This window comes from Pongo abelii, chromosome 1 (genome assembly GCF_028885655.2).
Source record: "Pongo abelii isolate AG06213 chromosome 1, NHGRI_mPonAbe1-v2.0_pri, whole genome shotgun sequence".
Taxonomy (NCBI): Eukaryota; Metazoa; Chordata; class Mammalia; order Primates; family Hominidae; genus Pongo; species Pongo abelii.
Window position 1 is genome coordinate 100,187,925 of NC_071985.2, and position 122,439 is coordinate 100,310,363.

Consider the following 122,439-nt stretch of genomic DNA (forward strand, 5'->3'; position numbering starts at 1 on the left):
AAAATGCCACAATGTGGCCGGGAACGGTGCCTCATGTCTGTAATCCCAGCATTTTGGGAGGCCAAGGCAGGAGGACTGCTTGAGCCCAGGAGTTTATGACCAACCTGGGCAACAAAGTGTGACCCTGTTTCTATTTAAAAAAAAGCCACAATGGGAGAGAATGTTCAGCCACATTTGCTGAATGAGTAAAGAGGTAAAAGCTTTCTGTCAGGGGCATGGATAAATTGAACTTTGACTTTGAAAACAAACCCTTGGGCTCACCTAAAATCTCTACTAAGATTTCCCTTCCCAGAACATCTCTTGAGGCTGTAGAAGAAAAACAAGCAGACAGTCCCAGCTCTTACACAACTGATGTGTCAGATCAGGGCAAAAAGAGGAGATCCGTCAAACACAGGAGCTAGTCTAGGTAGGGATGTGTCCATTTAGGTTCCACGCTAAAGTAAAAAACAAAGGGAAGGACAAAGTACTCTAAAAGAAGGTCCTAGATAACATCTGTAGAAGGAAATACAGATTGAGTATCCTTATTTGAAATATTTGGGACCAGAAGTGTCTGATTTTGAATCTTTTCAGATTTTGGAATATTTGCATTATACTTACTGCTTGAGCATCCCTAATCTAAAAATCTGAAATCCTCCAATGAGCATTTCCTTTGAGTGTCATTTTCGTGCTCAGATTTTGGACTTTGGATTTGGGATGCTCAACCTGCATACAACTGAGGCCCACTTCTAAATAATCAAGATTTCAAATCATTTCCTAATCACTATTGCCCTTGGCAATGATTGACTATCTTAAGTGTTGTCTCACGTAGGTGCAAAGGACTGTTAGCCAGGGAGGAGGGAGAAACTGAGGAAAGGGATGCTGTCGGTCTCCTTTCTCCACATTCCAACTGAAACACCCCAAGAAAAATGTAGCAAGTTTCAAGTCCTTTTCTCTCCTCTCCCACAAATTATGTGGCAAAGGATATGAGTAATTCTCAAAAATAAGGGGATACAATGGGGATGAGGAAGAAAGATTGCTGGAACATCCAATTTACCATGACCCTGAACATGTCCAGGGTAGACTGGTTTAGCCAACTCTCAAGTCAAACACAAAAACCTGCAACCTGCATTTGTGTTTTCCTTTTGAGACGGAGTCTCACTCTGTCGCCCAGGCTGGAGTGCAATGGCACAATCTTGGCTCACTGCAACCTCTGCTTCCCGGGTTCAAGTGATTCTCCTGCCTCAGCCTCCCAAGTAGCTGGGATTACAGGTGCGTGCCACCACGCCCGGCTAATTTTTCTCCCCCCCAAGACCGAGTCTTGCTGTGTCACCCAGGCTGGAATGCAGTGGTGCAATCTTGGCTCACTGCAACCTCCGCCTCCCAGGTTTAGGCGATTCTCCTGCCTCAGCCTCCTGAGTAGCTGGGATTACAGGCGCGCGCCACCACGCCCAGCTAATTTTTGTATTTTTAGTAGAGATGGGGTTTCATCATATTGGCCAGGCTCGTCTCAAACTCCTGACCTCGTGATCTACCGGCGGTGGCCTCCCAAAGTGCTGGGATTACAGGCGTGAGCCACCACGCCTGGCCCTAATTTTTGTATTTTTAGACAGGGCTTTGTCATATTGTCATATTGTCCAGGTTGGTCTTGAATTCCTGATCTCAAGTGATCTGCCCGCCTTAGCCTCCCTAAGCGGATTACAAGCGTGAGCCACCACGCCCAGCCTGTATTTGTGTTTCCTCAGTTGGCACTGAAGAATTCACTAGCCCCTCCACCCATATCTGAATTCTCAATTTTTGATTCTTCCCTAGGTGTGAACAAAGGATAGAAAAACATAACATTTTAAAAAGGAAATATACAGTTGGCTCTGTCTGGAGGTTCTGCATCTGTGGATTCAACCAACCACAGAATAAAAGTATTCAGGAAAAGGTAATAAAAATAATTAAAAATTAACACAAATTTCAAAACATACTGTATACAACTATGTACATTGCACTTACATTGTATTAGGTATTAGTAATCTAGAGATGATTTAAAATTTACTGGATGATGTGTGTAGGTTATATGCAAATACTATGCCATTGTATGTAAGCGACTTGAGCATCTGTGGATTTTGGTATCCATGGGGGTACTGGAACCTGGTATCCTTCATGGATACTGAGAAGGGTTGACTGTAACTGCAATGATCAACTTTTACATAGATGTTGGCCTTCTTATCCTCTTCCCCTCAAACTTGTAACTAAGCAAAGGCTTTTCCTTTCTTTCCCCAGCAATTAATTAAAAGTAACTGATATTTAGTTTTACACTGCACTTGCTTCTTTGCTTTAGAATGCTTCTATTTCCTTCTACATGGGGAAGATAGAACAGGATGTTTACTTAAGGGCCAATATCTCTCTTACCGATGACCCTCTCGTAGCCTTGCCTATGCAGCCTCAATGAGTTATTACTCAGCAATTGTGAACAGCAGCTGACCGGACTTGTCCATACAGTTACTCATAAACAAGTATGAGAAACGCCCCAATATCCCAAAACCCATTCTGATTGTGTTTGCATTGCTATGTCTACATACATGAAGGAATAACTCATCCCTGCTACACAAGATTGGCTTACATTAAAAAAAAAATTAGGCAGAGGAAATTATGAATAACATGCCCAGAAAACCTAATGAGGAAGTCTCAAAGCTGTTGCTTCTTTAGGGGTAGATACAGAAATCAGGTGGGCAAGTCAAGGTCCCAAGAGACAAGGAAAAAAGGGTGAGCCAGATTCCAGTACAGTGGTACACCCTACCTGCTGGGTGTGTTCCCAGGCCACTGCTATTTAAGTGTCTGGTGACACATGTACGTACCTTCACGTAAGCAAGGCTGCTATTTAGAGCCTTCTACCCTGCCAGTGACCCAGGCCTGGCCCAGATGCAGTGACTATCCCTCTTTACCCCTTACAGCCAGCATTCCAACCCAGCCTCACTGGATTATGAACAAGGGATGGGGTAAGACAGAAGGGTTAAGTGTGGCTTCTGCACAACAGATTGCCAATATGCAGTAAGGACAGATGTGAGCAAATAATTGGCCAGAAGGATCCCTGCTACCACCCCAAACCCCCAATTCTATGCTTGCTTTAAAAATGCTTCTTGGCTCACAGTTGCACAACCTTTTGAAGACATGCACAAAAAATTAATACAGTATATCCCACTTCACCAACCACTCCCTGAACATCTAGAACTCACCTGACCCATTATCCCTTTCCAAAATTCAATTACACAAAGGATCAAACAGAAAACCCACAAAGCCATAAAGATCTTAGAGGCTCAGATTGCCTTCACTGACATTAAGTGCAGGAGTCAAAGGGGACATCTGGAAAAGATCAACATGAGGGGAAAAGTCAACCACACAACAAAGGAAACCATATTTTATTAAACTGGAAAACAAAATATTGGGGACAAAGAGATTAAAAAAAAAAAAGAATGTCTCGAAGAGAGTAAAGTGCAAGTGGTCACGAAGTGAGTGGTCTGTGGTATCTCTGTGTGTGCCTGAGAAATGTGTGGGCACACACACCACTACTCCCACCCCCATACCCTTGGACCAAAAGCCAGTACAACCATATCTTCTGAGATATATCCAGGCTTTTCCTTCTGCATTCTCTAGTTGGTTTCACCTTCGGCCCTGGACAGTCATGTTGGGTCTTTGCTGGAGAAAACTTAGGTTTTCCAACCACAGGCCTGCTCCACAAAGCAGCAGTTTCAGCTCCTGAGAAGTTCTCTCCTATTTGCACTCACTAGCAAGCCAGGGTCCCCTGGTCCAAGCCCGTCTCAAAGAAAAATGTCAAACCTTTCAAACTAGTTATTTTATTAAATGATATTAACACACATTTCAAAAGGATTTCATTGTTGTTGCTTCTAAAGCATGTACTTGTTTTGTTTTCCACACCGAACACGTGAGAATGTCAATCCAACATATCTATTTTAGATCTTAACAGGCGCCCCCACCCATTTAAAAAAAATAGTGGGGGAACTGGGGAAAGCAGTAATTTACAGCGGCTTCAAAACAGTAACAGCTGAAGCTCAATTCTGCAGGATTGAGAGCGAATATCCTGCCATTAGGAAGTTTATCGTATTCACATTATCTCGATAGGTTTGCTGTACCCATATGTATCACAAACATTTTATTCCTGGTATTGGAAAGTACAAAAGTCCTGTTCTCTGCTTATCTTCCCCTCCCTGGAATCAAACCAAATTCTATTTACTCTCAACTTTTGAGAGGGTAGAGGGGAGCAGGGAGAGAGCTCTCATCTAAGCTGACTGAAGAGTAAACTCTTTCAAAATACTTAAGGACCCTATTTCTGATACTGTATCACTGAACTTTAAGTGGTACTAGTGTATTCACAACCCCTACCAATTCTCTGTCTGTGATTTTACAGTGAGTACCAAGGACCTTACAACTTCTCACATCCTGCTTCCATATGAATCATGTCCTTGCTAAGACACACTATGTTATGCTTTCTTTAAAAAATATCTTGTTTATTTGTTTAAACTCAGGTTGAAATACAAAAGTCAGAGCATGGTCACGGAGTTTTAAATCACAGACACAGAAAGAATAAAACCCCTTTCTTTCATGTTATGAATACCAGAACTGTCTTTTTTGTTACACTATATCACATATATACACATTGTCATCTTCATTTACTGATGTAAATGTAAATTTTAAGATTTCCTTAAAATTAATAGCTGACAGTCTCATACAAATCCTCACTTCCATCCTAAAACAAACATATTGAGGATTTTGTGGCTTAAAAAACAAAAAAGTACCCCACAAAAACCCAACTCCTTAAAAGCCCATCTTTGAAACTGTACAACAAAGTTTTCCTTTCGTGTATTAACCATCATACTTTTGAGGACAATTATCCCACCCCAACGTTCAGGAAGCCACTTTCCTGACATCCCCACATTTTCTGATAAAAATTAAATGGTCAGAGAGCCTTTTCAAGTAAACACTACTTTTAGCTTAAACAAGAGCAGCAGAGAGAATTCACATTCTTTTATTCTAGAATGAAAAACATCCCATTTAATTTCTGCCAAAAAAAAAAAAAAAAAACTATTTCAATTTTGAAAGTCAAATATAATTTCCCCACCTCCCACCCCATTTTCTCTTATGCTTTTCCCTAACAAATGTCTTAGGACTCAATATAACTATACTTTCTTTTCTTTGCTACACTACATACCCTATCCCACACATAAGGTCATGGTATCATGCATTTTTGTGGGGAGAGCTACAGGGCAGAGAGGGTTGAGGAAAGAAAGAACAGTTGGCTTAAGACCAGACAGGCATTAAGATGAATGACCTGCAGCATCCTAACCCCAGAACACATGGCGAGCCCAAATAAATAACAGAATAAATTACGCAAAAACTCCCAAATCATGATGTGCACCTGGTTTATGCTGCTCTTTCTCTGAAAAGCTCATTCTGAGAGAATCATTTTCTGTCACTACATTGCCCACCCTCCCCCATCTTTAATATTCCACTGGAGGAAAAAGCAACCCCATACATCCTATAGTTAGTTCTATACTAACTTGGAAGAAAATATGAAACTTGCTAGAATTCTCTGGAAAACTAAACACATACTGTTTTACTCATCTAGCTGGAGATTATCAGTGAGTATGCCTTGGGGTAAGACACTAAATTAAAAAAAAAATTGTAGTAAAGCAACATTTACTTTTCAGTGTTCCTAGATATAAAGATATAAACACTCAAAGTACAGTGATTGTCTACTTCCCAAGTACTAGATGTAGAAATACAAACAAGTCTTTCAGTCCAGGGAGAGGGAAAGCACTTATCTCGCATGTAAAACAACTAAGGGCAGAAATGGTCTTTATTTCCTACTGGGAGTGAGAGGTGGGAGTAAGACTTGAGCGTTGAAATGGGATAGACACGTTTGTATAATATAAAGGAAAATGCTACTGAATCTCCTCCTTTAAAATATCAAGAATAGGGGTGAATAACACGACTGAGGCAAGGGGAAAAGGAAGATAAAGACAAATATTTCTTTCTTTAATAGTTAACCTTTGTTGAAAACCACCAATAAATATCACTTACATTAGGGAGGCACCGTGGTAAAATTAATGTCTACTTCTTATACTTAAAAATGCAGGGATAATATTTCTGTTGCACCTTTGTATCAATAGTCAACTGTAGTGACTGTCTTTCTGGCCACAGCAGAAGAAAAACTGAGGGAGATAAAGTCAAAAAAGAAAAGCAAGAGGCATGAGCTTGGTGCAAGACATGTGAAACTACCTTGAAAACATTTCCTATTCTCTTGTTTACAAAAAACAGGCAGGTCACATCACACCATTAATGCTTCCTTTCCTTATTTTATATACTGTAGTCACTCCTTATTTTAACCTTGAGGCTGATTAAAAAAAGATTTTAGGAGAAGGGTAAAGAACTAAACTTCAACATGCCTTTAAAAACAAAACAAATAAACCTGACAGGTTCAAGGTCTCCCACATTTCCTCCCTTGCAACATCTCTTGGCTGTTAGCAGGACACAGATACACAGGGAAGGGAGCCGAGCTGGCTACAGCAGTTACTAAGCTGCAGAGAGAGGGGACGGGAATCCTTCCATTGACTACTTGATAAGCCAAGCCCAAAATAACATCCCAACATTGCACATGTGGTTATCTGTACTGATGGAAGTTTTATTTCAAATGTAATAATACTCTTCAATAGATGGGGTAAAATAAAGATTGTTTTCCTCCCCACTCCCCAATCCCCCAGCCAAATAAAGTGGCTTTGGTTGTGTTTCTTTTTTTTTTTTTTTTTTTTTTTTAATACAAACAACTTGGGGAAGGTAGATAAGTGCAATGGGAGGGAGGATTGAATTGAATAGTAAAACGTAAGCATATGTGATTTCTTACTTTGGAAGAGAGGCCCTTTGTTATAATAAAAAAAAAAAATCGAGAAAGAGAAAACAAATAAAAACAACAATAAACCAAACTCCTACTTCCATGTTCTCTAGACTGTTCAAAATGCCTTTCCCTTGGTTTCCATCAGTACCTGGGAGGGAAGAATGGGCGTTTTGGTGCAAAGAACGGAGGGCCCCTAGCAAAAGGTGGCCTGGGTCTCTTTAAACTGTGAAACGGGTCTCTGCTGAGAAAAGGTTCCCTAGGCCGAAAGTCTGGCCGGGGACTCCGTAAGATCATACCACTCCGGCTGATGGTGTCTCTGTGTGAGGGACCCAAGGGGGGGCCACTGCTGCTGTTGCTGCCTCCCCCACCTCCTCCTCCATGGGGTGGGCCCAGGTGTTCCAGAGAATGGGAGGGTAGGGTCAGGCTCTCTCGTACACGGCTAAGGCCAGGGCCGTTGAGGTCCCGTTGGGTGGGGCCCCCGTGGTCCCTGGGTCCTGGGAGTACCCCAAAATGCTCAGCCAGGGTCCCTTGAAGGAGGGAACTATGGTCCTTGGGAAATACTGCCACAGCCCCTGCCACTCCGTGCTCAGCCAGTGGTGGGGTTGGGAAGGGTACAACTCCAGAGTGGTCAACAGGGGGTGGAGGAGGGGGTGGAGTAGAAAAGGGGACACCACTCCCACCACTGCTGCTATGTTCCCCAGGAGGGGGAGGAGGAGGTGGGGTAGGGAAAGGAATTCCACTGTGCTCTCCGGGAGGAGGGGGTGGGGCAGCATGGGCCAGGGCTGCCTCCTTTGTGAAGGGGTTCGAAAGATCCACAGAGGATAGATGAGTGGGTGCATCTCGAGAGAAGATACCACCATGATCCTTAGGAGGGACAGGTGGGGCAGATGATGGCCCCACTGGCTCTCTCTGGAAGGGTGTCCCATGTTCCAAGGGGGATGGGGGAAGATGATGCTCAAATGTTGAGTTGAAACTGTTGGAACGAAAGCTGCCAACACTCTCCTGAAATTGAGGTGCCCGTTCCTTGTATGGTGCTGTTTTAAAGCCAGTGAGGCCTCCGCTGCCCCCACCCCCAAGGGATGCCAACTCAGAGGCACTTGAAGGGCCATTGTCAAAAGAGCTACCTGATGTGCTCAGATCAAACCAACCCACCCTTGAAGCCTCACGCCCATGTCCTCTATTTCCCTTCCCAGGAACTCGGATGGACTCTACGGTCTGGATCGGCTCCCCTGACATCCTCCTATTGGATGCATTGTGATAACCCAAGGTTTCTATAGGGGCCCCCTTTTCTTCTGTGCTATCAGGCAAGTCTAAGCAGGAGGAGGAGACGCGGGTTTCTATGCGGTAGTGCTCTTCTTGTTGCTGCTGATCAGTGGCGGTCAAGCTGGGTTGGGTGAGGTTTGAGAGACTGACACCATCACTTGGAGTGCCCTTGCTGGGGGCCTGGCCAAAATGCTTATCATCTGAGGGCTTACGTGAGGCGTTTTTAAGCATATTCTTAAATTCAATCGTCGACGTGGTGGAAATGGTGGAGGCCAGGACTTTCTCCACGCCTGATGTGGGTGGGTGACCCGTGGGAGCGGCAAGGGTGTTCTGCGGAGAGAAAAGGGAACGATGTGGGACTGGGTGAGGAGAGTCTGGGTACTGCTTCTGTGGCAAACTGAGATGGCCAGTGGTAGATTGAGACAAGCTATTGTGGTTGGAGTCAGGGGTGAAAAATGAATCATTCTTACTCGGTGATGGTGACCGGTCAGACCCAGGTTCATTCCCTCTTACGCTGAAGGCACCAAATAGCCCAGGGGAAGATGAGAGATGGTCACAGTTCTCACTAGAGTCCAGGAGGGCCCTTACAGATGGAGGGAAGGCAGACTTTACCCCAAATTCTTGGGCTCTGTGGCTATAACTGGACAGAATTGGCTGGTACTCGGTGGTATCAGACAGCTTGCTTGATTTCAGGATAGATTTGGCTGGTTTCTTCTCTAGGTTCATCATGGCAGAGGGTGGAGGCCCTGAATACTCAAAATCTCGGTAATCCTCATCCTCTTGGAAAGAAGTATCTGGGTAGAACTTTTCCTGTGAAGAGTCCATCAGGGAAGATGGTCTCTCCATTCCATCAGAAGGCTGCTTATAGGGAGATTCACTGCCCAGACCAAAGGGTCGATATGTAGATACAGAATTGGAGAGCTCTCGGGGGTAGCTTTCATCTCTCCCAGGGGGTGGTGATCTTGTACTGCTGGGTGTTGACGAACCAGGGCTAATGATCTTAGAAAGCAGGGACATAGTATCTACACTGCTGGATGTGGGCTTGTCCATCATCTCATCCTGGGTGGGTGTCCCACTCCGTTCATCCCGTACAGGGGTTCCATCAATGTTGTCGATTGAGGTGCTAGTAGGGCCACGCTGGAAGTCTGAGGGATGGCTCTCTGATGGGGCGCTGGACCCCAAACTGCTCAGGATTGGGATGTTTAAGTTTAAGCCACTGAAACCAGGATTACCTTTTAAGAAGTTGTGGATCTTCATTTCCAGGCTTGGGGAGGTGGACTCTGACTCCAGCTTTGGCTTGGAGACCTCTGAAGATTGGCACATGGTAACTTCAGTAGGTGGGGCAGCAGGGCTAGTATTGTGGGTAGCTGTAAACCCCAAAGTGTTGGAAGGTAGTTTAAAAGTAGTGCTTGGGAGCCCTGGGCTTTGCGCAATTGAGGCCTTGCTGGCTGAAGTTGAAGAGACTTCAGAAGTTGATGAGTTAGGAGAATAGCTGAAGCTTTTGGGAATAAAAGGTTGGGCACTGGAGGGCAGATTTCTTCCCTTTATGGTAGAGACTGTGGTGTTGGCAGGGGAGGCTGAAGTGCTCTGTGAGGCAGCTTCACTGGCTGGAACTGGGTTCCCAGTAACACTCTGAAGTAAAGATGACAGGCCTGAAGAAACAAAGATTAGAGGGGTTAAAAAGAACAACTCCCTACCATACAATGCAAACAATGTAGGCTAATCAGATATTCTCATTCATTTTGGTGGGAACCAGACAGACAAAGTGTAAGGCCAAAAGGAATCCAGACCAAACAAGCAATGGCTAAATGTCACAGAAAATACAGGGCCTATTTATCAATAAAGAGCAAATCACTGAAATGTTTCCAGTACAGTCCAGAAATAAGCCCAACATGGCACAATAAAAGGCAACAGGAAGGGTGAGATTTTAATGTCAGAATCATTCATAGTTTAAGTTAGGCTCAAAGCAGGAAAAGAAAGGAGGCAAAATTATTCTTAAAACAACACTTTAAGCCAGGTGGAAATGTTTCTCTAAATGCAAACAGATCTGTTCTACCTTTCCTGTCCAACCTTCAAACCAGAATTATCTCTAATAAGTTAATATACATTGTTATTTTCAAGAGGGAGACAGGCAAATGCAAATTTCAGAAATTTATCTGAACAGCAAACACCTTTTTCAAGAAGCATCTCTTGGTAGACTGTTGTTACTTTTTGAAAAACAATGCTTTCAACCATCCGTTTTGGTTGTAAAATGTAGCTATAATAAACATACACCACAAAGACTTACAAAGACAGACCACCAGGGACACTGGTCCTTTCACAAGAAAACACACAATCCCCATTTTATAGTGTGGAAAATCCAAGGATTATTTAGTCCAGATTGACAATGATGAAATTTAACTGTGTTCACTGACAGTCAAAACTTTCTCAGAAGCACTGAGAAAGAATTCTTGGGGCAAAGGCTGAAATTCAACAAAGCAAACTGCTCCTGTAGAAAATTTTTTAGAAAAATATTTGACAAAAAGATAACAGAAGGTTCTATAAATTCAATCATATTTTTAAAAATTTACCCAATTCCTGGTCACAAATGAACACTTTTGGCTGGGCACGGTGGCTCATGCCTGTAATCCTAGCATTTTGGGCAGCAGAGGCAGGAGGACGGCTTGAGGCCAGGAGTTTGAGATCAGCCTGGGCAACATAGAATCTGTCTCTAAAAAAAATTTAAAATCACCTGGGCATGATGGTGCATGCCTGTAGTCCTAGCTACTCAGGAGGCTGAGGCTGGAGGATCACTTGTGCCCAGTTCAAGGTTACAGTAAACTAACTATGACTCTGCCACTGCACTCCAGCCTGGGTGGCAAAGTGAGTCTCTGTATTTAAAAATAAATTAATTAAAAAAATTTTTAATATACATTTCACCCAAATTTATAGCTTTTAGTCACTGAATACACTAAAATTGTTCCTTAGTAATTATATGATTAAAGAAAATACTTCATGTGATACTTCAATTAATGTTTCTTCAAAATTTCAATTTTAACCCATATTCTAACAGATTTGGCCTAAAGAATTTCAAGTCCCCTCCATCCTTGTAACATTTTAAAGCCATTTATTTCTAAATAATGTTGGATGGTCTTTATTGTTATCCAATATTCAATAATATCCAAACAACTGAAATAATGTTTACTTTAGTTATGATCCTCCTGAAGAAAAAAAAAAATCCATGTTTCATTCCGAAAAGTTCCCAAGCCACATAATTAATCCCTCCTAATAGTTTCCTTTTTTTTTCTTTTCTCTTTTTTTAAGAGACAGGCTCTTGCTCTGTCACCCAGGCTGGAGTGCAGTGGTGCAATCATAGCTCACTACAGTAACCTCAACCTCTTGGGCTCAAAAGATTTTCCTGCCTTAGCTTCCTGAGTAGCTGGGACCACAGGTGTACGTCACTATGCCCAGCTAACTTTTTTATTTTTAGTAGAGACAAGGTCTCACTATGTCGCACAGGCTGATCTCAAAATCTTGGGCTCAAGTGATTGTCCTATTTCAGCCTCCCAAAGTGCTGAGATTACAGGCATGAGCCACCATGCCCAGCCTGATTTAATTCTTAGTAATCATTGTTCTCACAAAACCCAGAAGTCCTCAAACACTAGAATGTGACATATGATAATGTAATATGATTTTTAGAAGATATTTCAGCATATTTTTCAGATATTTTGGGATAACTTCTTCAAAAGAACATCTTTTTAAGATAGATATACTACTCAGATTTCTGGTAATAGGTAAAATTGTCTCTTACCACTAAATATTATTTATTGTTCTCCAATCTTTTTTTTTTTTTAATTATTTTTAAAAATTCTTAAAAACAATAGAGATGGGGGTTTTGCTATATTGACCAGGCTGGTCTCAAACTCCTGGCCTCAAGTGATCCTCCCATCGTGGCCTCCCAAAGTGTTAGGATTACAGGCATGAGCCACTGTGCCCAGCCAAAAGTTTGCTCTTTAATCATAACAAGTCATACTCTGCTCCTTTGCCCACTGAAGTCTCTCTTTTTTTGAGAAGGAGTTTTGCTCTTGTCGCCCAGGCTGGCTCACTGCAACCTCTGCCTTCCGGGTTCAAGTGATTCTCCTACCTCAGCCTCCCAAGTAGTTGGGGTTACAGGTGTGAGCCACCACGCCCAGCTAATTTTTTTGTATTTTTTTTGGAAAGACAAGTTTACCCTGTTGGCCAGGCTGGTCTTGAACTCCTGACCTCAGGTGATCCACCTGTCCCCAAAGTGCTGGAATTACAGGTGTGACCCACCACACCGGGCCTGAAGTCTCTCTTTTGTGTTATAAATCTGTCAATACCTAGGGCTGTGGATGACACAATCAGAACAAAGTTCTGGGATTTCGTTAACAGTCTTTGAGGAAATACATCTATTTAAGTTGCTAGATACAATCCTTTTAAAAGTCAAAGAGAATTCCACATTCCATAAGGAACCTAGTTCTGTTCAAATTTTGCCTCATCAGAAATTCCACATAGGCCAGGCACGGTGGTTCACACCTGTAATCCCAGCACTTTGGGAGGCCAAGACAGGTAGATCACCTGATGTCAAGAGTTCAAGACCAGCCTGGCCAACATGGTGAAACCCCGTCTCGAATTGCTTGAACCCGGAAGGCGGAGGTTGCAGTGAGCTGAGATTGCACCACTGTACTGTAGCCTGGGTGAGAAAAGCGAGACTCTTTCTCAAAAAAAAAAAAAGAAGGCCAGGCAAGGTGGCTCACACCTGTAATCCCAGCACTTTGGGAGGTCGAGGCAGGTGGATCACATGAGGTCAGGAGTTCGAGACCAGCCTGGCCAACATGGCGAAACCCCATGTCTACTAAAAATACAAAAATCAGCCGGGCATGGTGGTGTGAGCCTGTAATCCCAGCTACTCGAGAGGCTGAGGCAAGAGAATCACTTGAACCCGAGAGGCAGAGGTTGCAGTGAGCCGAGATCACGCCACTGCACTCCAGCCTGGGCAACAGAGCAAGCCCCCGTCTCAAAAACAAACAAACAAACAAGTAAATAAAAATAAAAAGGGAGAAAGCATAAACATGTCAAACTCTCAAACTGTCCCTGATATTAGTAGTACAACATGTGCTGCAGTCATCATCAATTCTTTATTGCTGATGCCAGTAGACAGGGCTGTGGATTATTACTTAATACTATTTAGTTCTGTGTAACAAAATTCTTCTGCACCTCCAGACAAAGCTCACTGTAACATGCTTGAATGATCCACTTACATAACAGTTTAGGAAACTGTTTTATACCACTCCTTTCATAGAGAGCAGGGTTTCTCAACCTCAGCACTATTGACACTTTGGGCTAGATAATTCTTTATTGTTGGGGCTGTCTCACACATTGTAGGATATTTAGGAGCATCCTCCTGGCCTCTACTCACTAGAGGCAGTAGCACCCCTACCATTACCCCAGTTGAGACAACTAAAAAGGTCTCCAGATATTGCCAAGTGTCCTCCCTGGAGGACTTTGGTTGAGACTACTGATATAGAGTAAATCACTACACTGAATATATTGTCCTGGTATTTGTAATTCATTTCATAATTACACTACGGTACTTAAAAAGGATTTCATTGGTATCTGGAGCGTAAGAGAGTAGAGAGTAGGAACGATTTATGAAAAAAGGTTAGAAACAGGCAGTGTCATACACAAAACATAATTAGTAAAGCTGAACAGAAAGGGTCAAATGAGATTATAGGTAGGTGAAAACAAAAATACTACATCTAAGACTAATAAAATAATAAATAAAATAATAAATAATGAAGCCTCTATGAAACATTAGGACACACAAAAAAGATACATTCATGTCTTAGAAAATCTTTTTTTTTTTTTTTTTTTGAGGCAGGGTCTCATTCTGTCACTTAGGTTGGAGTACAGTGGGATGACCACAGCTTACTGCAGCCTTGAACTCCTGGGCTCAAGTGATCCTCCTGCCTTAGCCCCCTGAGTAGCTGGAACTACAGGCATGCACCACTATGCCCAGCTAATTTTTTTTTTTTTTTTTTTTGAGACAGAGTCTTGCTCTTTTGCCCAGGCTGGAGCGCAGTGGTGCGATCTTTGCTCACTGCAACCTCCCCCTCCTGGGTTCACACCATTCTCCTGCCTCAGCCTCCCGAGTAGCTGAGACTACAAGTGCCCGCCACCACGCCCGGCTAATTTTTTGTATTTTTAGTAGAGTCGGGGTTTCACTGTGTTAGCCAGGATGGTATCGATCTCCTGAACTCATGATCTGCCCGCCTCAGCCTCCCAAAGTGCTGGGATTACAGGCATGAGCGACTGTGCCTGGTCACATTTTTTGATAATAAATGGACCCTTCCTACTGTCTTTAGCTTTGGTTAACATTAAAATTAATAAAACTCAACATATATAAACCTGTATTAAAAGCTGGGACTAATATAGCCCCTAGGGTGTCACGGTGTAAGTGAAAGAATACTGAACTCCATTCAAGAAATCTGGCTTTCAGTCTTGGCTCATACTGAATAGATAGGTAGGTATGTGACCATAAGCAGGTCTTTCCACCTCACTGAGCCTTAGTTTCCTTAACTGAAAAGTAAGGGATTAGACTAGATAATACTTAGTCTCTTTCAGCTTTGACATTTTATGATTCTTCAGATGTCAGCTCATACATGATAAATATAAAAAGAAAAGGAGTGGTGCAGTGGCTTACGCCTGTAATCCTAGCACTTTGGGAGGCTGAGGTGGGTGGACTGCCTGAGGTCAGGAGTTCGAGACCAGCCTGGCCAACATAGCAAAACCCCGTCTCTACTAAAAATACAAAAATTAGCTGGACATGGTGGCAGGCACCTGTAATCCTAGCTACTTGGGAGGCTGAGGTTGCAGTGCCACTGCACTCCAGCCTGGGCGACAAGAGTGAAATTCTGTCTCAAAAAAAAAAAAAAGGATAATGACCACCAGGCGTGGTGGCTCACGCCTATAATCCCAGCACTTTGGGAGGCCAGGGTGGGTAGATCACCTGAGGTCAGGAGTTTGAGACCAGCCTGGCCAACATGGAGAAACGCCATCTCTACTAAAAATACAAAAATTAGCCACGCATGGCGGTGCGGGCCTGTAATCCCAGCTGCTAGGGAGGCTGAGGCAGAAGAATCACTTGAACCAGGAGGCAGAGGTTGCAGTGAGCCGAGATCACTCCACTGCACACCCGCTAGGCAACAAAGTGAGACTCCATCTCAATAAATAAATAAATAAATAAATAAATAAATAAATAAAAAGAATAATGAATTAACTGTGTTATACATTTTATGGCTCTGGATTCATCAGAAATGGAATCCAGGATTAATTTAAGCCAGAGACAAACATTCACAATTCGAGTCCCTCTGGCACATGTCAGTTACCTTGCAGTGCAGGGGCTGACTGTGTCTGGGTTTTGGAAAGTGCAGACAGAATGCTCTCTGGGGTGATCTCCACCTTGGAGAGGATATTTGCCAGAGGGTTGTGAGATGTTGTCGTGGCAGGTGCAGGTGTTTTCAGGCCACTGGTGAGGTTGCTGGGGCTGGTGGGAGTTCCTGGAGAAGGTCTTGATGCAGGACTGACCCCTGGTGGCAGAAAGATGAACTCAAGAAAATGCAATTCAAAATGACTTCAATTCCCGATACTTTCCCCTCACTTCAATGAGTTTGATATATTTAACAGGAATTCTTCTGTGGTTGATCCACAAATGGTCCATCATAACATGACATGTACAAAAAAAAAAAAAAAAAAAAACCCTGAAAAGATTATCTCCTTTTACTTGGAACACCATTAAGACAAACAAGTATTGGCCAGGCGAGGTGGCTCACACCTGTAATCCCAGCACTTTGGGAGGCCGAGGCAGGCGGATCACCTGAGGTCAGGAGTTTGAGACCAGCCTGACCAACATGCGGAAACCCCGTCTCTATTAAAAATAAAAAATTAGCCGTGTATGGTGGCAGGCGCCTGTAATCCCAGCTACTCGGGAGGCTGAGGCAGGAGAATCATTTGAACCCAGGAGGAGGTTGCAGTGAGACAAGAGTTGAGACACAGTGAGACTCCGTCTCAAAAAAAACTGTTTATTAAGTGATTTTCATAGTTTTGAGAGCCCCAATATTTCTTATTTATTTTTAAAAAATAGAGACAGGGTCTTGGCTACATTGCCCAGGGTGGTCTTCAACTCTTGACCTCAAGTGATCCTCCCACCTTGGCTTTCCAAAGTGTTGGGAATTACAGGCATGTGCCACCACACCTGGACAATCTTTTTTCTCCACCAAATGGCACCTACAGTTCAGAGCCCTGTAGGTGCTCAATAAATACTGCTGGCTGACTGGATGCTGAGAGCCACTGCAGTTGTATAACTCAGCCACTGCATAATTTTATGTGACTGGTAAGTTATGTGCTTTCGAAATAGCTTTTAAAATGAGATTATTTAAGAAATTTCCTTTATATTTTTACATTTAAAAACACTGGGTTGATCTTTTAACACAGGAAATAAAATATATAAAGAGAAAAACATTTGATATTTTAAAAAAGATAAATATCAACAGATATTTCACAAAGAAACTTAAGTGATAAGCAAAGGAAAAGATTTTTAACATCTTTCATAGAAGAAATGGAAATTAAACAACTTTTTAAGGTTGGATTTGTAGACTGCACAAGGCAAGTAACTGGAGAAGGTAAGGAACAACAGAAGCTTTCATATATTAGTCATATAAAATAGCACTTTTTTGGATATCAATTTAGTTATATTAAAAGACTTTATTTTTATTTAGTTTTTGAGATATGGTCTCACTGGGTTGCTCAGGCTGGAGTGCAGTGGACATTCACAGGCGTGATCACAGTGAACTACACATCCTGGAATTCCTGGCTTCAAGTGATCCTCCTGCCTTTGCCTCCCGAGTAGCTGTGACTACAAAGTATCCCACCTTGCCTGGCAAAATTTATTTAAAAAATTTTGGGCTGGGTGCAGTGGCTCATGATTGTAATCCCAACATTTTAGGAGGCCAAGATGGGAGGAACGCTTGAGCCCAGGAGTTCAAGATCAGCCTGGGCAACATAGTAAGACGCTGTCTCTACCAAAAAACCCACAAAACTTAGCCAGATGTGGTGGTGCACACGTGTGGTCTCAGCCACTCAAAGGCTCAGGTGGGAGGATCACTTGAACCTAGAAGTTTCAGGTTACGGTGAGCCATGACTGCACCCCTGCACTCCAGCCTGGGTGATGGAGTGAGACCTTGTCTCAAAATAAATAAATAAATGGCCGGGTGCGGTGGCTCACGCCTGTAATCCCAGCACTTTGGGAGGCCGAGGCGGGCAGATCATGAGGTCAGGAGATCGAGACCATCCTGGCTAACATGGTGAAAGCCCGTCTCTACTAAAAATACAAAAAATTAGCTGGGCGTGGTGGCAGGCGCCTGTAGTCCCAGCTACTCAGGAGGCTGAGGCAGAAGAATGGCGTGAACCCGGGAGGTGGAGGTTGCAGTGAGCTGAGATCGTGCCACTGCACTCCAGCAGCATGGGGGACAGAGTGAGACTGTCCCAAAATAAATAAATAAACAGAAATAAAAAATAAAATTCCATTAAAAAGGTTTTATATACTTAACCCTTGCAAAGGGTTATTCATAAAACTTTTATCATTTACAGTTTTTTTTTTTTTGAGACAAAGTCTCGCTCTGTCACCCAGGCTGGAGTGCGGTGGCTCGATCCTGGATCACTGCAACCTCTGCCTTCTGGGTTCAAATGATACTTATGCCTCAGCCTTCTGAGTAGCTGGGATTACAGGTATATGCCACCACAGCTGGCTAATTTTTTCTTTTTTTTGAGACGGAGTCTTGCTCTGTTGCCCAGGCTGAAGTGCACTGGCATGATCTTGGCTCACTGCAACCCCTGCCTCCCAGGTTCAAGCGATAGTCCTGCCTCAGCCTCCCAAGTAGCTGGGACTACAGATGCATGCCACCATGCCCAGCTAATTTTTGTATTTTTAGTAGACAGGGTTTCACCAAGTTGGCCAGGCTGGTCTTGAACTCCTGACTTCAGGTGATCCGCCTGCCTTGGCCTCCCAAAGTGCTGGAAATACAGGCGTGAGTCACCAAACCTGGCCTAAATTTTTTTTTGTTTTTTTTTTTTTGAGACGGAGTATTGCTCTGTCACCCAGGCTGTGCAGTGGCACGATCCTGGCTCACTGCAAGCTCCACCTCCCGGGTTCACGCCATTCTCCTGCCTCAGCCTCCCAAGCAGCTGGGACTACAGGCGCCCACCACCATGCCCGGCTATTTTTTTGTATTTTTAGTAGAGACGGAGTTTCACCATGTTGGCCAGGATGATCTCGATCTCTTGACCTCGTGATCCACCCGCCTCGGCCTCCCAAAGTGCTGGGATTACAGGCGTGAGCCACCACGCTCGGCCATAATTTTTGTTTTTTTAAGTAGAGATGGGGTTTCGCCATGTTGTCCAGGTTAGTCTCCAACTCCTGGCCTCAAGTGATACACCTGCCACCTGCCTCCACCTCCCAAAGTGGTGGGATTGCAGGCGTGAGCCACCACACCTGGCCCTATAGTATTCTTCATAACAGTAAAAAACTGGAAACATACTAAGTGCCTAATAATAAAGGATTAGATAAGTTACCAAATGCTATGGAGCTATTAAAAATGATGTAGAGAAATATTTAATGATTCATAAAAACATTCAAGATACGTAATTAACTTTTAAATAGCTAGTTTTGAAACAGTATATGTAATACACTTAAATTACTTTTTAAAAAATTGTTACAAATATTTAATTCTCCAAAACATTCATATACACATATATTTTTAAGGGTAAACACAAGTGGTTTCCTTTGGGGTAACAGGATTATAGATATTTATTAAAAATTTTTTTTTCATTTTTAATTTTTTATTTAGAGATAGGGTCTCACTATATTGCCAAGGCTGGTCTCGAACTCTTGGCCTCAGGCAATCTACCATCTCGGCCTCCTAAAATGCTGAGATTACAGGGATGAGCCACCATGCCTGGCCTAGATATTTATTTCATTCTCTTTGCTTATTTTCCAATTTTTCTATAATGACCCATTATTGGATTGTTTTATTTTTTAATTTAACAATTAATTTAGCTGGGTGCAGTGGCTCACGCCTGTAATCCCTGCACTTTGGGAGGCCAAGGTGGGTGGATCACCTGAGGTCAGGAGTTCAAGACCAGCCTGACCAACATGGTGAAATCCCATCTCTACCAAAAATACAAAATTAGCCGGGCATGGTGGCACATGCCTGTAGTCCCAGCTATTTGGGAGGCTAATGCAGAATTGCTTGAACCTGGCAGATGGAGGCTGCAGTGAGCCAAGTTTGCACCCATTGCACTCCAGCCTGGGTAACATGACTGAAACTCCATCTCAGGAAAAAAAAAAAATAAAAATAATAATAATAAATTTAAAAAAATCAACAACAGACTGGGCACGGTGACTCACGCCTGTAATCCCAGCACTTTGGGAGGCCGAGGTGGGTGGATCACCTGAGGTCAGGAGTTCGAGACCAGCCTGGCCAACATGGTGAAACCCCATCTCTACTAAAAATACAAAAATTAGCCGGGTGTGGTAGCAGGTGCCTGTAATCCCAGCTACTTGGGAGGCTGAAGCAGCAGAATCACTTCAACCCGGGAGACAGAGGTTGCAGTGAGCCAAGATTGCGCCACTGCATTCCTGCCTGGGAGACAGAGCGAGACTCTGTCTAAACAACAACAACAACAACAAACCCCCCCAAAACAGATTAATGATTCAATTTAAAAAGATGGAAATTAACTTTTTATCCTCCTTACTGGGCTTACTTACCAGTATTTTTCATGACTGACGTTAAACTGCTAAGGATGGAACTGATCTTTGCCAGATCCACATTAGCCAGGTTTGGCAAAGCCAACGCTGGGGAAGGGGAAAGAGAAGTATTCACAGGCTTTGGAAGAGGTGGAGTTGCTGTCATGGTCACAGGCACTGGGGTACATGAAGAGGCCTTTGAGATATTTTCTGTTGGCTTTGTAGGTACGGAAGTGGATACAGCTGACTTCTCTGCAGGTTTTTCCTTCCTGTCCTCGACTGTTTCAACAAAGAAAAGAGATATTACATCCTACTACTTTCCAGACTTTGCTTCCTATATGAAATAACATGTTCTAATATTTCCGGACTTGGGGGAAAAGGCACTACTTTAGAGAAAACGACTCACTTCATGCTTTTTTGAAAAAGTCATACTCTTCATAATTTATGATAATTCCCACCTTTAATATCTGCTTAAAAGCAATTTCCAGCTGGGGACAATGGCTCATGTGAGGTCAGGATTTCGAGACCAGCCTGGTCAACATGGTGAAACCCTGCCTCCACAAAAAATACAAAAAATTAGCTGGGTGTGGTGGCAGGTGTCTATAATCCCAGCTACTACAGAGGCTGAGACACGAGAATCGCTTGAACCGAGGAGGCAGAGGTTGCAGTGAGCCGAGACTGTGCCACTGCATTCCAGCCTGGGCAACAAAGTGAGACTCCTGTCTCAAAAAAAAAAAAAAAAAAAAAGCAAGCGATTTCCAGAATTTATCTTGTATCTTACTTTTCAATGATTCCTTTGCATTTTCTTAGTATTTGTGTATTAAATTTGTACAATTCAAGAAGCATGTTATTATTTGGTACACATTTGTGTTCTGTCTTTTGGAAATGATATTTGTCATAAATTGTCCTGTGTTTTTCTTTTCCATTAACCTGAGAACCTTCTAAGAACTTCTGTTCTTAGAAACAGAACCTCTATACTGTTCATTGTATTTTCCTCTGGCTTCCTGAAACTGCCCAATTGGGGGGTGCAATCAGGCACTAACTAATTTGAAACTACAATGTTTTAACTCTTGATCCCCTTCAATAATTACTTTTAATGTTTTAAAGGCTGTATCAATAGTGCATTGAATTCAACAGGAGTCAAACTATCTAATAAGATTTATAAAGGCTGGGGATATAAGAGAAACAATTCACCAATTCAGGTTATTTCTGAAAGTGTGATTAACAAACTGACTTTGGAATTCTTGATGGTCAAAAGTGACAGAGAATAAGGAATTCCAGTACAAGTGACCCCCATCCCAAAACAGTGCTATTTAACATGAATACAATTTAAGCCACATATGCCACATATGTAAGTTTAAATTTTCTAGCAGCCAAATTAAAAAAAAAAAGAATCAGGGCCGGGCATGGTGGCTCAAGCCCACCTCCCAGCACTTTGAGAGGCTGAGGCAGGCGGATCACTTGAGGTCAGGAGTTCGAGACCAGCCTGCCCAACATGGTGAAACTCCGTCTTTAATAAACATACAAAAAATAGCCAGGTGTGGTGGTATGCATCTATAATCAATCCTAGCTACTCGGGAGGCTGAGGCAGGAGAATTATTTGAACCCAGGAGATGGAGGTTGCAGTGAGCCAAGATTGCACAACTGCACTCCAGCTTGGGCGACAGAGGGAAACTCTCTTTTTCTCTCAAAAACAAACAAATAAAAAGAAACAGACATATGTAATTTAAAAAATCTATTTTATTAATCCTAATATATCCCAAATATTTTCATTTCTGTGTTATAAATATAAAAATTATTAATGAGATATTTTAACTCTTTGGGAGAGTTTCTGCCACCGTGCTCGGCCTAGTTTCTGGACTCCAATGTGTCTGGTATTTTTTTTTTTTTTTTTTGGAGAGAGGGTCTCCCTCTGTCATCTAGGCTGGAGTGCAGTGACATGATCTTGGCTCACTGCAACCTCCGCCTCCCAGGCTCAAGTGATTCTCCTGCCTCAGCCTTTCCAGCAGCTGGGACTACAGACGCATGCCACCACGCTGGCTAATTTTTATATTTTTTGTAGAGACGGGGTTTCACTATGTTGCCCAGGCTGGTCTTAAAGTCCTGGACTCAAGCAATCTGCCCGCCTCAGCCTCACAAAGTGCTGAGATTACAGGCATGAGCCACCGCACCCGGCCTTAATGTGTATTTTATACTTACAGCACATCTCAAGTTGGACAAGCTTCATTTCAAATGCTTAGCCGCAGGTAGCTAGTAGCTACTTTCCCCCCACCGTCCCCACAAGACGGAGTCTCACTCTGTTACCCAGACTGGAGTGCAGTGGCATGATCTCAGCTCACTGCAACCTCTGTCTCTCAGGTTCAAGCGATTCTCTTGCCTCAGCCTCCCGTGTAGCTGGAATTACAGGTACCTGCCACCATACTTGGATAAGTTTTGTATTTTTAGTAGAGACAGGGTTACACCATGTTGGCTAGGGTGGTCTCGAACTCCTGACCTCAGGTGATCCGCCTGCCTTGGCCTCCCAAAGTGCTGGGATTACAGGCATGAGCCACCGTCCATGGCCTAGTAGCTACCATTTTAACAGTGCAGATACTGAGCAATGATTCTTAACACATTTGGCACATCAAATCCTCAACAACTGCTCTAGAGATTATAATGCTACCTTGTTGTTCTATCTTTTAAGAAATGAACTATCTTTCAATACCTGCCTGTGATGTATTCATTGCTGAGAAGGCAAAACAGATAAGGAATAAGTTGTCTATTAATCACATAAGGACATACCAATGATTTTTGACCCATCATCTTCCACATCTGAGAGTTCCATGTCTTCCACATCACGATTATCTGTCACAGGTTCAGGTGTGGCAGATTTCTCACTCTCCATGGTTGGTGACTGGGATTCCTCACCTCCCATTCCCTGAAAAGGAGACTCAGAACCAGTCGGGGAGGGAGCGTCCATGCTTGGGGAAGGAACTGGTGATTCTTCAGGATCTGGAAGGGTTGACTTCAATTGATCCAACTTCTTCTTTAAATTGTTTACTCGGTTAGCAAAGGTTTTATATGCCTAAAAGAGAAAAAAGGAGTTTACTCCTTGGAAAAAGACCAGAAAGTTAACATTTTTTCTTTTTGAGGCAGAGTCTCACTTTGTCACCCAGGCTAGAGTGTAGTGGCACGATCTCGGTTCATTGCAACCTCTGCCTCCGGGGTTGAAGTGATCCTTCTACCTCACCATGCCTGGCTAATTTTTGTATTTTTAGTAGAGATGGGGTTTCACCACGTTGGCCAGACTGGTCTCGAACTCCTGGCCTCAAGTGATCCATACGCCTCAGCCTCCCAAAGTGCTGGGATTATAGGCATGAGCCACCAAACCCAGCCTCTTCTTTTTTTTTTGAGATGGAATTTCGCTTTTGTTGCCCAGGCTGCAGTGCAGTGGCATGATCATAGCTAACCGCAACCTCTGCCTCCCGGGTTCAAGTGATTCTCCTGCCTCAGCCTCCCGAGTAGCTGGAATTACAGGCATGCACCACCACGCCAGGCTAATTTTTGTATTTTTAATAGAGACGGGGTTTCACCATGTTGGCCAGGCTGGTCTTGAACTCCTGATGTCAGGTAATCCATGCGCCTTGGCCTCTCAAAGTGCTGGGATTACAGGCTTGAGCCACCGTGCTTGTAATCCCAGCTTTTTTTTTTTTAAATAAAATTTTATTTTCTTAAATGAGAGATGAGGTCCTGCTATGTTATCCAAGCTAGTCTTGAACTCCTCGGCTCAAGTGATCCTCCCACCTCAGCCTCCCAAAATGCTAGGATTGCAGGCATACACCACCATCCCTGGCCACCCATTTTGACTCTGATTAGATTTTTTGACTATTATTAACCACGTACATTGCTGGCACAAACAAGATAATACATAATCTGTCAAGCATGCAGGAGTTTCTAGTTTCTGCTTTTTATACTCCCTAAGTGAATATTACCATCCACACAGTTGCCTGAGTTAGAAACCCAGCAGTTATCTGTAATTTATATTCCCTTGCTCCTGCTTATCTATCCAACCAACCAATATTTATTGAGAGCCTAAATGTATCTTCTAGGTACTGGAGATACAGCAAGAAATGAGACAGACAAAAAAAATCAAATCCAAAAATAAAGCAAAGCCTGGGAGGTCAGATGCTATTGTTTTAAAAAACAGGGGCTGGGCCTGGTGGTTCACGTCTGTAATCTCAGCACTTTGGGAGGCTGAGGCAAGGAGGATCACTTGAAGCCAGGAGTTCAAGATCAGCCTGGGTAACACAGTGAGATACTGTCTCTACAAAAAAATCAAAAAAATTAGCTGGGCATAGTAGCATGCGCCTGTAGTCCCAGTTGCCTTAGTGCCAGCTACTTAGGGGGCTGAGGTGGGAGGACTGCTTGAGCCCAGGTCAGGGCTGCAGTGAGCAGTGATCACACCACTGCACTCCAGCTTGGGTGACAAAGCGAGACCTTATCTCAAAACGAAAATACAGTTTGTTGTAAAAGAAGTTTTAGGTGTTAGAAAATTATTGCAAAGATAGTTCCCATATACCCTATATCCAATTTTCCCTATTATTAACATCTTATATTAGTATGATACACTTGTCACATTAATGAACCAATATTCATAATTATTAACAAAAGTCCACACTTTAGATTTCCTCAGGATTTTTTTTTTTTTACCTAATGTCCTTTTCTAACCTAGGATCCCATCCAAGATACCACAGAATATTTAGTAGTCATGTCTTCTTTCTCCTTAGACTCCTCTTGTTTGTGACATTTTGTTGGACTTTCTTTTTTTTTGAGATGGAGTCTCGCTCTGTCGCCCAGGCTGGAGTGCAGTGGCGTGGTCTTGGCTCACTGCAACCTCTGCCTCCTGGGTTCAAGTGATTCTCCTGCCTCAGCCTCCCGAGTAGCTCCGGGGATTACAGGTGTGCGCCCCCACATCTGGCTAATTTTTGTATTTTTAGTAGAGACGGGGTTTCACCATGTTGTCCAGGCTGGTCTTGAACTGCTGACCTCATGATCAGCCTGTCTCGGCTTCCCAAAGTGCTGGGATTACAGGCGTGAGCCATCGCACCCGGCCTGGACTTTCACTGGTTTTGATGATCTTGACAGCTTTCAAAAGTACTGGTCAGGTATTTTGTAGATTGTCAATTGAGATTTGACTGATATTTTTCTCATGGCTAGACTGGGGTAATGAGTTTTTGGGTGGAAGGCCACAGAGGTAAATTGCTACTGTGATCACACTGTATCAAGGGCACATACAATCAATACGACTTACCACTGTTGATGTTAATATTGACCACTTGGCTTAAATCCTACTGATGTCCTGATGGTCTTAATTGCTAATGTCTTAAAGATATCTTTTGAATTTTTCATTTTTTGAGAGTCGATGACCAGTAGATTGTGTTATTATTTTGTTTTGTAAATTCAAGAACCTTTATTTTATTTCAGACAGGGTCTCGTTCTATCACCCAGGCTTGAGTGTAGTGGCACGATCATAGCTCACTGCAGCCTCCGCCTCCCAGGTTCAAGCGATCCTCCCACCTCAGCCCTCCAAGTAGCTGGGACTACAGGCACATACCACCACTCCTGGCTAATTTTTGTATTTTTTGTTGAGACAAAATTTCGCCATGTTGGCTAGGTTGATCTCAAACTCCTGATCTCAGGTGATCCGCCTGCCCCAGCCTCCCAAAGTGCTGGGATTACACGTGTGGGCCACTGTGCCCAGCCAAGAAGCATTATTTTTAAAAAGATATGAATACATTAGAATCTAGCTTTTTGCTTTTGATGTAACTGAGTAGCTTATAGTAGACTATTGCTCCCATCAAGAACAAGTAGAAAAGCCAGATACACAGACACACTTGTTTAAATGTACTGGAGAGTGCTAACGCCACCAAAAACTAAGTGGCAAACACTATCAGAGGGAAAGCATGGAGAGCTAAGCTGACATTATTTTCTTGTAGGATTCTGCTGATTCTGGGGAGCTAGGCAAGAAGCTGAGAATTAAGGCAAAAAGGACAAGAGAGGGCCACTATTAAATAAAGAGAAAAAAGCAGAGCTTTTAACAGTCTTGCTGGTCTTAACAGGCAAAAATTAGAGGCCTGAAAGGCCAAGATTCTGATGAAAGAGGAAAGAGAGAACTGGCTCAACAATTTTTCCTTCAAGATATTTGCTGAATTCTGAAGCTGCTTGAGAGGGAAGAAGCCAAGCAGAAAACCTTCGAAAAAGCAGTGGTCTCATAGTGATGAGGAAACAAGGACTAGACAGTTCAAATCATGCCATGGAGAAGGGGGCTTAGTGATCATTCCAGGCTCTCTGTGGGAAAAATCTACATTCCAGAAGCTGGAGTGAACCAGAGGTAGAACAAGTCTTGCTTAAACTGCAATTCAGCGTCAAGTCAGTTAGGTTTCAGATTTAATTAATATGACCAGCCTCAATATCTGCCTAGCAAAACAAGGGTGAACTGTCTCTGAAGGAAGAAAAATCATCCAGAGACTCCATAATCTTTTAATGTTCAGCATTCAATAAAAAATTAGCAGGCATGCTAAGAGATAGGTCCAAATGGCTAAAAAGAAAATGCAGACACTACATTAGCAGCTACCTCTGGGCACTAAACAAAACAAAACAAAAACACCAAACACCACTAACATACCCGTAACAGATGAAGCCAATATTGGAACTATATGACAAAACCCAAACAGCTATGATTAATATGTTTATGAAAATAGTGAAAAATTTCTTTCCCTTCCTCTGTGAACAATTCAGTCCAAAACCCATTAGCTGGAGCTGAGGGAAAAAACTCAGTGGCTTAGAGAGAATGGACCCAAAAATGAGTGAGAAAAATGTCTGCATGGGAGGGAGGCATTGCAAAGGATGTTGGAGCCTAAGCAGGATAAAAAGAAAACCCATAAAGGTGGAGAGAGATGGAAGTGCTGGGAGACTGGCCACAACTGATTAAGTAAAAATACTAAGGCCAGGCGCGGTGGCTCATGCCTGTAATCTCAGCACTTTGGGAGGCCAAGGAGGGCAGATCATGAGGTCAGGAGTTCAAGACCAGCTTGATCAATATGGTGAAACCTCGTCTCTACTAAAAATACAAAAATTAGCTGGGCATGGTGGTGTGTGCCTGTAGTCCCAGCTACTCAGGAGGCTGAGGCAGGAGAATCGCTTGAACCCGGGAGACAGAGGTTGCAGTGAGCCAAGATTGTGCCACTGCGCTCCAGCCTGGGGGACAGCGCAAGGCTCCATCTCAAAAAAAAAAAAAAAGTAAATATATTGAAGACAAGGGAGCAAGGTTTTACACTGTTAGAAAAGCAACTAGTAGTGTAAAAAAGCGGGGGCAGTGGCTCACGCCTGTAATCTCAGCCCTTTGGGAGGCAGAGGCAGGTGGATCACCTGAGGTCAGGAGTTTGAGACCAGCCTGGCCAACATGGTGAAACCCCATCACTGTTAAAAATACAAAACTAGCCAGGCGTGGTGGCGAATGCCTGTAATCCCAGCTACTTGGGAGGCCGAGGTAGAAGAATTGCTTAAAGCTGGGAGGCGGAGGTTGCAGTGAGCTGAGATCGTGCCACTGCACTCCAGCCTGAGCAACAAGAGTGGAAAGTTCGTCTCAAAAAAAAAAAAAAAAAAAAAGAAAGGGATATGTCAAAAGAACACAGAAAGGAGCTCACATTGACCAAATCTTTGTCAAACTGAGCATCAAAGTAAATATTAGTAGTAATGAATTAAAACAGTGAGTAAATAGGATTCAAGTCCATTCATATAAATAAATGAATACATCGAAAGTCTGGTAAGGAACAAGATATTTACATAGTTTCAAAGTACTTCCTCACAAAACACTCATTAATTGGTAATTAGTTTTTTAGGGCAGTGGTTAATTAAGTACCACACAATGAGTGGCTTAAAACAACAGAAATTTATTGTCTCTGAAGGCTAGTGGTCCAAAATTAAGATGTCAGCAGGCTGTGCTCTCTCTGACGCTGGGCAGAATTCTTCCTTGCCATTTCCTGGTTTCTGGTGGTGCCCATCAATCCTTGATGTTTTTGGCTTGTAGCTGCATCGCTCCAATATCTGCCTATGTTGTCACATGATGTTCTCCCTGTGCTTCTGTCCAGTTTCTCAGTTTCTCTTTTTTTTTTTTTTTTTTTTTTGAGACAGAGTCTTGCTCTCTTGCCCAGGCTGGAGTGCAATGGTGTGATCTCGGCTCACTGCAACCTCTGCCTCCTGGGTTCAGGCGATTCTCCTGCCTCAGCCTCCCAAGTAGCTGGGATTACCGGTACCCGCCACCATGCCTGGCTAATTTTTCCTATTTTTAGTATAGACGGGGTTTCACCATATTGGCCAGGCTGGTCTTGAACTCCTGACCTCAAGTGATCCGCCTGCCTCAGCCTCCCAAAGTGCTGGGATTACAGGTGTGAGCCATTGCGCCCAGCCAGTTTCCCTCTTCTTATATGGACATCAGTTATATCGGATGATTAAGGCCCACCCCAGTGAACTCATTTTAACTTGATTATATCAGCAAAGACCCTATTTCCAAATAAGGTCACATTCACATGTACTGAAGGTTAGGGCTTTAACACATCTTTTTGGGGTACATGTTTTTTTTTTTTTTTTTTTTTTTTGAGACGGAGTCTTGCTCTGTCACCCAGGCTGGAGTGCAGTGGCGCGATCTTGGCTCCCTGCAAGCTCTGCCTCCCAGGTTCACGCCATTCTCCTGCCTCAGCCTTCCAAGTAGCTGGGACTACAGGCGCCCGCCACTGTGCCTGGCTAATTTTTTGTATTTTTTAGTAGAGACGGGGTTTCACAATGTTAGCCAGGATGGTCTCGATCTCCTGACCTTGTGATCCGCCTACCTCGGCCTCCCAGAGTGCTGGGATTACAGGCTTGAGCCACTGCGTCCGGCCTGGGGTGCATAATTTAACCCAAAACAATTACCAAGGGAAAACTTTATAATGGACAAGCCTGGAAGATGCCACATTAATCAGAATATCAAGGAGAACATTACAGGTAGTGAGATAAACCAAACCTGTGTGCCATCTCCCAAGATGAAACACGAAGAACACAGAATCACTTCTGTGATATTCCTTCTGAAGATGCATAAACTCAGTCTGATCACAAAGAAATATCAAATAAACTCAAACTGGGAAACATTATACAAAATATTTGACTTGTAATCTTCAAACATATTTAGGTCATGAAAATCAAGGAGAAAGCTAAGAAACTGTTCCAGATCAAAGGAGAATAAAGAGAGATGACACCGAATGCAACTTGTGATTCTGGATAGGATCTTTTCCTATAAAAACTGGCCAACTTGAATTGGTTCTGAGGATTAGATTATAAGTGTGTCAAAGTATCAATTAATTTCCTGATTACATAACTACACCTGGAGGGGCACGGTGGCTCACGCCTGTAATCCCAGCACCTTAAGAGGCCGAGGCAGGTGGATCACCTGAGGTCAGGAGTTTGAGACCAGTCTGGTCAATATGGAGAAACCCTATCTCTACTAAAAATACAAAAAGTGGTGGTGGGCGCCTGTAGTTCCACCTACTCGGGAGGCTGAGGCAGAAGAATCGCTTGAACCCAGGAGGCGGGGATTGCAGTGAGCCAAGATCGCGCCACTGCACTCTAGCCTGGGTGACACAGTGAGACTCGTCTCTAAATTTCTTTTTTTTTTTTTTTTGAGATGGAGTCTCGCTCTGTCGCCCAGGCTGGAGTGCAGTGGCACGATCTCGGCTCACTGCAAGCTCCGCCTCCCAGGTTCACGCCATTCTCCTGCCTCAGCCTCCCGAGTAGCTCGGACTACAGGCGCCTGCCACCACACCCAGCTAATTTTTTGTATTTTTAGTAGAGATGGGGTTTCACCATGTTAGCCAGGATGGTCTCGATCTCCTGACCTCGTGATCCACCCGCCTGGGCCTCCCAAAGTGCTGGGATTACAGGTGTGAGCCACTGCGCCCGGCTAAATAAATACATACATACATACAAACAACTGATGGTTATGTAGGAGAGTATGTCCAGTAGGAAATACACACTAAAACATTTTGGATAATGGGGTACAAGCAACTTATTTTCAAATAATTCAGGAAAAAAAGGTCTTCATACTGTACTTGAGATCTTCATAATGGTGAGATTTAAAAAGATGAATAAATTTTACCAGAAAATTGAACTCTTTCTTTAAAAAAATTCAGTGGCAATTCTAGATCTGAAAAGTAAACCAACTAAGAATAGATGGGTTTGGTTTAATCATAGATAAGATTCAACAGAATAAAATATTAATGAATTAAAAGACTAGTTAGTAGAATATCTAGAAGGAAGCAGAGAGAGAAATAAAAGATGGAAAATTCAGAAAGGACTATAAAAAAAGGCATTTGGAACACAACAATGAGATCCAATATACATACTAATGTGAGTTCCAAGAGGAGAGGAGGGAGATGAAACAGAAACAATAATTGAGATCAACAGCTGAGAATTTTTGAAAATTTATAAAAAACATGAAGCCATTTATTATGGGTGAATTATCTATCTCTGCACCCACTGACTCATATGTTGAAGTCCTCACTCCTAGTACCCCAGAATTATTTGAAGACAGGATTTCTACAGAGGTAATCAAGTGAAGTGAGGTCAGGATGGGCCCTAATCTAATATGACTGGTATCCTTATAAAAAGGTGAAATCTGGGAGATGGAAGGAGGGAGAAAGAAGGAAGGAGGGAGAGGAAAGGAGAGAGGAAGAGAGGAAGAGAGACTACATGCAAGCAAAAATAGGAGATAAAACAGAATCTAAAAATTATTTGATTAATTAAAAAAAGCAGAAAAGGAGTAACCAAGAAAAGGACACACAGGACAAATAGAAAGATGGTAGACTTAAACCCAAGCATATCAATAAGTAGACTAAACACTGCAAAGTCAAAGATTTTCAGACTAGATCAAAACATAACAATAAAACTAAAACAAGATCCAACTATATGCTGTTTGCAAAAGATATACTTAAATATAAAAACTCATGGGATGCAACTTAGAAGGAAATTTACTGTATTAAATGTATACATTTCCTAAAAGCTGAAAATCAACCTGCTTATCCATTAGCCAATTCGGGGTTGGGCGGTGGGAGAAAATCAATGATATAAGACATTTTAATGTATTTTTCCTTTTCTTTCTTCTTTTAATGTACAGAAGGGTCTCACAATGTTGTCCAGGCTAATCTCGAACTCCTGGCCTCAAGTGATCCTCCTACCTCAGCCTCCCAAAGTGTTGGAATTACAGGCAGCAGCCACTGTGCCCAGCCTAAGACGTTTCTAAATATAAGGTCAGACAAAATTTCTCTCTCACAAACACTTTTTTTTTTGGGAAATTACTTGAGAATGCTCCAGTACAATGACAGAAACCAAGAAAAAAAGACATGGAATCTGGAAAATAGAGGACTCAACTCAGGACAACAGTTAAGAGCTATTTTAGCCTGAGACTTACGGAATAACCTAAACTGGGGAAGGAAAATGAAAATTCAGGTAGGGAGGACCCGGGGGAAAAGGGAATTCAGAATAGCTGGTGTGATGGAGAATTTAAAAAGGCTATGCAAGGGCAAACAATAAAAGAGAAAACAATACTCTAGGAAAAAAACAAAACTTCTAGTACAACTATAGTTACCACAAAACCTTGCAATGAACAATGTTTACAGAGTTATAATGTAAGCTTTTTGAAAAATTGTTTTTCAACCTTTAGAGTAGCAAAGAGTAATTAAGTATGTTTATAGAATAGAATGTAAATATTACCAACTTTGACAATACAGAAGTAAATATAGTTGGCTGGGTGTGGTGGCTGATGCCTATGGTCCCGTCACTTTGAGAGGCCGAGGCGGGTGGATCACTTGAGGCCAGGAGTTCAAGACAAGCCTGTCCAACATGGTGATACCCTGCCTCTACTAAAAAAACAACAATTAGCCAGGCATGATGGCATGCGCCTGTAGTCCCAGCTACTGGGGAGGCTGAGGCAGGAGAATCACTTGAACCCAGGAGGTGGAGGTTGCAGTGAGGCCAAGAGTGCGCTACTGCACTCCAGCCTGGGTGACAGAGTGAGACTCCATCTCAAACAACAACAACAACAACAAAAAGTAAATATAGTTGATTGAAGCTGGAAAATTGAAGGGATAGATGAAAAATAATGGGAGCAAATAGGGATGCTACTAACCAAATTTTACGAAGTAGGGAGTCTAGTGTTAATGGTCAAAAAATAGTAAATACAGTCCTTTAATTTATAGATAACAGATTTAAAACAGTTATACAACAAAACTGGGAGAAGGAGAAAGGCGGGTGAGTATAAGCTAAATCCACATCTGTCATATCAGGAAGTTAACAGCTATTTCTAAAATAGGATAAATCAAGAAGGAACAATATGGGCACATCATTTACAAATATGGAAGCAAATGCCAGAAAAAAAATTGCAAAATGCGTTAAAAGGGATTGCTTCTACGAAGTAGGACTGGTGGGACCTACGGTACCATATGTTTTTACGACCATACACAGTGATTAAAACTTAAAAAAAAATTCATTATGGAACAGTTAGTTTCTTTCAGAGGTCATTAGACACATGCCCATTTATCACCTCTCTCCCTTTCTTGGGGGAATAAAAAAAAGTTCCCTGGCTGGGTGTGGTGGCTCACGCCTGTAATCCCAGCACTTTGGGAGGCCAAGGTGGGCAGATCACCTGAGGTAGGGAGTTTGAGACCAGCCTGACCAACATGGAGAAACCCCGTCTCTACTAAAAATATGAAATTAGCTAGGTGTGGTGGCACATGCCTGTAATCCCAGCTACTCGGGAGGCTGAGGCAGGAGAATCACTTGAACCTAGGAGGCGGAGGTTGAAGTGAGCCGACATCACGCCATTGCACTCCAGCCTAGGCAATAAGAGCGAAACTCCGTCTCAAAAAAAAAAAAAAAAAGTTCCTTAATTCAGTCAATTTACATGAAATTTGGTAACAGGATGTTTCCATCCAGTTTTCTGGTTAAGAAAAAAAGTAAGGCCAGGGACGGTGGCTCACACCTGTAATCCCAGCACTTTAGGAGGCCAAGGTGGGCAGGAGTTCAAGACCAGCCTGACCAATATGGAGAAACCTCATCTCTACTAAGAATACAAAAATTGGGCCGGGCGCGGTGGCTTATGCCTGTAATCCCAGCACTTTGGGGGACCGAGGCAGGCGGATCACCTGAGGTCGGGAGTTTGAGACCAGCCTGACCAACGTGGAGAAACCTCGTCTCTACTAAAAATACAAAATTAGCCAGGCATGGTGGTGCATGCCTGTAATCCCAGCTACTCAGCGGGGCTAAGGCAAGAGAATCGCTTGAACCCGGGAGGCGGAGGTTGCTGTGGGCTGAGATCGCACCACTGCACTCTAGCCTGAGCAACAAGAATGACAAACTCCGTTTCAAAAAAAAAAAAAAGAAAAAAAAAGACCCAGGTCTTATTCTACCACCACCACTTACTAGCTGTATTACCTTGTACAAGGTTCCTAATCCTCATAATTTCTTCTATTTTTTTTGAGACGGGTCTCACTCTTGTTGGCCAGGCTGGGGTGCAGTGGCGTGATCACAGCTCAATGAAGCCTGAGATCACACTCAGATAATTTCTGTACTTTTTTGCCAGATACAGGGTTTCACCATGGTGCCCAGGCTGGTCTCAAAGTCCTGGGCTCAAGCAATCCTCCTGCCTCAGTCTCCCAAAGTGCTGGGATTACAGGTGTGCACCACAGCACCTATCCCAAAACTAATTTCATCTGCGATAAGGAGATAAAAATGCGTATCCTAACAGAGTTAGATAATGCATGTTAACAATCTCTGAAATATAGTAACAAGCATTCAGTATGAGACAGCTTTAATTATTACTTACATTGGCCACCACTTTTACTTCTTTGTATTGTGCTTCATAGAAAATTCCAGCATTTTCCAGTGCTTCTGTTAATGAGGGTCCATTTTTCACCTGCTTATCTAATCCATTCACAAATTCTTCCAGCTTGGAGCTTGCCTCTTCAAATTCTTTGGAGAACTTCTTCCCACCTGTTTTATCTAAAATGACATAGTAAGTATTCATTTCAGGATAAAATAAAAAATAAAAAAATTTAGTCTTTTGACTTTTGAAGAAAACCTCTCTTTGTGAACATACTCTTGCTGCCTTATTGTGCAATACTCTACTACTCTTAGTTTCACAGTTTTTTTTTTTTTGAGATGGAGTCTCACTCTGTAGCCCAGGCTAGAACGCAGTGGCGCGATCTCGGCTGACTGCAAGCTCCGCTTCCCAGGTTCATGCCATTCTCCTGCCTCAGCCTCCCGAGTGGCTGGGACTACAGGCACCCGCCACCATGCCCGGCTAATTTTTTGTATTTTTAGCGGAGATGGGGCTTCACTGTGTTAGCCAGGATGGTCTCGATCTCCTGACCTCATGATCCACCCGCCTCGGCCTCCCAAAGTGCTGGGATTACAGGCGTGAGCCACTGTACCCGGCCTCACAATTTTATCTTAAAGAAGCTTCTCCAAATCACAAAATCACAAAACAGATTATTAAAATTCTTTACAAAACAGACTCATGTGAACCTGCCAGAGTGAAGGCACTTGTAATTAAGGTAAAGAAAAGAAAGTTCAACCAAAAGAGTTTGTTGATTATTTTCTTCACAAATTGGATTCCACACTGCTACTTACTTAGGAATAACAGAATAAAGCTCAACTGTATTTGCTTATACCATAACTTCTGCATTACAGAAGGTAGTAAGACGTTATCTCTTAAACGAGAAAAGTAACGTTCAGAAAAGTAAAAATAAAGTGACCTCTGTATGCATCACAATAAATGTTCTTCTTTCCTATCTGAAAAAGATTTGTGATAATTCAGTATATCTACTTCTTTCCCACTGACTGGCAGAATATGGCTTTGGATATGAGTATAAATTTTGGCTTTGCCTCTTATCAGCTGTGTAACTTGGGTAAGCTACTAATCTCCTTACAAGACCTCAGATCTCTCATGTGATAAAATAGAGATTTTTAGTATGTTTTCTGTTATGAGGATTGAATTAGGTAATATATGTTAAATTAATTATTTGTTTTAAAAAAATTTTTCTTTAGAGACGGTCTCTTCTGTCACCCAGGCTGGAGTGCAGTGGCACGATCAGAGTTCACTACAGCCTCCTGGGGTCAAACAATCTGCTTGCCTCAGCCTCCCAAGCAGCTAGGACTACAGGTGTGTGCCACCAAGCTCATTAATGTTTTAATTTTTTGGTAGAGACAGGGTCTTACTACGTTGCCCAGGTTAGTCTCAAACTCTTGGTCTCAAGCAGTCCTCCTGCCCTGGCTTCCCAAAGTGCTGAGATTATAGGCACTGTCTGGTCTGTTAAATTTAAAGTACGGTACAGGAATAAAATTGGTGCCAAAATTAATAGCTAGTAGTCATTTATTTATTATTTCAAAAATATTCATCAAATATCTATTATGTGCCAAGCATTGCTTTAGGTGCCAGGGTATAGCAATGAACAAATCAATATAATTTCTGCCTTCATGAGACTTACATTATCATAAATTATTAGTATGATTTACAATTTACAATGCAAGGAAACTAGATGGTCTAACTAGATTTTATGAGGCATTACAGTGACTTCATTAAAGAGCATACCCATACCAATTAACCATACATGTGAAATACAACTGTCTATATATAACCCAATACACCAAGAAAGTACTAGAAATGAGAACGATAGAATTTACTTATGAAATTTATATACATGAAATAACTATCTGGGAAACCAGAGGTGCCACAACTGCTTTCTACCCAAGGATCTCCTTATGAGGTAAACCAGTATGATTACCAGAAAAATAACAAATATGGAAAGAAAATCTGACTTACTCTAAAAGGATGTAAGCATTACCTTTTAAGCATTTGAGAGTTTCTGTGCTGCACACATCCACCCTCATAGTTGACAACTGCTTTTCCTTCAGTTCTATCTGATCTTCTGAGCGCTTGTATAGCAACAGCTCTTCAATTAGGGCCTGAGACTAAACACAGACCAGAGTCATATTTCATTTACAAGATCATTCAATTATTCTCAATCTATCTCTCCTCATTTTGTAAAACAAAACAAAACAAACAAAGAAACAAAAACCCTAAAGCTTAACAAAACCCTGGGAGGAAAAAAACTTTTCACTTTTTCTCATGGTCACAGATATTAATGATCAATTCTCATGTCAAAACCATGTTTAGTTATAGACTTCATTTATTTATTTATTTATTTTTTGAGATGGAGTCTCGCTCTGTCACCCAGGTTGGAGTGGAGTGGCGCGATCTCGGCTCACTGCAAGCTCCGCCTCCCGGGTTCACGCCATTCTCCTGCCTCAGCCTCCTGAGTAGCTGGGACTACAGGCGCCCGCCACCACGCCCAGCTAATTTTTTTTTTTTTTTAGTAGAGACGGGGTTTCACCGTGTTAGCCAGGATGGTCTCGATCTCCTGACCTCGGCCTCCCAAAGTGCTGGGATTACAGGCGTGAGCCACCGTGCCCAGCCTAGTTACAGACTTTAAAAGATCCTTTTCCTTAATTACACAAGCTAATTTATGGATACAGAGTTAAGACTAAAACAGACAAAGGTCCACTTATATAGCCTCTTTAAATTTTAATTACATAAACATAGCCTTCTGCTATTCTAAGCAAATTCTAATTTAGAAAGAGTTTCACAGGAAAATAAACTCTCTTGCTGGCATAAATTGAATACGGAACTCAGCTGATAATAGATATACTGGAAGAAGGTTATTTCTACCATTGGGGAACAGATAAAATGCCAAGCAATCTAATCCCAATCTGGGTTCCTTTAGAACAGTTCATGCATGTTTAAAACATCACATGTGTAATTGAATACAGATAAATCTTATTGGACTATACAGGAAAGTATAATACAAAAGGGGTGAATAATACTTTGCTATATTAAACAAATTCTGTAACTTACTCGAAATTCAGCAACTATCTTAGACTTGAGAGCAGCTTTTGGATTTGTAGATGCTGTTGGAATTAAACAAAAGGTCATTAAGAATACAGACATAAAAAGTTGACTAACAGGAAAAACTTTAGGTCTATAGTTAAAGATATACTCTGAACATATGGCAAACATGCACATTTAAGTCATGATTCCTAAAATAAATAATGGACTAGGAAATTTGAACATTCCTAAATGTGGTCAATGTAAAAATATGCTATTTAGACAGACCTAACCTACTTACCTCCAACAGACCCCTGAGGTCATAAAGTCCTAGAATTATTGATTTGGAGACACCGAGATACATCAAGTACCTTTTTTTCCTAGTCTGGGTGTAAGAGGATCTAACTACCTCAAATTAAGAGTGTTCAGGAACAGGACATCCAATTAATCCTGAGCACTGGCTGAAGAAAATTAGTGACAAATAACTCTATTCCTATATATTTACCCTTTGAATTTCTTTTTCTGCTGACTCAATTCATAGCAAAAATAGGCAAGGAAACTTCTAGGTATATTAATACTGTGGTTGAACTTTGGCTGAAATGACGACTCCTGTTGTTCCTAAGCATGCAACTTATGACCAAAAAGATGTCTGAGGACTCCCTTAATCATGATGGATATCATATGCTCGCTGGAGCAAAACCATCCCAAGTGTCTCGTTTCACCTCCCAATTCTCACTGTCTTTTACTTTGTTCCCTCCACACCTTCAAGTCTCTCTCAATATTCCTCAGTTTGCCCACAGCAGCCTATCACATGCAGTATTCCATTCCCTTGATCTCATGCTGGGTAAATATGATAAATATAACAGGAGCTCCCATTACAGAATGAGCTTCTGGCCAGGATCTGAGGCCCATGTCTAATTTGGTAGAGTATATCCCCCAAATCTGGAGATTTCATGGTTCCCACAGAAATGCTTCTTAATGCCTAGTCTCCTCTTCAGATCTGTTGTTTAATGCCAGCTGCCTCTAACATCATATATCCTTGAACCTGAAAATTATCCTGGACACTATCAAGTATTTTTTTCTTCTTTCAATCCCCCAACTACTCTTGAATCTTCACTCAATTAAACCCTTTTCTGCATTTCCTTTGTTTTAAAGTGTAGTTTTTGTTTGCTTTTTTTTTTTTAGAAGTATCTCCATGATGGCTTGTTTAGCATAGGTCACTGGGAGCCTCCCAGGCCTGGAAAACAGGCTTGCCCATGGTTTATGCCAGGTACGATGTAAAATGGTCTACATTTTCTTCTGCTCCAAAAAGAGGAGGTAATTTTATATTAGTTGAGATTTTGTTCCTTACTTTGTGATTTCTTCCACTGCTTATTCGGTTGTTTGTTCAGATTTTCTTTCAGCTGCTTCTGAGTTTTGAAAGTGGTACCTGGAAAACATTTCAGTTTTTGCAATCTGGCATTATGGGAAGCTGTTCTGTCTGTCCACTTCAGTGCCAAAGTTGCAGCATGAAAAAAGGCAATCCGAGACTGTGTGTTGTTTCTTTCTTTCCTTTTCTTTCATTTTTATGAAAAAATAGAAATTCCTACCCGATCTAAGAAGCTGTCAAATAAACACGATTTTTATTATCAGCGAAATTACTAATTCTGAAAAGAATAGGGGAGGAGGCTTAAAAATACCAATTAACAAATTAAAATGAAGAATTTAACAGCTTCTTAGAAGATGCCATTTTTAAAGCAAATTTCTAGTAAAGTGACGGTCATGGTAGCAGATTATCACCAACTTCTATTCAATAACTTAATTACACGCATATATAATACATAATTCCTTTTAACAAAACAGTACACAACTTACTGTAAATCTAAATCAAAAGACAGTCTAAAGACTGCTGATATATGCTTACTACCAAACAGCTTAGTAAGAACTGACACCCTGTGCAAAAATTCTCCAACAGTAAGGGCACAGGGCAGTGTTTATTAACACAAACAATGAACCATTTGAAACACTCAACGCAAATGCAGGAAAATAACCAGACAGCTTTTACCACTTAATATGCTTGACTTTTGTAGTCACTAAAAAACAAAATCCGACCCCATCCCTAAAACCAATTCTACTTACATTTTAATTCAAACAGATCTATATTTTTCGTAAATATTTAAACAAATAGGGCTAGATTCAAAACTTAATTTTTCACTATTATACAACATGACCAGATCTATAAAATTATATAATTGTAAAGACTGACTCAAAATTTTCTTTCAGGAGAGAAAAAGACTTACTCAAAGCTTCTCTCAATGCCACAATCATTTCTTCTGGGTATACATTTCTATCTTCCCAGATTTTAAAGATTCGTTCTACAGACTTAGAGACAGATGGATCCCTGAAAACAAAGAAAAAGTAATACAGACTATAAAAACCTTGACTTCTACTCCAAACTAGAAATCTGAAAATAAAGTTATCAATAAAATTATTTTCCAAATTTCTTCTGATGTTTATTTCAAACTTTTTTTCTATAATATCCAGGATTAAAGAAATCTTAAACTTTAAGGATTTTAAGAATCTTAAAATAATTACCAATTCAACACTTTTACAAATGACATAGATGAAGCTACAGATGACATACTGAGAGCTTTGATGGATATGAACTTGAGAGGGCTGGGAATGTGTAGACACAACTGGCATTCTAAAACACAATTACACTAGTACTGAATAAGAAGACAAGGTTTAGCAATGCTATATTTTTTCATTTTTTAAAGGTTTAGAAAAAAAATCATGAACCAATCACATACTGTAACATGTTTTCTAAAAAACTATTACATAATACTATGAGAATACATAGTAAGAATGAGGGAAGTAAAGGGTATTGGTTTATTCTGTTTGGTTCACAGATGAACTTCTGGTTCAAGTTGGCTACCTAACTTTAAAAAATGTTGACTGGGCACAGTGGCTCACGCCTGTAATCCCAGCACTTTGGGAGGCCGAGGTGGATGGATTGCCTGAGGTCAAGAGTTCGAGACCAGTCTGGCCAATTTTGGGAGGCCGAGGTGGGAAAATCACTTGAGCTTGGAAGTTTAAGACCAGCCTGGGAAACAGAGAGAGACCTCATCTCTACTAAAAATGAAAAAATTAGCCACATGTGGTGGCACACATTTGTAGTACCCCCTATATGGGAGCCTAAGGCAAGAGGATCTGTACTGTACTCACTGGTGATCACAACACTGCAACCCAGCCTGGGCCACAAAGCAAGACCTTGTCTCAAAAAAAAAAAAAAAAAAAAAAGTGTTAAAGTAGAAGTGAATGAGAAATAATTACCAATAAAGTTAATAATTTAAGTAAAGATTTTAATTATGTCTTATGTGAAATGTAGAAGAAATAAAAAACAATGCAGGAAGGGCATAACCATTGTCAGGAAGAGGAATCAAACTGGTGTGATCTCAGGAAGCAAAACAAGGACAAAAGTATGAAGCCGTAGAGAAAAGAAATTTTATTCTAGCATATCTGCCAAAGAACAGAAACCATTCTAATAATTTAACAGATCTATCAAAAGACAAAACAGGAATTTAACCTCTCCTTAAGTGAATCCACCAAACCATACGGAGATTGAAGACTTAAAAAAAAAAAAAAAGCTATGTCAAACTTAAGGCCTCTTTCAAGGATGAGAGTCTATGAATCCATAACATCACGTGTTCACAAAGAATTTTTTTCTTGCCTAAGAATGGCTTATGTAAGAAACAGAGAAAATTGTATTAAACCTTACAATTTTGTTTTTTTTGAGACAGGGTCTCACTCAGTTGTCCAGGCTGAACTATGGTGGCGTGATCTTGGCTCACTGCAGCCTCAGCCTCCTGGGCCCAAGTGATCCACCTGCATGTGACATGCTTTATTGCAATATTTGCTTTATTGTGGTGGTTTGGAACTGAAACCTCAATATCTCCAAGGTATGCCTGACTATGTGTGTGACTGGTTTCAAATACAATACTAAGATTTATAGGAGAAAAAGACTATAAGATAGTAATGCTGAAATTGTTATCTTGTAAATCTCCATTTGGTGAAAGTGAGTGGATTTTTCTTTATACTTTTCACAATTTTCTGTGTTCTATAATGTTTAGATATGGCCGGGCGCGGTGGCTCATGCCTGTAATCCCAGCACTTTGGGAGGCCGAGGGAGGTCGATCACAAGGTCAAGAGATCGAGACCATTCTGGCCAACATGGTGAAACCCTGTCTCTACTAAAAATATAAAAATTAGCTGGGTGTGGTGGCACATGCCTGTAATCCCAGCTACTCAGGACACTGAGGCAGGAGAATTGCTTGAACCAAGGAGTCGAAGGTTGCAGTGAGCTGAGATTGTGCCACTGCACTCCAGCCTGGAGACAGAGTGAGACTCCGTTTAAAAAAAAAAAAAGTTTAGATATGTACTTACCATTGTTACAGCTGCCTATAGTATTCAATACAGTGACATGCAGTGCAGGTTTACAGCTGGAGCAATAGGCTACACAACATAGCTTCGGTTTTTAGTAGGCTATGCCATCTATGTTTATGTAAGTACACTCTAGGATGTTCAAAGGATAAAATTCCCTAATGACGCATTTTTCAGAACATATTCTTTTTTTCTTTGGAGACAGAGTCTTGCTCTGTCACCCAGGCTGGAGTGCAATGGTGTGATCTCGGCTCACTGCAACTTCCGCCTCCTGGGTTCAAGCGATTCTCCTGCCTCCGCCTCCAGGGTAGCTGGGATTATAGGTGCCTGCCAGCACGCCCAACTAATTTTGTATTTTTTTTTTTTTTAGTAGGGAGGGGGTTTCACCATGTTGGTTAGGCTGGTCTTGAACTCCCGACCTCAAGTGATCTGCCCGCCTTGGCCTCCCAAAGTGCTGGGATTACAGGCGTGAGCCACCGCACCTGGCCTCAGAACATACTCTTGATGTTAAGCAATGCATGACTTTTTTTTTTCTTTTCTTGAGATGAGTCTTGCTCTGTCGCCCAGGCCGGAGTGCAGTGGCATGATCTTCGCTCACTGCAACCTCCGCCTCCTGAGTTCAAGCGATTCTTCTGCCTCAGCTTCCCAAGTGGCTGGGACTACAGGCCAGTGACACCATGCCCGGCTAATTTTTCTATTTTTTTTTTTTTTTTCAGCTGAGATGGGGTTTCACCGTATTGGCCAGGCTGGTCTCAAACTCCTGACCTCAGGATCTGCCTGCCTCGGCCTCCCAAAGTTCTGGGGTTACAGGCGTGAGCCACGGTTCCCAGCTCAACTTTTTTTTTTTTTTTTAATAATGAGAGAAAGAATCTCAGCATAAAAAAATATAAGAAGTGACAGTAGAGTCTGTTCTTTCTGGTTAATAAACCTCTAGAAAATTGTAAGGTTTAGGCTGGGCACGGTGGCTCACGCCTGCAGTTCTAGCACTTTGGAAGGCTGAAGCTGGCGGATCACTTGAGCCCAGGAGTTTGAGACCAGCCTGGGCAACGTGGCGAAACCCCATCTCTGCAAAAAATATAAAAACTAGCCAGACGTGGTGAGGCACGCCTGTAGTCCTAGCCACTTGGAGGGCTGAGGTGGGAGAATCGCTTGAGACCAGGGGTTCGAGTCTGCAAGTGAGCCCTGACAACACCACTGCACTCCAGCTTAGGTGCCAGAGTAAGACTCTGTCTCTAAAAACAAACCAATAAATTTTTAAAAAGTTACATTTACACTATACTATAGTCAATTAAGTGTGCAATAACATTATGTATTAAAAACAATATACATGTTAGTTAAAAAAATACTTTATAGCTAAAAAACTCTTTAACAATCATCTGAGTCTCTGGCAAATCACATTCTTTTTGCTGGTGGAGGGTCTTGCCTTGATGTTGATGACTGATCATGGTAGCTGGAACTACAGGCATGCACCACCACACCCAGCTAATATTTGTATTTTTAGTAGAGACAAGGTTTCACCATGTTGGCCAGGATGGTCTCAATCTCTTGACCTCGTGATCTGCTTGCCTTGGCCTCCAAAGTCTTGGGATTACAGGCGTTAAACCACCATGCCTGGCCTCAATGTTGATATTCTGACCTCTCCCCATGAATCACAAATGTTCTTCATGCCATCTAGAATGGTGAATCCTTTCCAGAAGGTTTTCAATTTCCTTTGCCCAGATCCATAAAAGGAATCATTATTAGTGGCAACTACAGCCTTACAAAATTTCTTTCTTTCTTTCTTTTTTTAATAATAGAGACTAGGTCTCACAATTTTGCCCAGACTGATCTCGAACTCCTGAGCTCTAGAGATCTTCCCATCTCGGACTTCCAAAGTGCTGGGATAACAGGCGTGTGCCACCGTGCCCAGCCTGTATTTTTTCTTTTTATTTGAGATGGAGTTTTGCTCTTGTTGCCCAGGCTGGAGTGCAATGGCGCGATCTCAGCTCACTGCAACCTCTGCCTCCTGGGTTCAAGCAATTGTCCTGCCTCAGCTTCCTGAGTGGCTAGGATTACAGGCGTGTGCCACCATGCCTGGCTAATTTTTATTTTTAGTAGAGATGGTGTTTCACCATGTTGGCCAGGCTGGTCTTGAACTCCTGACCTCAAGTGATCCATCCACTAGCCTTGGCCTCCCAAAGTGCTGGGATTACAGGTGTGAGCCACCATGCCCAGCCCTGTATTTCTTTCTTTTAGTTTTTTTTTTTTTTAATTGAGACGGAGTCTTGCTCTGTTGCCCAGGCTGGAGTGCAGTGGCGATCTCGGCTCACTGCAAGCTCTGCCTCCAGGGTTCACACCATTCTCCTGCCTCAGCCTCCTGAGTAGCTGGGACTACAGGCGCCTGTCACCACACCTGGCTAATTTTTTGTATTTTTAGTAGAGACGGGGTTTCACGGTGTTAGCCAGGATGGTCTCGATCTCCCGACCTCGTGATCTGCCCGCCTCGGCCTCCCAAAGTACTGGGATTACAGGCATGAGCCACCATGCCCAGCCGGTTTGTATTTCTTAAACAACAAGAATTGAAAGGTCAAATTACTCCTTTATCCATGGGCAGAATAAATGCTGTGTTAGCAAGCAAGAAAATAACATTAATCTCCTTATACATCAGAGCTCTTGGGTGACCGGGTGCATTGTCAATGAACAGTAATATTTGGTAAAGAATCTGTGTTTTGTTTTTTTTTTCCTGAACAAGAGCAGGTCTCAACATTGGGCTTAAAATATTCAGCAAACCACATTGTAAACAGATGTGCTGTCACCTGGGCTTTGTTGTTCCATCTACAGAGCACAGACAGAATAGATTTAGCATAATTTTTAACAGCCCTAGGATTTTCAGAATTGTATATGAACACTGGCTTCAACTTAAAGTTGCCAGCCAGCTGCATTAGCTCCTAACAAGAGAGTCAGCCTGTGCTTTGAAGCAAGGACTGACTTCTTTCTAGCTATGAAAGTCCTACATGGCATCTTCCAACAGAAGGCTGTTTCATCTACCTTGAAAATCTGCTGTTTACTGGAGCCACCTTCATGAGTGATCCTAGCTGAAGCTCCAGACAACTTGCTGCTGCTTCTACATCAGCACTTGCTGCTTCATCTTACACTTTTGTGTTATACAGATGACTTCTTTCCTTAAATCTCATGAACCTATTTCCACAGCTTCCTCACCTCTCTCAATCTTCATAGAATTGAGGAGAGTTAGGGCCTTGCTCTGGATTAGGCTTTGGCTTTATGTTGTATCTGGCTTGATCTTCTATCCAGGACACTAACTTTCTCCATATTAGCAATAAAGCTATTTTGCTTTCTTATCATTCATGTGTTCACTACAGTAGCATTTTTAATTTCCTACAAGAACTTTGCATTCACAACCTGGCTAACTGGTGCAAGAGGCCTAGCTTTCAGCCTATCTTGGCTTTCAACATGTCTTACTCACTAAGCTTAATCTTTTCTAGTTTTTTATTTAAAGCGAAAGACGTGTGACTCTTCCTTTCACTTGAACACTGAGAGGCCACTGTAGGGCTATTAATTGTTCTAATTTCAATATTGTGGTGTCTCAGGGAATAAGGAGGTCCCAGGAGATAGAAAGAGATGGGGAATGGTGGGTTAGTGCAATCAGAAAACACACAACATTTATCAATTAAGTTCACTGTCTTACATGGACGAAGTTAGGAATACGTAAAAACAATTATAATAGTAACATCGCTGATCACAGTTCACCATAACAGATCCAATAAAAATTTGAAATGTTGCAAATATTACCAAAATGTGACACAGAGACATGAATGAGCATATGTACGAAAAATAGCACCAATAGGCACAGGGTTGCTACAAACCTTCAATTTCTAAAAACAACCACATTACCTGCAATGCACAATAAAACAAAGTATGCCCTAACTCTCTTCACATAAAAAAAATTCTATTCTATTATTTTCACTTAACAAACATTTCCCCATGTTCCAATCAACTCTTTATAACTGTTCCTTTCTTTATTTTTAATTTTTATTTTTGGAGATAGGGTCTCACTCTGTCACCCAGACTGGAGTACAGTGGCGTGATCTCAGCTCACTGCAACCTCCACCTCCCAGGCTCAAGTGATTCTTCTGCCTCAGCCTCCTGTGTAGCTAGGATTATAGATGCACACCGCTACCACCTGGCTAATTTTTGTATTTTTGGTAGAGACAGGGTTTCACCACGTTGGCCAGGCTGGTCTTGAACTCCTGACCTCAAATGATCCACCCGCCTCGGCCTCCCAAAGTGTTGGGATTACAGGCGTAAGCCACGGTGCCCAGCCCTAAACATTACTTTTAATGACTACACAATACTCCATTAGTATTTATAAATTTATATTTAATGTTCTTAAACTTTATTCATAAGGGTTTCTCATATTTTCTGTTAAAGCTATTCTTAAATATCTAAGAACAGCTTTAACTGTTCTTAAAATTCTTAAAAACTGTTTTTATATATGTATGTATGTCTCGCTCTGCCGCCCAGGCTGGAGGGCAGTTGCACGATCTCAACTCACTGCAACCTCTGCCTCCCAGGCTCAAGCAATTTTCTTGCCTCAGCCTCTCCAGCAGCTGGGATTACAAGGCATGCGCCACCATGCCCAGCTAATTTTTGTATTTTTTGGTAGAGACAGGTTTTGCCATGGTGGCCAGGCTGGTCTTGAACTCCTGGCCTCAAGTGATCTGCTCGCCTCAGCCTCCCAAAGCACTGGGATTACAGGCATGAGCTATCACTCCTGGCCAGGTATTTCATGTATTTTACTGCTAGCATGACTCACCATCCTTATTGCTAACTTCTCAGAGTAAAACTCACTTATTAAGTCTGTTGATGGTTCAGTGCTTTTTGTTGGTTAAAAAAAAAATTATATACCTGTGTGTGTTTGTGTATACACACTATATATATACATATATATGCATATATACACATAATATATAACTATATATAACATTATGTATATATAACATATATAACATTATGTATATTACATATATTATACACATAATATTATATATCTTCCTAACTTCCCAGTGTAAAACTTATTTATTAGTTTGGTGATGGTTCAGTGCTTCTTCTTGGTTGAAAAAAAAATTATGGTAATCCCAGCACTTTGGGAGGCCGAGGCGGGCGGATCGCGAGATCAGGAGATCGAGACCATCCTGGCTAACACTGTGAAACCCCATCTCTACCAAAAATACAAAAAATTAGCTGAGTGTTGTGGCGGGCGCCTGTAGTCCCAGCTATTCGGGAGACTGAGGCAGGAGAATGGCATGAACCCGGGAGGAGGAGCTTGCAGTGAGCCGAGATCACGCCACTGCACTCCAGCCTGGCTGACAGAGCAAGACTCTGTCTCAAAAAAAAAAAAAAAAATTATGTCTCTGTGTGTGTGTATATATAGTGTATATATTATATTATTATATATCATATATATACACAGAGAGAGAGAGAGAGGGTCTGTTTGTCTGTTTGTTGATGGTAAATTATCTGTTTCTGTTTCTGTCTTTATGTTTTCCTGGTTCTTGAAAGTAGTTTTGCTTTGTATGCAAATCTACACTGAAAGCTACTTTCTATCAATGCTATAAAAATATTTTTCACAACTGCCTCTGGCTTCCATTGCCGCCGCTGAGAAGTCTGTCATCAGTTTAACTGTAGTCCTTTTTAAAAAATTAAAAAAATTTTTATGGGTACATAGTAGGTACGTATCTTTTGGGGGTCCATGAGATATGTTGAGATAGTGTGTAATAATGACATCAGAGTATATAATAGGGTATCCATCACCTCAAACATTTATCATTTCTTTGTGTTACAATCATTCCAATTATACTTCTTCCCCAACTCCCTCACCTTGAGATAGGGTCTCACTCTGGTCCCCCAGGCTGGGGTACAGTGGTGCAATCTCGGCTCACTGCAGCCTTAATCTCCCAGGCTTAGGTGATCCTCCCACCTCAGGCTCCTGAGTAGCTGGGACTATAAGCACATGCCACCACACCGGGCTAAATTTCGTGTTTTTTTTAGAGACGGAATCTCACCATGTTGCCCAGGCTGGTCGCAGACTCCTTGGCTCAGGCAATCCTCCCACCTCGGCCTCCCAACATGTCAGGATTACACGTGTGAGCCACCGTGCCCAGCCCCAATTATTACTCTTTAATTGTAGGCCTTTTATACTGATCTTTTATTTTTTTGGCTGCTTTTTTTTTTTATTTATCATTTTCTTATTGTGATTAAATATATGTAACATAAAGTGTGCCATTTCAGCCATTAAATGTACAATTCAGTGGCAGTAACTACATTCACCATGTTGTGCAATTCTCACTACTATTTCCAAAATTTTTCACTACCTCCCTTAGACCTCATCACCTCCCAAAGGCTCCACCTCTTAATACTACCACATTAAGGACTAGGTTTCAACATATGAATTTTGGGGGGACATAAATATTCAGACCACAGTACTCTGTACCAATAACTCCCCCTTACCTCTTTTTCCCAGCTCCTGATAACCTTTAATCTCTCTTTATGGACCTAACAATTCTAGGTATTTTGATAAATGTAATCATACAATATTTGTCCTTTTGTATCTGGCTTATTTCAGCATGTTTTCACGGTTCAACCATTTCGTAGCATTTATCAGACTTTCTTTTTTTTTTTTTTTCTTTTTAAAGATTTAGGGTCTTGTTCCATCACCCAGAAGAAAGTGTAATGTCATTCCTTTTTTAAAGAAAATTGTGGTAAAATACACGTAAAATTTACCATCTTAACCATTTTTTTAGTGTACAGTTCAAAAGTTAAGTATATTCACACTGTTGTGCAACAAAACTCCAAAACTTTATTTTCCCAAATTGGTATACTATATCCACTAAACAATAACTCCCAATTCTCCCCTTTCCCCAGCAACCATGATTCTACTTCCTGTCTCTGAATTTGACTACTGAAGGTGACTGATGTAAGTGGCATCATATAATACTTGTCCTTTTGTGACAGGCGTGTTTCACTTAGCATAATGTCATCAAAGTTCACCCATGTTGCAGCATGTATTAGAATTTCCTTCCTTTTTGGCCGGGCGCAGTGGCTCACGCCTGTAATCCCAGCACTTTGGGAGGCTGACGTGGGTGGGTCACCTAAGGTCAGGAGTTCAAGACCAGCCTGACCAACATGGTGAAACCCTGTCTCTACTAGAAATACAAAAATTAGCTGGGTATGGTGGTGCGTGCCTGTAATCCCAGCTACTCAGAAGGCCGAGGCAGGAGAATTGCTTGAACCCAGGAAGCGGAAGTTGCAGTGAGCTGAGATCATGCCGTTGAACTCCAGCCAGGGCAACAAGGACAAAAAAAAAAAATTCCTTCCTTTTTAAGACTGAATAATATTCCATGTTTGTATATATCACACTGTTTATCCATTCATCTACTGACGAACATGTGGATTGTTCTTCCTTTTGGCTACTGTGAATAATGCTGCTATGAACATGCCTATACAAATATCTGTTTAAGTCTCTGTTTCCATTTCTTTTGGGGTATATATCTAGAGGTAGAACTGCTGGATCATGTGGTAATTCTATGTTTAATTTTTGAGGAACCACCAAACTGTTTTCCACAGCAACTGCACCATTTTACATTACTGCAAGAAATGTAAATGGGTTCCAATTTCTCCACATCCTCTCTAAGCCTTGTCATTTTCTAGTTGTTTGTTTGTTTTGAATCATAGTTACCCTAGTAGATGTAAACTCTGGATGCTTTTAAAACTGCTTGTTTTATAATTTCATTACAGTAACTAGGTATAAAATTTTTATTTATGCTATTTAGTATATGTTGTTGCTTCCTATATCTTAGATTCATATTTTTCATCACTTTTAGGGTGTTCTCAGCCAGTGTTATCTTTTTTTTTTGAGACGGAGTTTCGCTCTCGTTGCCCAGGCTGGAGTACAAGGGCGCGATCTCGGCTCACCGCAACCTCCACCTCTCGGTTCAAGCGATTCTCCCGCCTCAGCCTCCCATGTAGCTGGATTACAGGCATGCGCCACCAGGTCCGGCTAATTTTGTATTTTTAGTACAGACGGGGTTTCTCCATGTTGGTCTGGCTGGTCTCGAACTCCCAACCTCAGGTAATCCGCCTGCCCCAGCCTCCCAAAGTGCTGGGATGACAGGCGTGAGCGACCACGCCCAGCCAGACAGTGTTATCTTCTAAAGAACTCAAAAGTTCTCTCCTTTTGTACAGAATCTCCCAGGCTCAAGTGATCCTCCCACCTCAGCCTCCTAAGTAGCTGGGACTAAAAGTACACACCACCACACCTGCCTAATTTGTATTTTTTTATAGAAATGAGGTCCCGCTATGTTGCCCAGGCTGGTCTTGAACTCCTGGGCTCAAGTGATTCTCCCACCTTGGCCTCATGTGCTGGGATTATAGGTGTGAGCCACCACGCCTGGCCTTCATTTTTCATTTTCCCCACTCCTTATTTCTCCTGTTGCATTCTGATTTCTTCAGAACTACATTCTTGTGTATTCTCTTTCAAGAGTTCCTATAATTTTTTTCCATCTGTCCAAATATCTTACCTGTTGTTCATTTTGTTATTCCATTTAATCTTTCTCTAACATTTCATATACACTGCTTTACACATTCTGTCTGATAATTCCAATCTCTGAAACTCATTTTGGGAGGAACTAAATTGATGGATTCTCAATTGTGGTGGTCTGTTTTTCTGTGTGTTCAGAGATCTTTCACTGTGAGCACTTTTGTTTTTAACCTATGGGATTCCTTGTGGCCTAAATAGAAAATGTGTTCATATAGAGAAAATATATCTCAGAAGCCAGGGGGAGCTAATTACCCAAGAGCACATTTGCCCTTCTCCAGAGCCTAGTTTAAATGCCAAGATCACATTGTATTAATGTTATCAGCATGCTGGTTCATGTTAGCTTTGCCATTCTAATACATCCACTGTTTTTGGTTCTGCTTAAGTTTTGTCAAGGATGTAGTTATTTTATAACAAAATGACTCCTTGGAATAAGATGGTTGACTATTCTGCCAGAAGTCAAGTCATAATTATATATAAACATCTGTTTCTTCAACTAGACCACAGAACTTCTTCAAAACAGTGATTATAACTTAGTCGTTGTTGTTTCTTTGCTGTTACTAAATAGTAGCTGAATGAATGACAACAGGACATTATCATTTTCTATTTTTTTTTTTTTTTGAGAAAGGTCTCGTACTTTGGGAGGTCGAGGTGGGAGGATCGCTTGAGGCTAGGAGTTCGAGACCAGCCTGGGCAACAGGGTGAAACCTTGCCTTTACAAAAAATACAGAAATTAGCCAGGTATGGTTGCGCACGCCTGTAATCTCAGCTATCTGGGGAGCTGAGGTAGGAGGACTGCTTGAAACCCAGAGGTCAAGGCTGCAGTGAGCCGTGATCGTGCCACTGTACTCCAGCCTGACAGGTTAAAAAGCCACTACTGGCTGGGTGTGGTGGCTCACACCTGTAATCCTAACACTTTGGGAGGCTGAGGCGGGTGGATCAACTGAGGTTGGGAGTTCGAGACCAGCCTGACCAACATGGAGAAACCCCGTCTCTACTAAAAATACAAAATTAGCCAGGAGTGGTGGTGCATGCCTGTAATCCCAGCTACTTGGGAGACTGAGGCAGGAGAATCGCTTGAACCTGGGAAGCAAAGGTTGTGGTGAGCTGAGATCGCACCACTGCACTCCAACCTGGGCAACAAGAGCAAAACTCCATTTAAAAAAAAAAAAAAAGCCACTACTGTCCACAATGTCAATTTTCACAGAATTTACAATCACCACAAACCATGTAACATGCTTAGTTACAAAACCTTTTGTTCTTTGATTTTTAAGTTAAAAAAAAAATTGGCTGACCTTGTAGAATTGCTAGGATGTTCAACAGCGACCTTATAGAATTGCTAGGATGTTCAACAGATGCTTTCTTTGCTAGTGACACCCCCCTTACTCTTATAACAGGAAGGTACTAGCAAATTACTTCAAAGGGTAAAGTTGATAAAGTACAAGAGGAGGTGTCCAGATGTCACAGTTACATAAAACTAAACACCACAATCTTGTACCTCACTCAGAGGGGTCTCTTTTCTTTATCAATACCTCATTACTGGGAAGTCATCAGAATAATGTGCTGTCTTACAGGTCCTTAGTAACATTTGCTAATTGTCTGAATAAAAGACTAAGTAATGGGTTGACTCAGGCCAGGTAGCACACACCTATAGTGCCAGCTACTTGGGAGGCTGACGCATAAGAATAGCTCGAGACAGGGAAAGTGAGGGAGGAAGGATCACCTCGAGAGACAGTCAATACTTAGTCAAAAAACCTTGAAGCTGAAAAACAGTGTATGAGGACAGATTTTTTTTTTTTTTTTTTTTTTTGAGACAGAGTCTCACTCTGTTACCCAGGCTGGAGTGCAGTGGCGTGCCATCTTGGCTCACTGCAACCTCTGCCTCCCAGGTTCAAGCGATTCTCCTGCCTCAGCCTCCCGAGTAGCTGGGATTACAGGCGCCTGTCACCATGCCCAGCTAATTTTTTGTATTTTTAGTAGAGATGGGGTTTCGCCATGTTGGTCAGGCTGGTCTCGAACTCCTGACTTCAGGTGATCCACCCACCTTGGCCTCCCAAAGGGCTGGGATTACAGGCGTGAGCCACCACGCCTGGCGAGGATAGATTTTCATTCTAAAAATTCAAAAATTTGCCACTCTGTATCTCCTAATATAATTCCCATTCATATAACTTACTTTGTCTACGACAAATATCTTCCCTAATGTATCACTTTAATTTTGTTATCTTTTGTAATGCAGAAGTTTAATTTTTATGTAATCAAACTCAAATATTTTTATTATAGTTTTTTGTATCTTAAGAGCCTTTATTCCCTATAACCATAAAAATATTTATATTTTCTTCAAATATTTTAAAGTTTTATTTTACACACCAAAGTAATTCACTTGGAATATATTTCTGTGTACAGTGTAGGAAATCATTTAACTTTATTTTTTCTATACAGAAAGTGTTATACCCCAGAATCCTGTATTAAAGAGTTCATATTTGAGACAGAGTCTCACTACGTCACCCAGGCTGGAGTGCAATAGCATGATTATGGCTCACTGCAGCCTTGACCTCCTGGGCTCAAGAGATCCTCCTGCCTCAGCCTCCTGAGTAGCTGGAAACACAGGCACACGCCACCATATCCAGCTAATTTTTGTATTTATTGTAGGGATGGGGTCTTGCCATGTTGCTTAGGTTGGTCTCAAACTCCTGGGTTCAAGCAATCCACCCACTTTGGCCTCCCAATGTGTTGGGATTACAAGTATGAGCCACCACACCACACCCAGATACCTTAACATTTTCTTTCTTTTCTTTTTTTTTTTTTTGAGATAGAGTCTTGCTCTGTTGCCCAGGCTGGAGTGCAGTGGGGCAATCTCGGCTAACTGCAACCTCTGCCTCCTGGGTTCAAGCGATTCTCCTGCCTTAGCCTCCCGAGTAGCCAGGACTACAGGCACGGGCTACCACGCTCAGCTAATTTTTGTATTTTTAGTAGAAATGGGGTTTCACCATGTTGGCCAGGATGGTCTCGATCTCCGGACCCCAAGTGATCCACCCGCCTTGGTCTCCCAAGGTGCTGGGATTACAGGCGTGAGCCACAGTGCCCGGCCTTTGTTTTTCTTTTTAAAAACTTTTTATTTATTTATTTATTTACTGAGACTCAGTCTCACTGTATCACCCAAGCTGGAGTGCAGTGGCGTGATCTCGGGTCACTGCAACCTCCACTTCCCGGGTTCAAGTGATTCTCCTGCCTCAGCCTCCCAAGAAGCTGGAACTACAGGCACATGCCACCATGGCCGGCTAATTTTTATATTTTTAGTAGAGACGGGGTTTCACTACGTTGGCCAGGCTGATCTTGAACTCCTGACCTCATGATCCGCTCGCCTTGGCCTCCCAAAGTTCTGGGATTACAGGCGTGAGCCATAGCACCCGGCCTATCTTAACCATTTTCAAGTGTACAATTAAATGGCATTACGTACATTCGTATTGTGCAACCATCACCACCACCCATATCTCCAGAACTCTTTTCATCTTGCAAAACTGAAACTCTATACCCATTGAACAATAACTCCCCATTCCCTGCCCCCTACCCCAGTCCCTGGCAAACACTATTCTATTCTCTCTTACAATGAATTTGACACTGAAAGTACCTCACTGTGTATTTGTTTTTTATTTCATTAGTTTCTGCTCTTATTTTATTATATCTTTCCTTTCTTGGGCTTATTTTGCTCTTCTTTTAAAACTTCTTGAGATGGATACTTAGCTCACTGATTTTTAGAGCATTTTCATGTTCCTTTATAATGCTTTACATATATTAGCCTATTTAATCCTCACAGCATCCCTAAGAGACAAACTGTACTATTATTCTCATTTTACAGATGGGAAAACTGAAGCACGAGAAAGTTAAATAAACTACTCTACCAAGTAAGAGATCCAGGATTTAAACCCAGGTAACCTTGCAAGTTTGACTCCAAACCTTGCATTTTTAATCTCTAAGCTCTGCTGCTTCCCAAGGAGGAAGAGCTACTCCATGGAGAAAAATTCATAAGCACTTATATTAAGATATAGAGTATGAGCATTTGGCTAGAGCAATGTCTCATTACTGGGATTCAGGAGAGCTGGTGGTAAGGATGGGAAGATTGAGATTTGACTGTAGAAGGCTTTAAGTGGCATCCTTTTTTTGTTTGTTTGTTTGAGACAGGGTCTCACTCTGTTGCTCAAGGCAGAGTGCAGTGACACCACCACAGCTCACTGTAGCCTCCACCACTCAGGCTCAAGCGATCCTCCTGCTTCAGCCTTCCAAGTAGCTTGGACCACAGGCATATGCCACCACACCCAGTTAATTTAGTAGAGATGAGGTCTCCCTATGTTGCCCAGGGTGGTCTCAAACTCCTGGGCTTAGGTGATACTGCTGCCTTGGCCTCCCAAAGTGCTGGGATTATAGGCGTGAGCCACCACACCCAGCCCTCTCTTATTTTTTAATGTTCAGTTTCGTATCTCCAAGTAGTTTTATATGATTTATTTTATCATCAGTATCCTCATCTGTAAAATGAGGATAATAATCTTTGCCCCTAATTATATCATATATTTGATTTGAGAATCAAAAAAGATAATAAAGATGGAAGGAAATTTCTTTTTCTTTTTTTTTTTTTTGAGACGGACTTTTGTTCTTGTTGCCCAGGCTGGAGTGCAATGATGCGATCTCGGCTCATTACAACCTCTGCTTCCCAGGGTTCAAGCAATTCTCCTGCCTCAGCCTCCCGAGTAGCTGGGATTATAGTATGCGCTACCACGCCTGGCTAATTTTGTATTTTTAGTAGAGACGGGGTTTCTCCATGTTGGTCAGGCTGGTCTCAAACTCCTGACCTCAGGTGATCCACCCGCCTCGGCCTCCCAAAGTGCTGGGATTACAGGCGTGAGCCACCTCACCCGGCCAGAAATTTCTTAAATCATAAAGCAATATAAAAATATATTTTAAAGGTTTTCAGAGTATGCCTTGCTAATATTAATTTGTTAATAATAATAATAGCAGTAGTAGGCACAGTCATCTTCCTCATCATAGCAGCAGCTAACATTTATTGTTTATTAAATGTCAGTTACTGTTCTAAGCCCTTCATATATATTATTAACTCTTTAGTTTCCACACTTTATGAAGTAGGTACTATTACTGGATTCATTATACAGATGAGAAACTAATTTTATTTACCTAAAGTTATAGAGTTATGAGGTGGCAGAGCCAGAATTCAAATCTATGCACACTGGTTCCAGAGACTATGGTCTTAAACCATTGTATCTCTGGACATCTGTGTGTATGTAGTCTGAAGTGAATGAAAAAGGTAACAGAAACTGGGAAACTAGTTAGCAGGCTATAATATTAATTTAAATATATCAAACAGAGCAACAATAATAGAAAATTAAAAGGCAGAGAGAAAAGGAGGAAGAAACTTTAACAGAAGAATCAGTCCCTGGTAAGTGACTAAGAAATAAGAAAGAAAAATTAAAGATTACTAAGGGGCTGTTATAAAATGAAAAATTGTAAGTTAGATTTAGGAGGGCTATTTGGCAGAATAGAAATAACAGAGGACTGAGAGTCAGAAAAATCTGGGTTCTAGTCCCAGACTTTTACTAAATTGTCATTTTCCTTTGGGTGGTATCTTAACTGCTCTCGACTTCAGTTTTTCTCATTTTGTAGAAAGAAATAATAAAATCTGGGCCAGGTGCGGTAGCTCATGCCTGTAATCCCAGCACTTCGGGAGGTCAAGGCAGGCGGATCATGAGGTCAGGAGTTCAAGACCAGCCTGACCAACATGGTGAAACCCTGTCTCTACTAAAAATACAAAAATTAGCCGGGCATGGTGGCACTCGCCTGTAATCCCAGCTTCTCAAGGCTGAGGCAGGAGAATCACTTGAACCCAGGAAGCAGAGGTTGCAGTGAGCCAAGATCGTGCTGCTGCACTCCAGCCTGGGCGACAGAGTGAGACTCCATCTCAAATAAAAAGAAAAAAAAAATAGAAATAATAAAATCCAATCTGCTTATCTGCAAAATTAGTTACCATTTATATAGCAATTTTCAATTTATATTGAACATATTTTCATATAAATTGAAACTGTAGGAGTAGGACTTTACACAAAGTAAGGCATGTTAGTGTTTCAGGCATTCTGAACTGAATATGGACATATAACATTTAAGTAGAAATTCTCAACTGGCCGGGTGCTGTGGCTCACACCTGTAATCCCAGCACTCTGGGAGGCCGAGGCGGGTGGATCACCTGGGGTCAGGAGTTTGAGATCAGCCTGACCAACATGGAGAAACCCCGTCTCTACGAAAAATTATAAAATTAGCCAGGCGTGGTGGCGCATGCCTGTAATCCCAGCCTCTCAGGAGGCTGAGGCAGGAGAACTGCTTGAACCCAGGAGGCGGAGGTTGCAGTAAGCTGAGATCCTGCTATTGCACTCCAGCCTGGGCAACAAGAGCGAAACTCTGTCTCAAAAAAAAAAAAAAAAAAAAAAAAAATTTGTTTTCAGATTTTGGAATATTTGCATTATCCTTACTGGCTGAGCATCTCTAATTTGAAATCCAAGATGCTCCAATGAGCATTTTCTGTGTGCATCATGTTGGTGCTCAAAAAGCTCCAGATTTTAGAGCATTTTGGATTCAAATTTTCAGATTATGGGTACCAAGCTCATTATTTCCTCAAAATCTGTCATGACACCTTTTCCCAAAAAAGATCATGCATATAATTCTCTATACACCCTTAAGAGTCAATAAAATCACATTAAGCTCTTATATAACAACTAGCATAAATTCATTTTTCAGCTCAATTAAAGATGAAAATGTATAAGCACAAATAATTGCCTTTTACGAAAACCTGGGATAGGGACAGGATTTTGGAAAGCTCTACCCACATTAAAGATATACCTACTCTTACACCATCCTGACGCAATACAAGCAAACCCTCAGTTCTTAAAGGGATTCTTCTATAATCTATACATAACTTATTGAAGTCATTGCTGGTTGCAGAGTAGTCCACAGTTTCCCAAGTGTAACTCAACTCTGACATTCATAGACACTTTTCCTGTGCTTCAAATTAGTGTTTCAACTATTCTGGTCTCATGGTGATGTATATTCAGATAAACTGGCATTTCTGTCCCTTAGCTAGGACCTCTAGGACACAAATGGCAAATACCAGGTTGGTTTAACTTTCATTTTTACCCCTCCCTCTCACATACACATTTTCTTACAATAATAACTAGTATATCTAAAATACAATCTCCAGGTTTCCAGCCCATGGAATTTCCAACCAGTGATGGAAAAGATAAACTGAAATTTAATAAAAATAACTGAAATAACTGGATAAGTACTAGAGAAAATAGTTTCCCGACTTATCTGAAAGTCCTACTTTCCCTTATTTGGGCATCTCTTTTAACATGTGGCTGTGAGTCCACCCCATACCAATTTTTAATCAAGTGAAATCAATAAACACCTTAAAGTAAAGGCATTCAAGGAATAAAATTAATGTCCCTAAAAAGTTGCCCATGGTTCAATATGATCATCAAATGTGTTTTGTCAGCAATATTATTTTTTAAATCTGACAATGTCACACATATAAAAATGGTGTGACTTCATATAAAAATCCAAATTTCTGTCCTGGTTTAAAAGTGAGAAAAGTTTGGCAGCATATGTTAATGTTGGGCTTATATTTCTTCATGGCCATTAGCCTAGGACTGAGTAACTGCTGTCCCTATTAAGTGGATTTTTTCTCACACTCAACCTACTTCACTCATCTGTATTACCTGCCAGGAACTTCTAGACATTTGCCCCCCTTGAATTAAAGGAATCAACATAGCCTTAAGAGAAAAAAATTCAGAAAAGGAATCAGTGTATAGTAGTATTGTGAATAAGAGTTTTATTTATTTTTTATTTTTATTTATTATTATTATTATTTTGAGACGGAGTCTTGCTCTGTCACCCAGACTGTAGTGGCGTGATCTTGGCTCACTGCAAGCTCTGCTTCCTGGGTTCATGCCATTCTCCTGCCTCAGCCTCCTGACTAGCTGGAACTACAGGTGCCCGCCACCATACCTGGCTAATTTTGTGTGTGCGTGTGTATGTGTGTGTGTGTGTGTGTTTTTAGTAGAGACAGGGTTTCACCGTGTTAGCCAGGGAAGGATGGTCTCAATCTCCTAACCTTGTGATCCACCCTCCTTGGCCTCCCAAAGTGCTGGGATTACAGGTGTGAGTTTTAAAAGGGGAAGTGGTGGTTAAGATGGGGCTGTTTAAGGAATACTTAAGTTCTTTATTTGTTTATTTTAGAGATAGCGTCTTGCTCTGTCACCCAGGCTGGAGTGTGGAGTGCCATGGTATGATTATAATTCATTCAGTCTTGAACTCCTGGACTCAAGAGATCCTCCTGCCTTGGCCTCCTGGTAGCTAGGACTACAGGCACATGCCACCACACCTGGCTAATTTTAAATTTTTTTTGTAGAGACAGGGTCTTGCTATATTGCCCAGGCTGGTCTCAAATTTCTGGCCTCAAGTGATCCTCCCACTTCAGCCTCCTAAAAGTGCAAGGATTACAGGTGTGAGAACCATCACACCTGGCATTAAGCTCTTATTTTAATATCCTCTGATTTACCATATAGTTTATAATTTATTTATTTATAAGCAAGAGTGTATTCTGTTTCACTAATACAATCTTCTATTCCTGCTTCCATTATTGTTTTAAGATGTATTTGATAACTGGTAGGGAATTTTAACCTTACTTTTCTTAAAAAAAATTACCTTGGATATTTATCCTTCCACAGGAAATCCTATTGAGATTTTGATTGGGATTACAGAGTATAAATAACATATTAGGAAAGAAATGTATTTTTAACAATACCAAATCTTTTCCTTCAAAAAACCCTATATATCTTCATTTATCCAGATCTTCTTTAATATCCTTTAAATTTTTAAAATTTTCTTTATAAAAGCCTTACATACTTCTTATATTTATTCTTGGGTGGGGTTTTCTTTTATTTTTTGTCTTGCAAGATAAATCTTTCTTCCTAATTACAGTTTAAAATAAGTTGCTGCTGGCATACATAGGAAAGCTACTGATTTTGTATGTTCAACTTGAATCTGGCTATTTAGCTGAGTTATCTTATTAGTTGATCATCATGACTTTCTATGTAGGCTAAGGGTTGGCAAATTATGAACCTCAGACCAAATCTGGCCTGCTGCGTATTCTTATTGGAACATAGCCATACCCATTTGTTTCTGTACTGTTTGGTGCTTCCATGCTAGAATGGCATTGTTAAGGAGCTGTGACAGAGATACTATGGCTCAAAATACCTAAACTACTTAACTATCCACCCTTTACAGAAAAGGGTTGCCCACCTGATGTAGATAATTATATTACCTGCAAATAATGACAATTCTGTCTCTTCTAAATGCATTTTATTTATTAATTCATTCCTTTTTTCTTTTTCTTGAGACGGGGTCTTGCTCTGTCGCCCAGGCTACAGGGCAGAGGCATGATCTCAACTCACTGCAACCTCCACCTCCCAGGTTCAAGCGATTCTTGTGCCTCAGCCTCCCGAGTAGCTGGGATTACAGTTGTGCACCACCACACCCGGCTACTTTTTGTACTTTTACTACAGATGGGGTTTCACCATGTTGGCCAGGCTGGTCTTGAACTGCTGACCTCAAGTGATCTGCCTGCCTCGGCCTCCCAAAGTGCTGGGATTATAGGCATGAGCCACTGCACCTGACCTATTTATTCATTCATTCATTTCTAAATAAATGGAACCCCCAGCATGATGATCAATAGTAATGATAATGAAGGACTTCTGTCTTGGAATGCTTTGCTTCATCATTACGTATGATGTTTACTACAGGTTTCTGAAGACATGTTTCACTGAGTTAAAACATTCTTGGGGGCTTAAGGTTTTAATTTAAGAACGGTACTTTATTCCGAGATTATGTCCTCCTCACTTTTTTCCATGAAATAATGGTAGTAACACACAGAGTAGTTGTTTTTAAACATATCTTTACATGGTTTAAAAAAAAAAAAAAGGTTGACAACTGTATATTAATCCATGAAATAGGTCATGAAATTCAAGTCTAGGAAACACTAGGCTAAGTTATAGATACTACAGTGATATTTATAGCAGAAACTCTGGTGTATTGTTGTTCTTATTCACAATTATACTGGGTTTTATATATAAAGAGGCAGCATGGATTAGTGGTTAAGTGGCAAACAACATGGGCTTTGGATTTAGACAGCCTGAAGTGGGAATCTGGCTCTCTGCCTCCAGGTAGCTCTGAGAGCTTAGGCAATTTACCTAACCTCTCCAAGCCACAGTTTCTTCTTCCTTAAAATTAGGGTAACAAGGCCAGGTGTGTTGGCTCACTCCTGTAATCCCAGCACTTTGGGAGGCGGAGGCGGAGGCGGGCGGATCACCTGAGGTCAGGAGTTCAAGACCAGCCTGACCAACATGGAGAAACCTGTCTCTACTAAAAATACAGAATTAGCTGGGCGTGGTGGCGCATGCCTGTAATCCCGGCTACTCGGGAGGCTGAGGCAGGAGAATTGCCTAATTGCTTGAACCCAGGAGGCGGAGGTTGTGGTAAGCCGAGATTGTGCCACTGCACTCCAGCCTGGGCAACAAGAGCGAAACTCCATCTCAGAAAAAGAAAAAATTAAGGTAAAAATAGTGCCCACGGTATAAAGTTGTTCTCAAAATTAAATGATAAAGCACTTTGTATAATATTCAGTCAATTATAAATATCCAACAAATGGTAGGTGTTATTATTTTATGCACTTATTTACTTAGTACATTCAAGTAGTACCATATTTTAACCTTTTCTAATAGCAAGGTAGACATTTTAAGTTAACAATCCTAAGGAAGGAAGAGGGATCAGTCAGTTCTTTTGTTTTATCTCTTATTTTCAATATATTCCATAATTTGACAGGATCATTCAGTTCTGACTGGGTTAATACTAACAAATGGGTCAATGATAATAAATATATAATCTGAGGAAGCATTTAGCTATTATGGTTGTTCCATATAACTGTTTATATATTGTTCTATATATTGTTTATCCTGTAACTGTGTGTGTCTCTTGTAGAAAACAATTTACAAATATGGATGCAACACAAAGAACACACTATTAATATAGGGCAAAAATAAGATCAGATAGAAGTTTGTACTGTATATACACCAGAATTCTCCCCGAATGTGGGGATGTTCAATAGGCATTCAAAAAGAAGGGCCCATGGTCAGAGTTTAGGAAATGCTGTGGTTTTGTTTTGTTTTCTTTTGAGACGGAGTCTTACTCTGTCACCCAGGCTGGAGTGCAGTGGCGTGATCTCGGCTCACTGCAAGCTCCGCCTCCTGGGTTCAAGCCATTCTCCTGCCTCAGCCTCCTGAGTAGCTGGGACTACAGGCGCCTGCCACCACGCCCGGCTAATTTTTTTGTATTTTTTAGTAGAGACAGGGTTTCACCATCTCTTGATGGTCTTGATCTCCTGACCTCGTGATCCGCCCGCCTTGGACTCCTGAAGTGCTGGGATTACAGGCGTGAGCCACCGCGCTCAGCCAGGAAATGTTTTGAAATTAGCTTTGTAAAGCTCCAAAAAGAAATAAAATTATTGATATGGTAATGTGAACTTTGAATCTTCAGGAAAGGAAAAGTAGTATTGATCATTTTCTAAACTTATTTGAACACAGAACTCTTCTTCCTCTGATCATTTCATAGGAATACACTGTGGGAAGTGCTGGATCCAACTACCACTAAAAATGAAGTTAAATCAATATGGAGTTGGGAGTATGACGTTGGGAAATAATTTCTGTTTCTCTTTACAGATTTCATGGAGGGAAAAAATTTTAAGTAAGACTCAGAAGGAAGAAATGAAATGTGTTAAAACAAACAAACAAGACAGACACAGTAGTTACAAGGAAGCACATTCAGAGATTATCACCAGGAGACATACATGGTCAAGTAAGGATAAACAGGAGACCAGCTTTTGAAAACAGAAGAAAGAGCTTTTAAAAGAAAAACATGGCCGGGCACGGTGGCTCACGCCTGTAATCCCAGCACTTTGGGAGGCTGAAGCAGGTGGATCATGAGGTCAGGAGATTAAGAACATCCTGGCTAACATGGTGAAACCCCATCTCTACTAAAAATACAAAAAATTAGCCGGACATGGTAGCACGCACCTGTAGTCCCAGCTATTTGGGAGGCTGAGGCAAGAGAATTGCTTGAACCCGGGAGGCAGAGGCTGCAGTGAGCCGAGATTGAGCCACTGCACTCCAGCCTGGGCAACAGAGCGAGACTCTGTCTCAAAGAAAGAAAGAAGAAAGAAAGAAAGAAAAGAAAGGAAGGAAAGGAAAGGAAAGAAAGAGAGAGAGAGAGAGAAAAGAAAAGAAAGAAAGAAAAACGTGTGTTAACAAGAAAGTAATAATCAACCATTTAGGCAAATTATCCTTCAATCTTCAAGCATGTTCAATTATTACAGTTCTTAATGGGTTAAGAAACTAAAATTCTAAGTTGTCTAAGTTTAGATCCCATAGAGCAATAAAGATTTACTTACTTCACTAGAGCAGCTGCTTCAGGAAGTACATCAGCAAATGATTCACGGAATATGATTGCATTTTTCCTTTTACAGTTCTGTATGACATCATTGGCAAGGTAAAAGAGATTCAAACGGTGAGGATATGCAGCTAGAGATGACAAAAGACAATAAATAAAACCAAATGAGTCCATTTACACTTAGTTCAACTTATTCCAAATACAGTGTTCTCAAACTGTAACTGGTATTTTTTTTCTTACATGGATATAAAATGATGAATGTAATTACATGGATGGAAGGGAGGAAGGATGGATGGATAAACCGACAAATGAACTAATGGATGGAAGGGAGGAAGGATGGATGGATAAACTGACAAATGAACTAATGGATCAGTTTACCAAACATACTAAAAACCTTGACTACTTCAGTTTAAGTTTCTGTTCAAGGTACTCCTCAAGGAGATTTTTCCCTTACTTTGTAGATGTTTGGCACTAAAAAAAAAGACCCAGTAACTCTGGAGAAGCTAAAATAAAACAAAATTATAGTCTCAAACATCTGGGAAGACAAAAAAAAAATGAGTTGAACATGTCAACCTGTTGCGGAAATACCAAGGTTAGTAGAAAGAGCATGGGCTTTGTAATCAAATCAGAGGATGTGACCTTAAGCAAATTGCTTAACATTTATTATAGATAGACCCTCTCCCCATCAACCAATCCAGATACTACTCAGATACATCTTAGTCTTCCCATCTACTGGAGGGAGGTTCTGCTGCTGCTTTCATCACTAGACGAATGTCCTGCAAAATAATATGATCCTATGTATGCATCTAGGTTAAGCTTTTCTTCTTTTTTTTTTTTTTGGGAGATGGAGTCTCACTCTGTAGCCCAGGCTAGAGTGAAGTGGCGCAATCTCAGCTCACTGCAACCTCCGCCTCCTGGGCTCAAGCAATTCTCCTGTCTCAGCCTCCCAAGTAGATGGGACTACAGGTGTGCACTACCACGCCCAGCTAATTTTTTTGTATTTTTGGTAGAGATGGGGTTTTACTATGTTGGCCAGGCTGATCTCAAACTCCTGACTTCAGGTGATCTGCCTGCTTTGGCCTCCCCAAAGTGCTGGGATTACAGGTGTGAGCCACTGCGTCCAGTCGGTTAAGTTTTTCAATGGCTCATGACAAGGCCCAATCAATGTACTATCTCGAACCCTAAGCAAAGTCACCTTAAGCTTCATTATTATGCTGGGTAATTTCAATATCTATATGGATGATCTACCATGTGTTCTTGTCTCTCAGTTCCTTGACCTCACATTCGGTGACCTCCAAGAACCACTCCTTTGTACATTTTAAAATCTCCTTCTCTGATCACAACCTCCCACTCCTATTATACTTGTTCTTCAATTTCATCAAGATCTCAGCTTTTTATTTTCTCTAACTCTACATTCTCTTCTCAGTACTCAATTCTTCATAAATTCCAGAGTCTTTGTCCATTATTTAAACCAATATTTTATGAAAACCCTCATACTCTTGTCCTTCTCCCTAAGTCAGCCTTCTATCTCATGTGCTCAACGAAATCTCAAATTGGGATCAATCTAACTAACTGCATTTACTGCACCTTTATTTCTGCTGCTGGGTTCTGCTGAAGAAAAATCATACAAAAAAAATTAAATCATACGAATTAAAAGTCTCCTTCTTCACCTGGGCCCTCAATGCTACATACAGTCCCTTCACATGTGCTTAGTCAGCATACTCTCTCAAAGAAGTATTTCAAATTTTAACCACTTGTCAGGCCCCAATCTTTACCACAACTCTTCTCACTCTCAGGAGAGAAGCTTATATAGTGTTTCACAGAGAAGGCAAAAATCATTACATGGAAATTATCTTGTCAAAAAAAATGTATCCACATTTAAACTCACCTAGATCAATTTACCCAGTAAAAAGCATCACTCCTATTAAAGAGTAATCCTTCCACTACGTACTGTTTGCTAGACTCTATTCACACCTTGAGAACCTTATGCTCCATTAACTATGCTTGCTTCTTTTTTTGTGTTTTTTGTGTATTTGGAGACAGGGTCTCACTCCTGTCACCTAGGCTGGGGTGCAGTGGTGCGATCACAGTTCACTACAGCCTCCTTGGGCTCAGGTGATCCTCCCACCTCAAGCCTCTTGAGTAGCTGGGACTTCAGGCATGCCACCATGCCTGGCTAATTTTTTTTGTATTTTTAGTAGAGACAAGGGTTTGTCATGTTGCCCAGGCTGGTCCTGTACTCCTGGGCTCAAGCAATCTGCCCGCCTCAGCCTCCCAAATTGCTGGGATTACAGGCATGAACTACTGCGCCTGGCTTATCCTTGCTTCTTGTATTTTAATTTGATTCTTATTTGTATTTATTATTATTATTATTATTATTATTATTATTATTGAGACAGTTTCACTCTTGTCGCCCAGGCTAGAGTGCAATGGCACAATCTCGGCTCACTGCAACCTCCGCCTCGTGGGTTCAGGCTATTCTCCTGCCTTAGCCTCCCGAAGTAGTTGGGATTACAGGCACCTGCCACCAAGCCCAGCTAATTTTTTTGTATTTTTAGTAGAGATGGAGTTTCACTATGTTATGTTGGCAGGCTGGTCTTGAAATCCTGACCTCAGGTGATCCACCCGCCTTGGCCTCCCAAAGTGCTGGAATTACAGGCATGAGCCACTGCGCCCGACCTCTTATTTATATTTATTTATTTATATTGTATTCCTTCAGGCTATCTCTCAACATATGTATATGCATGTGTCTCCTAACTTAAAGTTTTCTTGTGACCACCTTAGGTTACCCCTAGCCTTTCCTTCCTTGCCTAATGTTAGTTAAGACCTTTTAGGGTGAAGAGTTTGAAAGAGTTTTGTATACTCACTGTGTATACTTTTAACTCCCATTAACTCCATAATTATAGGAACCACTCTTTTATTGCACCTAAAAAATATGCAATCTACCATGCTAAGAGCTTTTTATAAATTGTTATCTCATTTATGTTGCCAACAGTTCACTCAAACACCAATTTTCAAGGTTACTAATAAATTCCAATTTACTAAACTCAATGGAGATTTTTTTTAATGTTATTTCTTTATGGCTTTGGCACACAGAATAATCTGTCACAGTACTTCCTTTAGCTTCTGTCTTAACCACTCTCCCGGTTTTCATCCTACCTCTCCGGGTCCTCCTCTAGAATCACGTACAGGTAGCCAGTCTGGCCGTGATCATCCTCGTTTAAATGCTGATGTTCTCCAGGATTCTCTCCTGAGCACTCTTCTCTACTCATAGCATAGTGTTTTAAGATTTCAGGCTGTAAGTCAATCTTTTCCATTTCTGGCTCTGTCACTTGTTAGCTTTGGAGTCTTTTACATTACTTAACTCTTCTCTATGTTGCTTTCCTTTGTAAAATGACAACCTCACAGGATTGTTAGAAGAACTAAAACAATGTATGTAAAACAATTAAGATAGGGCTTAATACACAGCAAATGGAATGCTATCAGCATAATCACCTCCTTCTAGTTGCTTTAACTACTTCAACCTATGTATCAATGACTCCCATATCTGTAGATATCAAGCCTGGATTTCCCTTTACCAGTCAATGTACACATCCACTTCAAAGTCTCCGAGGCACCCTGAGCTTGATTTTAATTTTTTTCTTTTCTTCTGTCACCCAGGCTGGAATGCAGTCATAATCTTGGCTCACTGAAACCTCTGCCTCCTGGGTTCAAGTGATCCTCCCACCTCAGCCTCCCAAGTAGCTGGGACTACAGTCACATGCCACCATGTCTGGCTAATTTTTTTTTTCTTTTTGAGACGGAGTTTCACTCTTGTTGCCCAGGCTGGAGTGCAATGGCACGATCTTGGCTCACTGCAACCTCTGCCTCCTGGGTTCAAGTGATTCTCCTGCCTCAGCCTCCTGAGTAGCTGGGATTACAGGCACACGTCACTATGCCTGGCTAATTTTGTAGTTTTAGTAGAGACGAGGTTTCTCTATGTTGGTCAGGCTGGTCTTGAACTCCTGTCCTCAAGGGATCCACCAGCCTCGGCCTCCCAAAGTGCTGAGATTACGAACATGAGCCACTGCATCCGGCTGATTTTAATATTTTATTTTATTGTAATTTATTTATTTATTGAAACAGAGTTTCACTCTTGTTGCCCAGGCTGGAGTGCAATGGCGCAATCTCAGCTCACCGCAAACTCTGCCTCCCAGGTTCAAGCGATTCTCCTGCCTCAGCCTCCCGAGTAGCTGGGATTACAGGCATGGGCCACTGCACCCAGCTAATTTTTTTTGTATTTTTAGTAGAGACGGGGTTTCTTCATGTTGGCCAGCCTGGTGTCAAACTCCTGACCTCAGGTGATCCGCCTGCCTTGGCCTCCCAAAGTGCTAGAATTACAGGCGTGAGCCACAGCACCTGGCCTTATTATTTTATTAATCATCTTCCTCTTTTTCTATCTGTTACTACTCTTTAGTCAGAATTTTAGCAATTCTTTCTGACTCCTTCTCCTCCTTACCCCCCTACACCTATTAATAAATCTCCAAACTCTAGCCAATTTTGTCTCCAATAATATTTGTCAACTTTATCCCCTCTTGTCTTTCCCTTCCTACTATTGCTGTTTTCTGGGTTTCAACACCGTTGACCTGAACCACTCCTGCAACAGGCTCCTAGTCATCTGCCCCTAGACTTGCTCCCCTTAAATTTCCTCCCTATATTGTTGCCAAATTTATTTCTTTTCTTTTCTTTTTTTTATCTTCCTTCCTTCCTTCCTTTTTTTTTTTTAAGAAAAGATCAGATTTATTTGGAGAAAACAAAAAACCCACAGCCCAAAGGATGCGATTTTATATCTCAAGACATCTCCCAGGTATTAAGTCTACAGATTACAAATCATTTTCATAGAAGGTATTTTTGTATAAATTTTACATGCATTCAGGAGTGGGACATAAATCAATCCCCGTTTCTATTTTAACAGGGGAGCAAGGTAGGGAAGTGGGAGCCAAATTCATTTTCAAATATGCAAAATTATCTAATTATTTCTCATATCAAATCTGTCAATGATTTCGCACTGCTCAATGGAAAAAGCTGAAACACTTTACCTTCCTTTACGATCTGCATCCTGCCTTCTCTTCCAGTCTCATTTCTTCCCCCTCAAATTCAAAGTTCCATCTTTAATGAATTACTCACAATTGCCAAAAACCCTGCTACCTTGTGTTTTCTCTTTTAGTCAGAATTTTCCTTTTCTAGGATAACTCATCCTAAACTGTTTTCAGTGGTTTTCTACTCATCCGTAGGAAAACGTCCAAAATTTTAAATTTAACTTATGTCAGTTTCTGACCACCCCCATGTTAAATCTCTACTTCTTCCCGCAAACCACCCCAAACTATTTTATTACTACTTCTCCTCAATGCAAACTCTCCACTCTAGTCAGAGCACTTTGGAAATTCTGGAGGAATAAAAAAAAGTGGTTGAGGTAATCTGGGAAAATGCTTAAAGGCAGTGGTCTTTAAGCACCCTATACTTTTACCTACTATAGCATTTATCACACGGTAGTGTACTTGTCTGTATCCTCACTGGATTATAAGCATCCAGAAGATTGGAATTTCTCTTGTTTACTGCCTTTTTTTTTTTTTTTTGGAGACTGTCTCACTCTATCTAGCCCATGCTAGAGTGCGGTGGTGCGATTTCCGCTCACTGCAACCTCCACCTCACAGGTTCAAGTGATTCTTGTGCCTCAGCCTCCCCAGTAGCTGGGATTACAGGCGCTTGCCACCACACCCAGCTAATTTTTGTATTTTTAGTAGACAGGGTTTACCATGTTGGCCAGGCTGGTCTCAAACTCCTGACCTCAAGCGATCCACCCACCTTAGCCTCCCAAATTGCTGAGATTACAGGCGTTAGCCACCGTGCCTAGTCTACTGCCTTATTCTTTTGTTTTGTTTTTTTTTTTTTTTTTTGAGACGGAGTCTCGCTCTGTCGCCCAGGCTAGAGTGCAGTGGCGCGATCTCAGCTCACAGCAACCTCAGCCTCCCAGGTTCAAGCAATTCTCTTGCTTCAGCCTCCTGAGTAGCTGGGACTACGGGTGCGCATCACCACGTCTGGCTAATTTTTGTATTTTTAGTAGAGACGGGGTTTCATCATGTTGGTCAGGCTGGTCTAAAACTCCTGACCTCAGGTGATCCACCTGCCTTGGGTCTCCCAAAGTGCTGGGATTACAAGCATGAGCCACTGCGCCCGGCCTATAATTTCTTTTTTTTTTTTTGAGACGGAGTCTCGCTCTGTCACCCAGGCTGGAGTGCAGTGGCAAGTGATCTCGGTTCACTGCAAGCTCCGCCTGCCGGGTTCACGCCATTCTCCTGCGTCAGCCACCCGAGTAGCTGGGACTACAGGCGCCCGCCACAACGCCCCGCTAATTTTTTTTTTTTGTATTTTCAGTAGAGACAGGGTTTCACCATGTCAGTCAGGATGGTCTCGATCTCTTGACCTCGTGATCCGCCCGCCTCGGCCTCCCAAAGTGCTGGGATTACAGGCGTGAGCCACCGTGCCCGGCCTATAATTTTTAATTTATTTAATACTTTCTATATGCCAGGGACTGTTTTAAAGAGGATACAGATGTTAACTTACATCCTCACCACAACTCTATGAGGTTGGTACCAGCCTGAGCAACACAGTAAGATGCTCTCTCTCCAAAAAAAAAATTTTTAAGTTAGCCAGGCATAAATGCACAACTGTAGTCCTGTTATTCAGAGGCTGAGGTGGGAGGATCAATTGAGCCTGCGAGGCTGAGGGTGCAATGAGACGCAATCGCCCCAATGTACTCTAGCCTGTGTGACAGACCAAAGCCAGGAAGGAGCCCTGAGCCCTCACCAGAGACCAAACTGGACCTTGATCTTGAACTTTGCAACCTCTAGAACTGTGAGAAAATCAATTTCTTTGTTTAAGCCACCCAGTCTGTGGTATTTTGTTATGGCAGCCAAGCTGACTAATGCAACTGTATAAGGAATATCCTTGTTTTTAAGAAATGAACACCAAAGTACTAAATAGGGCAGCATGTCTGCAACATATGCTCAAACAGTTCAGAAAAAAAAAGTGTGTGTGCCTGTAGAGAGAGCAGTAAGAGAGATAAAGCAAATATGTTAAAATGTTAATAACTGGGGAATCTGAGTGGAAAGTACACAGAAGGTTTTTGTAATACTCTTGCAACTTTTTTAACATTTGAAATTATTCAAAAATAACAAGTTTAAAAAATATATACAGACTCCAACCACTATTTACTACTTCCACCACTGCCTGTGGTCTAAGTCACAATCATCTTCTGCTTGAATTATTGCAGTAGCCTCCTACCTACTCTCCCTGCTTCTACCTTTGCCTGGCTTCAGTCTAATCTCAACTCAGAAGACAGAGTGATCCTTTAAAAATATAAATTGATCATATTATTCTACTTCTTAAATCCCTCCCATAATGGTCCCCTCTTTTAGTAAAGTTCAAAGTCCTTAAAATGGCCTAGAAATCCTAAACAATCTGGCACTGTGTTATCTTCCTGACCTAATTTCTTCATCACCACTGATTCCATTGTAGCCACAGTGGCCACCTTGCTGTCTTTACAAGGCCTCCAACACACCTGGCTGAGTCCTTGCTTCACGGTCTGTTAAGCTCACTGTTCTGGAACTTTCTTCCCCCGTTTTTCTCATGGCTCGTTCAATCACCACCTTTAAATCTTGCTCAAATGTTTCTTTCTCAGTGAATATGTTCCTGACTACCTTACTTAAAACTGTAACATCAGGCCAGGTGCAGTAGCTCACGCCTGTAATCCCAGCACTTTGGAAGGCCAAGACGGGTGGATCACCTGAGGTCAGGAGTTCAAGACCAGCTTGACCAACATGGTGAAACCCCATCTCTACTAAAAATACAAAAATTAGCTGGGTGTGGTGGCATGCATCTGTAATCCCAGCTACTGAGGAGGCTGAGGCTGAATCGCTTGAACCCAGAGGCGAAGGTTACAGTGAGCCAAGATTGCGCCACTGTACTTCAGCCTGGGTGAAAGAGCAAGACTCCGACTCAAAAAAAAAAAAAAAAAATTGCAACATCAAGCCAACAACACTCTTACCACCCTTCTTTGCTTTATTCTCCCAAATAACACATAATTTTCCAATATACTATACAATTTATTTTTTGCCTATCTCCCCCACGAGAATATAGGCTCATAAGGGAAAGGATTTTTGTCAGTTTTATTTACTGCTGAATTCTCAGCACCTAGAACAGTGCTTAACACTTAGTTGGTGTTCAGTAACTACCTCTTTAATAAATAAATTAGAAAAAAAAAAAGAGAAGGAAGAAAAGAAAACGGGAAAAAAAGAGTAGTCCTCTATTCAGTTTGGCTAATCCCATAAGACTTCTCTGTAAATGCACAGCATAGGTAGGGACTAGGTACAATGAGGTATTCTAGGGGCTGTTGCAGAAGTTAATCTAGATATAGTCCGTGTTCTCACAACATCAATTCCTCAACAATCTACAAGCTAAGCATTCAGCTTTCTTTTAATTATTATGCAGAAGGGGAAAGGAATTAACAATAGGAAACTGGAAGGTTGCTGATTTAAGTCTACATACCTACAAAGTAAAACTGTTAACTTGGTAGGAGACGGGTTAGATAATTTTTAACTTGAATTATTTATATTTTATGTCTACCTTGCCTTGTTCCAACAATGGGCTAAGACAGCTGATACATAAAGTGTTTTCAATCCATGTAGTCTTTCAATTATAGAAAACAAGCATTATGGTATACTGGAAAGGGCATCAGCACGAGAGTCCAAAGATCTGAGTTGTAACCCTTGAAAAAGATTCATTGTCATTAGCTTAGGTCTGTCTTCATTTGCAAAACAGGCTGTAGAAAGGAAAAACAAAAAGAAGAAAAAGCCACATGGACAAAAATGTTATTTGTAGTTGTAGAAAAACTAGAAGCAACCTAAAGAACAGTAACAGGGGAATAGTTAGGTAAAGGTGCATCCATATTATGTGGATAATAAGTATATGTCTATAAATAACATGAAGATGCTTGCATGAGAGTTAGTGAAAATACAGGAAAGAAAAATGTACATATACCATTATGTAAATTATGTAATACACTATTTAAATGTATATGTAAAGGTACATCCATATTATACGGATGATAAGTACATGTCTGTAAATAACATGAAGATGCTTGCATGAGAGTTAGTGAAAACACAGGAAAGAAAAATGTATATATACCATTATGTAAATTATGTAAATACACTATTTAAATGTATAGGCGGGCAGGGCGCGGTGGCTCATGCCTATAATCCCAGCACTTTGGGAGGCCGAGGTAGGTAGATCACCTGAGGTCAGGAGTTTGAGCCCAGCATGACCAACATGGTGAAACTAAAAATACAAAAATTAGCTGGCCGTGGTGGCGGGTACCTGTAATCCCAGATATTCGGGAGGCTGAGGCAGGAGAATCGCTTGAACCTGGGAGGCAGGGGTTGCAGTGAACCAAGATTGTGCCATTGCACTCCAGCCTGGGTGACAGAGTGAGACTCTGTCTCAAAAAAAAAAAAAAAAAAAAAATTATATGAATATTTTAAAATAAATGTTATTTTCTAAACTTTCTATGTTACAATTATAATACCTTTATATAAAACATAAAAGCATAGGCCAGGTGTAGTGGCTCACACCCATATAATCCCAACACTTTGGGAGGTCAAGATATAAGGATCGGTTGAGCCCAGGGGGGTCAAGGCTGCAGTGAGCCATAGTTGTGCTACTATACTCCAGGCTGAATGACAGGGCAAGGCCCTGTCTCCACACACACAAAAAAACCCATATAAAATAACTAATTTAGATTAGATCGTCCATAACATACCCTCTGGCTTCGATATCCTATGATTAAATAAATCTTTAACTGTAAGGACACTCAGTACAAATAATGGCAGTGTCACTTGAATATTTAAATAGAAGAAAACAACACCTTTTTTCAAAGAATCTACATCTTCTCTTTAAAAAGATAAATCTTCCAACTTCCTTAAAATCACTTAGTTGCTTTGTTGAGGGTTAACAAGAAAAAATTATCTGAAAAAGTATCAAGGTAGCAGAAAGAACACTGAACTACGTAGAAAATCTAAGTGCCATACTCCTCTACCACTATGTGAGGATGATCACATTATCATTCAAACTGTTACATTTTGAGAGTGAAAGGGCATCACATCAGGACAGGTGGTCACATACGTTAGGCTGAGCTAAGACGCAACCAGCCTAAGTCTATGTAAAAGGAATGTACTCAAAAAGTTTCTAAGGCCCCTTTTGGATCTAAATGTTATAATTTTATTTCTTTTTTAAGGACTGAAAATACTGAACAAATGGTGCTGTATGTATAGAAGTCAGAGATGCTTTACTAAATAATATATTGTTTAAAGGAGTACCTTAATTTCTTGCTTAGGGGTTCAGACTTACAATTAAGTTTATCTGGGGAGATACTAATGAATAAACTTAAAATGTACCTTAAACTCCTCTGATGAGATGTTCTTGTTGGGACTGAGAAACAATGAGAACCCTAGCACTGTATGTGCCACACCCAATAACCAAAGGTATTATGTGAATACCATATGCTCTACAGAATGAAGTACAAAGAATATACTAATACAGAAATTAGAGATATCAAGAGATGTACATTACTAGAGGTCATATCATATTCACACTTACGAGAATTTACCGGCTGGGCATGGTGGCTCACGCCTGTAATCCCAACACTTTGGGAGGCCAAGGCGGGCGGATCACCTGAGGTCAGGAGTTCGAGACCAGACTGACCAACATGGAGAAACCCTGTCTCTTACTAAAAATACAAAATTAGCCGGGCGTGGTGGCGCATGCTTGTAATCCCAGCTACTCGGGAAGCTGAGCCAGGAGAATCACTTGAACCCAGGAGGCAGAGATTGCAATGAGCCGAGATCATGCCATTGCACTCCAGTCTGGGCAACAAAAGCAAAACTCCGTCTCAAAAAAAAAAAAAAAAAAAAGAATTTACTTGTAAGTACTTGGCCAGGCGTGGTGGCGCGTTCCTGTAATACCAGCACTTTTGGAGGCCTAGGCAGGAGGATCATTTGAGGTCAGGAGTTCAAGACTAGCCTCACTAACATGGTGAAACCCCATCTATAGCAAAAATTAGCCAGGTATGGTGGCAAACGCCTGTAATCTCAGCTACTCGAGAGGCTGAGGCAGGAGAATCACCTGAACCTGGGAGGCAGAGGCTGCAGTGAGCTGAGATTGTGCCATTGCACTCCAGCCTGGGCAACAGAGAGAGACTCTTGTCTCAAAAAATTTTTTTTACCTGTAAGTACTAAGCCAGAGTGTGAGAGAGAAAACAATTGACAAGAACCTTAAACAAATGTTCAGGGGTAAAGGCAATTACAGTAGTCCCTCCTTAACTTGGGGGTATATGTTCTAAGACCCCTAGTGGATTCCTGAAACCAGACAGTACAGAACCTGACTGCTATCAACTGAAACACATATCTGTTCATATCTTCCACCAAAAATTTAATGCCCTTTTCATCTTAACCAAGCAGTTAATCAAGCACCGTGGCCATAACTTTTGCAGTATGAGGTGCAACAGCAAAACTAGCACAAATTTTTTTCCTTCTTCATCATTTCACAGATAGGAGATTCATTCTTATCACAGATCTTAGCAACTTCAGCATATGATTCATTGTCTTATTAAGAACTTTAACCTTTTCACTTAAAGAAAGCACTTAACGGCTTTTCTTTGGCATATCCAACTTAAAAGCATCACTATTCTTCCGCTTTGGGACCGTTATAAAGTAAACTAAGGGTTATTTGAACACAAACACTGCAATACCTTGGCGGTCAATATAACAGGGGCACTAATGGGTGGGAAGCGTCAACAGCATGGATACAAAGGACAAAGAGAGGATTCCTGTCCTGGGCAAGATGGCATGAGATTTCATTATACTACTCAGAATGGTGCACAATTTAAAACTTATGAACTGTTTATGTCTACAATTTTCCAATTTTAGGCATGGTTAACCAGGAAAGTGAAACTGTAAGTAACAGAAAGACATTTGAGGCCATAGAGAAATACTCACTGATGAAGAACCAGAAGAAATATTATCTTCATAAAGATGATGAGAGAGAGAGAAAACAGGAAGTTTGACTCTCCCTAAATTGCCTTCATGTTCCAAGCATCAAAACATTCAGCTGCTTTACTCTCTTAATATGATTCACCCTACAGAATTATATGCTACCAAATATAGCACAAATCATGCATATATATATTTCTGTACAAGGCTGTTTACAAAAAAAATCAAAAATTTTGTCATTACTAAAAATTTCCAATATTTTCAAGCCTAATTTCATTTTATGTACTGACTTTAGAACCCAATTCCTGAGTAAAATAACTTCAATATACACTAAAAGAGCCGTATCTAAATTAAAAATCTCAAAGTAGTCTGTTAACATTCATAAGGTATCAATCCACCAGTTACTTAATTTACTACTCATTTTTGTTAAACATTGTTACATATGATTATCTAGAAATCTACTAAGTCAAATAGTATACATTTTCACCCAGGACCTGCGAATCACAAAAATCTATAACAAACCATACCAAATCCTCCAAAGGAAAAACTCCAAGCATCAATTTCTTTTCTCTATCCTGCAAACCACCTCAGCAATACTTGACAAAGTCCGTGAAATATTGGTACAGATTCAACAAATTTTCATGAACTACCCGCTTCATGCAAAGCACATGCTATAATAGGTAAGAATAAGATATGGTAGTCTGAATTCAAGGGACTGACTAATAAGCACTGAAATGACAATATGTAATAATGGAGAGACATGCACTAAAGGTGCAATAAATATTAAAATGAGGTCTAAAACCAGACTGAATTCTGGATAGGATCTCTTGAATGTAAGTTACACAGATTTTTTTTTAAAAATATGTGATGAGGCCAGGCACAGTGGCACACACCTGTAATCCCAGCTACTCAAGAGGCTGGGGAAAGAGTACTGCTTGGGCCTAGAAGTTCAGAGTTCAAAGTTTGAAGTTTGAGACTAGCCTGGGCAACACAGGGAGACCCCACTTCAAAAAAATTTTTTTTATTTGGATGAGATCTGATACAGCCTAGCAAAGACATCCACTTTAGCTATAAGAAACAGACTTCTTAGGCCAAGTGTGGTGGCTCACACCTGTAATCCTAGCACTTTGGGAGGCCAAGGCAGGAGGAATGCCTGAGCTTAGAAGTTCGAGACCAGCCTGGGCAACTTGGTGAAACCCTGTCTACCAAAAATACAAAAAATCAGCTGGATGCGGTGGCAAGCACCTGTGGTCCCAGCTACTCGCAAGGCTGAGGTGGGAGGATCAATTGAGCCTGGGAGGCAGAGGATGCAGTGAGCCAAGACTGTACCACTGCACTCCAACCTGACAGAGTGAGACCCCATCTCAAAAAAACAAAAACAAAAACAAAACAGCCTTGTTCAAAATTTTGAGCCTAAAAAATTATTTCAAACTAATATTTAACCACAAAACACGCGTCAATACACATAATCACACAAGTGTGGCTGCTAAATCAGCGGGGTCTTAGGTCTTTTTCAGGTTTTCTACTTCTCCTGGAGTCAATAGGGTTAATATTTTTATGGACATTTTCTCCATTTCCTCTAGGCTTTCAAATTATTAACGTAAAGTTGAACATTTATTTGTCTATAATTTAAAAAATCTCAAGACCTACAGTAAGCTTTCTTTTAAGAAAACATTGGGTAAAAGAGGCCAGGCGCAGCATTGGCTCATGCCTGTAATCCCAGCACTTTGGGAGGCCGAGGTGGGTAGAATTCCTCAGTTCAGGAGTTTCAGGCCAGTTTGGGCAACAGGGCGAAATCCCATCTCTACTAAAAAAACAAAAATTAGCACACCAGTAGTGCCAGCTACTCGGAAGGCTGAGGCATGAGAATTGCTTGAACCTGGGAAGCAGAGGTTGCAGTGAGCTGGGATCGTGACACTGCACTGCAGCCTGGGCCAGAGCAAGACTCTGTCTCAAAAAATATATATAAATAAATAAAAATAAAAATTGGGTAAAAGAATGTGGTCGCATACAATGGAATATTATCCACCCATAAGAAGGAGAAAATTCTGACATATGCCATAATATGGATGAACCTTGCAAAGTCATTATGTTATAGAAATAACCCAGTCACAAATGAACAGATACTATATGATTCCACTACCATGACGTACCTAGGAGTAGAAAAATTCAGAGACAAAAAGTAGAATGGTGGTTGCCAGGGGCTGGGGAATGGAGAGTTATTGTTTAATGGGTATATGCTTTCAGTCTGGAAAGTGAGACGAAGTTCTGAGGATGGATGGTGGTGATGGCTGCATAACAATGTTAATGTTCTTCATGCCACTGTACCTACACTTAAAATTGGTTAAAATGGTCAATTTTATGTTATGTGTACTTTACCACAGTTTTAAAAAACTGATAATATATATGTATGCAAGTATTAAATCACGCTGTAAGAATATAGAAGACATTATTCAAAATGGAACTGGGTATGTAGAGAAAGAAGGTGAAGGATAGCTTACTTTTCATTTTATAACATATACTTAGGTTGGTACATTTATTTCACTGCAGTAAAAGATTTCACTATGAATATACCAGTTTTATCCATTGAGCTGCTGATGGACATTCAGGTTGTTTCCACATTTTCTTTGCTTTTCTGAAACGGGGATCTTGATTTGTCACATTGTCGCCTAGGCTGGAGTGTAGTGGTGCAATCACACTTCACTGCAGCCTCAACCTCTTGGGCTTAAGTGATCCTTCCATCTCAGTCACCTGAGTAGCTGGGACCACCGGCATGTGCCACCACATGTGGGTGTTTTAATTTTTTTGTAGAGACAAGGTCTCACTATGCTGCCCAGGCTGATCTCGAACTCCTGGGGTAAAGTGATCCTCCCATCTTGACGTCCCAAAATGCTGGGATTACAGGCGTGAGCCACCACACTTGGCTTGTTCTCTACATTTTTATATGATAAATAAAGCTGATATGAATACTTTTATATCTGCATTCTGGGGCACATGTGCAAGAGTAGAACTGCTGAATTGAAGATAGGTATGCAAATGTTTGACTTTACAATTGCCAATGTTTCCATTTAAAACCCCATCAAGGCCGGGCACGGTGGCTCATGCCTGTAATCCCAGCACTTTCAGAGGCCGAGGCCAGTGGATCACAAAGTCAGGAGTTCAAGACTAGCCTGGCCAAGATGGTGAAACCCCATCTCTACTAAAAATGCAAAAAATTAGCTGGGTGTGGTGGTGGGAATCTGTAATCCCAGCCACTCGGGAGGCTGAGGCAGAGAACTGCTTGAACCCGGGAGGCAGAGGTTGCAGTGAGCCGAGATCGCGCCACTGCACTCCAGCCTGGGTGACAGTGAGACTCTGTCTCAAAAAATTAAAAAAAAAAAAAAAAAAAAAAAAAAACCTCACTGGGCACGGTGGCTCACGCCTGTAATCCCAGCACTTTGGGAGGCCAAGGTGGGTGGACCACGAGGTCAAGAGATCAAGACCTTCCTGGCTAACACGGTGAAACCCTGTCTCTACTAAAAATACAAAAAATTAGCCGGGCATGCTGGCGGGCGCCTGTAGTCCCAGCTACTCAGGGGGCTGAGGCAGGGCTGAGGCAGCATGAAACCAGGAGGCGGAGTTTGCAGTGAGCCGAGATCGCGCCACTGCACTCCAGCCTGGGTGACAGAGTGACACTCCGTCTCAATAAACAACAACAACAACAACAACAACAAAACCCATCAAAAGTACTATGAAAGGGGTAATCCTAGCATGTTGGGAGGCCCAGGCGGGTGGATTGAGTCCAGGAGGTCAAGGCTGCAGTGAGCTATGATCATGCCACTAAACTCCAACCTGGGCAACAAAGTAAGACTCTGCCTTTCTTTTTTGAGACGGAATCTCGCTCTGTTGCTCAGTCTGGAGTGCAGTGGCGCGATCTTAGCTCACTGCAACCTCCGTCTCACAGGTTCAAGCAATTCTTCTGCCTTGGCGTCCCGAGTAGCTGGAACTACAGGCTTGCACCACCATGCCCAGCTAATTTTTGTATGTTTAGGAGAGACGGGGTTTCACCATGTTGGCCAGGCTGGTCTCAAACTCCTGACCTCAGGTGATCCACCTACCTGAGCCTCCCAAAGTGCTGGGATTACAGGCATGAGTCACCATGCCCAGCCAAGACGCTGTCTCTCTTTTTTATTTTTATGAGACGACGTCTCGCTCTGTCGCCCAGGTTGGAGTGCAGTGGTGTGATCTTGGCTCACTGCAAGCTCCACCTTCCCGGGTTCATGCCATTCTCCTGCCTCAGCCTCCTGAGTAGCTGGGACTACAGGTGCCCGCCACCACACCTGGCTAATTTTTTGTAGTTTTAGTAGAGACAGGATTTCACCACGTTAGCCGGGATGGTCTCGATCTCCTGACCTCGTGATCCACCCGCCTTGGCCTCCCAAAGTGCTGAGATTACAAGCGTGAGCCACCCTGCCCGGCCCTCTTTTTAAAGAAAAAAAAAAAAAGTACTGTGAAAGGATCAATAAAATTCAACATTCATTTATGATAAAAAGTCTCAGAAAACTAGAAATATAAGGGAACTTCTTCAAACAAAGGACATTTATTAAAAACTTATAGCTAACATCATATATAATAGTGGAAAGCCAAAAGCTATCCCCCCAAGAACAGCAGAAAAGGAAGAATGTTCACCCTCACCCTTCCTCTACACAGGGTTTCCCAACCCCAATGGCCTGTTAGGAACTGGGCCACACGGTAGGAGGTGAGTGGTGGGTGAGCAAGCATTAACCCCTGAGCCCCAAATCCTGTCAGATCAGTGGCATCATTAGATTCTCACAGGAGCACAAACTCTATTGTTAACTGCGCATGCCAGGGATGTAGGCTGTGCACTCCTTATGAGAACAACGCCTGATGATCTGAGGTGGAACAGTTTCATCCCAAAACCAACCCCATCCCAGTCTCTTCCAGTTGGGGACTGCTGCCACCATCATCCTAGAAGTTTCAGCTGATGCAATAAGGCAAGGGAAAGAAAGAAAAGGTATGTAGATTAGAAAGGAAGAAACTAAACCATCTCTATGTATCGACATGATTTATCCATATAGAAAAATCAGAGACCCTACAAAATAGGTACTTGAACTAATAAGTAAGTTTAGTAAGGCTGCAGGATACCAAAGTCAACTATATTCTTACACAGCAACAAATGGGGAAATTAAATTTTTCTTTAAAGAAAGCAGTACCATTTATAAGAGCATGAAAGACTTAGATTATCACCTAGCAAAATATATGCAAGATTGCTATGCTGAAAAACATACAAACACTGATAAAAGAAATCAAAGATGACCTAAATAAAAGGAGAGATATACCATATTTATGGAAGACTAAACATATTTAACAATTCTGCCCAATTCTGCCCCCAAATTAATGTACACATTCAATTTAGTCCTAATCAAAATCCCAGTAGGATTATTTGTAGAAATGAACAAGCTGATCCTAAAATTTATAAGGAAAAACAAAAGACCTACAATAGACAACATAGTTTTGAAAATTTTGTTAGAAGATGCATACTACCTGATTTCCATACAAGCTACAATAATCAAGGCAGCATATATATACGTGGGCAATCGATTTTTTTTTTTTTTTTGAGATGGGGTCTCACCCTGTCACCCAGGCTGGAGTGCAGTGGTGTGATCTCTGCTCACTGCAACCTCCGCCTCCCAGGTTCAAGCAATTCTCCTGCCTCAGCCTCCCAAGTAGCTGGGATTACAGGCATCCACCATCACACCCGGCTAATTTTTGTATTTTTAGTAGAGACGAGGTCTCACCATGTTGGCCAGGCTGGTTTCGAACTCTTGACCTCAGGTGATCCACCCGCCTCGGCCTCCCAAAATGCTGGGATTACAGGCATGAGCCACCACGCCCAGCCAGCAATCGATTTTTTACACAGGTGCAAGGTGCATAGACAATTTAATGATGAAAGGACTGGCTTCTCAATAAATGGTGCTTGAACAACTGGATACCCATTTTAAAAAATTGATCCATACCTCATGCTATTTGCAAAAATTAATTCAAAATGCATTATAGACCTAAGGTAAAACCTAACTACAAAACTTCTATGCCTGTAATTCCAGCACTTTGGGAGGCCAAGGTGGGAGGACTGCTTGAGCCCAGGAGTTTGAGACCAGCCTAGGCAACATAGGAAGACCTTTCTCTATAAAAAAATTAAAAGATAAGCCAGGTGAGGAGGCTTGCGTCTGTGATCCCAGCTACTCCAAAGGATGGGGTGGGAGGATCCCTAGAGCCTAGGTGGTTGAGGCTGCAGTGAGCTATATGGCACCACTGCACTCCAGCCTGGGTAACCAAGTGGGACCCTTTCTCAAAAAATAAACTAATTAAAATAAATAAAACTTCTGTAAGAAAATATAGGAGAAATTCTTTATGACTTTGAATTAAAGAAGGATTTCTTATATATAATGAAAATATAATCTGTTAACATTTTTTAAATAAACTGGACTTCATCAAAATTAACAAATTATTGTTTTTTTAAAAATGCTGTTAAGGCCGGGTGTGGTGTCTCATGCCTGTAACCACAGCACTTGGGGAGGCTGAGGCAGGTCGATTCCTTGAGGTCAGTAGTTTGAGATCAGCCTGGCCAACATGGCAAAACCCTGTCTCTACTAAAAATACAAAAATTAGCTGGGCGTGGTGGCTCACACCTGTAATCCCGGCACTTTGGGAGGCTGAGGAGGGTGGATCCCTTGAGGTCACGAGTTCGAGACCAGCCTGGCCAACACGGTGAAACCCGGTTGCTACAAAAATACAAAAATTAGCTAGGCATGGTGGTGCACACCTGTAATCCCAGCTACTCCGGAGGCTGAGGGATGAGAATGGCTTAAACCCAGGAGGCGGAGATTGCAGTGAGCCGAGATCACACCACTGCACTGCAGCCTGGGTGACAGAGTGAGATCTGTCAGAAAAAAGGGAAAGAGAAAGGAAGGAAGGAAGGAAAGAAGGAAATAAAATAAAATAGGCCAGGCACGGTGGCTCACGCCTGTAATCCCAGCACTTTGGGAGCCCGAGGCGGGCGGATCACAAGGTCAGGAGATCGAGACCATCTGGCTAACACGGTGAAACCCCGCCTCTACTAAAAATACAAAAAATTAGCCGGGCGTGGTGGTGGGCGCCTGTAGTCCCAGCCTACTCGGGAGGTTGAGGCAGGAGAATGGCGTGAACCTGGGAGGCAGAGCTTGCAGTGAGCCGAGATCGCGCCATTGCACTCCAGCCTGGGCAACAAAGCAAGACTCCGTCTCAAAAAAATAATAATAATAAAATAAAATAAAATAAATATAAAAACACAAAAATTAGCCCGGCATAGTGGCAGGTGTCTGTAATTCCAGCTACTGCAGGGCGGGGGTAGGGTGGGGTGCTGAGGCAGGAGAATGGCTTGAACCTGGGAGACAGAGGTTGCCGTGAGCCAAGATCATGCCACTGCACTCCAGCCTGGGCAACAGAGTGAGACCCTGCCTCAAAATAAATAAATAAATAAAATTAAAGATGCTGTTAAGAAATGTTTGTGTGTTGCTCAAGGCCCATCTCTACTAAAAACAGAAACAAATTAGCTGGGCATGGTGGTAGATGCCTGTAATCCCAGCTACTCGGGAGGCTGACTAAGGCAGGAGAATCACTTGTACCCGGGAGGCAGAAGCTGCAGTGAGCGGAGATGGCGCCACTACACTCCAGCCTGGGTGACAGAGCAAGACTCTGTCTCAATAAATAAATAAATAAGAAATGTTTATGGTGGCTTTATTCATAATTACCAAGAACAAAACAACCCAAATGTCCTTCAACAACTGTGAAACATCCTTAAAATGGAATACTATTTAACAACAAAAAGAAACAAAATTTTGCTATGTATATTTTACTACAATTGCATCATGCTAAATGAAAGAAGTCAGATTCAAAAGGTTACATCACTCCATTTACATGACATTCTGGAAGAGTCAAAACTATAAGGTCAAATAGTGGGTCACAGACGAAAGGGGTTCAATAAAAATGGGGAAGAATTTGGGGAGTAACAGAACTTACATAAGTTCTATATCTTAATTGTGGCGGCTATACAATTATAAATTCATCAAAATTTATAGAACTGTACATTTAAAGGGTAAACTTTGGTGTATGTAAATCATAACACAATAAACCTGACTCCCCACCACCCAAGAAAAGCAAAACACCAACAGAATCAATAAGACTTGCTGTTTCAGCCAGGTGCAGTGGCTCACACCTGTAATCCCAGCACTTTGGGAGGCTGAGGCAGGCGGATCACTTGGGGTCAGGAGTTTGAGATCAGCCTAACCAACATGGTGAAACCCCCTCTCTACTATAAATACAAAAATTAACCGAAGGTGGTGGCAGGTGCCTGTGATCCCAGCTACTCAGGAGACTGAGGTAGGAGAATTGCTTGAATCTGGGAGGCAGAGGCTGCAGTGAACTGAGATCATGCCACTGCACTCCAGCCTGGGCGACAGAGCAAGACTCTGTCTCAAAAATAAAAATAAAGAAAGAAAATTTTAATTTTAATAATGCTGAATTTATATATTTATTATGGTAATCATTATTTTTATTATGGCTAGCATAGTGTGTCTCGTTTGAGAATTCTTTCCCTATACTATTCTGTTCCATTGGTCTATGTGCCTATTTTTATGCCAGTACCATGCTGTTTTGGTGACTATGACCTTAGAGTATAGTTTGAAATCAGGTAATGTGATGCCTCCAGATTTGTTATTTTTGCTTAGTCTTGCGTTGGCTATGTGGGGTCTTTTTTGGTTCCATATGAATTTTAGGGTTGTCTTTTCTAATACTGTAAAGGATGATGGTGGTACCAATTGATCTTTGACAAAGCAAACAAAAAGATAAAAGTGGGGAAAGGACACCCTATTCAACAAATGATGCTGCGATAACTGGCAAGCCACATGTAGAAGAATGAAACTGGATCCTCATCTCTCACCTTATACAAAATAAATTAACTCAACATGGATCAAGGACATAAATCTAGGACCTCAAACTATAAAATTCTAGAAAATAACAATGGAAAAACCCTTCTAGACATTGGCTTAGGCAACTATTTCATGACCAAGAACCCAAAGGCAAATGTAATAAAAACAAAGATATAAAGCTGAAACTTAATTAAACTAAAGAGCTTTTGAAGAGCAAAAGGAACAGTCAGCAAGAGTAAACAGACAATCCACAGAGTGGGAGAAAATCTTCACAATCTATACATCTAACAAATGATTAATTTCCAGAATCTATAATAAACTCAAACAAATTAGCAAAAAAAAAAAAACAACAACAACACAGACAATCCCATCAAAAAGTGAGTTAAGGACATGAATACACAATTTTCAAAAGAAGGTATACAAATGTCAAACAAACATATGAAAAAATGCTCACCATCCCTAATGATCAGGGAAATGCAAATCAAAACCACAATGCGATACCACCTGACTCCTGCAAGAATGGCCATAATCAAAAAATCAAAAATTAATAGATGTTGGCATGGATGCAGTGAAAAGGGAACACTTCTACACTGCTGGTGGGAATGTAAACTAGTACAACCACTATGGAAAACAATGTAGAGATTCCTTAAGGAACTAAAAGTAGAACTACCATGTGATCCAGCAATCCCAATACTGGGTATCTACCCAGAGGAAAAGAAGTCATTATATGAAAAAGATACTTGCGGCCAGACGCGGTGGCTCACGTCTGTAATCCCAGCACTTTGGGAGGCCAAGGCAGGCAGATCACGAGGTCAGGAATTTGAGACCGGCCTGGCCAACATGGTGAAACCCTGTCTCTACTAAAAATACAAAAACTAGCCAGGCATGGTGGCATGTGCCTGTAATCCCAGCTACTTGTGAGGTTGAGCAGGAGAATTACTTGAACACAGAGGCAGTGGTTGCAATGAGCCAAGATGGTGCCACTGCACTCCAGCTTAGGTGACAGAGCAAGACTCCATTTCAAAAAAAAAAAAGATACTTGCATACACATGTCTGTAGCAGCACAATTTGCAATTGCAAAAATGTGGAATCAACCCAAATGCCCATCAGTCAACGAGTAAATAAAGAAACTGTGGTACTGTGGTGTGTGTGTGTGCGTGTGCGTGTGCATATACACACAATGGAATACTACTCAGCCATGAAAAGGAATGTAATTGCATTAGCAGCGACCTGGATGCAACTGGAGGCTACTATTCTAAGTGAAGTAATTCAGGAATGGAAAACCAAACATCATACGTTCTCACTCATATGTGGGAGCTAAGGTATGAGGATGCAAAGGCATAAGGAAGACACAGTGGACTTTGGGGACTCAGGGGGAAAGAGTGGGAAGGGGGTGAGGGATAAAAGACCACAAATTGGGTTCAGTGTATACTGCTCAGGGGATGAGTGCACCAAAATCTCACAAATCACCATTAAAGAACTTACTCATATAACCAAACACCACCTGTTCCCCAATAACCTATGGAAATAAAAAAAAATTAAAAAAAAAGAATTATTTCCCTATACTATGGTCATAAAGATGTTCTTTATTTTCTGATAAAACCTTTATCCTATGCAGAAGTAATTTTTGTGGCCAGGCGCAGTGGCTCACGCCTGTAATCCCAACACTTTGGGAGGCCGAGGAGGCAGATCGCTTGAGCTCTGGAGTTTGAGACCAGCCTGGGCAACATGGTGATACCTGGTCTCTACAAAAAATACAAAAATTAGCCAGGCATGGTGGTGTGCACCACGTACTCTGAAGGCTGAGGTAGGAGAATTGCTTGAACCCGGGAGGCTGAGGTTGCAGTGAGCCGAGATCATGCCACTGCACTCCAGCCTGGGCGACAGAGCGAGACTTCATCTCAAAACAAAAACAAAACAAAAAAAACTCCACAAAAAGGTTGAAAGTTCAGTAAACATTCCTATATTTTACCTACATTTAGCAATTGTTAATATCTTGCCCCATCAGCTCTGTCTCTCTATATATACAACACTTAGTTCTCTTTTGCCAAACCATCTTAAAGTAGATTGTAGAGAGCAATATAATTTATCCCTAAATATTTCAGAAGGAACATTCTCTCATACAATCATAGCACCATTATATCTTAAAAAAACTTAATTCAGGCCTGGTGCGGTGGCTCACGCCTGTAAACCCAGCACTTTGGGAGGCTGAGGCGGGCGGATCACCTGAGGTAGGGAGTTCAAGAACAGCCTGACTAACATGAAGAAACCCTGTCTCTACCAAAAATACAAAACTAGCCAGGCATGGTGGTGCATGCCTGTAATGCCAGCTACTAAGGAGGCTGAGTCAGGAGAATCGCTTGAACCCAGGAGGCGGAGGTTGCAGTGAGCCGAGATCGCGCCATTGCACTCCAGCCTGGGCAACTTTTGAGTGAAATTCCACCTCAAAAGAAAAGAAAAGAAAACAACAACAACAAGAACAACAAATCATTAATTCAGCAACACCAGCCGATATAAAGCTCATCATCAAATTTTCCCAACAATCGCCAGACTGTTTATAGTTGGGGTTTTTTTTTATATACTGTTATTTTTACCTTTGTTTTTTTCACTCCAAGAACCAAAGTTCTTATGTTTGATTTTCATTATCTCTTTAATATCTCTCAATGTAGGAGAGTCCCTTCACCTCTCCCTATTCTTCATGACTTTGATGATCCAAGCCAGATGTCCTGCAGAACATCCCACATTTCAGGATTCATTCATTTTCTCAAGAGTAGATTCAGGTTAAACATTTTTGGCAAGAATACAACTTTGTTGGCATTGTATACCACCCACTATTTTCCATCAAGAGACATATAATTTTCATGCCATCCCACTACTATTGATGCCAAATTCTCTCTGCATTATAAATGCATGTTTTTCCCTCTATAATAAAGTAATAATCTATAATTATCAATTTGTAACTCATAATCTATGGGGTGATACATTCACACTGTAGGAATACTATATACTGCTCCTCAACAGTCTTTCACCCAATTTTTTTTATTGGTTTTTCTTTTTTTTTTTTTTTTTTGAGACAGGGTCTCTCTGTCGCCCAGGCTGGAGTGCAGTGGCAGATCACACCTCACTGCAGCCTCAACCTCCTGGGCTCAATCGATCCATCCACCTCAGCCTCCTAAATAGCTGGGACTGCAGGCATGTACCATGCCCAGCTAATGTTTCTGTAGATGAGATTTTGCCATGTTGCCCAGGCTGGTCTTGAACTTCTGGGCTCAAACGATCTGCCCGCCTTACCCTCCTGAAGTGCTGTGATTTACATGTGTGAGCCACCGCACCCAGCCCTCTTTAATAATGTTTTGGTTTGGGTCTTAACGTCTTTATTCATGCAGCTACTATAGTGGTATTTTTTTTATTGTTTTTGGTTAGTAATTGCCTTTTAACTTTTCTATTTTGGATATGTCTCTCTATATAGCTACATTAAAAAAAAAAATCTAAACTGATCATCCCTATCTTTTAACTGCTAAGATTATTCTTTTATGTTTAACTGTGATTGATATATTTGAATTTGTTTCTATCATTTTATGCTGTGCTTTTATTTGCCCTGACTTTTTCTAGGCTTCATACTTCTTTATTCCCTTCATACCCCTTTGCCTTTTGGGGAAGTTTTCTTTTCTTTTTTTTGTTTTTTTTTTTAGACAGGGTCTTGCTCCACTGCCCAGGCTGAAGTGCATGGCGAAATCATAGCTCACAGAAATCTGTAACTCCTGGGATCAAGCATCCTCCCTCCTCAGCCTTTCCAGTAACTGGGACTATGGGTACTTGTTACCAGGCCCAGCTATTTTTTATTTAGTAGAGACGAAGTCTTGCTATGTATGTTGCCCAGGCTAGTCTTGAACTCCTGGCTTCACGCGATACTCCTGCCTCAGCCCTCCAAAGCGCTGAGACTACAAGGGATGAACCATGGCCGAGAAATTTATTTTTTAAATTGTTCTCCCCCTTCTAGTGGCTGAAAGTTATACATTCTATTTTTACCCAATTTTTTTTGGAGTCTCACTCTGTGTCACCTAGGCTGGAGTGCAGTGGCGCGATCTCAGCTCACTGCAGCCTTCGCCTCCTGGGTTCCAGCAATTCTTCTGCCTCAGCCTACCGGATAACTGGGATTACAGGCATGTGCCACCACGCCCAGCTAATTTTTGTATTTTTCGAAGAGATGGGGTTTCACCATGTTGGCCAAACTGGCTGGAACTCCTGACCTCAGGTGATCCACCCGCCTTGGCCTCCCAAGTGCTAGGATTACAGGCGTGAGCCACCGCACCCACCCCTAAATCACTCTCTTCTTCTCTCTTTTTTTTTTTGTTTGAGGTGGAGTCTTGCTCTGTCGCCCAGGCTGGAGTGTAGTGGTGCGATCCTGGCTCACTGCAACCTCTGCCTCCCGGTTCAAGCGATTCTCCTGCCTCAGCCTCCCGAGTAGCTGGGACTACAGGTGCCCGCCACCATGCCTGGCTAATTTTTTTCAATTTTTAGTAGAGATAGGCCTTGAGCAACACACAAACATTTCTTAACAGCACACCACCATGCCCGGCCCACTTTCTTGAACTACAATACTGAACAGAAATAGTTTTGTCCTTTTTTTTATTTTTTGAGATGGAGTCTCATTCTGTTGCCCAGGCTGGAGTGCAGTGGTGCGATCTCGACTTACTGCAACCTCTGCCTCCCAGGTTCAAGCGATTCTCCTGCCTCAGCCTCCCAAGTAGCTGGGATTACAGGTGCCCACCACCAGGCCCGGCTAATTTTTGTATTTTTAGTAGAGACAGTGTTTTGCCATGTTGGCCAGGCTGGTCTCAAACTCCTGACCTTAGGTGATCCGCCCGCCTCAGCCTCCCAGAGTGAGATTACAGGCGTCAGCCACTGAGCCCGGCCTGTCCTGGCTTTTTGAACTATACTAATTAAATATCTCATACAAGAAATGTTCATTCAGATTTACTCTTATGGTTACCAATTTACTTGCTTAGCATTGCATTTTATCTCTTAGATTTTTTTCTGGGATTACTTTCCTTTCCCTGAAGTATATGTCCTTTTAAAGGTCATTAACGGGCCAGGTGTGGTGGCTCACACCTATAATCCCAGCACTTTGTGAGGCCAAAGCAGGAGGATCACTTGAGCCCAGGAGTTTGACATAAGCCTGGGCAACACAATGAGACCCTTATCCCTATAAAAATAAATAAATGAATTAAATAAAATAAAGGTCATTAGGTGAAGATCTGTTGGTTTCTAGCTTTTGTCTTTATGGAAATGTCTTTATTTTGCCCTTGTTCTTAAAAATTAGTTTTTCTAGGTAGACAATTCTAATTTGATGGCTGTTTTCTCTCTGCACTTTGAATATTTTATTCCAATGTCCTCTTGCTTCCATAGTTATCAATCTGTCATTCCTTTGTAAGTAATTAATAATCTATAATTATCAATTTGCATTTCATGATCTGTGCAGTGATAGTTTCATACTGTAAGAATATTGTATACTGAGGATAGAATACCCATCCTCTCCTACTGTTTTTAAGAGCTTCTCTTTGACTTTGATATTCTTCAGTTATCTATAAAGTATGTACAAGTAGATTTCTTTTTAACTCCCTTCCTTCATATGCATTATGGTCCCTATATTTATATATTCACATCTTTCATCAATTATTCCATTTTCTCCATTATTCCCTTAAAATATTGCCTGTTCTTAATTCTCTCCTTATAAGACTTCAATCACACATGTTAGACTCATTATGCTCTTCCTTTTAACTTATTTCTTGACATTACATTCTGGGAAATTACTTCAGATCTTTCAGTTCATGAATTCTCCCTTTGCCAATGGTCTCATCTGTTGTTCAAATCATCCACTAAGTTTTCAATTTCAACAGTTATACTTTTATTTCTAACATTTCTTTTTGGTTCTTTTTCAAATCTGCATAACGTCTGAGAGTTGTTCCTTGATATATTTTAGATTCTTTTATTAATTTAAATATTTTATACATGGTTCTTATTTATTTATTTATTTATTTTTTGAGACGGAGTCTCACTCGTCGCCCAGGCTGGAGTGCAATGGCATGATCTCGGCTCACTGCAACTTCTGCCTCCCAGATTCAAGCGATTCTCCTGCCTCTGCCTCCTGAGTAGCTGGGAGACTACAGGCATGCGCCACCACGCCTGGCTAATTTTTTAATATTTTTAGTAGAGATGGAGCTTCACCATGTTGGCCAGGCTGGTCTTGAACTCCTGACCTCAGGTAATCTGCCCGCTTCCGCCTCCCAAAGTGCTGGGATTACAGGCGTGAGCCACCGTGCCCGGTCAGTTGTTTTATATTTCATATCTTATTATTTCAATAGTTTAAGTCTTTGGGGTTTGTTTCTATTAAATCTCACCCACAGTTGTTTATTTCTTTGTGTTTGGCGATTCTTTTATTGTAAGCTTATATTTTGTTGAATTTTATCTACGGGAATTCTGAAAGCCTAATCAGAGAAAGCTTTTTCTAAAAACGTATTTGCATTTACTCTGGCACAAAGTCAGGGGCAGTACTGACCCAGGTTCAATTCAGCATCTTTCTCAAGGGGCTTTTCAACTTTTCTGGGAGCCCAAGGCTTAGTCTCCCATTAGTGCTGATGTGAGCGTTTGCCTTCAGGAAAACGTTGCCAGTCTTGTTTGCTCACAAGCTGACTCACTGCTCCTATTTCAGCTGACTCTTCTGTGAATGAACAGACCCTTGGAAACCTCCCTTACTTTTTTAGTACACCCAGTAATGCATTAAAATGTGTGCTTGTTAATGTCTACGCAGAATTCCGAAAAATTTACATAGATGCTGCCTCCTCAAGGAGGTAGACAGCATAACTCCCCTAAATTGTGGGCTGTGCAGTGACTTCTTCCCAAAGAGTACAATGTGGTAAGAGGCTTCAAAAAAGAAGAAATCTGAAAAAAAAACTATCTCGGCCAAGAGATCAAGGTTAGTATCATTAGCGGTAAAACATGTTGATAGGATGGACACTCTTGATATCATGTGATGAAAATGGAACTTTACCTCTGTGGTCTTCCTCCAAAGAACCAATAACCCAGGTAATCATTAAAACAAAAAACAACCACAAAAAAACAGACAAACCCACATTGAGGGACATTCTACAAAATATCTGACCAAATCTAGGGAAGCTTAAAAGAAAACTGTGGGCACAGTGGCTCACACCTGTAATCCCAGCACTTTGCGAGGCCAAGGCAGGCAGATCGCTCGAGCTCAGGAGTTCGAGACAAGCCTGGGCAACATGATGAAACCCTGTTGCTACAGAAATTACAAAAATTAGCCAGGTGTAGTGGTGCACACCTGTGGCGCACACGTATAGCCCCAGCTACTCGGGAGTCTGAGGTGGGAGGATTGCTTAAACCCGAGAGGTCGAGGCTGCAGTGAGCTGTGATTGTACCACTGCACACCAGCCTGGGCAACAGAGCAAGACTCTGTCTGCAGGGAAAAACAAAACAAAACAAAACTGTCAAAATCTAGAGGAGCCTAAAGAGATATAATAATTAAATGTGGAGTTATGGAGAAAACAACAGTAGGTAAAAACTAAGGCAATTCATAAAATATGGACTCTTAATAACCACATATTAGGCCGAGTGCAGTGGCTCACGCCTGTATCCTAGCACTTTGAGGGGCCGAGGCAGGCAGATCACGAGGTCAGGGGTTCAAGACCAGCCTGGCCAATATGGTGAAAACCCACCTCTACTAAAAATACAAAAATTAGCTGGGTGTGGTGGTGTGTGCCTGTAGTCCCAGCTACTCGGGAGGCTGAGGCAGAAGAATCGCTTGAACCCAGGAGGCGGAGGTTGCAAGATCGTGCCACTGCACTCCAGCCTGGGCGACAGAGCGAGACTCCGTCTCAAAAAAAAACAACAAAAAAATTACATATCAATATTGATTCATTGGTTTTAATAAATGTACCATACTAATGTAAGATGTTAACAACAAGGGCAACAAGATGCAGGGTGTATATATGTGTGTGTGTGTGTGTGTGTGTGTATATATAGTGTGTGTGTATATATGTGTATATACGTGTATATATATATACATGTATATATGTATATGTGTGCATATATGTACACACACATATATACACATACATATATATACACACATACAAGAACTCTGTACTATCTTCACAACTTTTCTGTAAACCCAAAACTACTGCAAAGCTAAAATTTTATTTAAAAATTATGTCTGGGCCAGGTGCAGTGGCTCATGCCTATAATCCCAGCGCTATATGAGGCCAAGGCGGGTGGTTTGCTTGAGCTCAGGAGTTTAAGACCAGCCTAGGCAACATAGTGAGACCCCATCTCTACAAAAACATACAAAAATTAGCTGGGCGTGCTGGTGCACCCTTGTAGTCCCAGCTACTTAGGAGGCTGAGGTGGTAGGATGGCTGAAGTCTAGGAGGCAGAGGTTACATTGAGCTGAGATCACACCACTGCACTCCAGCCTGGGTGACAGAGTGAGAGACACTGTCTCAAAAAAAAAAAAGAAAAGAAAAAAAGAAAAAAATGGCCAGGCGCAGCGGCTCACGCCTGTAATCCCAGCACTTTGGGAGGCCGAGGCGGGCTAATCACCTGAGGTCAGGAGTTCAAGACCATCCTGGCCAACATGGTGAAACCCTGTCTCTACTAAAAATGCAAAAATTAGCCGGGTGTCACGGCGCCTGCCTGCAATCCCAGCTACTGGGGAGGCTGAGGCAGGAGAACCACTTGAACCCAGGAGGCAGAGGTTGCAGCGAGCCGAGATCACGCCACTGCACTCCAGCCTGGGCGACAAGAGTGAAACTCCGTCTCAAAAAAAAAAAAAAGTCCGTTGCAACTTCTGCAAGATTTAGTTGTATTTCTGGTGGAGGGAACCTGCAAAATATCTAGCCTGTCACATGACTAGAAACAGTACAGTTTCACCTGCAACCCAGTACAATCATGCTCCTTCCCTCTGGCAAACTTTCTCTTCCCTTAGTTTCTGAGAAACCATTTTGTTCTGAACCTCTCTCCTCTCCCTAAGACACCTGCTTTTGCACTAACCTTGAAACTCTGGTGTTCCCAAGGTTCTTTCATTGGCCCTATTCTCTTCTCACTTAACACACTGTGGTCTGAAGTGCTTATCCATTAACTAGTAAACATATGCTTAGACAGATGACCCTTGAACAACACAGGTTTGAACTGCATGGGTCCCACTTATACGTGGATTTTTCAATAAATACATTTTCAAAATTTTAGGAGATTTACAACAATTTGAAAAAACTCACAGATGAACCATGTAGTCTAAAAGTATTTAAAAAATTGGGAAAATTAGGTATGTCATGAACGCATAAAAACTATGTAGACACTAGTCTATTTTCTCATTTACTACCATTAAATATACACAAATCTATTTTAAAAAGTTAACATCTATCAAAACTTATGCACACACTTAAAGACATACGTGCAGCCATCCAGTTGAGTAATGTAAACAATCATAAAAATTCAGTATTAAATCATAACTGCATAAAATTCACTACTGTACATACTGTACTGTAATAATTTTGTAGCCATCTCCTGTTGCTACTTCAGTGAGCTCAAGCATTGTGAGTATCCACTCAAAACACCCTGTGATGCTAATTATCTCTATGTAAGCAGTTCATCTCTCCAGAAAATTGCATATGTCAGTAAAAAGTGATCTCTTGTGGTTCTCATATTTTTCAGGTTTAGTGCAATATTGTAAACCTTAAGTAAACACCAAGGGACCCACACAAAGTGCCACCAGTGATGTTAAAAGTGCTCCAAAGAAGCAAAGAAAAGTCATGACATTATCAAAAAAAGTTGGACTGCTCGATATATACCACAGATTGAGGTGTCCAGCCGCAGGTGCCCACCATTTCAGATGGTTCATTTTGTAAAAAGTGACATAAACTTACGGTATTGATAAATGCAGTACCACCAAGCCCAGCTAATTTTTTTTGTATTTTTGGTAGCGATGGGGCTTTGCCATGTTGCCCAGACTAGTTTCAAACTCCTAGGCTCAAGCAATCCACCTGCCTCGGCCTCCCAAAATGCCGGCATTACAGGCATGAGCTACCAGGCCTGGCCAACTGTGCTATTTCAAATACCAAAATACAGGCCGGGTGCGGTGGCTCATGCCTGTAATCCCAACACGTTGGGAGGCCAAGGTGGGAGGATCACTAGAACCCAGGAGTTCGAGACCAGCCTGGGCAGCATAGTGAGATCCCCCATCATCTCAAAAAAAGTAAAAGAAATAAATACATAAAAATAAATAAGAACCAAAATATAGTATTTTTCTTGGCATAATACAAAATCAGCTTTATTTATCTTTCTTACCTTAATGTCTTCCATCTAATCATACACCACACCCCTCTCACTTTCAATACAAACTCTACCCTCCTTACCTACGATTTATTACTCAACTCAGGAAACTCCCCTAACTCATTTCCATCTACCCTTGTCACCACCTACTTAAAAGATTGAGAATATGCACCCAAGGGGGAAAAAAGCCCTCCATAACAAAGCATTTCTCCTTGGGGAAAGAAGAATTCAGATTTCTATTAGGGCATCTTAGCCAAGTTGCCCAAGAGAAAAATTAAAAGTTCAGCAATTGTGAGCCACTCAATAGAGACAGTTCTGAAAGCACTAACTCAGGGGAGTTAAACATGGCAAGATGATACTGAAGTCCAACCTAACCAGCTACATCACATATGACAACACTAAGGGTACCTCTGGCAAAAAGACCAAAGTCAAAGGACATGGCAAAGCCAGTAGGAGCTAATGATTTGTATTATGATAACCCATACTTAATATTTACATATTTACAGTTTTGTACATTTATATTTTGATTTGATATTCTAGAATGATAATACTTAAAATATTAAATATATTACCTACTTATTTATTTATTTAAAGGCAGGATCTTGCTTTGCTGCCGAGGCTAGAGTGCAGTGGCACAATCATGGCTCACTGCAGCCTTGACCTCCTGAGTTCAAGTAATTCTGTCTCAGCCTCTCGAGTACTTGGGGCTACAGGCACATGCCACCACACCCAACTAATTTTTTTTTTGGTGGGGGTGGTGGGGGGTTAGATATGGACTCTTAATATGTTGCCCCAGCTGATCTCAAACTCCCAGGCTCATGCAATCCTCCCATCTCAGCCTCCCAAAGTGCTGGGATAACAGGCATGAGCCACCGCACATCCAGCCACTTCACTGATTTAATTTCAATTTTATGAATTTCAAAAGCTTTGAATAAAACCCAAATGTTATATTAATACTAGTATTACAAAAAGTAATCTTGGCTCAGTGTTACAATCACCATTTATGGTAGCTTTTATGTGTACATGTAATTACTTTTTTTAAGAGATGGAGTCTTGCTATGTTGCAGGCTGGAGTGCAGTGGCTATTCACAGCCAGAATCATCATGCCTTATAGCCTTTAACTCCTGGGCTGAGTGATCTTTCTGCCTTAGTCTCCCAACTAGCTGGGACTTCACACGCCACCACCACACTCAGCTAGTTACCTTCTTTTAAATATATTCCCCTACCACAACTCTTTATGTCTCAAAACTCATGCCTTTTGGCTGGGTGCAGTGGCTCACGCCTGTAATCCCAGCACTTTGGGAGGCCGAGGCAGGTGGGTCACCTGAGGTCAGGAGTTCAAGACCAGCCTGGCCAACAGGGTGAAACCACGTCTCTACTAAAAATACAAAAAAAAAAAAAAAAAAAAATAGCCAGGCATGGTGGCAGGTGCCTGTAATCCCAATTACTTGGAGGCTGAGGCAGAACTGCTTGAACCCAGGAGGCAGAGGTTGCAATGAGCAGAGATCGTGCCACTGCACTCCAGCCTGGGCAACAAGAGCTCCATCCCAAATAATAATAATAATAATAATAATAATAATAATAATAATAATAATAATAATGCCTTTTATTCCTTCTCTGTCTTTTCCATTCTCACTTAGCTATGCATGTGTGCCTTCTGGTTATGACTCCTCTCTGATTCTTTCACACTTTTGCTTATATGTCGGTTGTCTTCTTTCACCTGTTTCACATAGTTTTTGAAAAACCGTTTCCTCCATGAAGCCTTTCTTACTGTACACAAATATATATTGGTACTCCCTGCTCTGCAACTAGGATTTTCCCAGAAACTCTTACATTACCAAAGTTTTCCCCAAGCATGTTCCAGGAAACAGTAGTCACAGAGATGGCTAAAAAAGAAAGGGATTCCATGGTCAAATAAGTTTGGAAAATGGTGAATATCCTACCCACCCCCTCCAGAAACTCATAGGTCTTTGTATTAAGGGTACTAAAGTCCAGCAGCATGAAAGCAGGTTTAACTTTAATTTGGTAGTTCCTAAACTTTGACAGTGAAACGCTAAACTATCACCACTTTTTGGGAAATTCTGTTGTACAAAGTACAAATTTGTACCATTATTTTTGTTCACTACTATAGTATGGTATATTTTCTCCGTATCTTATCACATTTGTCAGTTGATGCATATGTGCTACATATGGCAATCTGAGAAGCCTAAGAGGACAGAAGTGAATTCTTATCCTAGTTGATACTAAAAATAGTATGCGTGTGTGGGGATGTCCTATGAATGAATTTCAAAAGCTCTTCACTTTTCTATTGTCAGGTTTTTTAAGTCTTCTTAAAGTGAAATTCTTTTATACCCCTTGTTTCTATTATTTATTTTTAAAAATCCAGTGACACCAAGAATACTGATGTCCTTTTAAAATCTCTTCTTTGGCCGAGCACAGTGGCTCACGCCTGTAATCCCAACAAGTTGGGAGGCCGAGGCAGGTAGATCATCTGAGGTCAGGAGTTCAAGACCAGCCTCGCCAACACGGCAAAACCCCATCTGTACTAAACATACAAAAATTAGCTGGCGTGGTGGCGCACGCATCTGTAATCCCAGCTACTCAGGAGGCTGAGGCAGGAGAATCGCTTGAACCTGAGAGGTGGAGGTTGCAGTGAGCCAAGATCATGCCACTGCACTCCAGCCTAGGCAACAGAGCAAGACTCTGTCTCCAAAAAAAAAAAAAAAAAATCTCTTCTTTGAGGCCAGGTCTCGTGGCTCACACCTGTAATCCTAGCACTTTGGGAGGTCAAGGCAAGAGGATAGCTTGAGTCCAGGAGTTCAAGACCAGCCTGGGCAACATAATAGCAAGACATCATCGCTACAAAAAATGTTAATAGTTAGCTGACCATGGTGGCCTGCACCCATAGTCCTAGCAACTCAGGAGGCTGAGATGGGAAAGATCACCTGAGTCCGGGATGTCAAGGCTGCAGTGAGCCGTGATCGCACCACTTCACCCCAGTCTGGGTGACAGAGTGAGACTCTGTTTCTAAAAAATCCCAACCGGGCACAGTGGCTCACTCCTGTAATTCTGGCATTTTTGGGAGGCTGAGGTGGGCAGATTGCTTGAGCCCAGCAGTTCTAGACCAGCCTGGCCAACGTGGTGAAACCTTGTCTCATCTCATATTCATTTATTTTTAAAAACTAGAAAGGTGTCTTGCTATGTTGACCAGGCTGGAGTTCAGTGGCTATTAACAGGCATGATCAGGGTGCACTGCGGCCTCAAACACCTGGCCTTAAGTGATCCTCCCATTTCAGCCTCCCAAGCAGCTGGGACTATAGGCAAGTACCACCGCACCCAACAAGATGCATCTTATATTAGCACAATAGCTATAGGCCAGGTGCAGTGGCTCACGCCTGTAATCCGAGCACTTTAGGTGACTGAGACAGGCAGATCGCCTGAGGCGGGCAGACTGCCTGAGGTCAGGAGTTCAAGACCAACATGGCCAACATGATGAAACCCCGTCTCTACTAAAAATACAAAAATTAGCCAGTCATGGTGATTGGCGCCTGTAATCCCAGCTACTCAACAGGATCACTTGAATCTGGGAGTCAGAGCCGAGATCACCACTGCACTCCAGCCTGGGTGACAGAGCCAGACTCTGTCTCAAAACAAACAAACGAACAAACAAAAAAGCTATAAAAACATAAAAAATTCTTAAGTTCCCAATGAATTTCTAGAACTACAAGATGTTGCTATATGAATAGGTCCTTGAAATAATCAAAATAGGAAAACAGCTTCCAAATTATATGTTCTTTTGCTATTTGCTAATATTAATAAGAAAGGACTCAAAAAAAGCCATGTCCACTCCTTTAGATTATTAACCTTAATTAACATTTCACATAGAGTATGCAGGATTAATCGGAAGAATTTAAAAAGCTTATGCAGACAGGCCTGCATAAAACATGTTATAATAACTGTATATCATAACTGCATTTTAAATGACAAGTTATCATTTGCTGAATTTTCTAAATGTCAGGTAGTTTGCCAAACACTTCATATGAAGCATCTTATTTAATTCCACCAACAATCATATAAGGTGAGCTATACAATTATTATCCCTATTTAAAACCTTTAAGAGGTTAGTAGCAATCATAATGTCTATTTGAGATCAAAGGCCATGTTCTTTACCAACTAACCAACATACAACAGTACAATACAGTATGTCTCCCTACACACGTAAATCTAACAAAAAAATTGTGTCCTGTGGCTGGGCACGGTGGCTCACGTCTGTAATCCCAGCACTTTGGGAGGCTGAGGCGGGCGGATCACAAGGTCAGGAGATCGAGACCATCCTGGCTAACACGGTGAAACCCTGTCTCTAATAAAAATACAAAAAATTAGCCAGGCGCGGTGGCGGACGCCTGTAGTCCCAGCTACTACTCGCGAGGCTGAGGCAGGAGAATGGCATGACCTCAGGAGGCAGAGCTCGCAATGAGCTGAGATCACGCCACTGAACTCCAGCCTGGGCGACACAGCAAGACCCCGTCTCAAAAAAAAAAAAAAATTGTGCCCTATTGCAGCAGTTCTGAACGTGTGGTCTGGGGGTCACACTTAAGAAAGATTGATTGATTAAGCACTTTTATGTCTTTGGAGCCAGGGTCTTGCTGTTGTCCAGGCTGGAGTGCAGTGGCACAATCACAGTTCAGTGTAGCCTCAACCTATGAGGCTCAAGCAATCCTCCTACCTCAGGCTCCTGAGTAGCCAGGACTGCAGGTATGCGCCACCATGTCTACCTTTTTTTTTTTTTTTTTTTTTTTTGTAGAGATGGGGGTCTCACTATGTTGCCCAGGTGAGTCTCCAACTCCTGGACTCAAGCAATCTTTCCACCTTGGCGTACCATAGCGCTGGGATTACAGGCATAAGCCAGCACACTCTGCTAATTGGAGCACTTTCTATGTTCCATGCCTTCTTCTAGGTTCTGAGGATGCAGTGGTGAACAAAACAAATAATCTGTTGTTAGCAGTTTACATTCTTTTTGGGGGTGAGGGGGGCCATGTGTCTCAATAAATAAGCAAATAAATAAACAAGGCAGTATCTTATAATGAGAAAAGCCATAAAGAAAATAAAGGCCAGGCGTGGTGGTTCACGCCTGTAATCCCAGCACTTTGGGAAGCCAAGGCGGGCAGATCACAAGGTCAAGAGATAGAGACCATCCTGTCCAACATGGTGAAACCCCGTCTCTACTAAAAATACAAAAAAATTAGCTGGACGTGGTAGCGAACGCCTGTAATCCCAGCTACTCGGGAGGCTGAGGCAGGAGAATCGCTCGAACCCGGGAGGCTGAGGTTGCAGTGAGCCGAGAGCATGCCATTGCAAACCAGCCTGGCGACAGAGAGAGACTCTGTCCCAAAAAAATAAAAATAAAATAAAATAGGGGCTGGGTGTGGTGGCTCACGCCTTAATCCCAGCACTTTAGGAGGCTGAGGCAGGTGGATCACCTGAGGTCAGAAGTTCAAGACCAGCCTGGCTAATAGCAAAACCTCATCTCTACTAGAAAAATACAAAAATTAGCTGGGCATGGTGGTGTATGCCTATAATCCCAGCTACTTCAGAGGCTGAGACAGGAAAACTGCTTGAACCCATGAGACAGGAGAATGAATCGCTTGAACCCAGAAGGAAAAAAAACAAAAAGAAATAGGGTAATGTGATAAGAGAATGATGGGCGGGGGAAAGAGGTGGGCTCTTAGACAACCACCATAAGGTCAACCTCCAAGGAGACGACACCTGAGCTGAGATCTGAAAGACAAGGACATCAAAGCAAATTTTTCAAATAGCTAAATTTATACAAGGTTTATCCTGTATTCTGAGAAAATGTCCTTCTAACACTTTTGGAATTAAAGTATAACCTCTTTAATAAAGTGATAGTTTATTAAATGGTAGGTAGTGATGCTATAAATGTAGTATATTTTTATGTCCATTTTTGGCAAAATAAAAAGCTAACAAACTTATGATTTCACAAATTAAAAATTAACTGGTTGATAAAATAAAGCCTAGAGACCATCAGGCAATATGCAATGTTAAGATGAGAGACAATGGATATCTACATTGCAGAAAACAGACAAAGGTAATTCTATATTTTGGTTTCAGGAACCCTCTATATTGGTAAAAATTACTGAGGACCTCAAAGAGTTTTGTTTATGTGGGTTATAGCTATGGCTATTTACTATATGAAATTAAACCTGGCCGGGTGCGTTGGCTCACGCCTGTAATCCCAGTACTTAGGGAGGCCAAGGCGGGTGGATCATAAGGTCAAGAGATCGAGGCCATCCTGGCCACACATGGTGAAATCCCATCTCTACTAAAAATACAAAAATTTGCTGGGCGCGGTGGCTCACACCTGTAATCCCAGCGCTTAGGGAGGCCGAGACAGGCAGATCACCTGAGGTTGGGAGTTCGAGACCAGCCTGACCAACAAGGAGAAACCCCGTCTCTACTAAAAATACAAAATTAGCCGGGCATGGTGGCACATGCCTATAATTCCAGCTACTCGGGAGGCTGAGGCAGGTGAATCGCTTGAACCTGGGAGGCGGAGGTTGCAGTGAGCCGAGATGACGCCATTGCACTCCAGCCTGGGTAACAAAAGCAAAACTCTGTCTCAAAAAAACTATGTAAATAAAGATAAAATAAATAGAAATTAAACCTAAGAATTTAAAAACATCCATTAACTCATTAAAAACAATAAATCCATTACAATTAATAAATTATTTCTTTTCTTTCTTTTTGTTTTTTTTGAGATGGAGTCTTGCTCTGTCGCCCAGGCTGGAGTGCAATGGCGTGATCTCAGCTCACTGCAACCTCCGCCCCCCAGGTTCAAGCAATTCTCCTGCCTCAGCCTCCTGAGTAGCTGGGATTACAGGCGCACGCCACCATGATGGTCTAATTTTTGTATTTTTTTAGTAGACACAGGGTTTCACCATGTTGGCCAGGCTGGTCTTGAACTCCTTACTTTGTGATCCGCCTGCTCAGGCGACCCAAAGTACTGGGATTACAGGCACAAGCCAACTCAGTTGGGCCTTTTTTTTTTTTTTTTTTTTTAAACAAAGTCTCGCTCTGTTGCCCAGGCATCAGCCTGCACATCAGTGCAGTGGCACCATCTCGGCTCACTGCAACTTCCATCTCTGGGTCCAAGTGATTATCCTGCCTCAGCCTCCCAAGTAGTTGGGATTACAGGCGCGCGCCACCATGCCTGGCTAAGTTTTGTATTTTTAGTAAAGATGAGGTTTCTTCGTTTTGGCCAGGCTGGTCTCGAACTCCTGACCTCAAGTGATCCACCTGCCTTGGCCTCTCAAGTTGCTGGGATTACAGGCACTCAGTGAGCCACTCTGTCTAGCCAATAAATTATTTCTTAATTAAAAATAACTATATTTTGTAAAATAAAAATTTAGTGGGTGTAAATTGTTTTTCATTTTTGCAAATCTGTTTAATGGTCTGGCTTAAAAGGAGAGAAGTGTGTTCTTCTACTTGCTTCTATATGAGAATGGACAGGTGCAAGGCTGTTTGGGAACTTTTATCCTGTATATAACACACTGTCCACGGAACACTATAAAATACCAATATACTCTGAAAGAAGCAGGAAGCCGTCTACAATAATGGTAAAGTGTAGGCCTTGGAGTCAAGACTGCTTAAGTTTGCAACCTGGCTCTATTGTTCATTAGTTGTGTACCTTGAACAAGTTATTTTAACCTCACTGAGCCCTCAAGTACTTAATTTATTATCATTTATAGGGTTTATTATTTTACCTGTCACCAGTGGAATTTACATATACATCACTAATAGATTTACTCAGTAATAATATATTAACTAATGAATTGTTATATTAAATGAAATCACATAAGAACTCAGTAAATGTTATTTTCTTACTAAACTATTAGTGTTATGTTTGTAAAATTAACTACATTAATGACTGGAAATATAAGAATATTATTAAGTAATAACAACATACTTGTAGGCAACTTGGGCTTTGAATCCACCGTATTTCTTTTCTTTCTCCCACTTACCTTCACCTTCTGCTTATATAAAAGAAAAAGAAAATTAAGCTTATGCTTAGCCACCCTGAAACCAGGCATGGTTTCCTTTTCCTACACTATAAATGTTCTGACAATTTCCCCAAAATAATCAATTTACTTCTCTGAGACTCAATTTATAAATTTTTAATAAATTTATAAATTCATCTGTTACACATTTATATTTTATAAATTCATATTTTTTATAAATTTACCAATTCATATTTTACAGAGGTGACATCAAGATTATAGGTAATGCATGTATGATAGCTAGTAAGGATCCTCAGTAAACAATAAGAATCCGGCAATCCAACCGAAGTGATACCTATTCTAAACTGTTAAGAGCATATAAAATCTTATTATTATACTTCCCAGAACCAATTATATGTGTTCAATTCCTATCTTACTAAATTTTTTTTTTTTTTTTTTTTTTTTGAGACACAGTCTTGCTCTGTCACCCAGGCTAGAGTGCAGTGGTACGATCTTGGCTCACTGCCAGCTCCATCTCCCAGGTTCACACCATCCTCCTGCCTCAGCCTCCCGAGTAGCTGGGGCTACAGGCGCCCGCCACCACGCCCGGCTAATTTTTTGTATTTTTAGTAGAGATGGGGTTTCACCGTTAGCCACAATGGTCTTGATCTCCTGACCGCATGATCCGCCTGCCTCGGCCTCCCAAAGTACTGGGATTACAGGCGTGAGCCACCGCGCCCGGCCATTTACTAAATGTTAAGTTCCTTATAATTCCATCTCTTTCAGCACCCAGTACAGAGGTTTACATAGAAGAAGTACTCAATATTTCCTTTTTTTTTTTTTTTCTGGAGATAGAGTCTCGCTGTGTCACCAGGCTGGAGTGTAGTGGCGCAATCTCGGCTCACTGCAACTGCCGCCTCCCGGGTTCAAGCGATTCTCCTGCCTCAGCCTCCCGAGTAGCCGGGACTACAGGCACATGCCACCACGCTCAGCTAATTTTTGTATTTTTAGTAGAGACAAGGTTTCACCATGTTGGCCAGGCTGGTCTCAAACTCCTGACCTCAGGTGATCTGCCCACCTTGGCCTCCCAAAGTGCTGGGATTACAGGCGTGAGCTACTGCGCCCGGCCAGCACTCAGTATTTCTAAGTTCATTTTCTCATTCTGTATCTTTAGGCATAACATATTATAAAAGAATTTTAATCTTTCAAGTAATACTGCCTCCTAGACACAAAGATCATCATTTTTTTTAAAAGACTGTATCGGCCGGGTGCGGTGGCTCACGCCTGTAATCTCAGCACTTTGGGAGGCTGAGGCGGGCGGATCACGAAGTCAGGAGATCGAGACCATCCTGGCTAACACGGTGAAACCCTGTCTCTCCTAAAAATACAAAAAAATTAGCCGGGCCTGGTGGCAGGCGCCTGTAGTCCCAGCTACTCAGGAGGCTGAGGAGAGAGAATGGCGTGAACCCGGGAGGCGGAGCTTGCAGTGAGCCGAGATCGCGCCACTGCACTCCGGCCTGGGGAACAAACAGAGCAAGACTCTGTCTCAAAAAAAAAAAAAAAAAAAAAAAAAGACTGCATCATGCTACACTCTAAAACTATGATGATAGTAAAAGAACACAAAAACAGCAGCTCAGCATCCATTCTAGGTTTTTTAAAACAAAAAATGTTAAGTTATAATCCCAAACATTAAAAGATCCTTTTTTCCTTTCACAGTGCAACTTTTACTAAAGGGTAATAAAGAATCACTCTCTCTCTCTGCTAATGGATTCCAGAGAACTAGAAAGTGCAAGTAAGTGAAATTAATTATAAGAGAAAGAAGTGAAGAAAGAGAGATGAGGGAGAGATCAAGGCCTCAATCAAACACTAATAAAATTTAAACCCAGCAAACCAAACATTTTCATTTCCTTCATCAAAGAGCCTCTATTTCAGTATTTCTCTAAAAACAAGAGAATAAGAATGAAGCATTTTTAAAAACTATCTTTATCTTAGCCAGAAAAGCTTTAATATTTCAAAGCGCAGATGGAATTGTTGCCTTTTCTCAAAAGGAATAACTAACTAGGTTCTACTACTTTCTCCCTAAGATGTACATTCCTCCAGTGTTCTATAATTAATATCTGTGGGGGCACTGGAATTTGAAATCACTACGGAACACAACTACTGTTTGTTTCCTTGACAAATAAGATGAGAAAGTCAGTCAAGCTGGTTTGTAAATTGTTCTGGTCTTGGGTAATTTTTATTAGGGCCTCTGAGTTCCTTCAACAAATTAAACCTCATATATCCTTAATTCTCAGTTGAAATTTTAAAACAACTGACCAAAATCTCCCCTTTTGACTTTTAAAAGTACTGCTGTAAAACAATAAACACCTGGAAAAAGTGGGAGGAAAAAAGAGAACATAACTGACAAAAGCCTAGGAGGAAGAAAGAATTTTGATGCAACTATTATTTATTAGTTTATGAAAGGCAGGAAGCCAAATCATTAAGAGTAAAACCATTCAACCCAAGGAAGCTGATAACAAAAAAGAATAAAATCAGTAAGCCTCTACTCCCTAAAAAATTATGCACATACATACACTCATCCCTCCTCTACAGACAAAACTAACATTAAAGTAATTCTGGGGTGGCCTGTGTGAGCAAATTTTAATATTAGTGTTTTTCCATTGCCATTGTAATTTTCCTTTCAAGATATCTCCATGCCACAGAACCATGTGAAGTTTGTCAGTAGTGTTTCACACTTTTAGTTATGGGAATGTTTATTTGCTGCAAAATTTACCCTTTAGCTTACTATGGAATTTCGTATAGCAAAATTATGTTTTACATATTGCTTCAAACCCACCTAAGGCCATGGAAGAAATCACCCTTCTGCTGTAAAGAGACAAAGCAGCTAAAAGGAAGAACCATAACAACTGCTTGGAAAGTCTCACAATACAGACAAAAAGGCTTAATATATACCATTACAATAATTATAGTTTATAATTAAGACAGTTCCATGTTTTGAAACATTGCCAGAAACCTGGAAAAATACCACCTATAACTCTATGAACCTAGAGCAATGGAATGAAAAAAAAAAAAAAGGTGACTTAGGCATCTAAAGGGGAGGGAGAGGATGGATAATAACGCAATTATAACAGAGCTCCGGCTCAATTAATACAGAAATGCCATTAAGCGTAAACCAAGAGTAAAAATATGCAAGAGACCAAAATAGATTTATTACTTCTTTGGGGGGCTGAGACAAAGTTTACCTTGAACCTCAAAAAGAACCTAAGCCAATAACACACTAGACTAAGTAGAAAGAGTCATCTAAAATACTAGAATGCCCCAACAGCCTTCTGAGAATAGAGGAATAAACAAACTTAAAAGTGCTTTTCCTATATTCTCATTCAACAATCAACAAAGACTTCTTCGACCAAATGTATAAGAGTTTTCCCCCCACACACCAAGCAAGCAATTCTGCAATGAACACCAGCTAGGTGCCCTCCAATTCAATTCTGACACTGGAAGAGAGCATCAGATCCCACAGACTGAGTGCTCAGTCTCACAAGACTGCCCCCCACTTCCCATGCCAATCGCAAATCTCAGGTTAACATTTGCTCTGACCCTACCACCATAAATCGGGGCTCACACAACCCCCTTCTTGGGTTCCATTAATTTGCATGAGCAGCTCACAGAACTCAGGGAAACACGTTTACTAGTTGATTATAAAGGACATAACAAAGGACACCAATGAACACCAGATGAAGAGATGGAGGGGGCAAGGTAGGGCTAAGAGTGCAGAGCTTCCAGGTTCTCTCTGGGCATGCCAACCTCCAGGAACCTCCATATGTTTGGCTGTCTAGAAGCTTCCCGAAACCAGTCCTTTCGGATTTTTATGTAAGTTTCGTTATGAAGGATAATTAATTAAACTACTGGCCACTGGTGTTCAATTCACCCCTTCAGCTCTTCTCCCTTCCCCAGAGGTTAGATGGTAGGGCAGAAAGTCACAACCTCTAGTCCTGCCTTATTCTTTCCAGTGACCAGCCCCCATCCTTAGGCTACCCAGGGGATGCCAACCATCAGTCAACTCATTAGCATACAAAATGACACTTATCACTTTGAAGACCCAAGGATTTTTGAAGTACTATGCCAGGAAATGGAATAGAGACCAAATAGAGATTTCATAATACCATGGCCTTCTCTCTGGACCTCTTCTCTATCTGTACTTGCTGCTCTATCTTACTAGACTTACTTCCCTATCTACACTCTCTCTCTAGTTGATCTCTTCTAGCTTCCTGGCTCTAAAAACAATCCATATACTAGACACCCTATGGTGATTGCTGAACAACTCTATGAATATACTAAAACAATTGAATTGTACACTTTAAATGAGTATATTTTTTGTGAATTATATCTTTAAAAAGATTTCTTAAAATAGACATTCCAAACCTAACACATCCAAAACTAAATTTCTCATCTTCTTCCCAAAATCTGCTCCACTCACAGCCTTCCCCATATCAATGTCAACTCTTATCTTTCTAGTTGCTCAAGCTAAAAAAAAATTAAAAAAAAAAAAAGTCACTCTTGATTATTCGCCTCCTCTCTCACCCCACATTTAATCCATCCAGAAATCTGGCTGGACCTACTTTCAAAATAGATCTAGAATTAAATTACTTATCACTTCCACTGGCCATAACCTGGTCCAAGCCATCAATATTTTACACTGGATTACAATAGCCATCTAATTGGTATCCCCGTTCCAGCAGAAACCAGAATAACCTTTTAAAAACAAACGAGTGCCAGGCGTGGTGGCTCACGCCTGTAATCCCAGCACTTTGGGAGGCTGAGGCGGGCGGATCACCTGAGGTCAGGAGTTCGAGACCAGCGTGACCAACATGATGAAACCCTGTCTCCACTAAAAATACAAAAATTAGCTGGGCATGGTGGCATGCACCTGTAATTCCAGCTACTCGGAAGGCTGAGACAGGAGAATCGCTTGAACCCGGGAGGCGGAGGTTGCAGCGAGCCGAGATGGCGCCATTGCACTCCACCCTGAGCAACAGAGCAAAACTCCGTCTCAAAAAAAAAAAAAAAAGAGTTCATCTCCTTCTGCTTAAATGGCTCACCATCTCACTCTGAATAAAAACCAAAGTCCTTACAAGGCCTATAAAACCCTTGGTGAATCCCATTTCGCCCCTCCCCAACACCATCCACCATAATCTCTTGAACTCATCCACTAATCTGCATTTTAACTACTCCTTTCCAGTCACAGAAGCTTTCTTGCTGCTCCCTAAACTCACCAGGCACACTCTAATCTCAGGACTTTTGTTTTTTCTGTTCACTTAGTCTTGAACATGCCCACCTCATACCCTCATGTCTATATTGCTTAATATCATACCTCCCTACTCAAATGTCACCTTCTCAGTGAGGCCTTCCCTTACCATTTAATGTAAAACTGCAAACCCCTCTGTTTCCCCCTTCCCTGCTTTCTATTTCTCTAGAGCATTTATCGCCTTCTATTATGTTTAATATTTTACTTATCTGTTTGCTGTCTGTCTCCCCTTACTAGAGTATATGCTGTCTTTGTGTATGTGTTTGTGTGTGTGTGTGTGTGTGTGTGTGTGTTTCTTTTTTCAGACGGAGTCTCACTCTGTTGCCCAGGCTGGCATGATCATGGCTCACTGTAACCTCTGCTTCCCGGGTTCAAGCAATTCTCCTGCCTCAGCCTCCCGAGTAGCTGGGACCACAGGTGTGCGCCACCAAGCCCGGCTAAATTTTAAGCTCTTTGAAGGCAAAAATTTTTGTTCACTTTGTTCTCCCGCTGTATCCCCTGTGCCTAAACAGTGCCTGGCACAGTAGGTGTTCGATAAATATTGAAAAAACTGAATGTAAACTAGGGATTTATAAACAAATTTCATCTTAGAGCTCAAAGTTAGGGTCTTTAGTAATACCCACCTGTATTACTAATTTGTTTATGTATGATATGTGATTAAAAAGCTGTATGCCTATGGCAATACTATTACACTCTACATGTCATCAATCTAAATGAATCTCACATTTAGAAAGGTTTTTACCTAGACGATAGCTTCAATAATTATGTTACATTTTTTTCCCTTTTTTAAATTAATCAAAAACATAAATAAATGCCTATCAGAACTTCAAATCACTAAGAGATAGTTTTGCCACAGAGGGGAAAAAAACAAAAAACACAAGAATTTAAAATTTTGATAGTCTAGTTAATCTATATAGTCTAAAACTTGAATAAATAAGCAAGCTATCAAAATTTTCTTGCACTGTAGAAAATATTTTATGAATAGGAAAGGCTGTGTAGGATGGTGGGTAAGAGTGTATACTGTAGATCAAGAATGTCTAGGTTTGAATTCTGTCTCCATCTCCACCACCTATTAGCTCTGTAACCATAGGCAAGTTACTTAACCTCTTGGCATGGCCGGGCGCGGTGGCTCATGCCTGTAATCCCAGCACTTTGGGAGGCCAAGACGGGCGGATCACGAGGTCAGGAGATCGAGACCATCCTGGCTAACACGGTGAAACCCTGTCTCTACTAAAAATGCAAAAAATTAGCCAGCCTGGTGGTGAGCGCCTGTAGTCCCCGCTACTCGGGAGGCTGAGGCAGGAGAATGGTGTGAACACGGGAGGCGCAGCTTGCAGTGAGCTGCGATCGTGCCACTGCACTCTAGCCTGGATGATAGAGCGAGACTCCGTCTCAAAAACAAAAACAAAAAAACCTCTTTGTGCCTCTGTCTTCTAATCTGTAAAATGGAGATCATAATAATACCTAATTAAAAGAGTTGTGAGAACTGAATGAATTAATATGCGTAAAATGCTTACAACAGTGCCTGGCATATAGTAAGCACTTAACAAAAGTTAGCTATAAAATTATTACCAGCTTCATGGTCCATCTAAGGATCTCGATATCCAAACTGAGAAACCACTGCATACATTAACCGTACTTTGTAAATTCTCTGCAAAAAAAATCCTGTATGAAGAGATTTTTTTCTAGTCCATGTTTATATGTTTCATTTTGAAAAACACACCAGCTTGCATTAAGATTTACTTCAAAGTACTAAGGGAGAGGAGGTAAAGTGAAGGAGATAGGTGAAAAAAGACTGTTACATGATAACTACTGAAGTGGGGAGATCAGTAGAAAGGTGGTGTGTCATTACCCTTCTATTTTTATACATACTTAAAGTTTCTATGAAAAATAGCTAAGAAGAGTGCGGTGGCTCATGCCTGTAATCCCAGCACTTTGAGAAGCCAAGGAGGGTGGGCTGCTTGAGCTTAGGAGGTTGAGAACAGACGGGCAAACATGGCAAAACCCCATCTCTAAAAAAAAATACAAAAAATTAGCTGGGTGTGGTGTGTGTACCTGTAATCCCAAGTACTTGGCAGGCTGAGGCAGGAGAATCACTTGAACCCAGGGGGCAGAGGTTGCAGTGAGTCAAGATCATGCCACTGCACTCCAGCGTGGGCGACAGAACAAGAATATGTCTCAAAAAAAAAAAAAAAAAAAAAAAAAAGACAAAATGGATGTCATTAACACAATATTTTCCATTTTGTCCTACTAGTTCTTCAAAGCATATGCTAATTTACTACAAAGAGGCTAGTCCAATTCGTCTCTCACAAACTGGGAATGTAATTTCCAGCACTGTGCCAAGGTGCCCAAAACAAAATTCTGATGTAATTATTTTGAATACTCTGGATCTTAAAACTGTTTCTATCTGCATAACTATCATCATCATAAATAATAAATAATTTGAATGTTTTCTATGTGCTAGGGCCCAGTAATGAAATACATGCATTATCTGCTTAAATCTAGCCAAAAGCCCTGAGAGATCACAGGATTCCTCTACAAGTAGACAGAATTATCTCTACTTGTAGATTGTAGAATTTTCATCTACAGGTTCAGAACTACTTATAGATGAAAAACCGAGGTTCACAGTTTAAGTACTTTGCAAAGTGTCATGCAGTATTAAGTGACCGGAGTTAACATGTTAACACAGGCCTAATTCTTTTATACTTTTCCATATTGATTCCCATTTTACATTAAAAATGGGAAAGAAGGTCTGGGCCTGGCGGTTCACACCTGTAAACCCACCACTTTGGGAGGCCAAGGCAGGCAGATAGCTTGAGCCCAAGAGTTCAGCCTGGGCAACATGGCAATACCTCGTCTCTACAAAAAACATAAAAATTTGGCCAGGTGTGGTGGCTCACGCCTGTAATCCCAGCACTTTGGGAGGCTGAGGTGTGCAAATCACTTGAAGTCAGCAGTTTGAGACCAGCCTGGCCAATATGGTGAAACCCCATCTCTACTAAAACATACAAAAATTAGTTGGGCATGGTGGCATGTGCCTGTAATCCCAGCTACTCAGGAAGCTGAGGCATGAAAATCACTTGAGCCCGGCAGAGGGAGGTTGCAGTGAGCCGAGATCCCGCCACTGTACTCCAGCCTGGGCGACAGAGTGAGACTCTGCATCGAAAAAATAAAATAAATAAATAAAAATTAGCCAGGTGTAGGCTGGGCACAGTGGCTCACGCCTGTAATCCCAGCATTTTGGGAGGCCGAGGCGGGTGGATCATGAGGTCAGGAGATCGAGACCACGGTGAAACCCCATCTCTACTAAAAATACAAAAAAAAAAAAAAAAAAAAATAGCCGGGTGCCTGAAGTCCCAGCTGTTCGGGAGGCTGAGACAGGAGAATGGCGTGAACCCGGGAGGCGGAGCTTGCAGTGAGCCAAGATCACGCCACTGCACTCCAGCCTGGGCGACAGAGCGAGACTCCGTCTCACACACACACAAAAAATTAGCCAGGTGTGGTGGCATGCACCTGTAGTTCCAGCTACTCAGGAGGCTGAGGTGGCAGGATTGCTTGAGCCCAGGAGGCGGAAGTTGCAGTGAGCGGAGATCATGCCCTGCACTCCAGCCTGGGCAACAGAGCCAGACTCTGTCTCTCCCCCAACTCCCCACAGAAAAGAGAGAAAGAAGAACGAAGTATAGAAATGATAATCTGGGCAAACTGCACATCAAGTCCATATACCTCCAACTATTGTACCTGTAATTTCTTTCACTAAATTATAAATGCTTCCTTCTAATAAACAGAAATTAAAGCAATTCTGTTCCTTAAGTTCTTGATTAGCTATTTCACAACATTATGTTGGCAAATATTTACTGATTGCTAACTGTATGCCAGCACTATTCTAGTTGTTTGGGGACAGGGCAGCAAAAAAGACGACCTTGTCATCTGGCGGAGGGAAGCCAGACAATAAATGTGTAACAAACAAGGTAATATCATATACTGAAAATAAGATGATATGACAGCAATTGAAGGCACTACTTGAAATAAAGCGAGGCCGGGTGCAGTGGCTCACGCCTGTAATTCCAGCACTTTGGGAGGCTGAGGCGGGTAGATCGCCTGAGATCAGGAATTCAAGACCAGCCTGGCCAACATGGTGAAACCCTGTCTCTACTAAAAATACAAAAATTAGCCAGGTACCGGGTACGGCGGCTCACACCTGTAATCCCAGCACTTTGGGAGGCTGAGGCAGGTGGATCACCTGAAGTCCATAGTTCAAGACCAGCCTGGCCAACATGGTGAAACCCTGCGTCTACTAAAAATACAAAAATTAGCCAGGCATGGTGGCGCATGCCTGTCATTCCAGCTACTTGGGAGGCTGAGGCAGAAGAATCACTTGAACCTGGGAGGCGGAGGTTGCAGTGAGCTGAGATCATGCCACTATACTCCAGCCTGGGTGACAAGAGTGAAACTCTGTCTCAGAAAAAAAAAAAAAATTAGCTGGGCTTAGTGGTGCATGCCTGTAATCCCAGCTACTCAGGAGGCTGAGGCAAGAGAATCACTTCAACCTGGGAGGAAGAGGTTGCAGTGAGCTAAGATTACACACCACCGCACTCCAGACTGGAGGACAAAGCGAAACTCCATCTCAAAAAAATTAAATTAAATTAAATTAAATTAAATTAAATAAATAAAAAACAGATACATATAATTTAAAAAATCTATTAAGATTCCGTATCAAAAAAAAAACAAGAAATAAGGTGATCAAAGAAGGTCTTTCTGAGGAGGTAATATTTGAGATTTGATCTAAACAATGAGAAGGAGGCAGGATGTGAAGAAGCCTGAGGTAGGCAGAGCAGATGGTATAGGATCAATGTAAAAGATCCTATACAGATCTTTTACAGATCAATGTAAAAGAAATTCAGATCTTCAACTTGTTGCAATGGGATATCACTGCAGGGTTTTAAAGCAGAGGAATGACATTTGTTTATGCTACAGAAAGATCACTTTAGAAAATGATGGTCTGAGGTCAGGAGTTCAAGACCACCCTGGCCAACATGGTGAAACCCTGTCTCTACTAAAAATACAAAAATTAGCTGGACGTGGTGGTGCGTGCCTGTAATCCCAGCTACTTGGGAGGCTGAGGCAGGAGAATTGCTTGAACCCTGGAGGTGGAGGTTGCAGTGAGCTGAGATCGCGCCACTGCACTCCAGCCTGGGCGACCGAGCGAGACTCCGTCTCAAAAAAAAAAAAAAGAAAAGAAAAGAAGGATAAAATAAAAATATCTCTGGAACATATCCTCAGGTAGCCTATTTCTCTAAATTATTTCCTTTTATATGAACAAAAGTCTCATTACACACTATGAAATAAAGGATAAAATAAAAATATCTCTGGAATCTAACAGTTACTTAAATTTATACTGAGGTCTAAATATAAATATAAATTACTAAATAATGGATGTCAGAAGAAAAAAGATAAGCAAAGTGGCATCAGGAAAATGGACAGAAAGGCTGGGAATGCCAAAGATACCTGCTTCACAATTTTTCCTAAAGCTGACTTAGAAACCAAACTCAAAGTAAACTAAGTATAACTGTAAAGAAATAAGAACTTAAATGAAAACAAGGCCCATGCATAAACTGTTTTCATTGCGTCCCACTCCATTCTGCTGAATATTTCTCTTCAAACGCTTTATTTACAATAAGACCAGTGAAGTTCATTAAATGTAAATACAAAACGACTAAAATTACCCTTAATCATTTTAGAAAGTTCAATTCCATTCCACTAGAAAAACAACATCAATGTACGATGTTGTTTTAGCCAAAAGCACTTAACTATATAAACTATACACAATGCACTTCAACTGACACTGCCCTCCTGCAGCATTCATTTTTTCACTCTTAAGATATCAATAAAGGAAATAAGCTCAGGCACAATAGCAACAACAGCTGAGGTAAAAAAAATTCTGGCTTCATTATATCTCATTATTGCTCCCTAGGAAAAAAACTGTAATTGTCACTTGTGATCCCACACACCAGAGACGGGATGGGGACCAACTTATTCTTGCAAATGATGTAACCATACAGTTAAAGCCCCAGAGCCCAAGGTGAGGAAATGTAAAATGTTTGCATAGTTTAGTAAAAATGTTTTAAAATAGGGTGGAGAATAGGTTCTCTCACTCACATTAGAACTGCTTGCAATATATCACTGGTGTACCAAGTACATTAAACATTATTTTACAAAGTTAATGATGAAGTCAAACCCTAACCCCACCATTTTACTGAGTAACCTTAAGCAACTTAATTTCCGAGTCTTAGTTTCCTCGTTTGTAAATCAGTGATTAAAAAATCTACTTCTCAGACGATTTTAAGGTACAATGAGATGACTGGGCACATAGCAGATACTTAACATGTGAGTCTTCCATGATGACTGTTAGCATATTTGATGTTTTTGCACGTTATAATTTTACCTCTGGGCAAGAAAATAACTATTTGATCAGTTATTGGTAAACACAGGTAATTCTGTCTTGTATCTACTAATTTCTCTGCATTATTCTTCAAAGAACCACAAAACATCCCTCCCAAAACTTTAAACACAAATAGTTTGAAGCATGGGGCCTATAATTTTGCAAGCTTTATCTATCTGTTCTCTAAAAGGTAAACAAATCAAAACACTACAGGAGCAATGGCAGAAGTGGAATAAGGCAGAATAACTGGATGATGGGTCTCACTGGTAAAATACCGCAGGCAGGAAGCAAAGAAAAATTCCAATAGATATATATGGAGTAAGAGTTAACCCTCTCTCTTCTCAGCAGGAAACAGTAACTTCTCCACACTTCCTCCTATAATATTTGAAACCTTCTGCAAACAATCCATGCTTTAACAGAGCTCGTTTCTGCAGTAAAGCAGCAAAATGGAAAAATCTCCAGGATAAAGACAAAAAAAAAACATAACTGGAGAAAAAGGTACTATATATTAAAAAAGCACATTTCCTGTTGTGATTACCCATGAGATCAACTCAATTGTGTAAAAAGGTATTTCAGGTAATTAAAAAGTAACGGGGCCGGGCACCGGGGCTCAGGCCTGTAATCCCTGCACTTTGGGAGGCCGAGGCAGGTGGATCACCTGAGGTCGGGAGTTCGAGACCAGCCAGGCCAACATGATGAAACCCCGTCTCTGCTAAAAATACAAATAATTAGCCGGACATGGTGGCGGGCGCCTGTAATCCCGGCTACTCGCGAGGCTGAGACAGGAGAATCGCTTGAACCCAGGAGGCGGAGGTTGCAGTGAGCCGAGATCGCGCCACTGCACTCCAGCCTGGGCGACAAGAGCAAAACTCCGTCCCCCCCAAAAAAAAGTAACTGGACACGCTTTATATTTTAAAGTGTTAACGATGATACTGACTACTGTATCGCAGTTGTTTCTGGTCAGTATCCAAGAAACCTGTATTTTATTGCAGCAAACACAGGTACAGGGAAAACCCGGTGGTGCCTCAGATCTATGTAGAGCTCATGCTGCTTCTTAACATTCATCCAGGTAAGGCTCTCCTTACTACACATCACAAGTTCTAGATACATTCATCCAGACAAGGCACTCCTCATTAAACATCACTGGATTTACTACTGCTTAAAACCACAGCTTGCCTACCATCAGGAAAGCCAGAAATCATTAACACGTCAAGGCCTGTAAGAAATAAACAGACGCTACAATTTCCGCGAAGGTTCGGAAAAATCAATACACCTTACAACGCTCTGAAATATTAAAAACAATATACGTAAATCTCTATGGATCTGGGCCCAACGGCCCAAGGTCACAACAATTCAATGGCTAAAAAACCCAAGAAATGAGTCTCCTGCAATTCAGGACAATCCTGGCTAGGAATGGAGTCTGGGTTTGGGACCACTGGGGTCAAACCTTTAATGTGAACAACCCCAACCAAATGCTGTGGCTCCGTGGGAAAACCCCAAGCGTTTCAGGCCACACTTCCTTCCATTTCCCCAGTCTTCCCTTCCCTAGTCACCCCCAACACTCACATCTCCGGAGCCACTTCATCCAATGGTAGACGATAGTACTGTGGTGTTTTTTGTTCTCTATACACCAAGACGACAAGCCTTGAATGGACTCCATGGTGTTGGTTACCGACTGGAATTTTCGATCCAACGAGGACTCCAGAGCCCCTGCCGAAGAGGCCGACGAGGAGGAGGCCTTACTGCTGCCTCCGCCGCCGCCGGCCGCCATCTTCCCGGTTTGCACAAGCGCTGCTACTCCTCTGGCGGCGGCGGCGGCGGCGGCGGCGGCGGGAGCGGGCAAAACAATCACTGCGAGTGCGTGAAAGCCGTAGGTGGGGAGGGAGGCTAGGGGGTGGGGATGGTGCACGCGTTGGCCTCTTCTGGAGGTACGGACGGGAACACCAGCTGCTGGGCACGCTGGCAGCTCCTACACGCTGCAAGGAAGGGTTGCGGGTCTCAGAGGTTTTATCAATGTTGTTCAAGGGGTCGTGTTTAAACCAGTCAGTAATCACGGAAAAATTACGCAGAAAACAGGACCTGCAAAGCCTTTCGAAACGCCTGACGCCGAAACTAATCGTTTTATACTTTTCGGCTCTCAATGCTAAGGCCCTTCCCCGCCCCTGTTCCCACACTCCTGTGAGCCAGGTCGGGCGTTAATATCTTAAATGTAATACTACCCGACTGCCCCTTCAGTTGCAGAAATCTTTCTTTCCTTTAGACTCGCTAGCACAGAAAAGGTCCAAGGCTACCTAGTCAGGATTTTTTTTTTTGCAACGCAATAGCAGCAAAGGCGCAGCAACAGTATCGCGCACGCGCCACTTGGCCCCACCCCCGCCCCCTCCGCTTCCTTCTCAACCTTGAAAGCAGAGGGAGGCGTGATGGCGGGGCAACCTAACCAATCAGGAGTGGACAACCACAAGCGCGCGCAGGAGCTCTGAAGCCCCCAGGGCCCAGGAGGCGCTACGATTATTTTTGCGCCTGCGCAGAAGATCAGCGTGTAGCGGGATGGAAGGAAAAACTGGGAGGGATGGGTGAGGGAGCTGGACTAAGGTTAGCCGGGTGGGGGGTTCCACCGCCCCGCCCTTTGCTGCTTTTGGTCGCTGTCTTGGGTGTGTTCAGTTCACACAACAGAGACAGAAAATTCCCACCACTGAGACCACTGTTAGTCTTCAGTGGCTGCAGCCATCGCCCCCAACTCCTCGGAGCAGCAACGCGCGACAAAATGGCTGGCAGCCATCTTGCAGCACCACAAAAGATGCGCATGCGCCAGATCCAGTGAGCCATTCACTACGCAGACTCCGAGACCAAACCCTATTTTTTGCTTCTCATGGAAGATAACATTCACAGCCGCTTGACCATTTAGGTTACAGGAAAAGGAAATAAATGAGGAAGTGAAAGGAAATTTTCCTCATAAAATTTTTCGAGGCGAAAAAAGAATGGCAAGATGTGACTTCATTTTCGCCAGCTATGATACAATCTTAAAATTGCATAATACATTATAGTTTGCAAGAGTCTTACATAACTATTATATGAACCTTATAGGAACTATTTTATCGCATGTTTTTATGTAAATCCTCTGAGCTAATTTAAAGGCTCCTGTGTTCCCACTAAACATATACAGTTTTATTTTAATTCTTTTAACGTCTCCTCACTGCGGCCATGCCTCTTGAGGTAGGGAACCTGTTTTGTCAAGTTCATGTCCACTATTCATTAATTCAACGACTTGTTGAACCTCTTGTGCCAAGTACTGTTTTAGATGATGGGGAGCAAAACAGACAAAAATCCCTTCCCTCCGGGATTTAGTGGCAGGACACCACAAACAAGTATATTTCAGACAGTATTAAATTCTGTAAAAAGGGGAAGCAGGGTAAGGGAGAAAGGGGTGTGTGTGCGCGCGTGTGTACGTGTGCACGGCACGCACGCGCCAGTATAAGAATGGTGGTATGGTGAACCAGGAAGTCTTCTCGAAGGAAATATCTCGATCTGAACATTGAGAAAAAAGCAACCAAGCAGATATGCGAGACGGGGAGCGGAACATGCTGGCATTAGGAACAGCACGTGCAAAGGCTCTAAAACACAGTCTCGCTCTGTCCCTGCCAAGGCTAGAGTGCAGTGGCACTATCATATCGCATAGCAGCCTCAATCCCCCAGACTCAAGTGATCCTCCTGCCTCAGCAGCTCAAGTAGCTGGGACTACAGGCACGCACCACCACACCTAGCTAAAAAAGCAAAACAAAACAACAACAAAAACATTTTTTTGAGAGGGGGAGTCTCCCTATGTTACCCAGGCTGGTCTCAAACTCCTGGCCTCAAGCAGTCCTCCTGCTTTCAGCCTCCCGAAGTGCTGGGATTACAAGCTTGAGCCACCATGCCTGGTCCTGACCCCACATTTTTTTTTCTTTTTTCTGTAACTCTAGCCAAAGACCCACTTTTTTATAGGCTATTTTTAGAGCAGTTTTAGATTCACAGCAATTGTGTGGAAAGCACAAGGAATTCCATATACCACCTGCCCCCACACATGAATACCCTCCCCCATTATCAATGTTACGCACCAGAACAATACATCTGTTACAAATGACAAACCTACACTGACACATTATCACCCAAAGCTCATAGTTTACATTAGGGTTCGCTCTTGGTGTTATACCTTGAGTTTGGACAAATGTGCATGTATCCACCATTACAGTATCATACAGAGCAGTATCACTGCTCTAAAAACCTCTGTGTTCCACCTATTCATCCTTCCCTCCCCCTTATTCCCCTGGCGACTACTAATCTTTTTACTGTCTTCATAGTTTTGCCTTTTCCCGAATGTCATATAGGTGAAATCATTCAGTATGTAGCCTTTTCAGACTGGCTTTTTTCACTTAATAATATACATTTCAGGCGGGGCACGGTGGCTCATGCCTGTAATCCCAGCACTTTGGGAGGCCAAAGCGGGCAGATCACGAGGTCAGGAGTTCGAGACCAGCCTGGCCAACATAGTGAAACCCCCGTCTCTACTAAAAATACAAAAATTAGCCGTGCATGGTTGCGCATGCCTGTAGTCCCAGCTACTCCGGAGGGTGAGGCAGGAGAATCACTTGAACCTGGGAGGCAGAGGTTGCAGTGAGCCAAGATCAGGCCACTGCACTCCAGCCTGGGCAACAGAGCGAGATTCCGCCTCAAAAAAAAAAAATGCATTTCAGTTTCTTCTATGTCTTTTCATGGCTTGATAGCTCATTTCATTTTAGTGCTGAATAATATTTCACTGTCCAGATGTGCCAGTTTTATTTATCCATTCACCTGAAGGACATCTTGGTTGCTTCCACATTTTTGCAATTATGAATAAAGCTGTTATAAACATCTCTGTACAGCTTTTGGGGTGAATATACTTTGAACTCCTTGGGTAAATACGAAGGAGCACAATTGTTAGATCATATGGTAAGAATATGTTTACTTTTGTAAGAAATCATCAACCTAAGGCCGGGAACGGTGGCTCAAGCCTGTAATCCCAGCACTTTGGGAGGCCGAGGCCAGTGGATCACCCGAGGTCAAGAGTTAGAAACCGGCAGCCTGACCAACATGGTGAAACCCCACCTCTACTAAAAATACAGGGCCAGGCACGGTGGCTCACACCTCTAATCCCAGCACTTTGGGAGGCCAAGCGGGGTGGATCACAAGGTCAGGAGTTCAAGACCAGCCTGACCAATATGGTGAAACACCCTCTCTACTAAAATTACAAAAAATTAGCCGGGCGTAGTGGCACATGCCTGTAATCCCAGCTACTCGGGAGGCTGAGGCAGGAGAATTGCTTGAACCTGGGCAGCAGAGGTTGCAGTGAGCCGAGGTCGCGCCACTGCACTCCACCCTGGGTGACAGAGTGAGACTTTGTCTCAAAATAAATACATACATACATAGAATAAAATAAAATAAAATAAAACAAAATTAGCTGGACATGGTGGCAGGCGCCTGTAATCCCAGCTACTTGGGAGGCTGAGGCGGGAGAATCGCTTAAACCTGGGAGGCAGATGTTGCAGTGAGCCAAGATCGTGCCATTGCACTACCACCTGGGCAACAAGACTGAAACTCCCTTTCAAAAAAAGAAAAAGAAAAATCGGCCACGCGCGGTGGTTCATGCCTGTAATCCCAGCACTCTGGGAAGCCAAGATGGGCAGATCACCTAAGGTGGTGAGTTCAAGGCCAACCTAACCAACATGGAGCAACCCCGGCTCTACTAAAAATACTAAATTAGCTGGGCACGTTGGCGCATGCCTGTAATCCCAGGTACTTAAAGAAAAAATCATCAACCTGTCTACCAAAGTGGATTTACCATTTTGCATTTCCATCAGTTCTACATCCTCACTAGCATTTAATGTTGTTAATCTTTTGGATTTTGGCCACTCTAATAGGTGTGTAGCAGTATCTAATTGTTGTTTTAACTTGCATTTCCTTAATGACATATGATGTGGAACATTTTTTTATTTTTTTGAGACGGAGTTTTGCTCTTGTTGCCCAGGCTGGAGTGCAATGGAACGATCTTGGCTGACCGCAACCTCTGCCTCCTGGGTTCAAGCGATTCTCCTGCCTCAACCTCCTGAGTAGCTAGGATTACAGGCATGTACCACCACGCCCAGCTAATTTTGTATTTTTTAGCAGAGATAGGGTTTCTCCATGTTGGTCAGGCTGGTTTTGAACTTCCGACCTCGGGTGATCCACCCACCTCGGCCTCCCAAAGTGTGGGGATTACAGGCATGAGCCACTGTGCCTGGACTTTAATTTTTGAGAAGGAGTTTTGCTCTTGTTGCCCAGGCTGGAGTGCAATGGCATGATCTTGGCTCACTGCAACCTCCACCTCCCAGTAGCTGGGATTACAGGCATGTGCCACCATGCCTGGCTAATTTTGTATTTTTAGTAGAGACAGCGTTTCTCCATGTTGGTCAGGCTGGTCTTGAACGCCCGACCTCAGATAATGTGCTCGCCTTGGCTTCCCAAAGTGCTGGGATTACAGGTGTGAGCCACTGCGCCCGGCCTGATGTGGAGCATCTTTTCATATGTTTATTTGCCATCTCTGTATCTTTTTTTGATGATGTGTCCGTTAAGGTCTTCGGCCCACTTTTTTTTTTTTTTTTTTTTGAAATGGAGTCTCACTCTGTCCCCCAGGCTGGAGTGCAGTGGCACCATCACAGCTCATTGCAAGCTCCGCCTCCTGGGTTCACGCCATTCCCCTGCCTCAGCCTCCTGAGTAGCTGGGACTACAGGTGCCTGCCACCACACCTGGCTAATTTTTTTGTATTTTTAGTAGAGACGGGGTTTCACCATTAGCCAGGATGGTCTCCATCTCCTGACCTAGTGATCCGCCTGCCTTGGCCTCCCAAAGTGCTGGAATTACAGGCATCAGCCACCGCGCCAGGCCCTTTTTTTTTTTTTAAACGGAGTCTGTCTGTTGACCAGGCTGGAGTGCAGTGGCAGGATCTCAGGTCACTGCAACCTCAACCTCCTGGGTTCAAACAATTCTCCTGCCTCAGCATCTCAGGCATGCCACCATGCACGGCTAATTTTTCTATTTTTAGTAGGGACAGGGTTTCGCCATGTTGGCCAGGCTGGTCTGGAACTCCTGACCTCACATGATCCGCCCACCTTGACCGCCCAAAGTGCTGGGATTACAGGTGTGAGCCACCGTGCCGGCCCCACTTTTTAATTGAGTTGTTCATTTTCTTAGTGTTGAGTTTTAGGAGTTCTTTGTATATTTTGGTTAAGTCCTTTATCAGATACATCTTTTGCAAATATTTTCTTCCAGTATGAGGCCTTTTTATTTATTTATTTATTTTTGGTGTTGGAGTCTCGCCCTGTCGCCCAGGCTGAAGTGCAGTAGCGTGATCTCGGCTCACTGCAACCTCCGCCTCCTGGGTTCGAGCAATTCTCATGCCTCAGTCTCCTGAGTAGCTGGGATTACAAGCGCCCACTATGATGCTCGGCTAATTTTTTGTATTTTTGGTAGAGACGGGGTTTCACCATATGGGCCAAGCTGGTCTCGAACTCCTGACTTCAAGTGATCCGCCTGCCTCAGCCTCACAAAGTGTGGGAATACAGGCGTGAGCCACCACATCCAGCCCTTCTTTTCATTTTCTTGACAGTGTCTTTTGCACAGCAGAAATTTTCATTTTAATTAAATCCAGTTTATAATTTTTTCTTTCATAGATAATGCCTTTGGTGTTGTTTCTAAAAAGTCAAGGCTGGCTGGGCATGGTGGCTCACGCCTGTAATCCCAGCACTTTGGGAGGCCAAGGGAGGCGGAGCAGGAGGTCAGGAGTTTGAGATCAGCCAGGACAACTAAGTGAAACCCCATTCCTACTAAATATACAATAATTAGCTGGGTGTGGTGACACACACCTGTAGTCCCAGCTACTCGAGAGGCTGAGGCCGGAGAATCACTTGAACCTGGGAGGCGGAGGTTGCAGTGAACAGAGGCCACGCCACTGCACTCCAGCGGGGGTGACAGAGTGAGACTCCATCTCAAAAAAAAAAAAAAAAAAAGTCAAGGCCAACCCCAAGGTCAGCTACATTTTCTGTTATCTACTAGGTGCTTTACAGCTTTGCATTTTACATTTAGGTCTGTTACCTATTTTGAGTTAATTTGTGTCTAGATTCACTTTTTTGCATGTGAATGTCCAGTTGTTCCAACACCAATTTTTAAAAAAGATTATCTCTCCTCTATTATATTGCTTTTGCTCCTTTGTCAAAGAGTAGTTGACTATATTTATGTGAGTCTATCTCTGGGCTCTCTGTTCCACTGATCTATTCTTTCACCAATACTATACTACCAGCTGGGCATTCTGGCTCACGCCTGTAATCCCAGCACTTTGGAGGCCGAGGCCGGTGGATCACCTGAGATCGGGAGTTCAAGACCAGCATGACCAACATCGTGAAACCTCATCTCTACTAAAAATACAAAATTAGCTGGGAATGGTGGCACATGCCTGTAATCTCAGCTACTTGGGAGGCTGAGGCAGGAGAATCACTTGAACCCGGGAGGCGGAGTTTGCAGTGAGCTAAGATTGCACCATTGCACTCGAGCCTGGGCAACAAGAGTGAAACTCCATCTCAAAAAAAAAAAAAAAAAAAAAAAAAAAAAAGCCAGCCACGGTGGCTCACGCCTGTAATCCCAGTACTTTGGGAGGCCCAGGCGGGTGGATCACCTGAGGTCAGGAGTTCAAGACCAGCCTGGCCAATGTGGTGAAACCCTGTCTCTACTAAAAATATGCAAAAATTAGCTGGGCATGGTGGCGGGCACCTGTAATC

At 41.9% G+C, this 122,439-nt stretch overlaps 1 protein-coding gene across 8 annotated transcripts; it reads right to left on the bottom strand.

The window, feature by feature from the left end:
* Positions 1-3,802: 3,802 nt before the first annotated feature.
* On the bottom strand, positions 3,803-118,274 carry RPRD2 (regulation of nuclear pre-mRNA domain containing 2). 8 transcript variants are annotated; one of them, XM_054553412.2, is made up of 12 exons: positions 115,183-118,264; positions 62,460-62,589; positions 39,171-39,271; positions 38,243-38,320; positions 36,922-36,974; positions 35,852-35,978; positions 33,832-34,007; positions 22,722-23,004; positions 19,962-20,219; positions 15,526-15,726; positions 8,608-9,789; positions 3,803-8,467 (listed from the first exon to the last, which is right to left on the bottom strand). In XM_054553412.2, exons 1-12 carry the CDS (start codon positions 115,385-115,387, stop codon positions 8,379-8,381), a joined length of 2,883 nt encoding a protein of 960 aa, XP_054409387.1. In that variant the 5' UTR covers positions 115,388-118,264; the 3' UTR covers positions 3,803-8,378. The 8 variants fall into 8 exon arrangements, with proteins under 8 accessions (XP_054409387.1, XP_024105348.1, XP_024105341.1 ...); XM_024249580.3 differs by lacking the exon at positions 38,243-38,320 and having other exon boundaries at positions 115,183-118,269; XM_024249573.3 differs by having other exon boundaries at positions 3,803-9,789; positions 115,183-118,269.
* Positions 118,275-122,439: the final 4,165 nt, after the last annotated feature.

What these genes read in the sequence shown, in the direction of transcription:
- RPRD2 (XM_024249573.3), bottom strand. Translation starts at nt 115,387, where the DNA reads ATGGCGGCCGGCGGCGGCGGAGGCAGCAGTAAGGCCTCCTCCTCGTCG. An exon ending in GGCATTGAGAGAAGCTTTGA is followed by an intron (nt 38,321 to 39,170) that starts GTAAGTCTTTTT and finishes AATGTTTTCCAG; the next exon opens with GTACCACTTTCAAAACTCAG. An exon ending in AGATAGTTGCTGAATTTCGA is followed by an intron (nt 35,979 to 36,921) that starts GTAAGTTACAGA and finishes GTCTGTGTTTAG; the next exon opens with TCTCAGGCCCTAATTGAAGA.